The sequence below is a fragment of the Phoenix dactylifera genome, chromosome 1 (genome assembly GCF_009389715.1).
Source record: "Phoenix dactylifera cultivar Barhee BC4 chromosome 1, palm_55x_up_171113_PBpolish2nd_filt_p, whole genome shotgun sequence".
In the NCBI taxonomy this organism is placed as follows: Eukaryota; Viridiplantae; Streptophyta; class Magnoliopsida; order Arecales; family Arecaceae; genus Phoenix; species Phoenix dactylifera.
The window spans coordinates 16135766-16279944 of NC_052392.1; the positions used below are offsets into that span (position 1 = coordinate 16135766).

General features: G+C 40.9%; 6 protein-coding genes, 1 non-coding gene and 2 pseudogenes across 8 annotated transcripts; 4 read left to right on the forward strand and 5 right to left on the reverse strand.

Annotated features, from left to right (window-relative positions):
• Nucleotides 1-293: 293 nt before the first annotated feature.
• LOC103705440 (myb family transcription factor PHL5-like) lies at nucleotides 294-5669 on the reverse strand. Of its 2 annotated transcripts, XM_026803985.2 has the most exons (9): nucleotides 4906-5669; nucleotides 3821-4756; nucleotides 3449-3659; nucleotides 3265-3341; nucleotides 3147-3186; nucleotides 1288-1342; nucleotides 1064-1133; nucleotides 695-956; nucleotides 294-601 (listed from the first exon to the last, which is right to left on the reverse strand). In XM_026803985.2, exons 2-8 carry the CDS (start codon nucleotides 4472-4474, stop codon nucleotides 741-743), a joined length of 1323 nt encoding a protein of 440 aa, XP_026659786.2. In that variant the 5' UTR covers nucleotides 4475-4756; nucleotides 4906-5669; the 3' UTR covers nucleotides 294-601; nucleotides 695-740. The 2 variants fall into 2 exon arrangements, with proteins under 2 accessions (XP_026659786.2, XP_038983904.1); XM_039127976.1 differs by having other exon boundaries at nucleotides 295-956.
• A 6809-nt stretch (nucleotides 5670-12478) lies between these two features.
• Nucleotides 12479-12584, forward strand: LOC120104285. Its single transcript, XR_005506747.1, has one exon. It is a non-coding gene; the product is annotated as a small nucleolar RNA R71 (small nucleolar RNA).
• A 23812-nt stretch (nucleotides 12585-36396) lies between these two features.
• LOC103705441 (G-type lectin S-receptor-like serine/threonine-protein kinase LECRK3) lies at nucleotides 36397-38820 on the reverse strand. Its single transcript, XM_008789149.4, has one exon. It carries the CDS (start codon nucleotides 38818-38820, stop codon nucleotides 36397-36399), a length of 2424 nt encoding a protein of 807 aa, XP_008787371.2.
• Nucleotides 38821-41011: 2191 nt separating this feature from the next.
• LOC103705443 (2-(R)-hydroxypropyl-CoM dehydrogenase-like) lies at nucleotides 41012-74183 on the reverse strand. Its single transcript, XM_039124923.1, is given in 6 exon segments — nucleotides 41012-41551; nucleotides 41553-41599; nucleotides 41777-42006; nucleotides 71801-71928; nucleotides 73075-73136; nucleotides 73887-74183. Coding segments are annotated over 6 exon segments (993 nt in total). The 3' UTR covers nucleotides 41012-41322.
• A 2464-nt stretch (nucleotides 74184-76647) lies between these two features.
• On the reverse strand, nucleotides 76648-78962 carry LOC103718430 (3-oxoacyl-[acyl-carrier-protein] reductase FabG-like). Its single transcript, XM_008807256.4, has 3 exons — nucleotides 78543-78962; nucleotides 77489-77718; nucleotides 76648-77271 (listed from the first exon to the last, which is right to left on the reverse strand). The coding sequence occupies exons 1-3, from the start codon at nucleotides 78892-78894 to the stop codon at nucleotides 76993-76995; spliced, it is 861 nt and encodes a 286-aa protein (XP_008805478.2). The 5' UTR covers nucleotides 78895-78962; the 3' UTR covers nucleotides 76648-76992.
• Nucleotides 78963-85430: 6468 nt separating this feature from the next.
• Nucleotides 85431-86168, forward strand: LOC103718438. The gene has a single exon (XM_008807264.4). It carries the CDS (start codon nucleotides 85431-85433, stop codon nucleotides 86166-86168), a length of 738 nt encoding a protein of 245 aa, XP_008805486.2.
• Nucleotides 86169-105235: 19067 nt separating this feature from the next.
• LOC120103889 (carbon catabolite-derepressing protein kinase-like) lies at nucleotides 105236-109299 on the forward strand. Its single transcript, XM_039124991.1, is given in 16 exon segments — nucleotides 105236-105535; nucleotides 105538-105570; nucleotides 105573-105747; nucleotides 106210-106247; nucleotides 106250-106292; nucleotides 106470-106523; nucleotides 106624-106768; nucleotides 106846-107028; nucleotides 107160-107276; nucleotides 107381-107390; nucleotides 107675-108046; nucleotides 108049-108294; nucleotides 108297-108345; nucleotides 108347-108416; nucleotides 108515-108632; nucleotides 108635-109299. Coding segments are annotated over 16 exon segments (2115 nt in total). The 5' UTR covers nucleotides 105236-105285; the 3' UTR covers nucleotides 108847-109299.
• A 397-nt stretch (nucleotides 109300-109696) lies between these two features.
• Nucleotides 109697-113856, reverse strand: LOC120110309 (annotated as a pseudogene).
• A 5976-nt stretch (nucleotides 113857-119832) lies between these two features.
• LOC120111302 lies at nucleotides 119833-133470 on the forward strand (annotated as a pseudogene).
• The last annotated feature ends 10709 nt before the right edge of the window (nucleotides 133471-144179 follow it).

The window sequence follows — 144179 nt, forward strand, 5'->3', positions numbered from 1 at the left end:
GAAGTTTTTGGAAGGTCTTCCATAAATTGGATTCCTTTGGCCTCGCTATCTTGGAGACTTACCATTTAAACAATAATTCTCTGAGACTTGCTCAAGCTACTAGTAGACTAGAAAAAAAAACTTCTTGGGATGGACCCGTCTTCCAGCAAAGATGACCAAATTATCCAGTCCCAAACAAATTTAGGTTTTTATCAGGGTGAATTATACCGCAAAACAATCATTTTGAGATTACGTTGCTTAGATTACCAAAGAATGATGCTGTGATAAACATTATGAAGACATTCTCACTCATTAACCTTTATCTACAATGGAGAAACTTTGGAAATCACAAAAGGTTAAACAGATAAAAGAAAAGGATTGTTGAATCTTTTGGACAACTTATAAATTTGGTCTAGTAAATTCACAGGCGACCAAAAATGTGATAACAATATCCTGAAGTGCCCAACATAGATTACATAAGCAAGGTCCATACATCCTTATGCTGCTATCTAAAGACAATCTATGGATCTTATTTTGGCATTTCTCCTTGTCAGTCTTGCAGCATATGACATTCAATCAACTTACTGAAAATTTTCATGCTGCTTCTCCTCGTGTAGAAAACCTGCTAAGAGACACCTACTTTAAACTACAATTTTATTGGAGAAAGCTTCTGATCAATTTCACTGAGCTATGAAACTGATATTTTGAGTCGCACCTCCAACTTCAATTTATATGACATCCAATCAGAGACAAGCTTAAAGCTAACTAATTTTTGATGGAAAGTTGGTATTTTGAGATCCATCTTCAACATTTAGTATCTGAACATCATCATCCAGAGATATTGGCTGCTCATCTGGAAACAGGTTCTCCAAGTTTTGAGACTCAGTGAGGTTTGCATTTGCTTTGAGTTGCTGCTCAAACATTTGCCGAAGCTTTCGGCCCTGTGCTTCGATTCGCAATTGCAAATTTCGTTGAATCTGGTAAAAGAACCGTAAGACAAAAAACAGTCATGTTGTCATCTAAACAAAATCGTAAACCAAAGAAAATAAAAGAGGCCCTGCTATATTGCTGAAAATTAGTGTACCTCCAGCTGCTCATGAAGACGCCTTTGGACATCAAGTTGAAGCTGCAGTGCTTCTGTGATCTGCATTCCACTGCAAAAGTATGGAAACATCAAATTACCTAAAGTAGTTGGAGCCAAATGAAAGGTCATATATTTGATGAAAATGATACATTTCAGAATATGAAAACAAAATGTTGTTTTGATTATCTAACAAATTTTTAAGGAATAATGTCAGCAGAAGGTACGTTTTTGGATCAAGCTGTCGCATGTCATTTACAGAGGCTCTTTTCTCAAATTTGCCTGCAAATATTAGGAAATATAGTCAAAATATGACGGGAAATTATTTACTAAAACTATTAAAGGAAAAAGGATGAATTTGTTATGGTTGTACACACACTAACGATATGCCAAAGTACATGAAAAAGCTTCTTTTTAAAAATCAAATGTTCTGTCCAATTGGAGAAACAAGGAAAATGAATATCTAGATAAGTGTTGGATCTTTTTTGATGAATGTGTACTATTGAAAGTGCATAAGAGTGATTAATATTTTTCGAACATACAAAACCCAAGGCAGTGCTGATACAGGAGAGTTCCAGAAACTGATAAAATGTGATGTTCATATTGGACTAGATTTACTAAATACACCATGAAAATTTACTGATTAAATATTCACTATCTTTGCTTTTCCCAAACATTTAATTTTTAGAATATACTCACAGACTGTCTGCAATCTGCCAAATTTGTAATTATAGAATCTTAAGATTTTCCTTTACACATCATCAAGGAACGAACATGAGCAATACCTGCTTCATTCAACTCTATTTGACTTGGACCTTGTTTGAAGTGAACAGGATTAGCAATATGTTAACAGTTTAAATTAATGGTAAAGATGCAATACCTATTGGTCTTGACAGGAAAAATGAAAGTGTGAGTCATATGGATGGGCTAGCCTTTGTTTTCTTCAGGCATAGATAGACTGCTAGTGTCAACATATATTTTTGGCCGATTCTTTTGGGATCATTTCCTTCTAGAATTAATTATTAGCAAGTGCAAAACAACAGACTTAATGCAAGAAGAATAAAACAGGCTTCCTATGGAGACATATGCGAAGATTCCTTTATGAATCGCTGGAAAAGCTTCAATCTGGCTGATGCTCAAGTCAGTCAATGAGGTAATCAAAAAAATATAGGACGAAAAAGGAACACAAGTCAAAAGATGACTAGCTTATGACAGGTAGTTTTCTGAGGCTGTTTACAGAACTCTTAGAAAATCTCATATTCTTAGCAATGAACATCAAAAAGTTGTCAAAACAAATGGTTATAAGAGCATGGTCTTATTGTCATGCACATGTAAGCACCTCAATGAAGGAAAAAAGGACAAACAAACACCTACAACTCCTAAATTGGTTTCTACATTTTCTTTTCTTCGTTTTCGATCCATTTAAGTTTTTTTTAAAAACCTACAACTCAACATGTTTGTGTTGAGTTGAACACTTTACATGATCACAGTAAAATTGGAGTTTCTAAACATTACAGGGAAGTTGATGCCGTATTTTTTGCCACATGCAAGATGTTCAGTATTTGGCCCTGGTTATTTCAAAAGCAAAGCCAAACTATACCACCATATATCCTTGACTTGTAGAAAGTTCAAGCAGGAAGGACAAGCAATTCCTCAACCAACTTAATCATACAATGATCCTCTGACATCTTTAGAAGAAAGATAGCAGAGAAATAGTTGTAGGTGAGGGGTTTATTAGCCATAAGAAGATGGAATTCAATGTTTACCTACGACCTAAAGAGTTTAAGCGAATTCATGCAAGGACACAATGCTGTTCTGCATATCAATTTCCATAAATAAACGTGAACTGGAGATTCATTTGTGGGATGCCGAGGACTTCATAACTCAATTACATTATAAATCCCTGCAATATTTTTTTAAAATCTCATACAACGTTGACAAAGCCTATTCCTATGCTGTTTCTATGATTTATACTCTTTTTGACTTTGCATACGATTTATGAAAGGCTTTAACACGCTTGCCTCACTTAACCAGAAGGTTTTTCAATGAATATGAAGCTAGTGCCAAGGAAGCAGGATAAATTTACCTTCGGAAGACTCCGGCATGTACTTGGCAATCCTGTATTTCTGCACATAAACATAATTTAGAATGCCTAGTTTTCAATTTTAAACTATATAAAAGTCATCTGTATCTAACAGAATTACCTGTAAGTGGCTCTTGATATGATATATGGTTAATCCATCCAAATTCATCAGCTTCAGAATTCCCTTAGGAGTTGCCTCTGCATACAGTAAGCCAGTGCATGTCAGAATCCATTTCGACTTTTGATGTGTGAGAAGGACTCAACTGCATTTCTCTTCTGCGACATACGATACTTCGACTACTTACTCTCTGCACCTCCAAGGCGATTAATGCATTCGACAAACCGCTCATGGAGATCTTGAGTCCACCTAATCCGTGTTTTATTTGGCACAGATGTTCCAGATGAAACACCAGTAGGAGTAGCAGGGCGACCCACCGAAGTTTTCACTAGTTGTTTCTCGGTTGGAGGCTGAAAACTTGGTTTTGCTGCTGAAGCATTCGATAGATTATATCCAACCTTGACAAAAGAACAAACCATCAAACAGTTGAAGAACTTACTCTAGAAAACGATCTAACAATTTAACAAGCACAAAGAAGCAAGAATCTCTAAATGTTGTAACAGCCTTTATCTATCAGATAAATACTTACACAAGGTCTACCAAAAATAAAAAAACTTACGCAAGGATCATGAATCCCTTGAGGTGAATATAAGTGCCTGGAGTCCAAAGTGGAATACCCATCGCTTTGCTGGCTTTGCAGCAATGATCGAAGCTCAATCTCCTGATGATCTCTACATGGGAATCTGTTTGTATTATCAGAAAATCTAGAAGTTCCACTTTCTTGCAGAGGAAATTTCGTGATCGATTCTAATGCATCCCCAGTCTGGCAACCGAAATCACTTTGCTTCACTGTATTAACACACATATATGACTCTGAAGGCCTATTGTGTGAAGCTTCCAAGTGAATCCCTGGCGATTTAGACAGCAATGGAGGGGTGCCAAATTGGTACTCCAATGGAGGAAAACCCATTAAACGTTCAGCAGCATAGAAGTCAGAAGGTGTTGATCCAACACAAATAGGAGCAGTAATAGAACGATTAGGAGCCATGAAGTCTGGCTGCGGCGAGCCTTTCTCGGAGGAGAGGGACGAATCAGAGGAGTTGGCAGCGTATTGTCGAGGGCTACAATCCAGTGATGTGGTCTGGAAAGGAAACCCTGTATTCCATGCCTGCTGAGAAGTGAAATTTCCACAAGAAGGGTTTAGGAGTTCAAATGAAGAGCTGTTTAATGAATCATCGTTGCGATCATGGAAGTTGATCCTCCGGGTGTTCATTTAAGGACAATCTTAAAAAACTTTCAGAACTCACAGATCTTGTAAGCAACAACTACTTCTCACAACTTCAGAAGAACAAGCACAAACGCAACTACAATTTACTCAGCAAATTTAAAGCAGAAGCCAGACGAAGCATGCATGCACCAAAAAAAGGGAAGCAAGCAGCCGACGCTGCCAAAATTCAGAGGTTCCATTTGGAGAGCTAGTGTGCCTCATATTCCACGAGACTTCATGCACAAGAGAAGAATAATTCTCAAAATCTTGAGTCCACTTTATTTATTCCTACGATGGATAGATATGATGAATGATTTAATTGAAACAACAAGATAACACGTAACTGAGAAATTTACAAAAAAAAAAAAAAAAAAAAAAAAGACAATGAAACATTAGCACAAAACAAGAGCGGTGGATCGGAGATAATCAAAACTCACCAATTGACTTACAACCCAGATAACGAGCTAACAGAAGAAGATATTGAGAGACACTGAATTAAAAGAACAAGTTACAGAATAATGGAAGCCTTTTCTTATCTGAAGATGGGATCGCAACCAGGCTTAATAAATACAACTCAGAAAAGAACAAGATAGCTTCTTGCAGCTGTCCCTTACATCAATGAGCTTCTTCCAGTCATCTATAGCCGCAAAAGTCCAAATTTGCCCCAAGAAGTTGAAGTTAACGAAATCGGCCTTTCTTCAAACACTAGAACCAAGTAACAAAAACCAAAAATATCACAACATGCATGTGGAGCCAAAAACCAGGCATAAAGAAGCTGCTTTGTGTGTATCAGCCAGTCGAGGCGATACCCTGGCAGAAAGACCGTCTCTTTTAACTCTTTTACATGATACTGATATGTAAATGCCTTTCCAAAACGAACAGATAAGGGACACCAAGGCACCTCAAACATAAAAATACCTTTCCTTTAATAAAAAAGAAAAGAACTTTATATGACCACAAACATACTAAAAAAACAACGACAACAGCCCAAAAATTTAATTTTGAAAGTCGGGGTTTTTTTTGGTTCCCATATTGGAAAGTTGGTGCTTCTTTTTTTTTTTTGATGAGAAATAAGCTAAACGGGTATTGGAAAGTTGATGCTAATCAACTTTTTGGGGAAAAAAGAAACAAAAAGAGTAGGAAACTGGAAAAAGAAAAGAAACGTTCGCTCCTCCCATTTTCTGGTAGGATGTTTGGAATTTGAATTCGGGCGCTTTGGAATCTCCAAGCCACCGGCCGCTGTCCTAGAGTATCAGCAGCGCCGCCCAGGCCCCACCGGCCACCGGGCTCTGCCGAGCTTAGGATGTCCTGCGGAGGAATATAAGAATTTCGTGTTCCATTACCCGTTTTAGGGCGGAGGGCGGTTTCCCCTTCTAGGTAGGGATGGCAAAATATGATCCGACCCGCCAATCCGATCCGTGTTCGACCTGCCATAAACAGCTTTGGGTTTGGTCTAAACAGATTCGAGTCGTAAACAGATTGACCCATTTAACCTGTTTATTAATTGGATCGGATACGGGTTTTAGATGTCTGATCCGTTTAAATCATTTAATCTGTTTAACTGTTGGGCAGGTTAAACAGGTCTAAACAAGTTAAACGGGTTAAATAGGTCGAAACAAGTTAAACGGGTCTAAACAGGTCGGGTTGGACAGGTTAAATAGGTTGGGTTGGGCAGATTAAACAGGTCTAAATAGGTTAAACGGATCGGGTTGGGCAAACAAGCTTAACAAATCAGATCGGGTTGGGCAAACAGGTTATCTGTTTATTAAACAGGTTAAATGGATCAGGTCGAATTACCTGTTTATTAAACATGACAAGTTCAGGTTGTAATTTCTGACATGTTTAATAAACAGATCAGGTTCAGATTTATGATTTTCTGACCTGACCTGCATGTGATCCGACCCGATCTGATTGCCATCCCTACTTCTAGATCCTCTTACATGTGGGGTCCACGTTGAATAGCTGCTTGCTGCCAAATATTGCACAGATACCGAGACACGTTCATTTCCTCTGGATAAGATTGTAGGGCCCACCACAATTATTTGTACTGCGGGGATCAAGGTAGTACAAATGCAAGCGTGGAGAGATTGTGCTCCAAGGGTAGACGCGGTTCACGTAATGCCGGGACCTGTTGCTGATAATTATTCTCTAGAGATGGAGAAGGAATAACGAATAAAACGTGAGGGATCAATACTTAGTTCATGATATATATATTTGCATCACCTTTGGGTTGAGCATAAGACTGTTAGAGGGTAGAAGGAGTCGATATTTAGATTTAATTCAGACAGAGTCGAGCTATTTTGAGCTATGTAGAATCGGTTAATTGGAAATAATTTTATCTGAACTGCGTAGAATTGATAAAGTAAAAATAATTAACCCTCCTTTCTTTGCAAATCTTAATCTCTCTCAATTTTTCATCTTCAAAATTTTAGACCTCTTGTTTGCTACAATGTTGCTGCCATCGATCATCGGCTTATTGCTGCCAAATACCCTCAATGATCGGTTCTTTCAATTTTGAAATTAAACCACGCAATAGCACGTATCCTGTAGGATAGTGATTTCGGGTGTCGGTCCACAGGGATTGGAGACAAGTTATTTTTCATAATTAAATAATTACTTCAAAGGGGATAAGCTAGAGTAAATGATAAAAACTAAGAATTAATATGGGTGTAGTAGTATGAATTATCTATGGAGAGAGATGTTTAGGGCTAGATTCCACCGATAGATTTATATCCGTGACGCTTTCAATGATTGAGTTGTATGTAAGACTTGACTGCTTCCGACTACAAGCCAAAGCAATCACAAAAGAAAATTATAACTAATTTCCAGCATGAATCATCTAAGTCTAGCACAAACCATCTACTCTAACGATAAGCATGACCTGTCTAACCTAGCATGATGCATCTGATCATTAAGTCATTAAACATGAAATCGATGTCACATGAATATCTCCTCCAAACCACAGGTGTTGGATTCGATGAAATAGATCAATCTATGTAAAATATTTTATGCAAGATAAATGATTCACATAAATTGGATAAATCGTAAGATCAATTGATAAATTCTTCATCATGCAACCATCTTACAATACAAACTCAAATCAATAAAAATGAAACGAATACTCCTCTATTGCTTCATCAAACCCCTAAACCGAGGCTCAGCTGCTCATGGTGCTTGTCATCTCCATTGGTTGGCTGAAGAACTCCTTTGCCATCCGCCTCAAACCCTCTCTATTTTTTATTCTCTTTTTTTTTTGTTTTCTTTTTCTCTTCAAAACAGAGCAAGCTCTGTTTTTTTTTGGAACCGTGCCCCCCCCCCCCCCCCTTCCTTCACCGTCCTCTCCCACTTCTCTTATATAGGTCTCTCCTCTCTTGGTGAAGCCAGCCATGAATCCAAAGGGAGCGGACGCATGATCCTTGGGCGGAATGCACATCATCGGCTGGATCTCGGCAGCCGGTCGCGGAAGAGTGGTCCGTGGAAGATGAATACGGATGGGAGAAAGGTTGAATGCATATCCCGATTTGGATGCGTGATCCTTGGCTTGATGCGGGAGGGCTGAATCACAGGATGCTGGAATTTCCTTCACAGATGCAGGGGATACGCTGGGAGGAGCCAATCGGAGGATTGATGAGAATCCGAAAGGGGAAGAGGCGGAATGCCATTCTTGTGATTCGGCAGCTGATGGCTGGGTGGACGATGATCGCGGAGGAGATTGGTCTTCCACTCGGTCGCTGGCTGGAATGGGCCGATCGAAGGACGTGAATCTCGGCTGCTGGGCGCTTGGAACGGCTCATTGGTTGCAGCCGGCTGGGATCCTGTTGTTTTGAAGCGAGGGCGGAGGATCGGGCTGATTCGGAGGAAGAACGTGGCTGGGCGGTGATCGCGGACGGACGCATGGACGCCGGCTGCACCGCGTGGAGGATCTTTCGGGCGACGCCATCTCATGGCCGGAATGGGAGAATCGACGGAAATCTCGACCGCGATGCACTGCGGAGAGGAGGAAAGAAGATGAACAGTGGATTCATTTTTTTTTTAACACTGTTCATATGAACAGTGTTTTCACGGGACACTGTTCATATGAACAGTGAATCCGTGATGCACTGTTTATTTTATTATATTCATTATTTTCTTTTTTTTAAATTTATAAATTTTATATGAAGGCATGTAAGGAATTGGTTGGGAATTACTTTGGGTTTGAGGTGGGTCATGATCGTTGATTTGGCTTGAACTTGTTCTTAAGCCCAATGTCATTTAATTCTTACTAAACCACTTCAGATTGGACTCAACCAGATCAGACTGTGACTTAATAAAAGGGTTAATCAAATATTTTCCTATACAATTATAACTTTCAATCAAATCAGGACCAAAGCCCATTTAGTTATAACCTTAGTCGGGTCAACACAATCTCCTTATATATTTTTTTTTTGTAGTTTTCATGAAAGATTACAACCAAGAGAGAGACAAGTTCAGAATCTAGTTTAAGAGAATAATTACCATATTTTAAACTTACTTCAATGTTTGTTCAATTTCATGGTAAAATATGTATTTATCAGTTTAAAAATATTGATAAGTGCTATGGAAAGGTAACTAAATTATAAATTATTAAGCACTTATCACACCCCCAAACCTATATTTTGCTAGTCCTCGAGCAAAATAAAATTAGAAAAGAAAAACTCTAACTCACTTTCGCAGGCATCGCGATTGCATTTACCATATGCAACAAGGCTTTAAACCCCTAGGTTACCCTAGTGGACGAGTTATAGTCTCGTGAGGATTTCCAGTGAAGATACCCACAAACTTCTAAAATTTTATTATTATTATTATTATTATTATTATTATTATTTTTATTTTTTATTTTTTTTATGGTTATTATTATTTTTATTTTTATTTTTTATTATATATATATATTTAGATCGATTGATCTATGAAGTGAAAATCAAATTCCAAATGCATACTAGTAAAGAATTTCAAAAACTCTCTTTTTTTTATTAAAATCTAATTTAAGATACATAAATGATGAAAATTTCAAAGCACACACGGTTTTATTTACTAAATCAGCCCAAATCCAAGGTCAAGATGCAATTCAAGTTGGAGTCATTAAGTTTCCATTTAGGGAGTTGTAAGACTTATTTATACTGGAGTGCTCGGTGAAATCTGGACCGTAGACAAGCTAAGGGTTCGGATCAACAAAATATTGCAAAGACTAGTAGTTTCCAAGGATTGGTCGAAAGGACCTGCTCACTGATTCAAAATCATCTTATCTGCAGGATTTCGAGAGTTGTGGATATTTACTTTAGTACCTCACGGGCTTTATCTGTAATATTCCAGTTTACTCGAATTTTTACAACGACGGCTTTCACACTATTGTTTTTTCGGTCAATACAACATTTTTTTTCTTTTTTTTTTCTTTTTTTTAAGAAAGATATATAAATTGTGCACTTTTACTCTTGTGGTGATTTCTCCGTGTAACGAGCAATCAGTCGACAACTCTCACACCAGTTAGCATAAGGTGTCGGGCATCAAGACTCCCCTACGGACTTATGCTCGGAGTTCTCATTACAAGCCCATTTGACCTTTGACAATAGGTAGCCCTTTTCGATGTTCCTGACTAAATCCATTTTTATTGTTTTTTTTTTTTTTGGATTAGATAAGTATGATTCATCAGGGTCCAAGGTTGCTACCATACTCTCAACATAATGTCGAGCCTAGACCTTAGAAGAGTCGGCCAGTGTGTAGTGAAATTCCAAAGTGTTAATTAGCTTACAACTCCCTAAGAGAGACTTAATAAAAAGAACTTAAATTTGTATTACTTCCCACTAGTCATTGGGCTTTTTAGATTTTATATACCTTGTGTGTTTATCATTCTCGCATAAATGTATATAAATTAGATTTTTTTTTAACAAAAACTTTTTTTTAATAACTTTTTTTATTATTTTATAAAAAATGAAAATAAACACATTTTTTTAAAAAAATATTTTTATTATTTTTTTCTTTTTTAAAAAATGATTTTTTTATTATTATTTTTATTATTTATTTTTTTATTTTTTTTATTTTTTTATTTTTTATTTTTTATTTTTTATTTTTATTTTTATTTTTATTTTTTTATTTTTATTTTTTTTTTGGGATGAAAATCAAGATGAATACCCCCAAATCTAAACCTAACATTGTCCTCAATGTTAAGAAATAATCTAAGAGAATTGGGGCCTCCCAACAAGTGCTAAGTTTATTGTCTTCAGCCAGACACAGTGAGGTAGTTTTTGCATCTCCTTTTATGGGTTCATCTATTTTGTCTATCATAAAACACTCAACTTTCCTCGCGGGTTGGTCGTCTGCATTGAACATATTTAATTTTACCTTCATATTCCCAAATGATATATTCATTACCCCTGTTCTACAATTGATGCATGCATTGGCTGTTGCTAAAAAGGGGCGCCCAAGGATCACGGGGATTTGTTTCTTAGGATTAGGCTCATGTTCCATATCAAGGACGATGAAATCTACTGGAAAATAGAATTTGTCTACCTTGACAAGAACATTTTCAATTATCCCACGTGGTGTTTTTATAGATCGATCAGCCAATTGAAGGGATACCGAGGTTGGTTTTAACTCACCTAACCCAAGTTTCTCATAAACTGAATAAGGTAAAAGGTTGACACTTGCCCCTAGATCTAAGAGTGCTCGATCAATGAAATTATTTTCTAAGACACAGGAGATCGTGGGAGTACCAGGATCTTTGAATTTTGGAGGGGTGTTGTGTTGGAGAATAGAACTCACTTGCTCAGTTAGGAAGACCTTTTTAGGCACATGTGTCCTAGATTTTCGCTTTTGTGTACAAAGGTCTTTGAGAAATTTGGCATAGGAGGGAACTTGTCTGATGGCATCAAGGAGTGGGAGGTTGATTTTAACTTGTTTGAAGACCTCTATCATCTCTTCTAATGAAGTTCCCTTTTTGCCAAATGGAGAGGGTGAAGTAAGAGCTTCAGGAAATGGGGCCTTTGGGATGTGAGTTTTGGCAGAAGATGGACTAGCTGAAGAAGAAGAAGAAGGTTTTAGAGTTTCATTTGACACATGTCTATCCTCTTCTTCATCTTCCTTATTGTTATCTTTCCCAATCTTATTGTCTACTACACGTCCACTCCTTAGGATAGTCAAAGCATTGGCTTGTTCATGATGAATTGCATTTAATTGATTTTCTTGAGCCATATATTGTCCCCTAGGATTACTTAGTGGTTGGCTTGGAAGCTTTCCTTCCTTTCGCTTGTTCAGTGCATTAGCTAGTTGCCCCATTTGGGATTCTAGCTTGGCGATGGATTGCGTGTGAGAGTGCACCAATTGTGTAATGGTTTCCAAACCTTGAAGGGCGTTCAACACTTTCTCTCTGTGTTTCTTTGGGGTGGAGGAGGAGTGTGTTGAAATTGAATCGAGGGACGGTAGGGATGAATATTTTGTGGGGTTTGAAAATTCTGAGGATTTTGAAAATTTTGGGAATAGGGTTGGGCTGTGTTCGAAGCTTGCTGCTTCCAAGCAAAGTTTGGATGATTTCGCCATCCCGGGTTATATGTATTGGAAAATGGGTCATTACCCGATCTAGGCTGTGTTTGAGCAGCATTGATGTGTTCTTGCACGAGTTTGGGGAATTGGGGCGCTGAAGGGCACTCATGAATAGGGTGGGATGGGCTAGAACAAATAGTACACACTTGTGCTTGGGAAGAGTTCATGTAATGCCCACCTATCATCAGTTGGTCAATCTTATGAGACAATGCATCTACCTTGCTAGACAGGTCCATAGAATGACTTATTTCACAAATGGTCCCTTTTCTTTGAGAACTCGGGGGTGATTGACGAGAACATGAAGCATGGTGGAGGGAGTTTTCATTTAGATTTTCAAATAATTTCCATGCTTCATGCTCATTTTGAAGCATGAATGTCCCCCCACATGCGGCATCAATCATCTGACGGTTTCGTTCAGTCAATCCGTCATAGAAGCATTGCACTAGCTGCCACTTAGGTATTTGATGATGTGGGCATTTACGGATTAGGTCCCTAAATCTCTCCCAAGTTTCATGAAATTCTTCTCCCTCAGTTTGGGAGAAGCTTGTAATGGCACGTCTAAACTGGTTCGTTCTTCCTATGGGAAAGTATTTTTTAAGAAATTCTTGTTGCATTTGATCCCAAGAACGAATTGAGTTAGCTTCTAAAGAATTCAGCCATTGTTTGGCTCTATCTTTAAGGGAGAAGGGGAATAACCTAAGTTTCAGGGCATCATCAGTGAAGTTCTGAATCTTGACAGTGGTGCAAATCTCAAGAAATTCATCTAAATGTTTGTATGGGTCTTCGTTGGTGAGCCCATAAAAAGATGGGAGCATTTGGATCACACTAGACTTTATTTCATATTGTACAGCTGCTACCTCAGGTAAGCGAATGCAAGATGGGGAAGTATAAATAGTGGGAGTAAAGTACTCCCTCAGGAGTTTGGGTTGTTCTTCAGCCATCTTAAGAGGTGGGGATGATCCTAATGTTTTGATCTTAGCTCGAATGTTCCTAAGGGTTCGTTCTATTTCAGGGTCAAAAGGTAATAGATTTTGTACTCTAGAACGACTACCGTGCATACACTAGTACTCGATCAATCAAGCATGCAATAAAAGAGAAAAGCATATCAATCCTAGTCTTTGACCTAAAATCACTAGACAGCTCCTAACTGGTTTGAAGAGGGCACCTAAGCCTCCAATCCGGTCTAATGAACCGAGTTGACCAGGTAAGCTCCCAGGTAAGTGGAGGGGTCACAATGCGTTCGCAAAGGTCCCACTTAAAACCCACTTGCCTCGAACAGATGAATTGTCTCCCTTATAGGGACAAAGCTTACCTAGACATCAACTAAGCCACAGAGCGAAATTGGTGCAACTTTCGGTGATCTTCATCCTATTGAGCTCGAATGTCCCTAGGAGCCAATGTCTAATTGATTTTAATTAAAGTGAAACTATGTGAGATTGAGTTCACCTAAATTGGGCAAGAGTCCGGTGATGAAATCCGGCTCTTATCTTGTTGGGGTGATTGCCCTTACTAAGTGCAAATTAATTGGTGTATGTGTATCAGGCATGCATTCACACTTTTGCTGAAATTAAAATCAAACAATCACCACAAAATTTCAAGCTAATACTTAATTTAAATAAGAAAGGTTTAGAGGTTACCAAAGAGAATTTTCCCAGCAATTTATTTATTTTTTTTTTTGGCAAACCTCTACAGCATTCCTTTTCCAACAGTTCTCTTTTTGATCATCCCAGATTTTTCCTTCGATTCCTGATCAAATAAGATCAAAAGAAAATTTAAAAAAAATTAGTAGAAGAGAAAAAAGAGATAAGAAAAGTAACAATAATAGAAAATATTTTTTTTTATTTATATATATATTTTTTTGAAAGTTTTTTTTTAATTAATTAATTTTTTTTTTAATGATAGGAAAAATGACTATGCTAGCAATCCCCGGCAACGGCGCCAAAAATTGATCGGTTCTTTCAATTTTGAAATTAAACCACGCAATAGCACGTATCCTGTAGGATAGTGATTACGGGTGTCGGTCCACAGGGATTGGAGACAAGTTATTTTTCCTAATTAAATAATTACTTCAAAGGGGATAAGCTAGAGTAAATGATAAAAACTAAGAATTAATATGGGTGTAGTAGTATGAATTATCTATGGAGAGAGGTGTTTAGGGCTAGATTCCACCGATAGATTTATATCCGTGACGCTTTCAATGATTGAGTTGTATGTAAGACTTGACTGCTTCCGACTACAAGCCAAAGCAATCACAAAAGAAAATTATAACTAATTCCCAGCATGAAGTATCTAAGTCTAGCACAAACCATCTACTCTAACGATAAGCATGACCTGTCTAACCTAGCATGATGCATCTGATCATTAAGTCATTAAATATGAAATCGATGTCACATGAATATCTCCTCCAAACCACAGGTGTTGGATTCGATGAAATAGATCAATCTATGTAAAATATTTTATGCAAGATAAATGATTCACATAAATTGGATAAATCGTAAGATCAATTGATAAATTCTTCATCATGCAACCATCTTACAATACAAACTCAAATCAATAAAAATGAAACGAATACTCCTCTATGGCTTCATCAAACCCCTAAACCGAGGCTCAGCTGCTCATGGTGCTTGTCATCTCCATTGGTTGGCTGAAGAACTCCTTTGCTATCCGCCTCAAACCCTCTCTATTTTTTATTCTCTTTTTTTTTGGTTTTCTTTTTCTCTTCAAAATAGAGCAAGCTCTATTTTTTTCTTGGAACCGTGCCCCCCCCCTTTCCTTCACCGTCCTCTCCCACTTCTCTTATATAGGTCTCTCCTCTCTTGGTGAAGCCAGCCATGAATCCAAAGGGAGCGGACGCATGATCCTTGGGCGGAATGCACATCATCGGCTGGATCTCGGCAGCCGGTCGTGGAAGAGTGGTCAGTGGAAGATGAATACGCATGGGAGAAAGGTTGAATGCATATCCCGATTTGGATGCGTGATCCTTGGCTTGATGCGGGAGGGCTGAATCACAGGATGCTGGAATTTCCTTCACAGATGCAGGGGATACGCTGGGAGGAGCCAATCGGAGGATTGATGAGAATCCGAAAGGGGAAGAGGCGGAACGCCATTCTTGTGATTCGGCAGCTGATGGCTGGGCGGACGATGATCGCGGAGGAGATTGGTCTTCCACTCGGTCGCTGGCTGGAATGGGCCGATCGAAGGACGTTAATCTCGGCTGCTGGGCGCTTGGAACGGCTCATTGGTTGCAGCCGACTGGGATCCTGTTGTTTTGAAGCGAGGGCGGAGGATCGGGCTGATTCGGAGGAAGAACGTGGCTGGGCGGTGATCGCGGACGGACGCATGGACGCCGGCTGCACCGCGTGGAGGATCTTTCGGGCGACGCCATCTCATGGCCGGAACGGGAGAATCGACGGAAATCTCGACCGTGATGCACTGCGGAGAGGAGGAAAGAAGATGAACAGTGGATTCATTTTTTTTTTTTGTAACACTGTTCATATGAACAGTGTTTTCACAGGACACTGTTCATATGAACAGTGAATCCGTGATGCACTGTTTATTTTATTATATTCATTATTTTCTTTTTTTTTAAATTTATAAATTTTATATGAAGGCATGTAAGGAATTGGTTGGGAATTACTTTGGGTTTGAGGTGGGTCATGATCGTTGATTTGGCTTGAACTTGTTCTCGAGCCCAATGTCATTTAATTCTTACTAAACCGCTTCAGATTGGACTCAACCAGATCAGACTGTGACTTAATAAAAGGGTTAATCAAATATTTTCCTATACAATTATAACTTTCAATCAAATCAGGACCAAAGCCCATTTAGTTATAACCTTAGTCGGGTCAACAAAATCTCCTTATATATTTTTTTTTGTAGTTTTCATGAAAGATTACAACCAAGAGAGAGACAAGTTCAGAATCTAGTTTAAGAGAATAATTACCATATTTTAAACTTACTTCAATGTTTGTTCAATTTCATGGTAAAATATGTATTTATCAGTTTAAAAATATTGATAAGTGCTATGGAAAGGTAACTAAATTATCAATTATTAAGCACTTATCACTCAACGAACATCCTTGTCTATCACCCTCATCAGTCACTAGCTACCAATCTCATCAACATATCATGTATCGGTGTATATGTTGGGTTATCCCTCCTATGTTGGAGGAGACTTAGCCCAACAAATGTGGGCTAAATTAATTAGTTTTTTAGCCTATTTGGTTGGACTATTTTTGGCCCAAAACGTGAGGCCCATTAGGGCAACCTTTTTATGTTGAGAATGCAGGGTATGTGAGCCGTCTTCCACGAATTAAAAATAGAGGGAGGCAGGGGAGAAGATGCAGAATTGATATTCAGCGCGCAGTCTTGATCAAACGACGATCGGGAGGTGATCCGTGGTCCGATCGAGCTAAAATTTGGATAGCAGGTTTGCAACACGTGGTTCTTCAATCTGTACGGTGTGATCGCCATTTGCAGTCTTCTATCACAGTCAGATTTTTTCAGAAACGTGGCTGCTGTTTATGTGAGATCTTCTCAATCTTTCTCTCTTATAATTGATGTTTGCCAAGAATATTGTTCTTGAGATTATGTGGTGATATATGCCTCTAGTTTTTGGCTAGAGAGAACAGATTGTATACCCATTATTTGTTGATAGTGGAAGTTTTTGGGTGGACTACGGTCTCGTGGTTTTTACTCTCCACATTGGGGAGGTTTTCCACGTAAAAATTTGGTGTTCCTTTTGTGTTTTATTTTTCTGATCAGCTAAGTATTTGCGAATGCCTTGATATATATATATTAGGTGGATTGGCTCTAGTTGTTTGTTTTCTAACAGGTTTACACAAGGTGGGAGAGTTGTTGATTCCGTTGTGCTTTAATTATCTTGTTTGTTGTTACCTCCCAATCCCAACAAGTGGTATCAGAGCGAGGTTGTTGAATTGTTTTATCTTGTGTGAACAATGGAAACAAATACTGCTAGAATGATTAATCTGAATGGTACTAATTATCATACATGGAAAGAAAAGATGGAAGATCTTCTCTATGTGAAAGGTTATCATCAACCGGTATTTTCTACTATGAAACCTGATGACAAAACTGAAGAGGAGTGGAAATTGCTCCATCGACAAGTGTGTGGATATATCAGGCAATGGGTAGATGACAATGTTTTGAATCATATTAGTGGAGAGACACATGCACGCAGTTTATGGACCAAGCTTGAACAATTGTATGCCCGGAAAACTGGAAATAATAAATTGTTCCTCATAAAGCAGATGATGTCCTTGAGGTATCAGGATGGAACTCCTATGACAGATCATTTGAATACATTCCAAGGGATCATTAATCAATTGGCCACAATGGGTATCAATTTTGATGATGAGGTACAGGGATTATGGCTTCTAGGCACTCTGCCGAACTCGTGGGAGACAGTGAGAACAACTTTATCTAACTCAGCCCCGAATGGTGTTATCTCAATGGATTTAGCTAAGAGTAGTATTCTGAATGAAGAGATGAGACGAAAATCACAGGGTTCCTCTTCACAGTCAGATGTCTTAGTTACTGAGACGAGGGGGAGAAGTAAAAGCAGAGATTCGAAGTACAGAGGCAAGACCAGAAGTAAGTCCAATAAATTCGCTAATGTTGAGTGTTATCATTGTGGTGGAAAGGGGCATATCAAGAAGTATTGTCGGAAGCTGAAGAGGGAAAACAAGCAAAACAAAGATACAGATAAGAAGAAAGATGATAATGATAAAGATCAGGTTTCCATTATTGAAAACTTTCTTATTGCTTGTGATGTTGATGTTGTTAATCTTGCATGTCATGAGATGAGCTGGGTAGTTGACAGTGGTGCTTCTATTCATGCTACATCGCGGAGGGATCTCTTTTCAACCTATATAGCTGGTGATTTTGGGGTTGTAAAAATGGGAGATAGTGGCATAGCCAAAGTTGTCGGTGTAGGCGATGTTTGTTTAGAAACCAACAATGGCACAAAGTTGGTTCTTAAAAATGTGAAACATATTCCCGACATCCGTTACAACCTACTTTCTGTGGGTAGACTTGATGATGAAGGATTCTGCAATACTTTCTCTGATGGTAGATGGAAGCTCACTAAAGGAGCTTTGGTTGTGGCTACAGGTAAAAAGCACTCAACTTTATACTTGTTACAGACAGGGCTCTCCAGAACCACTATCAATGCAGTGGAGAATGAAGATACAGTTGAGTTATGGCACAAGAGACTGTGTCACATGAGTGAGAAAGGCTTATCGATGTTGGCTAAGAAAGGACTACTACATGGAGTGAAGAGTACTCATCTAAGAAATTGTGCTCACTGTTTAGCAGGTAAGCAGAACAAAGTTTCCTTCAAAGCATCCCCTCCTTCCAGAAAACCAAATGCACTTGATCTGGTGCATTCAGATGTTTGTGGTCCAATGAAGACAATGACACTTGGTGGTGCTCGTTATTTTGTGACATTCATTGATGATCAATCAAGAAAGATATGGATTTACACCTTAAAGACAAAGGATCATGTATTGGATGTTTTCAAACAGTTTCAGGCCTCAGTTGAGAGAGAAACAGGGAGAAAGCTGAAATGTATCCGAACAGATAATGGAGGAGAATACTCAGGTCCATTTGATGATTATTGTCGAGAACAGGGTATTCGGCATCAGAAAACACCTCCGAAGACACCTCAATTGAATGGTTTGGCAGAAAGAATGAATAGGACATTGGTGGAGAGAGTCAGATGTTTGCTTTCACAAGCAGGGTTGCCAAGATCTTTTTGGGGTGAGGCTTTGAGTACAGTTGTACATGTATTGAATCTCACACCTTGTGTTCCCTTGCAGTTTGATGTGCCAAACAGAGTCTGGACAGGTAAAGATGTTTCTTATGATCATCTTCATGTCTTTGGATGCAAGGCATTTGTGCATATTTCCAAAGATGAAAGGTCCAAACTTGATGCCAAAACTAGACAGTGCATATTTTTAGGGTATGGTCAGGATAATTTTGGGTACAAGTTTTATGATCCAGTCAGCAAAAAGCTTATTAGAAGCCGTGATGTCGTGTTCATGGAAGATCAAACCATACAGGACATTGAGAAAGCAGATAAGACAGAGCCACAGTATAGTGATGACATGATAGACTTGGATCCAGTTCCTATAGCACCAACACCAGTGCCAGAAAATGCTGATGAGTTGCAGAATGACCAGCCAGATGCAGTTGATGTGAATGAAAATGCTCCCATACAGACTGAAGCAAATAATGATGCTGATAATCAGTTGCAAGAACCAGATGTTCCAGCTCAACTAATTAGGAGGTCTAATAGAAATAGACAACCTTCCACACGGTATTCAACTAATGAATATGTGCTACTTACTGACGGGGGAGAACCCGAAAATTATGAAGAAGCGATGGAAGATGAATACAAGAAAGAATGGATTGAGGCCATAAAGGATGAAATGAAGTCACTATATGAAAATCACACCTTTGAGTTAGTAAAGTTGCCTAAAGGCAAAAGAGCTTTGAAGAATAGGTGGGTGTACAGAGTGAAGCAAGAAGAACACTCATCATGTCCACGGTATAAAGCTAGATTGGTTGTCAAGGGATTCAGCCAAAGAAAAGGTGTTGATTTTAATGAAATATTTGCTCCAGTTGTAAAGATGTCATCTATTCGAGTTGTTCTCGGTTTAGCAGCTAGTCTTGATCTAGAGATTGAGCAGATGGATGTCAAGACTGCTTTCCTTCACGGTGACTTAGAGGAAGAAATTTATATGGAGCAGCCAGAAGGTTTCGAGGAAAAGGAAAAAGAGGATTATGTATGCAGATTAAAGAAAAGTCTTTATGGCTTGAAGCAGGCACCGAGACAATGGTACAAGAAATTTGAGTCAGTTATGGGGGAGCATGGTTACAAGAAGACAATTTCTGACCATTGTGTTTTTGTGCAGAAATTTGATGATGATGATTTTATTATTTTGTTACTTTATGTTGATGACATGTTGATTGTTGGCAAGAATGCTTCTCGGATTGATAGGTTGAAGAAGCAATTAAATAAGTCTTTTGCTATGAAAGACTTAGGGTCAGCAAAACAGATCCTTGGCATAAGGATTAATCGAGACAGAGATGCTAAGAAGTTGTATATGTCACAAGAAAAGTACATTGAGAAAGTGCTTCAGAAGTTTAATATGGACAAAGCTAAAGTGGTTAGTACTCCTCTTGCTACTCACTTTAAATTGAGCACTAAACAGTGTCCTTCTACAGATGAAGAAAAGAAAGACATGCAGAAAGTTCCATATTCTTCAGCGGTAGGAAGTTTGATGTATGCAATGGTGTGTACAAGACCAGACATGGCTCATGCAGTTGGCACAGTTAGTCGTTTTCTTTCAAATCCAGGAAGAGAGCATTGGAATGCAGTGAAGTGGATTATGAGATATCTTCGAGGTACGTCCAGTTTGAAACTTAGCTTTGGATGTGAGAAACCTATGCTAGTTGGTTACACAGATGCAGATATGGCTGGAGATGTTGATACTCGCAGATCTACTTCAGGTTATCTAATTACTTTTGCAGGAGGAGCCGTGGCATGGCAATCAAAGTTACAGAAGTGTGTTGCACTTTCTACCACTGAAGCAGAGTTCATTGCAGCAACAGAATCATGTAAAGAGTTGCTATGGTTGAGAAAATATATTGAGGAGCTTGGTTTCAAGCAAGAGCACTATGTGTTATATTGTGATAATCAGAGTGCTATCCATCTTGGTAAAAACTCTACCTTTCATTCAAGATCGAAGCATATAGATGTGAGATACCATTGGATTCGAGGTGTTCTGAGTTCTAAGCTGTTGGAACTTGAAAAAATTCATACAGATGACAATGGTTCTGATATGTTGACAAAGTCTTTGCCAAGAGAAAAGCTTGAGGTATGTCGATTGATCGCCGGGATGGTGAATCCCTCCACATAGTCGGGAGGGGGAGATTTGTTGGGTTATCCCTCCTATGTTGGAGGAGACTTAGCCCAACAAATGTGGGCTAAATTAATTAGTTTTTTAGCCTATTTGGTTGGACTATTTTTGGCCCAAAACGTGAGGCCCATTAGGGCAACCTTTTTATGTTGAGAATGCAGGGTATGTGAGCCGTCTTCCACGAATTAAAAATAGAGGGAGGCAGGGGAGAAGATGCAGAATTGATATTCAGCGCGCAGTCTTGATCAAACGACGATCGGGAGGTGATCCGTGGTCCGATCGAGCTGAAATTGGGACAGAAGGTTCGCAACACGTGGTTCTTCAATCTGTACGGTGTGATCGCCATTTGCAGTCTTCTATCACAGTCAGATTTTTTCAGAAACGTGGCTGCTGTTTATGTGAGATCTTCTCAATCTTTCTCTCTTATAATTGATGTTTGCCAAGAATATTGTTCTTGAGATTATGTGGTGATATATGCCTCTAGTTTTGGCTAGAGAGAACAGATTGTATACCCATTATTTGTTGATAGTGGAAGTTTTTGGGTGGACTACGGTCCCGTGGTTTTTACTCTCCACATTGGGGAGGTTTTCCACGTAAAAATTTGGTGTTCCTTTTGTGTTTTATTTTTCTGATCAGCTAAGTATTTGCGAATGCCTTGATATATATATATTAGGTGGATTGGCTCTAGTTGTTTGTTTTCTAACAGGTTTACACAAGGTGGGAGAGTTGTTGATTCCGTTGTGCTTTAATTATCTTGTTTGTTGTTACCTCCCAATCCCAACAGTATATCGATACAAGACAGTACCATAACCACTCTATTTCCGATTATTGAGGATTTGAGAACCTTGGAGTGAAAATTACAAGCAAGAATATGATTAGCTTTATTATGCATCGAAGTATGCACAGGCTTGTCTATCTTCTACATTTTTAATATGTGGATGGCATGGTAAAGACGAAGACTAGATGAGCATTAGAACTATCGAGTTCAAGCTCGGCTACAGTACTAATGTATATGAGATAGCAAGACTCTTACTCTGGCAAGATTCAATCTCTCCATAACAAAAAAGGGTTTGCACTTGGTCTCGCACTTAATAATTAGGAAGTCTTCAAGCTAGTGCTGCGCAAATTGTTGCACTTGTTAAATAAACCTTATTGTTGTGCAAGTGTTGCATTGTGTATGATGCTTATTCTTGTTTGGTAATCATTGGATGTTACCATATAACAGTTTAGTGCAATTGTGCAAGTGTTGGCTCCTATATATATAAGTCCAACTAGATGTAATGGCAAGCAACCAAATGCACGAAACTATTGTTTGAACAATCAGGATATAGTTGATAACAACATAACTAGTTTGACAACAAAGGTGGGAGAGCTGACCCACAACATGAACTATTGGATGACATAATAAGTGTCATATACTCGACTAGTGCGAGAGATCACATATCAGATGCAATGCAAGGCATCTATGGGTAACCATTCACGCTCTTTGCTCGGATGGATAATATAATAAATATCTATTTTGATTCAATTTATAAAGCCAAAAAAAACAGCGTGCACACTTTTTTTTTGGGTCACCATCCACGACCCACCTGCGTTTAACTAAACCACTTGGCCGGTCATCTGTTTTAATAATTTAAACTAATGGTATACAATATTGACCCTCATTTGATGCACTTAGAGACTTTCTATATCATGTTTGAAAATTCTTCCAAGCAAAGGAACAAAATCATTGCCAAAATATTAAGAAATTAATCTCCAACAGCACAATCCGACATGTCAGATACATCAGAAGCAAAACAAGCCGAAAGTTCTTCTAATCTCCATTTCTATCATTGTTGATAAGCAATTGATTATTATCATTGTTTTTCTCAACTTACGTGGTCTATGTTCTGTCAAGTGGGTGAAGAACAAGTATGAAGCCAGAGCTCACGATGCACCTTGATGCAACCAAAGAGTTGCCATATGGGGGACACGATTTTATCTTTTGCATGAAAGAAAGACTCTCTATCTTTCACATGAATCCATCATTGGATCACCCACTGCATAGATTTCAAAGTGCTACAAACTTTGTCGCATAGTGCGAGCCGCACCTTACCTGAGAATGAGATCCCATGCAGCAAGTGGCCTTGCACCATTCCGGCCAACCGCCATGCAGACACAGAGAGCATGCATTGGGAATCAAGTGCCAAAACATATGCTCCCACAAAGTAAGATATCTAGATGTTTATGCGGCCAAAAGATACGTGAACTAGTTTGGCGACAAAACCATGCTTAATTATATAAAGAACCGGGGTCCTATGACAAGCAAAGCAAAGAAGATTATTATGGATTTCTTTTTGGAAGGTCTTTTGAATGAAGCAAGTTGTTAAATAATAATGAGCTGGAGGAACCTGTCAAGATTCTATGCATCGCACAATAGATTAATTAGCGTGTCCCTTGGAGATTTGAATGGACATAATGGCCCTAAAGGAGTCTGACCCCTCGTTTCAAATGATTGGAGGGTCCTAAGGTTCCCTATGGGTACATTTTGTTGGATCACTTCTTCGGTGGAGCTAAAACAGATGAGAGAAGGCTCTACAAGGAAGAATGGAGAATTTGGCTCTTCGTCATTCATACAAGCAAGTCCCGAACTCCATCTCCAAAGCCAAACCATAGCGACTATATATTATTGGTCTTTTTCTAACAACTAAAGCTTTTCGGGTTCAGAATTCACTCAACATGGTATAAGAGCTCAACTTTGCTAGAGTCTGCAAAGATCGAATCCCCTTCATACTAATTATTTATTTAATTATAGAAACAAGCGCTATGTAATCGTGCCCTGTATCTTGCTATATAAGTCTGCAAAGATCGAATTCCCTAGTGTAATAACTACATTACAATCAAGTGTGACTATGACCCAAATCCATAATCTAGATACATTGATCAGAAAGTTATTCCAAGGCCAAGGATATGCAAGGGTGCTTACCTGCATCATTAGGGGATGTTTTAGTATTGTATAGACAAATGTGCTTTAAAGTAAAAGAACTACTTCTTGATAAACATAAATATTGCCATCAAGATGGTAGCCTGGTGGTAAGGGGGCGATAATTCCATCCGAGTTGTCTGGGTTCGAAATGCGCGGGCGTCGATTAAATTAGGGGACCGGATGCCCCATGCCTGGACGGCTCGTTGACGGATATGCTTTCCTTCCATCTGTACCGAGGTGGCGCTGGGGTAACGTACCCACATGTGAGACGGTGAGCCCACGGGTCGGAGAAGGCACGCGAAAATCTGCGACATGTATCGAACATTCCCTAGTGGAAGGGGAGCCCAATAGTGGGGCTGCCACACGGGTGGACTGGTCCCTCCCCCTCCCCTCCTATTATTTACCAAAAAAAATAAAAAATAAATAAATATTCAATAATATCATATAAAAAATGTTTCTATAAGAAGAAAGGTCGTCGAAAAAGAAAATTTAGAAGAAGCTAAAAAGCCTATCTTATGGCTTCTCCTCTTCTCGTAAAGTAGAAATAATATAATGGGTATGGAAGACACTTAAGCTTAAATAGTTTTCTACCTTATTTACTATGTAATAAAATTTTGATTCAAAAATAGAACCAAGCCCATTCATCTTAAATATTAATTTAGTGCATTTATTCTGTAACATCTCGATAGGCACTAAGTTTTTTTCCATTTTTTTGTCAAAAAAGAAAAGAAAAGAGATTAAGTTTTTGATCCAATTAATATGTGTTAGATTTTCATCTTTACTAAGGTCCAACCTCTTTAAAATAACCACCACATGGTTACTATCTCAATGTTCACCCTCTTTAAAATGGCCACCACATGGTACTGCCTTGATGCTCTCCTTTGAAGTTTGAATACAAATTAGCTACAGTAGATTCACATTTTGGTTATATTTCATACTTTCGAGGCCATTTCTCTCGGAAAAAGAATAACAATGTTAATCAAAATTACAAGGAAGATTCGTCTTTCCCCCATTATATAGAATCATCGCTTGAAAGATTCGTCTTTTCCTCATCTTTTATCTTTGGCCTTCCATAGTTTGTGGAAGAACAATTCTAATGGGTACTTGGTAGCAATTATTCATGTCCTTGCCGATGGTAATGGGGAAAGAACCTTCAAACCCTAGAATTTGTCACATGGATTTGCTTATTTAAAACAGGAACAAATTAAAGATGGTCTCCTTTGGAGGACCATTTGCAGTCACCGTATATTCCCTTCTTTAATGGATTCCACCGTCCACTAAATCCCTGACAAACACCTCCTACAAAACCTCGCTTTGTCAAGAAGGTTGCTCGCCTTTTGCTCCCCTCCATTTGCTTGCACTTCTGACTCGCCCAAACCTCCCCCAGGGCATGCATGGTGGGGGCCTTTGGATAGCATCTTTTGAGAAATTATATTCTACACGGCATGGACCAAATGATGTCACTTGTTTCTGTAATCATGCACCAAAATAAGCGCAAGATGAATGAGGCTTATAGAAACAATCAGTTGTAATTGGCGGTGTGCATGGCCATATGGTGCATGCAAAACAAGTGTAGGAATCTTATACGACAGTCATGCTCCCCATTTTGGAAAGAGACCGTAAACCTTTCCAAGTAACGCCAAGTAAACAAGATTTTTAGTAGCATAGTTATAAACATTCAATTGATTTTGAGATGCAACACTATTAGAGACGTTGGTGCAACATTGGCGTCGCACGTTGAGAGACGTTGATCTATCTTTTTGGAAAAGGCTGACTCACATCAGGATACATAGCTTATATAGTTGCATATTGAAGATACAGAGATTTTTCAAATTACTTATGAAGTTATTCAGTTTGTTGAATAGTTTAACAAGTCTACTTACTGATCACTATCTTTTATAAAATATTTTAATTGCCCTTTTGTATCTTTTTTAGTGCAAATCTTTTATAACTAATTTCTGTAAACTCTTTTTTCTAATAAAGGTAGGGTGGCTTTGCTTCCCTCTTCATCATAAAAAAAAAAAGAAAAAAAAAGAAGAAAAAAAAGAGATGCAACACTATGCAAACGTAGAGATATCTAAGCTATTTGAAGCAATTAAGTATGCGCCCGCTAGGGATTCTTTCTTGATTGGTTTTTAGAAAAAAGAAGGAGAAGAAGAAGAAAAAACTGTCCATATAATACTTCACCCTACATTTTCTCTCTTCATTTCAGCTACAATTTCGACTAAGATTGAAGAGATAATTTGACATTATTTACTCTTTATTTCTTTTCCCTATTTAGAGGAAATAATTAATTTCACTGATTCTAAGAAAACAAAATCTGAATCTCATAATTGTTGGCGATCCCATGCCTATCCATTTATCCACTCTTTCAGAACATAGTAGTCTCTACCAGCCAACATTCCACAACCCAAATAAGCTTTAAAATTTAAAGAAAGATTCAAAATGAAAATACTCCTTTAACTCGACACAATTTTCCCAGTAACCACTATATATACATTTTGTTATGCACTATAAAATAAACTTATCTATAATAAGCTGTGATACCTCAACATCAATTTTCCCATACTATACTTTAGCTGCATGCATTGAAATGTGTCAGTGGATGCAGTTAAGATACTGGCTATTTGTTCCTTCATCTCCATTTAGCTTTTCTGAAATTTACTTCCTTCCTTGGCCACTTTAGACAGCCCTCTTATTTAGAATAAGGGGAACCTCCACAATTTGACCGTTGCAACAGGCTGTAGGTATAACGTATTCTCTCTGTCGTTCTCCTCTCTCCCTCACCTTTTGCATCCTCACTCCCTCTTCTTGTCGGGTGCCACATCACCATCCAATCAAAAGAATAAATAATTCAAATTGTCAAATGTCTTTGTTTAGTGAAGTGCATAATTTCTGCTATGTTGATGTGCACAAAATATTAGGAGGCACCACATCCACATTGGACCATTTGGGTGCTCTAGATGTTGCACCATTAATGGTGATCAGGGTTTTGGTTAATCTCCTTCGTGGTGACATACTTCAAGAGCAATTAGGATAGATCCTCTGCTAATTCTATTAACATTTTGGCTTATTTTTTCCATGTTTTAAAAAATAATACATTCACTATGAAATATTAGAATTTCAAAAAAGAGAATTTACTACCGAGGTGGTAGCATGGTTGGAACGGTGCGCCCGAGGGCGAACAAGCTACGGATTAAGCGACTAAGATTCCACCAGAATAACCCAGGTTCAAAACGCGTGGACGTCGATTAAATGTGAGGAACGGATATCCTCCACCTAGTTTGCCCGGTGGAGTCGCCATCTGGTCTGTCGTTACTTAGGTGGTACTAGTGTAATGTACTCACATGTGGAAGGGACTGCCATGTTGGTGGGGTTCTCCCGCGGGTGAGGAGGATATGAGTAAAACTTATCTATCCGTATCGAAAATTCTCCAGTGGAAAGGATGCCTAGTGAGGGTTGCTACACGGGTGAGGTTCTCCTCACCACCCCCCCCCCCCCCCCCCCCCCCCCCCTTTTTTCTTTTTCTAAGCAAAAAAAAAAAAAGAAGAGAATTTCAGTGACATGGATGAGTCTTATCCAATTCCTTCATCTAATGATGATAATCATGTCATCCTCTGTGATTAGTTGCTAAAAAAGCATCTTATACAGTTATATCATGGAGCAAGTATGATAATTTTGCAATGGGCCAAGATAGTGCTAGGTGCAGTATTTTGATTTAAACAGCATTATTGCTGTTCAGAATTTTTTTTTTTGAAAAAAGAAATCTCATCTTTCTCTTTATAGGGTTCATTTTCATATTAATTTAGTTGTTTAAGTTATATTGCGGCCCCCCCCCCCCCCCCCCCCCCCCGCGCGCAGTTGAAAGGCTTTCTAGAGGCCTCTTTGAGGAAGTGATAATCACAAATACAATTCCAGTAGCAGAACACAATTACTTCCTTTAACTGACTGTCCTTATTTTTCTTTTTGTGCTAGGACGGGTAACTCATACCTAACGTGTATGAATACACCCAATAAAATCAGAAAACAGAAAATCTCGAAGTGCCCGGGGCAACTCTCTATCCCCAACCCATAGGGTACCACCCGTATAGCTGGCCACCCAATCTGCAACTTCATTGGCTTTGCAAAATACAGGCTTGGCCTGAAAGGCCCCTTCATTCGTCGTCATTGCCCAGATGTCACGAAGCAACGGATGGTTGCTACCGGCACCTCTTAGACCCCCTAAATCCAACTGATAACTGTGAGCAAGTCACCCTTCAGGATGACTGAGTTGGCTCGTAACTCAAGCCGGGTGTGTCGAAGGCCTGCCCGGGTAGCCCTCAGCTCCGCACTAGGCATGGAGATGTCGAATAGCTGACAACCGCCTGCTGCCACCACCCTGGCGTCTGGATCCCTGATAACAAAACCTGTGCCTCCCCTCATACCTCTGTTGGAGATGGATCCATCAAAATTGATCTTGAGGAAACTCGGAGGTGGGGGCTCCCAGGTGAAGAACACCGTACTGGGTATTGCCTGAGCAGAATGGGAACCTCAGATGTCTTGAGCTATCAAAAGCCCTTCTAAGGATGAGATATGATTAATTTTCGCCGCCTGTGCTCGGGCGCTCTCCACCACGAGCCTCGGCGACATTCTGTACTCGCCAAAAGTTCGAGCATTCCTTAACAGTCAAATCTGGTAGGCTGTGCAGATCGCTCTGACAACCTCTTGGCGTAACAATGGCATACCCGACCATCTGCGAATGGCCAGTAAGAACTGGTCCCGTTAGCTCGAAGCCTCCACGGGAATCCTGCCACCTACCACGTCATCCTTGCCCATATGCACTGAAACATCACATTGTCCACCATCTCGTCAACACCGCACACCTCGCATACCGAGGGAATCCTCAAACTATATCCACTAAACACTGCTCTCGTCGGTAGGCGATCCCAAACCACCTTCCATAAGAAGGTGGCAAACCTTCTTGCTGAGATGATCCGGCGTGTTCATGGTGATGGCTCGGCGAATAGCATATTTCGATGATATCTTAAATGGTGGTGCAAATATTTTCCCCTCTTTCACTGCTACCAGCTGCAAATTTGGCTTCCCAGCCCCTTTGATTTCAGTTCTTAGGTTTGGTAAATCTACAGTTTTACTATTTTACCGATCAAGATCATACAGTTAAGTAACAATCCATCCTGCCAATTTTCCCACCTGCTATAGTTCAGGGGTCACAAGATTATTATGCATCTTTTATATGGCTAGAGTGCATGTTTATCTGCATATCAGCCACAATTTTTGTATACCATGATATTAGTTTATTTTCTTCATTATATATTTCGAATATCTGCAAATGATGTCTCTTTTTATTCTGTTTCTATACAATCTTTATCGGTCGAAGTTGCTTGTTGTGAACTACTGTCATGAATCTTACAAATGTTTTTACTTGGACCTTAGATGCATTTTGAGTTATCAAGAAAGTTTGATAGTGAAGAATGTGCCTCCATACCTGACAGCAGGAATAGATAGAAACTAGAAACTTGGATAATCTAGAGTCTTCTTGCAGGGACAATATATCCAACGGTAATATATATGTAAGCAATAAAAAAAATTCAGTTAATTTAGAACATTTGACTGAATGAATGCAGCTTCTGTACATGGATTCCGCCAGTGCACAGAAAACGCATTGCTCTTTGTCACCTTCTGCATTGAACGCCTTGGTGATGACTCTTCCTGGATACACCACAAACCTCTAGACTGTCCTCATGTTAGTCTTCGCCTCTTCATCATTCTCCACCGAAAGCTTGATTTTGTAGCTCAATTTAGGATTTTCAAGCTGGGCAATTAGTCTTCCGCTTGGCTCAGTTCAAAAATAAGCTTAACTTTAGCTTGAAATAGTGGTAAACAAACCAGATTGATCTTTTGTCAAGCTTCAAATTAATTTCAAACCAAGCTTGATCAGGCCCAAGCCCGATCAATCCTGGCTTGGTTACAATCCCTAGCTTGGATTCAATAAGAACACTAGAAGAAAATGTGCAACAAGTAGGTGAATACAGATGCACCAAAAAAGAAAGTAGGAGAATACCGGAAGAACTGCTTGAGGCTATACTATTTGTTACCATGATGTACCTGATGCTCAATATCCGTTGTTTTGAGAACTGAGGAGAAATCCCAATCGAAATCAAAGTGACGGCCGGACTTGAACCCAGGTGTTTGGCACCAACTTTCAGTTTAGTTTGACTTGACCAAATACATTTGGGGCCTGTTTGGAAAATCCAATAGAATTGCGTTGGATTTTCTATAGTAAATAGGCATATTAGTTTACCTAGCCTTTTTTTCTCAAAAAAAAAGAAGCTTATCTTAGTCTTGGCCAAAATCTCATCTACAGGCATGTAGGACTACGTGATGAAATAGGATTTGGGTAGTATAGGTCTTACTCAAATAGACTGTAATCCATGATCCAACAGAAAATCCAACCCAATCTTGTTGGAGTTTTCTAATATGCCCTCAAAGTTTTTTTTTACCTTTGGATGGAGAACTTCCTATTCCTTCTCTTATCACGCCAAATAATCTTTTTGGCCAGGATGGCTTAATTTTCTCCCTAATTGCATACGGAGATATCCCTCTCTCTTAAAGGATAAGTTTATGTGTAGAGAGGGGTGGAATTAGGGATGCCAATTTATGACCCAACTCATCAACCCGATCTATGAATGACCTGCTTTAAGCAGGCTCGAGTTTGACGTAAATAAATTTGGGTCATAAAAGAATTAACCCATCTAGACATGTTTATTAAATAGAATTGGTTCAGGTTTAAACTTTTGACTCGTTTAGCCCATTTTGACCAATTTAATAATTGGGTCGGGTCATGTCATAACCGAACCCAAGTAATCCGTTTAAGATCTGTTTAACTTGTTTAAAACCTACTTAACCTATTTCTATCATATCTAAATTGACCTGCTTAATCTACTTAACCTATTTAAATCTGTTTAATTTGTTTAAAACTCGCTTAACCTATTAAAACTGTTTAACGTGACATGACATGTTTAATAAATGGGTTACCTTTTTAATAAACAAGGCAGGTTCAAATCTGAATTTTTCACCTGTCTAATAAATAGATCAAGTTTGGGATGATGAAATTTTGATCTGACCCATATTCGATTAAATCCGACCCAATTGGCACCCCTAGGTGGAATATGCTTATTTCCTCCCACATCATAAGCCAAGTTAGCTTTTTACCTTAATCTAGTTACTGTTAAGTACAAAAAATAAAATGTGAGAGGGTAATTTTGTCTTTATGAAAACCAATCAACATGAAATTCAAAGCGGATGGAATGTACCATATTCCGTTTCCTTATCTCCTCCCACTTATTTCTCAAACCAAACGCAAAAAGATGCTTATCCCACAGAATGTTACGATGCTCGGATAATTTTTTTCTTGCTCCAAATTTATTTCACAACTAGATGTAGCCAAAAATCCTAACTCAGGCTATCTATCTTGATTTTTATCGAAGACTAAGAATATCTCAAATTCATAGATATACTCAGAAAGACACTTCTACAAAAATATCCATCATTGTGGCATCACATTGATGTATGTTTAAAAATTTAAGAATATCTTAAATTCATAGATATACTCAGAAAGATACTTCTACAAAGATATCCATCATTGTGGCATCACATTAATATATGTTTAAAAATTTAAGAATATCTCAAATTCATAGATATACTCAGAAAGATACTTCTACAAAGATATCCATCATTGTGGCATCACGTTGATGTTTGTTTAAAAATTTGATGAGGGTATTGGATTGAACTCAAGTTGCCACTATTTTCTTCTTGGCTATTTTAGCTTGGCACCGGATGAGTCAATTCTTGATCACCCTAATTATATCTAAACAAAAGGATCCAAACAAGTGCAAGTCAATTTGACCCATTTATGTTATTATCATTGTTATTATTATTACTATTATTACTTTTTTATTTTTTCAAATAGAGGAGGCTAGATAATATGAACTCATAGCCCAAAAGCTTAAGTTGTTGGGAGAAGGACCGACCTAGGCTAATAAACCCACGTGTCACCCCTTTTATTAGTCAACATAGGACTATGATAATCTACCCCATACAACCTCGTGATGCCCTCGTCACAGTTGGCTCCTACTCGATAGGGAGGCCCACCTAGGGTCTGGGTCCTATTTGACCCTACCAGGTCCTACTCGACCCTAGTAACCACCAGTGAGGGTTCCATGTGACTAATAAAAGTTGTGACATACGATGAGCTTGACTTTGATACCACTTGTCACATGTTTTTAGGCTATGAGTTCATGACAAATCGTATCACATCCAGATCTATCATACATCACAATCTTTATTAGTTATATAAGATTAGGTTGAGAAGAACCCAAGCCCTAGGCTCGCCTCTCCCTCTCAGGTAGGAGCCAATCGTGATGAGGGTATCACGAGGTTAGGTATGAGAGATTATTATAGTTTCAAATTGACTTTTAATAGAAAGGGTGACACATTGGTTTATTAGATTGGGCCGGTCTTTCTCCCAATAGTTTAAGCTTTTAAATTGGTTTATTAGCTTGAGCCAGTCTTTCTCCCAACAGCTTGACCCATTTATGTTATTATCATTGTTATTATTGTTACTATTATTACTTTTTTTTATCTTTTTCAATAGGAGAGGCCAGACGACATGAACTCATAGCCCAAAAGCTTAAATTGTTGGAAAGAAGACCGACCTAGGCTAATAAACCTATGTGTCACCCCTTTTATTAGTTAATATAGGACTATGACAATCTCCCCTATGCAACCTCGTGACGCCCTCGTCACAGTTGGCTCCTACTCAAGAGGGGGGCCCACCTAGGGCCTGGGTCCTACTCAACCCTACCAGGTCCTACTCGACCATGGATTCCATCAGTGAGAGTCCACACGACTAATAAAAGTTATGACGCACAATGAGCTTGACTTTGATACCTCTTATCACGTATTTTTAGGATATAACAAATAGTATCACATCCAAGTCTATTGTGCATAACAATCTTTATTTGTTATATAAGATTGGGTCGAGGATGACCCAAGCCCTAGGCTGGCCTCTCCCTCTCGACTAGGAGCCAACCATGACGAGGGTGTCACGAGATTGGGTATAAGAGATTATCATAGTGTCAAATTGACTTTTAATAAAAAAGGTGACACATGAGTTTGTTAGCTTGGGCCGATCTTTCTCCCAACAGCTTAAGCTTTTAAATTGTGAGTCTACAATACAGAGTTATCCTATCTCTTAAATCGTCCAACCTCACTAAGGACAAAACCCAGTTAGCCTAAGCTAGTAGAACCAAAATTTATAAAAAAGTGAATTTCTCCCTTCGAGGAATTAGAATTAGAGATTTTTTTTTAAAAAAAAAAAAATCCAGCCTTCTTACATATTAATATAGACAATAGAAAATGATGAAATCAAAATAAATAAGAAATAATTGTAAACTAAAAAGTAATAAATATTTTGAAATGAGGGCTAAGGCTACATGGAATCGAACTTTTAAATTCTTGTCTAAAAGCTATGTTTGGTGGTGACCTGACTAATTAGATTAATCAGACAATTACATGCATAGACCTGAACAAAGTTTTAGTTGACTAGGTCCAACTTAACTTTGCAGCTGCATTTTTTTTAACCTAACTGCAAGTCACTCAAAAGGTCTGATTTTTGACCTTCAATGGGGGCTCTTTAACCTAAGACGCCATTGGGTCTGCATGGGCCATTCGTTAGGCACATGGTCGATCGCATGGTAATGTGTGAGCAGGCAGCGTTGTGCACACACTTAGACATGGTTTTTCTTGGTCAATTGATTGTAGACTTCTTCCCCCTCGCCCACCACCTCTTCTTATTCTTAGATACGTATATGGTGAAAATTGCATGGATATTATCAGTCGCAAATGTGTGGTATAATTTTTCTCCGAGCCAATTCCAGTACGTCCTTGATGTTCATATCATATATGATATGCTTATTCGGTGTAGTGGTGGACAAATGGAAGAAAATTTTAGATGAGTATTCTTAGCTTCAACATTGTTAATCATGGTCGAGTTCCCAACTGCACTTTTGGACAAGACTGCCATGTATTAGAATGCTATATACTAAGCCCGTAAAAGAAGTCCACCCTGATTATAAGATGCCTACAGCTTTGGAACTTGAGACCAGATGTTCTGAAATCAAAGCAGTGTTGACTGCTGAAGGAATAAATCATGTAAATAGTATTACACTGAAGTTCATTGAAACCTGGATGCTGTTCTTCGTCTCCATCTTAGGTCTGTATTCTAATTGAATTGCAAAGACAACTAACTCCATTACGATGTATGAAGTTATGCTTACAAAGAACACATTGATTAATCCGCGCCTAAAAAAAAAAAAAAACAAGAGTTGGCAGGAGGTAGAGCACGCCCCTACAGTCTTTTGGGATCCTCTAAGGGGGGTCCTATTTCATAATATCCGCGCCTGAATCAAGTAGAGAACTATATCTAGGTTTGAGATTGCGTTTAACTAGGTTATGGTTGGGAGTTTTTGTTGGATCTAGAATTTTATTGCCGCACTTAATTTGGTTTTCTAGATGCAAGTTTCGATGAGCCGAAAACATTTTCAGGCCCATGCATGGTCAAAATACAGAACCAAGTTGAGCACCGGATCTAAATGATAATTCGCATTTCAAAAGATTAGGTCTAAGCATGGTCAAATTTTGATGATGCTGAATTTGGGCTAGAACTTGGGAACAAAATTTCCTGCATAGAAATTTTTATCTAGTGTGAATGAACAGAATAGCCATAGCTCGAAAATAAAAAAAACAACCATCATGACATTATGGTGGCTGATATAATAATTCTTGTAATCTATAAAATATGTACTTAAAATATGACCATATTTAGCTGTTACTCTATTATAACTGTCATGATATATAAAATTATGATATGATCTAATACAAGATTTATAAATATTTATTAATCCAATCACTGTTCACGCAAATCATGGCTCAGGTCCTGGAACATACGGAACCATTACAGCATATCCGAACTTGAGAGGATCTGACTTGACTTGAAAATCTCACTTTTTTCTCTTTTCTTGGAGAAGTGAAAAATTATATTTTATTTTCAAGCAATTCGATCATAATGTCCCACCAGTTGTCCAGAAACTTCACGTAATGTTGTTATTTTCAGACCTTAAGCATCATGCATTACTTCAACAGACCGGACTCGAAAGTCCATTTCAAACCTCACAAACCCCTGAACGTCTCTTTCTTCGCAATGGTCAACAGCTCTCCGATTCAACGAACGCATTCACCATGCGTTCTTTTTCCACCCTTTATTGATTGAAAAATTAAGTCCAATCGTATAAGTTGGTTCGCCGAAAGTACAAAGTACTGCTAGGAAGTAACTTTTATCATGCCATAAGTTTGTGCTTTTTTTGTCAGCGATATAACTCCGTGTAAACACCGTATAAGCCAGGAAATCTCCGCGACTCTTTACCTACACAAAGCAATATTCTTAGCTCCTCAACTGCTCACCTCCTAACAGCGGCTATCCTGGTCGAGCCTCAGAAATTTAGGTGCATTTGTTTGATATTAAAATAAATTAAAATAAAAATTAGAATAACCAAATTTTTCGATGCATTTGGTTTATGATTGGAATTCGAAGTCGAATTTAAATAGGATTTAAATATAAGGAGGGAGTCTAAATTAGATTTTGAGGGATTGAAACTTTTTTATTTTTTCTAAAAATCAGAATGTAAATAGAACTTTTTCCAAACATAGTCGGCAAAAGAGTTACTCAGTTCCAATTTTCATTCCAGAGCCCAACTCCTCCCAACAAAAATATGCACTTTAGTTCATTTCGGATATAAATACATCAAACAAAGGCACGTCAAAGATCAAATATAAAACTCATCCAAGGGCATTTCATGGAGTGTGAGAATAACCTATGCTGAAATTCGTCATATGCCTGATGCTGTTCTTTGTTTTTCTCTGTACATCAGGATTCCAACCTGCAACTCCAAATGTCGTCATCTTCTAGGAGCTCCAAGCAGCAACAACGCAATCCATAACAATATAAATGTATACTTTACAGTGTCGAAAAAGAAACAAACATGAATGCTACAATATGCAATTTTAGAACATCGATTAACCAAAGTTAAAATTTTATATGGTACAATTTTTCCCTTTGTTGATCTGTTTATGCTTGGGAAAGTAGCTGGTAAGAGAGCAACAGATATTCTCTTTCCAGCAGCCAGCATGATTATGATGCTACAAGCAGAGGAAAATAACAGAGTCTGGTACAGTAGTCGGGAAATATAAATTCTTCTTCCTCTTCTTCCCTTTCTTGTTCTTCTTCTGCAAGGTAGACTCAATCTTTTCTGGAGAAGCTGAGGTGAGATTGTGTGCCTGCTAGGTTGGAATTATAAAAGAGATTCCAAAATTAACATATGGCATAGGCCAGAAACATAGAGAAGTAGAACTTAGCGGATTGAACTGATGTAGGAGGAAGGGTCTGGGGGAGCAGGAACCGCAACTGCTCCTTCTAGCATCTGAATCACCTTCTGCATTGAGGGTCTTAGAGATGGCTCTTCCTGGATGCACCAAATGGCCACCATTACAAATCTCTCCACTACACTCATGTCCGCCATAGCCTCTTCATCCTTCTCCACCAGGAGGTCCAACCTCCCTTCTCTGTAGCAGTCACAAGCCCAATAAGTGAGCACCATCACCACCTCATTTCCCACCCCTCGTTCTAAGCTTTTCCTGCAACAAATAATCTCAAGCAACACGACGCCAAAGCTGTAGACGTCCACCTTTGCGGTGATGGGCGCATTTTTAAACCACTCGGGAGCAACATATCCTCTGGTTCCCCTGATGCCAGTGTTCGTTCGGTGAGACCGGTCGGTTCTTAGAAGCTTGGCCAACCCAAAATCTGAGATCCTAGCGACAAAATTGTCATCTAGGAGTATGTTTTCTGGCTTTATATCACAGTGGATAATCGGAGCGCTGCACTCTTCATGCAAGTATAGGACTCCCCTGGCAATCCCCAATGCGATTTTGGTTCGCCGGTTCCAATGTGGCCTCTCGCTCGCGAACAGAAAGCTCTTCAATGATCCATTGCTCATGTACTCGTATACCAGAAGCCGATGCACCCCTTCGTTGCAGAGACCGAGCAATCTGACCAAATTCTTATGGTGAGTCTGGCCGATCGATCTCACCTCGTTCATGAATTCCTTGTCGTTTTCGTGGAGCAGCCTATCTAACTTCTTCACTGCGATCCACGTTCTTGAGTCCAATGTTAATGACCCCCTATAGACCCTTCCAAATGATCCACTGCCCAATTCCTCACTAAATCCATTTGTAGCCTGCTCGAGCTCACCGTAAGTGAAAACTCTCATGTTCATTCCGGGCACGCTCGATTCTGGTTTAATCGGCCTCCTGTTTCCGTAGCGACAGAGGGCATTCACCGATATCACAGCCAGGAACACCATATTCAGAAGCCCGGAGCTCCCCAGAAGCAACGATCCAACTAGAATTAAAGTTTTCCGATCCTTCTTCTCGACAGCTGCGGTCGAACCGGGCGGCTGAGGCGTGGAAGGGTTGCTTTTGGCCACTTTGATCAGAGCTGTCCCGGGGAAAGACGACGTCTTCCTCCCGTTGGAAAGGGGAAGCTTCTTCTTATAGCAGTCTCCATTCTTAAAGATGGTCACGGCACACATGCAGTCGCTCAGGCAGTACTCTTTGCACTGGTCTTCGTCCACGGTCGTGTAAAGCTCGTAGTCTGACAGCGGCCAGTCGATTTGGGCTAGCGGCTGGAATTCGAACGAATCTGTCTGGTTCCGCTCGCAGCTCTGCGGCGCAAAGCTCGGCATGCACCCTAAATATTTCCTCGTCGAATCGATGAATGAATAGTTGGGCGGGCACAGGCAGTCGGGCTTCCCACTGTCGCCGTTCGACACACAGTAGCTGTTGTATCCACAGGCCCCGCTCCCGTAATCGTTCATGATCGCGGTGCAAATGTTCGGAGGGGTGGTTCCCGCCACCTGCCATTCCTGCTGCCCATTGGATGCGCTCTTCGGATAGACGTAAAGCGTGAAGACGCCATCGGGGTCGAGCGTCGCCCTCTGGTAGTAGTCGTTGGTCGAGTAGGTGCCGTTGGAGAATATGGCCATTTGTGTACCGTTTGTGAGAGCAAGGTAAAGGCTGCCGGACTCGTTGAAGACGAGCCGGGAGTTGGAGCCGGAGTCCACGGTGCCGGTGGCCCAGTAGGCCTTGTACAAGTTTCCGGCCGGCATTGCCGACGGGTAGAGCACCAGGTTGCCGTCCTTCTGGTCGAGGAGTTCGAACCGGCCTTCGGAGTAGTCCAAGTCTGTCAGCCGTGACCGGAGACTGGATCCTGGCAATAGGGTTTGGCCCGGGAGGAGGGTGTCGTTCGGCGAGGCGAAGCTCTGCCACAGAGGGGAGGAAGAGCTGGAGGAGACGAGGATGAGGTTGCCGGAGTCGAGGAGGGCGGCGTAGGAGGCGTTGCTGACGCCGGGGTTCCAGACCTCGTTGCCGGACTGGTCGGTGAGGAAGAATTGGCCGTCGGAGGTGAGCTCGAGCTTGGACCCGGCCAGGACCGGGTTGTGGCCGTTGGCAAACCAGACAATGGCCTGGGGGGAGGTGGAGTTGTACCAGATGGCGAGGAGGAAGAGGGAGGCGTTGGAGTCGAGCGCACGGAAGCCGAAGGCGAAGTCGCCGGAGGGGGAGGGCCAGGAGTTGGTTGAGCCGAGGGGAGTGAGGATGGTGCCCTGGGTTACGTTGGTGTAGGTTTGGGCAGTTGCGGAGAAAGCTTGGCTTAGAGCAAGGAGGGCAACCAGGCTTACGAGATGGCGAGAGAGAGGAAGGGTTGCTCCCATTGCCATGGTATGGGAGTTTAGCCTTCTGGGAGAGGGGATTCCATATTATATCATATGTATTAATTTGTAAATGTAAATTTCCCTGTAAAATATTATTTTGACTATTCTGCCGTTTCAATTGCCTTCAAGTCAAAATTTGACGTCGGCTGCGAGGTTTGAGGTTCTTTCTTCTTACCTCTTGACCTGCTCGGTCGGGCCGGTTGGCCCGTCTACCAATTCAACGCAGTAGGTGATAGCATACGACGCTTTACGGGTCCTCACTGGCGATCTCTAGAAGTGCAAAGTCGGAGAACGAGTCCACGCGGTTGGGCCCAATTAGGAGTCATATAATATAATTGCCGGTTCCACGCGCTAGGTGGAAGAAAATAGACAGGGATTGAAGCCATGGTGGAAGGGCCGGTTCAGATTTATCCTGCTGCGGCTAAGGTGTGCAACTAGCACCACAAAGAGCTATACAGTTCTAAATAGCCATCACTTCATTCGATTATAAAGACAGACTGCTATTGATTAAGATATGCGTTGTGTGTCATGCATTGCGCATATTTTTGTATCATACATTGCACGATATTTGATAGCCATTCATCTTCATGGTCGAAATAATAACATAACAACCATTTTGAACTGTACAGCTCTCTACGTTGCAAGGCACACCATAAAAGATCGTGGGTCCAAAGAAGTTGGGCCCATATTTAGATATCGAATACCTAATTTCTAGATATTATCTATAAACAGAAAAAATTTAGAAAATAATTACTAAAAGTTTAGAGATTGAAATTTATTTTATAAGAGAGTCCCAATAAATCTCAAGAGGTTACCGAGGATTGTCCTAAAATGTTGGATGATTGATTATGATAAATAAGTGATTTATTTTGTTCTTATATTTTCTTTTTTAAAAAAAGGAGCAGCTAATCCCGGCTTCTACCCCAAATTACCTATTCTACTGCTTAAGTGGCGACGAATGGTACCTTCAGAGAAAGCATTCAACAGTTTGGGAAAACAAAAAATCTTGTTATTACAAAACGAGGATACTAGGTTTTTGAAGCTCATTCAATTCCTCAAAATTCACAGTGGTTGTTGCTGGCTTCTAAACGCTTTCACCCCACCTGTCCTCCAGAAGATAATATCTGGGTATAAAACATTTTGTCACCATCTTCTTTCCCATTATTCAAGATGGATGTTGGATTGGAGGCATCTAAGATTTGCATTTGGCTGACAGATCAGTCAGGGATGGTGGCTTGTGCGGAGACCGTTTGACCTACCAAAAGGTTGGGGAGGACTGGTCAAACTTTAATTTCACGGAGCCATATCCTGCTTTAAATGCCAAAAAAAAAGCAATTTGTTGTTAGCATTAACTAGATTTTGGCATGTTTAATTCGCATAGTTTACTATGGTTAGCCTTTGATTTGATGACGAGATCATTCAAAACTAGTTCAGCTAGGAAATAAATCAAATTGTGATACTTTTTCTAAAGTTTCAATCATAAGTAAGCCCAAATAGAATGTCAAGTCAAGTCAATAATCAAGCTCATTGAAGTTGAGTTCAATTTTGGGACAACATGGGGTCATGAAAAATCAAAACAGAAGTTCTCAAGCATCGCTCAGGCTCCACTTGATTACCCTAATATATGTTTTTTATTTTTTCATTTTTGCCACTCGTTTATTTAAAGATTGTGGGGATTACACTTATATATGTAATGAGACAAGGCTGAGCAATTTGCTACTTGGCTTAGCTTAGCTCATGCCTACTGTTAGTTGGCCTTGGACACGATAGACCCTTATAACTAGGGCTGATTATGGACCGAACTTGGGCACAGAAAAAATTAAATTTTAAATAGGTTCAGCCCAAAATTTGATTAAAAATAAATAAAATTTAGGCTCGAAGCTCGGTTCATGATCAGCTCTATTTATAAGTAATGAGACAAGGCTGAGCAACTTGATACTCCCTTTCGTCTTAACTGATAATGATAGCCCACCGGGCACCTCCAGTGATTGTTGATGACATGTTTCCAGCTTAATGTCAGATTGCCAGTCTTCCACTTTAATTTTATTTTGCCCCTCCATCTACTGCAATGATTATTTCCCTTGTCATCAAAAAAAATATTTTAAAAAAATTAGATGGGCTACCAGCAGGAAATCAGAGATCCATGCACGGTTAAGAATTCTTTGTTCGAAAAAAAGAGGCCCATTCTTTCCCACTTGCTTCAGGTTCCTTATCATCCCTACTTTCCATTCAAGAAAAAATCGAAAAATTAACAAGCAAAAGAGCCATCATTGATTATTCTGCAAGACCGAGCCAATGACAGAGTTTATACTCCAGCGGAAAGCAGGAAAATAGGAAGAGAAAAATCATGTTTGAAACACTAGCCATCCTTTTCAGAGAGAGACTGGAACACTGGTCGCCCCTTTTTCATATATATGTATCACTAGTCACCTGTGCTCAGCTCTGAAAAAGAATTGTGAGTCTCACCTCAGAAGACCAATGGAACAGTAACAACAGACGAGACATGAATCAGAGGGAAGAGAAGAGGGGTACACCAGGCAATGTGGTACCAGCATCGACGATGAATATACTGCCCGACACGTATTCTGATGAATCATGGATCAGATACCGGACCAGCGACGTCAGTGCCGGATCCGATGTGTCCAATGTTTGCAAGGGAACAGTCCTCTTGGTCACTCTGTCAAGCCATCCTTTCTGCATGAGACCCTCTGTTATCTCAGATTTGAACAACCCGGGTAATTGCGTTCACCCTGATGCTATGAACCCCCAATTCCAAAGCCATCACCTGTTCATCAGATTCCAATTTCAGAATACTGGTGACGCGATTGAAAACATTGGAAGCAATTTGGAAGTAACAATCCATCAACTGAAAAGGTGAAGGGTGTTTCATTGACTACAGAATTCTTCCTTCTCAAAAGAGTTGGTGTCAAGGCTAATGTTTCATGGAAAAACAGACAATTACCTTGGTAATGGCACCGACACCTGCTTTTGATGCAGCATAGGCAACACCTCCAGGTAATTCTCCACGTTGAGTACCAGAAATAGATGAGATATTAATCCCTGATCCATTCTGCTTCGTGTCATGCATCCGTCTGCAGATATGTTTGGATACCAGCCATAGACCACTTAGATTCGTGGAAATGAGACTGTTCCATTCCTCTTCAGGCCAATCCAGAGGAGAATACACACAACCTGAGGAGCGTAAATAATTGGGGTCAGAGCTAGAAGCTGGAGTGCAAATAGACCATAAACAATTAGCTGGTCATCAGGGCAGAAGATGAGATCAATACAAATAAGCAAGCAAGAAGAATGTTTCATTTGAACCATAGAAGGATCCACACTGAAGTCTAGTCCCATTATATTCGGCAGTCTGCCTATACTACGAACCCTTTATCAGGAAAACACATAACTAAAAGAAAACATTCACCTACCAGCAATTAGTTTCATTAGAAGGTCATTATATAACGATTCAAAGTTGATAGTAAAAACTTTTCGTACTATAATTTAAACAGAAGTTGCTCCAATAATGAGAAGCAGATATCTAGCTTTGGGAAATTGAATATGAGAAAAGCCAAACAAAGCATGCAAATCTAGTATATCTTGGTATGTGCTCAGGTTTAATTGCTACCTAACTTTTGCTAATAAAAAATTTGGCAAATCTGGAATTCCATCTACCAGGTTCAAGGGAAAATCAGACCTTTATGACATCTCTATTATAACTTCTCAAAAAAAAAGAAGAAATAAAGTTATTACTATTGTGTTAGTTTAGACAGAAGTTTATCAGGAGTTGCTAATTTCTTTTGTTGCGCTTAGAAATTATTTGAAGTCTTCTATATATCATGTCAAAAGCTTTCTGCTATCTAGCTCCACCTCCTACGCACATTTACTGATGCATCCACCAGTTGAGTTGTAAATCTTATCTGCCACCTGAATAACTCAATGTCTGCTTTTACCTTTTCTAAATTTACATCATTGAATTTCTTTTGAATTTTTCTTTTCATCACCTTATGTTGTTATCCTTAGATATGATAACTATTTAACAAGAAATTAAAGTATATTATATTATTTTAAATCGACGTTTCTACTTAAGAAATGCCTTCCTAAGTAAATTTAAGAATTTCACCAAGTGACAGTGGGCTCTCTCTTGGCCACTAAGTAAATTTTATCTACTATTTTCCCTATAATGATGTGATGAGGAATGTTGATGTGCTTTGTCCTTGCATGAATACAGGATTCCTTGCCAATTGGATAGCACTCTCTAATAAAGTGATGGTGAACCTCAACAAAGAGGAGCAATGTAACCACTACTCTGAATTAAATCATTAGGCAACCTTGTGAGCTAGGTCATCCTCAAAATTAGCATCGTGGCCGCATGATACTTTGCCTATGTAGAAAATAGTGCAATAATAGACTGACTTTTTTTTTTTGCTTAGGGAAAAAGAAAAAAGGGGGGTGAGGAGGACTTCACCCGCGTAGCAACCCCCACTGGGCCCCCTTCCCGCTGAAGAATGTTCGATACGAGCAGACAAGTTTTACTCATAGCCTCCCTACCCGTGAAGAAGCCCCACTAACGTGGCAGCCCCTTCCATGTGTGAGTATGTCACACCAGCACCATCTAAGTATCGGCAGACCAGATGGCGACTCCACCGGGCAAACCAAGCGGAGGGCATCCGGTCCCCGCATTTAATCGACGCTTGCGCATTTCGAACCTAGGCCACTCCGGTGGAATCTTAGCCCCGTTCTAACCGTGCTACCACCTTCGTGGCATAATAGATTGACTTTTACTGTACCAAGAAAAAAATATCAGATCCCAAGTTAAAAGAATTACCAATCGTAAACCTACACGTGCCTATGTCACTAGCATAGTCTATGTGTGTAAAGCCTAGTAACTTGACTGAAGAATTATAAGTATATAAAATATCATAATCAACGGTTTTAATAATATGCCTTAAAATCCAGAAAATTGTATTAAGATGTGGCCACCAAGCATGTTGTATACATCGATTCACAATGCCATGTGCTTTTTTTCTGAATTGTTTAAATTTATTATTCCATTTTCTTCTTGCAATCTCGTCATTAAGAGTATCTATTGGCATCATTTTTGACTCTTTAAGATATCCCACAAATTTTGTTCTATCATATATAAATTGATAATAGATTTCAAAAGGGATAACAAGTGCTATTCAAACTTTTGGAAATAAGTGAAATAGTAAAAGTAGCCAAGTTGATAATGGTGAAGTCGGATATGCTTATCCTAATGAGAGAGATGGTTGTAGCATCAACTATTATGATTCACATCTTGCATCACCAAAATAAAAATCCACATGCTTACATTGCTATATAGCAAATTAATGAAAATTCTTCAATTATACAGAGCTACATATGCACAAACCATCAATCTGAAAGCATGTAGCTCATATACCAAGTAGAGCCCTAAATACGCGAACTAGCGTTCTCAAAAATCTATAACTCTGATACCATGTAAAATAATATGCAATTTGGAATAAGCCAAATGCGCCAGCTTATGTTCCAGAACAAGTATCAATTAAACCAAGCAAAAGAAATGGAGAAAAAAGTTAGAAAAAAAACTAAATTTATTGAAAGAAATAAACAACGAAATAATGAGTTTAGCTTCTCTCACATAAACATCTCATGCTTCTCCAAGAAGCCTCAAAAATTCTCTCCATAAAATTATCACTAAAAGACAAAATAAATTATACTAGGATTACATATATTTAGTCTAAAGCTCATTCTAAACTAACTTAAACCAGCATATAAAAACAATATATAAATAAATAAATAATACTTTGGAGTTCATGATGACGTCAGAAAACTTGTTGGTTACAGTGTAAAAAAGGAAAGGAGGAAAAAACAATATAGCTATTTTGAAGCTTAATTTTGGAAAAATAAGGGCTAAAATGTTAAAACACCTGAAGCAATTTTCGATGTTAAAAGCTTTGAATGGTCTTGTGGATGAGGAGAGAGGCCTTAGCGGCCAAACATGTGGCCCGATATTTGCTTGAGCTTGAGAGTCTGTGGAGTGCTTTGATGAGAACTAAGTACAGCAATTGGGTCGCAGCGACTGAGTTCCAAATGAGTCAGCATTTCCCTTTATTTGGCGCAAGATGGGTTCTCGGGCTATGAGAGTGTTGTCTCAAATTAGATGGGTGATCGGTGATAGCCAGTCAATTGATGTGCTAGATGATGTCTAGATCTTCGAACTACTATTGCAGTTATGGCCCACCATGGTCCATGTATACAGCTCAGGTCTCAGGGTGTGCAACTTTTTTTGTCCAAAAGAGAGGAAATAGGATGCGGAGACAGTGTGGTGTCTCTTTGGGGAGCAGTTGGCTTAGAGAATCCTTACTTTGGCAGTATTTAGGGGGTGGCCTGGATAGAAGGACTTGGGGTACGACCTGTAGATCCAAGGTGAGGGTCTCCGACCTTGGGAATTTGTATCGAGTAGAGGCTTCACGATCGATTAACGGTAGATGGTTATGAAGACTCTGCACTCATCTCCGAGTTACCTTATTCCTGTGGAAGGTTGCCAGGGTTTATCTTTCAACCAGGAGCGTCCTTTGCCTGAGGGGCATGAGGCTCTCCCTACTTATGACAAATGCTTCGAGATAGAGAAATTAGTAGAGCATGCTCTGTTTGGATACTTTAAGGCTATTTTGGTGTGCAACTGGCTAAAGTTGACTAGAGTTTCTTGCAATCTTCGACTCTGGTAGCGACGTTCCTAGCTTACCTAAAAAATTTTTGTGGAAAGACCCGTCGCCATAGCCAGTGGTGTTAGATGTGCTTATATCGCCTATTATGTCTCACTGGATAGAAATGCCAAGGTCTTTGAGGGCATGAAGCATTCTGTGTTAACGAAAAAAAAACAAGCTTTGAATGGTGTTTTGAGAGATTTTAATCATCCCGCGGTTTACATGAGATTTACCAGAGACCATGGCCCTCCCTGGTAAATCTGATCCTCTGTTTATCGTGGCCGCCAGAAATGTTTGATTGCGTCATCGCACACGTTTTATTCCACATCATTCTTTGGGAAATGGAAGGTGCAGAAATATGATTTGAATTTTTAACTCGATACGATGGCCTCATGCGGCCATGCCACTGCACGGCGCACCAAAACATACCAAGTGTAAGACGCATCGAAAAATGGTGAGAAGACGAGGCGGCTGACTGGGTGGCTGCTTATACGGTCCACCACTCAGGATACATTCTATGGTATCCGTAAAAAAAAAAAAAAAAGGCGAAGAGACAAAGATTCCTCGACATTCTGGAATCCAACCACCGAGCCACATGCCGAGAGCTTTTGAAGTTGTACTACCGCGCAACTTTTTGCCACCTACACTAACGTGAGTTGCTTTAAATTCAGCTACTCTTGTGCTCAATTTCTACAAGAGCTACCTCTATGCTGAGATTTCTCTCTTTACTCATTCGAAATCCAAAGAACTTCTTTGAGGAGCCATGGTTTTGTCATGGTCCATAATTTCAAGTGTTGGGGAATATGGTTTCCCTCAAGCGACATAATTACCCCTAAGAAGTCGCACAACCGCCGACCTTGGACAGCCGAAGTCGGCGTCCGACCTTGGAACGTCCGACCTCAGAACCTCCGACCCGAAAAATTTCCGACACCCGAGGTCTATTCTTGTCGACCACCTACTACGGCCGTACCCCTCCGAGGTCCGGCCGAGGGCCATATCCTGCCACTGCCCCAGCATTTATTGCGCATGACCCCTGCAAACCCCCGGTTCACTCAACCATTAATGCGGATCTCCGGCTTACTCCACAATTAATGCGGATCTCCGGCTTACTCCACAATTAATGCGGATCTCCGGCTTACTCCACAATTAATGCGCGTGGCTCCTGTTATCTACGGACCCGCAGCTCTCCATGGCAAGTCAGCCCAGCAGAGTCCAATCAACTATGATAAGTCTCTGATCTCGACCTTACCTCCGACATCAATGCAATGATTCGCCCGATCGCGTGCCAGCTCGGGTCGTACGACGACCTCACCTCCGACATCAATGCAATGATTCACCCGATCGTGCGCCGATCCGAGCAACATGCGAGCCGTACAATGACCTCGCCCCATCACATCACAGGTAAACCGACCCCCCTATAAAAGGGAGCCCTTGCTCCTCAGAGGGGGGGTTGGACACACCATACACTACAGATACTGTTCCTGCTCTTTTCCTCAAACACATCTGGCCCCCCCTCTGACTTAAGCATCGAAGGGCCGGCGCCGGAAGACCCGGCCACCGGCTTTTCTGCAGGCACCCAGACGGAGGACGCCGCCCGCCGACGGGACCGCCACTCCCCTGTGAGCACCTGCCGCTCCCTCTCTTCGACCGACGATCGCCCCCCGGGTCTAATTTCCAGCCAATCAGTTGGCGCTAGAGGAAGGGACCGAGTCGCGATCATGAAGTTGAGAAGCAAGGGGGCCTCCAACATCTCCCGGCGTCCCCCACAGAGTCCTGGACATTCCGTCCAGAATTGCCTACTCCTGCTGACCCGGTTCCTCAGGTCCAGCCGGAGCAATTCAATGCCCTGGTGCAGCAAGTTCAGGCCTTGGCCGCCGCCGTTCAAGGCCTGCGGCGTGAGGAGGCCTTACCAACGCTACCCCCGCAGGCCCAGGTCCTGCCGGAGTTTCCCCCTAATGGCCCGGTTCTCCCAGGCCAGAACTTTTATGGCTCCTCCAGAGCCAACAATGAGGGGCGGACCTCCCCCCAGAGAGAGCTATCGAGGGAAGATCTCAACAGAAGACCCCAACCCTCTGAAGCTGAATCCAGCCCCAGACCACCGTGAGCCGAGCAAACCACGGTGACGATTCTACGGGTAGGGGAGCTCGACAGGAAAGTTGAGCACTTGGAGCGCCAGATTGAAGCACTCCACAGTAAGAGAACAAGGCAGGAGGGAGATTTGAGTTCACCACCAAATCCCCCTTTTTTCCGCCAGATCGAGGATGAGCCGGGTCCCCACGAGTTCAAGATGCCTCAAGTGGAGCCCTACAGCGGAACCACCGACCCCCTCGACCACTTGGAGAGCTACCGAGCTCTCATGGCCCTACAAGAATCCTCAGAGGCCGTACTTTGTAAGGCCCTTCCCGGCGACTCTTCGAGGGACAGCCCGGCTTTGGTTTTCTGGGCTAAAGCGAGCACTGTATCTTCCTTCGAGCAACTCGGCAGGCAATTTGCTACCAAATTTCGCTGCCAGCCGACGCCAACGGCGGACGGCAGACTCCCTCTTGGACATCAAAGCAGAAGGAGGGGAAATCCCTCAAGGAGTATCTGGACCGTTTTACTGCCGCCACGTGGAAAGTTCGCGAGCTAGACCAATCAATAGCCATGTCGCTCTAAAGACTGGAGTTCGCTCCTATCGATTCCTCTTCTCCATTGAGAAGAGCTTCCCAGCCGACTTTCACCGAAATGCTGGCCCGAGCCCGAAGTATGCCAAGGCCGAGGAGGCAGTTGCCTCCAGGCGGGGTACGATTGAGCCCGCCTCAAGGAAGCAGAAGAAACGCCACGAGAAGCGCGGCCGACAGAGAAGCCGATCCCCCCGTCGAGAGAAGAACCTCCCCCAGCTGAGGAGCCCCCCTCGGCAGCAGGGACGAGCTCAGAGGAGGACCCCACCTCGACCAAGGTCTCACCACGGCCTCGGACGTACCCAGGGAGGTACGAGAACTACACACCTGTCAATGCCCCCGGGCCGAGATCTTGATGGAAATCGAGGGTCGGGATTTCTTCCGACCCCCGCCTCCTATGCGGGATACGGGAGTTCCCCGCAATCCCAGGAAGTACTGCGCTTCCACCGAGACCTGGGCACAACACGGAGGATTGCTTCCAGCTCCGGGACGAGATAGAGGCGCTCATCCGCCGCGGAGTACTCAACGGTTCGTGAGGAACCGACGTGAGGAAAGGAGGCCGACGGAAAACGCCACACCGCCCGAAAACCCGGACGACAACAGGCCTATCGCCGGCACCATCAATATGATCGGGAGGGCCTCGGCAGGAGGAACAGCCCAGGAGTCTCCCCGAAGCGCCCGCGTACTGATGAAGTCATCTCGTTCTCGGACGAGGACTTGGAAGGGGTTGAGACCCCCCACGATGACGCTGTGGTCATCTCCATGATTGTAAATAAGTTTGATATAAAACGTGTCCTAGTTGACAATGGAAGTTCAGCTAACGTTTTGTACTACCATGCCTACCAAAAAATGGGGTTGCCAGAAGGACATCTTCAGAAAATTAATACCCCACTGGTTGGGTTCACCGGAGACTCGGTCCCAGTTGAAGGTGAGGCCAGCTTCCTTGTCACAGTTGGCCTCGCTCCCCAGAAGAGCACTGTGAGGACGGACTTCCTTGTGGTCCGCCTGCCCTCAGTCTACAACGCCATCCTTGGGCGGCCAGGGCTAAACGCCCTTCGAGCCGTGGTCTCAACCCGCCATCTGCTCATGCGGTTCCCCACCGGCCAAGAAGTAGGCGAGGTCCGTGGAGACCAGATGGTTGCCAAGCAGTGCTACATAGCGGCCCACAGAGTAAGGCAACCGACCGAGGCGCTGATTCAGCCAACGGGCCCCTCACTACCCATAGAAACCCTGGATGCGAGGGACAACCTTTGGAAGAAGCAAGTAGAGCCTGGTGAGCTTCTTGTTCAAGTTCCACTACGAGAAAATTTTTCCGGGCTAACTGTGCAGGTCGGCTCCGGCCTTGGCGCCCGCGAGAGGGATCACCTCATCAGCTTCCTGCGGGACAATGCCAATATCTTCGCCTGGTCGCCCGCAGACGTACCGGGAATTGACCCTGAGGTCATGGTCCATCGACTTCAGGTGAAGCCAACCAGCAGACCTGTAAAGCAGAAGAAAAGGGGCTCCGCCCCGGAACGGCAACGAGCTGCGGCCGAGGAAGTGGATAAACTCCTTGAAGCCGATTTCATCTGGGAGGTCTCCTACCCAGACTGGCTCGCCAACGTAGTCCTCGTAAAGAAGGGCCAACGGAAATGGCGCATGTGCGTGGACTACACCGACCTGAACAAGGCTTGCCCAAAAGACAGTTTCCCCCTCCCAAGCATCGACCAGCTCGTCGATTCCACCTCAGGACACCAACTGCTGACTTTTATGGACGCCTTTCGGTACAATCAAATCCGAATGGCGCCAGAAGACGAGGAGAAGACGGCCTTCATCACCGACAAGGGCACCTATTGCTACAAGGTGATGCCCTTCGGCCTGAAGAACGCTGGAGCCACCTATCAGAGGCTGGTCAGCCAAATTTTTAAAGACCAGATCGGCCGAAATATGGAAGTTTACGTGGACGACATGCTGGTGAAGAGCCGAGCGGCGGAGCACCATGTAGCTGACCTCAACGAACGTTCTCCAAGCTCAGGAGATACCGAATGAAGCTCAACCCAGCGAAGTGCGCGTTCGGAGTCACCTCGGGCAATTCCTGGGTTTCATAGTAACCCAGCGCGGAATTGAAGCCAACCCGAGAAAATCCGAGCGCTGCAAGAAATGGCGCCTCCGAAGACAGTCAAGGAGGTGCAGCGGCTTACCGGGGGTTGCCGCCTTGGGGAGATTTGTCTCCCGATCGGCTGAGCGCTGCCTCCCATTCTTCAAGATCCTCAAGCGGCCAAAGGACTTCCGGTGGTCAGAAGAATGCCAGCAGGCCTTTGAAGAGCTCAGGAGCCTTCTGGCCTCTCCCCCGCTACTCACCAAGCCTCAGAGGGACGAAGTCCTTTACTTATACCTGGCCGTCTCCCCAGTTGCAGTGAGCTCAGTCCTCGTCCGGGAAGAGGACAAGCTCCAAAAGCCGGTCTACTACATCAGCCGGGTCCTCAGGGATGCTGAGACCCGATATTCCAAACTGAGAAGAATCTTTGCTCTTATCATTTCAGCTCGGAGACTCCGGCCTTACTTCCAAGCCCACAATACCATACTGACCGACCAGCCTATGAAGCAAATACTTGCAAAGGTCGGATCGTGCGGGGAGGATCGCCAAATGGGCGGTCGAGCTCGGAATTTGACCTCGAATATCGGCCCAGGCCGGCTATTAAAGCTCAAATACTCGCCGACTTCATCGTAGAGTGCACCCTGCCGGACGACCCCGAGCTACCATCGCATCCATGGAGAAGCCCAAGGCACCATGGGTCCTACACTCGGACGGGTCTTCAACTTCGGGGGGTAGCGGGGCCGGACTCATCCTCACCAGTCCAGACGGAGTGGTGGCCGAGCAAGCCTTGCGCCTCGAGTTTCCGGCCTCGAACAACGAGGCTGAGTATGAGGCTCTCATCGCCGGGCTCAAGTTGGCAAAGAACTGAAAGTGGAAGACCTGAGGCCTTCAGCGATTCCCAGCTGATAGTAAGCCAGATCCAGGGAGACTTTGAAGCAAAAGAGCCATCCATGCAGAAATATCTCCAAAAAGTGCGGGAACTCACGTCTACCTTGAACTCTTTCAGTATCAGCACATTCCCAGAGCGGAGAATCTCAGGGCAGACCAGTTGTCCAAACTGGCGACCTCCCGCATGAGCGAGCTTCCCAAGGGACAACGCTCGAGTATCTTCAGACTCCCAGCACGGAGGAACCAGAACCCACCATGTGCATCGACTTCGAACCGAGCTGGATCGACGGGTTCGTCTGCTATCTCCAGGACGGAACCCTACCCCATGACGAGACAGAGGCTCGCCGAATCAAGCGCCAAGCTCCCCGGTATGTCTTATGAAAACAGACTCTATCGTCGATCATTTACTTCTCCTCTTCTCAGATGCCTCCGCCCCTCTGAGGCGGACTATGCCCTCCGAGAGGTCCATGAAGGAATCTGCGGAAATCACCTGGGGGTCGGGCATTAGCCCATAAGATCCTGCGGCAAGGATATTACTGGCCCACGCTCCAGAAAGATGCGACGGATTTCGTCCGGAAGTGACCGGTGTCAACGGAACGCTAACATCCAACGCCGACCTTCGGCCCTGCTGACTTCATCATCGCCCCCTGGCCGTTTGCCCAATGGGGGATCGACATTCTGGGGCCCTTTCCTCTGGCCACCGGGCAAAGAAAATTTCTGGTCGTCTCCATCGACTACTTCACCAAATGGGTCGAAGCCGAACCTGTAGCCCGGATCACCGAGCAAAAGATGCGGAACTTCGTGTGGAAGTCCATAATTTGCAGATTCGGACTTCCCCGTATCCTTATATCTGACAATGGCCGGCAGTTCGACAATGTCCACTTCAGGAAATTTTGCTCTGAGCTCGGCATCGACCACCGCTTCACCTCGGTCGCCCATCTCCAGACAAACGGAAAAACTGAGGTAACTAACCGTACCATTTTGCAGGGACTCAAGGCTAGGCTTGATCGGTCCAAAGGACAGTGGGTCGAGGACTTGTACAACATCCTCTGGGCGTACCGGACTACGTTCCGACTGCCCACAGGAGAGACCCCCTTCAACCTAGCATATGGCACTGAGGCCGTCATCCCGCTGGAAATCGGCCTCCCTTCTTCAAGGGTGGAGCATTACGACCCCGACACCAACTCTTCCCGGCTCAGAAATAACCTGGACCTCGTTGAAGAGACACGAGAGGTCGCCCGGGTCCGTATGGCAAGATACCAACAGAAAACGGCCCAATACTACAACTCCAGAGTCAAGTTCAAGCTCTTCAAAGTAGGGGACCTCGTCCTCAGGAGAGCCGAGGCTTCTCAACCGACGAGCAGGGAAAGCTCGCCCCAAATTGGGAAGGGCCGTATCAAATCGCCCGAGTACAACGACCCGGAGCATACAAATTGAAGTCCCTAGAGGGACTCCGATTCCGCGAAGCTGGAACTCCGAGAATCTACGAATGTACTACCAATGAAACCCCTAGGGGATCAAGACAATCAGGAATATGAACTCAGTCTCCTTTCTACAAATGATTCGCCCATTTCAATGATTATGATTATCTCTTCTAATGTCGGGTCGTCTGTGATCCTCAGATTCCTCGACTAAAATCGGGATGCCTCGAGGCTCGACCGTAGAGTCCCAAACTCCCTCGACCTCGGAAAGTATCGCAGGACGATGAAGTATCGACTTGGCGCAAGATTCCTCGACTAAGGTCGAGATGCCCCGAGGGTCGACCGTAGAGTCCCAAACTCCCTCGACCTCGGAAAGCGTCGCAGGTCGATAGAGCGTGCCCAGACCCATCGACCTGACGAACGATTCCTCGACTAAAGTCGAGATGCCCCGAGGGGTCGACCGTAGAGTCCCAAACTCCCTCGACCTCGGGAAGCGTCGCAGGTCGATAGAGCGTGCCCAGACCCATCGAACCTGACGACGATTCCTCGACTAAGGTCGAGATGCCCCGAGGGTCGACACGTAGAGTCTCAAACTCCCTCGACCTCGGAAAGCGTCGCAGGTCGATAGAGCGTGCCCCAGACCCATCGACCTGATGAACGATTCCTCGACTAAGGTCGGGATGCCCTGAGGGTCGACCGTAGAGTCGCCAAACTCTCTCGACCTCGGGAAGCGTCGCAGGTCGATAGAGCGTGCCCAGACCCATCGAACCTGACGAACGATTCCTCGACTAAGGTCGGGATGCCCCCGAGGGTCGACCGTAAAGTCCCAAACCTCCCTCGACCTCGGAAAGCGTCGCAGGTCTGATAGAGCGTGCCCAGACCATCGACCTGACGAACGATTCCTCGACTAAGGTCGCGGATGCCCCGAGGGTCGACCGTAGAGTCCCAAACTCCCTCGACCTCGGGAAGCGTCGCAGGTCGATAGAGCGTGCCCAGACCCATCGACCTGACGAACGATTCCTCGACTAAGGTCGGGATGCTCCGAGGGCTCGACCGTAGAGTCCAAACTCCCTCGACCTCGGGAAGCGTCGCAGGTCGATAGAGCGTGCCGAGACCCATCGACCTGACGAACGATTCTTCGACTAAGGTCGGGATGCCCCGAGGGTCGACCGTAGAGTCCCAAACTCCCTCGACCTGGGATGTATCGCAAGTCGGCAGAGCGTCCCCCAGACCCACCGACCTGACGCAAGATTCCTCGACCAAGGGTCGGGATGCCCCAAGGTTCGACCGTAGAGTCCCAAAACTCCCTCGACCTCGGAAGAGCCGCGGATCAATGAAGCCTTCCCAGATCCTCTCAACCTCGGCGGGCGTCATCGGGTCCGTAGAAGCCCGAGCCCCCCAACAAGTCAAAGAATGACTTCGAAAGTCGACAAGAAAATGGAACAACCCACTCCGCCTATGTGGAGCACGACTCTAGAAATTGCAAAAGGTACATCCTACTCGACACTCGCCTTGTCATATTTATCTACGCGTTGCTAGCGAAATTCGGTCAAAGTCGAAACCTTATTTTGGCCAAAATCGGACTACTCCTACGAGTCGGTTTAAGACTAATCTGCCCACGACCTTATGCATACTCCGTCTGTTGAACCTCCACGACGACTTATGTAAGTCTTTCGGTAAACTAGGGCCCAACTCGGCCCCCATATGCGGACCCCAATGTCCGAGCTATGAAAATAACCTCGACCGCGGGCGTACTGATCGAGTTCAAAAAATGCCGAGGTATTCTTTAAGGGTTCCAACCTCACCTCACCGAAACCTCGGCAAGGTCCGAGGACGATAATTATAAAAACCCTGGCGACAACTCGATTATTAGCTCATGCTCCCTACGAAGGATAACGCCAACCTTCTTGTGGTCCTACGATCCGGGAGCCGAGTTCGGAAGCCCAGCTAGACTCCTCGGATAGCGGCCAGCGCAAATCTAGCACGGCCCCGCTTGGAGGACTAAGGCCCAAGTTCGGTGCCTCACAAACCTAAAAGCCAAACATGTCAACCTTTGGCGATCTTAGAATCCGAGCTGTAGGACTTAGAAAAATTTCCTAAAAACCTAAGCTCGGAGCTCCCTTTGATTAGTGTGATCAGAACTAGCGAAAGCGAAGGTATATCCAAGGAAGAAACACGCCTCTGTTAAGCAGCTTGAAAGCTAAGATAATAAAGTGGACAGCCGGTGGAACGATAGGTTAAGATTCCAGCCTCGTTTACAACAAAAGAAAGAAGAAGACATAAAGTAACAAAAGGGATTTTCCATTAGTAAACGCCAAAAGGCTAAGTACAAAATTGGAAAGTCGGTCGTTCAAAAGTTTGAAGGCCGACCTCGATTACAATGAAAATGAAAAAGTAAATCTAAGTCCTAAGGGGCGGCGATCGCGTCAGCATCCCCCTCGGGATCATCTATGGCGATGACCGGAGGGTCTTCAGCGGGCACGGGCTCGGGGTCTGCGGCACGGGGCTTCGGCGGGTACCTCGGGGATGCCTCCAACTCGGCCGCGCCGTCGCAGGCTCGGCTATGCCAAACTCGTCCGACTCCGCTCGGATGCTAGGACGGCGGGAACCTCGTCCGAAATCAGAGCTGTAACCCAGCTCATCCTCGGACGGATCGTTGACAAGTCGAATTGAGGGCAAATCCGGGCATCTGCCTCCGGAAGTTGTCCGAAGCCCCAGAGGAACCGTCGACGGTTTTCCTCCTCCAACATGTCGAGGAACTCCTCCGATTCTTTGAAGGATTCCACGGCATGTTCGGCTCGTTCAAGCGCCCTCCTCTCTCGAGCCTCCAGCTGCTCGATCTTGAGGCGCAGGCTCCGCCCTCATACCTGAGGCCCGCGGCCTCAGACTGGACTTCCCCCAGGCGCGCCTCCGAGGGCGTGAAGGGCCGACTTCGTCAGAGAATGGGCGGCCCTCTCCTCTTCAAGCACCTCGACCATTGCGAGGCGCCCGGCGTCAGTGGCCTCCCTCCGAGCCTCGGCCTCGGCCAGCGCCGCCCCCCAGCTCGGCGATCTTCTTCTTGGCCAGCTCAAATTGCCGGCCAAGTCGTCGGGCCTCCGCCTGACACCCCTGAGCGAATGAACACCAGGGTGTCGAGTTCATGAATATGCTGCAAAGAAAGGAACAAAATGATCGTGAGTTGAAAAACACATAGGTTCGCTAATAGTTTTAAGGAAAATCAAGAAGAGAGCTTACCCGGACGGTGTTGCGGTAAGTACCGTCAACAACCTCTTCCAGCGGTAAGTTCCGGAATTCGGCCCGGTCTGCTGGAAGCATCGCACGCCGAAACACGGAGCGTGCGACCTCGGCGTCATGGAAAGCCGAGCTCCCCTCGGGGATTGGGGAGTCCGGCTCGGCCGACTCCTCCCGGAAACCCTTGAAGAGCTCGGCCCATCCGAGTTTGGGATTTCGGGGCCGCTTGCTTCGGGGCCTCTGGTCGGCTCAGGCCCCGGGCGCCGTAAACGAATCGCGACCGGGACCCTCCCGCTGGGCGATGGGAGCGGGGCAAGGAGGGGCCGCTGGCGGCCCGCGTCCGCCCCAGGTCAGCTGCGGAGACCCCCGCCTCTGGGCCTCCCGTCCCGGCCGATGTGGAAGCACCGGCCGACCTCGACTTCTTCCGAGGCTGGGGAACAGCCCCCCCGGCCTTGGCCTCCCGCCTCTTCAGTCGGGAGAAGAGGGACGTGTTGCTGGTCGGCATGTGAGGAATATCTGAAACCAAAATTCTCCCAAGTGTCAGACCAGTGTTAGTAAAAAGAGAGAACGAATAAAAATAAGGTGATGCAACTACTCTTACCCTCGGGGCGCCCCGAACTCAGGCCCACGCTCGCCAGGGCGTCCTCCCGAAGGAGCTCGGTCAGGTTGAACCCCTTCCCGAGGGCCCGCATGGAGTCCAAGACTCTCAACTCCCTCCCCGAGGGCTCGGAGAGCCTATTGAGAGCCTTCAACCGAGGATGCCCCCACCTCGGGTTGAACCCCCATGGCACCTCGGACGCAAGAAAGAAAAATTTTTCCTTCCACTCATGAATAGAGGAAGGGGCACCCTGAAAGAGTGACATACCGCCCCGAAAGGCGAAGTATAGCCACCCTGCATCCGCCGAGTTTTTCTTCAATAAAAAAACACCGACGGAAAACGCTCACAGAGGTCGGGATCCCGTGCCCGAGACACAAGGATAGGAACCCGATTATGGTCCTCCACGAGTTCGGAGCAAGCTGTGCTGGGACGAGTTGGTACTCTACCAGCAAGTTGTTCACGAACTCGTGAACAGGGAACCGCAGGCCGGCCCAGAGCGTCTCGCGGTGGACCGCGATCCGACCTGGGGGCGGCCGCGTCGCCCTATCCTCCGGACCCGCAGTTTCGAGACGAAACCCGGGCTGGAAGAAGAACCGGGAGCGGATCAACTCCAACTCCTCCCCCGACAAACTCGACCCTACCTCCTCAGGACCGAGACCCATTTTGCAGAAAAGTGAAATAAACTAAAAATAGAGGAGGGAGGAGGAGAAGGAACCCTAGCTAGCACAGGGTGGGAACCTACGGGGAAATCGCCGGAAATCGCTTCGGGCACCGTCGGCAAGGTTTGGTCGAAAGGTGGAGCGAAGGAGGAGACGGCAAAAATGAAAGGCAACCAAATAGAACTCTTAGGGCAGATTCGTGGGGTTTATATAGACCCTCCTGACGGCCCAGATCGACAAGATCGGTTCCCATTCCCCGTCCGGATTGCGCCGCGTGTCGGCCTCAGAAGCCGAAGCACCACATTCGCCCCGGATCAATAAGTCGGGTACGAAATCGAAGCGCCGTCCCATCGGATCTCACGGCCTCATCATGGGTCCGCAAAACCGGACCACCTTGAAAGACGAGCGGACGTCACCCCCGCTCCCTTCATTTAATAAGCCTCCGGGACACGTGGAGCACCGATGTAGCCTCCGCCTCCCCAGATCAGTGATCCGCTAATGCGAAATCGGAAACGTCCGACCTCGGATCATGCCGCGTGTTTATTTTGAAGCACGAAACGGCATACCCATTCATGAGGGGGGCCTCGACCACGAGACCGAGGCGCCGCCTGATAAGTGCTAAATAATTACAAATTTATCTATTTTACATAGCACTTATTATTATTGTTATGCACATATTTTAAATATTAACAGAAGAAAATGTGTTTCCCCTCTCATTTCATTTGAATAAATTATTAGAGGTAATTCAAGTTTGGTTTAATTTTCTATATTAATTTAGTCTAATGTGTGTGCAGGTCGAGTCATCCCATTCACGAACTAGTCTCAATCTGTTCCATGTGTGGACTACTTTCTCCCACATGTGCATGAAGCTACCCATTCCTTTGTCCACGTCATATTTTCCGTGTGCACCAAGCTTCCCAACTTGGCAAAACAAAGGCCTCTCCCATTTTCTCCACGTGTCCAAACTTCCTTTATTTTAGATTCAGAACAAAGCCCTTCCAACCTACCCGAGTGGACCCCAACCACTTTTCTTAAAAAGGAAGAAGAAATATAAATAATAAAAAAATTCATATATCCTACTCATTCCCGTATTCATCTTCCATGTCAATTTCTTTTATCTTCTCCTCCCCTGTTTTGGAACAAGCCGCATGATCATCCTTTCCGCATCCAATCCAGCGCCCAAAGATTTTATCCCAGCTCACGAATCATTTCTTTCCCCTGTTCCACGTCCTCCCCTCCCCGCCTTCGCGATTCAAAGCTCAACCTCCCAGCCATCCCGAGCTTCACGGATCTTCTCCGCATCCTCCCAGCGTATTCCCTCCTTCCATGAATAACTCCCAGCCCAGCCATACCCTTGATCGCCCCCGGATCACGTTAAATAAAGAATCAAAACCCCTGTTTCAAGATCCTCTCCGCTTCACCGAGCCTCATCTTCACCCAGATTCATTCCAAGAAGAAATCCTTTCTCCTTCCCAGCGCTGAAACGGGAGACCTTCTTCCCAAATCAGCCAGCCGGTGACTTCTTTCCTTCCCAGCACACCGAAGCAGATCGTCCCGGATTCCTCCCGGCGATACCGCACCGCGTCCCCATCTTCCGGATTCGAGAGCCCCTGCATCGCGCCTCACGGCCGCTCTAGCATCCCACGGATCATCCATTTCCAGCAGCGGTCCCACGGCGCCCTCCACGGATCCTGCGCCCGTCTGCCATCTTCCTTCTCCATTTGAAGATCCCGTACCAGCATCGCTTCCAATCCGGTGATCCCGAAATCCCAGCACCATTTCCGCTCCAGCCGTCCGCGTTTCTCCCATCGCGTGCCAGCAGCCCACCTTCCGCTTCAGCTCCCAGCACCGCGTCCGTGAATGGCATCCTTCCGTGATGCAGCAACGCACGCTCCTCCCGGCGAGTCCGTGATTCCAGCCATCCACGTGCTTGCGGGGGATCTATATAAGGGAGCCATCAGCAAGAGAGAGAGCAGCTCGGTTGGGGGTGGAGTCCAAGAGAGGAGAGCTCGGTTTGAAGAAACAGAGGATACTCTGTTTCAGTGAAGAAGAAAAGAAGCCACCAGCCGAGAGAAAGAAATAAAAAAAAAGAGAGAAGAGAGAGGGGGGAAAGAGAATAGTTGTGATATTTTGGGAATAATGGGAGGTGATCAATTTCATTTGAAGATGGGAGGTCGTCCGGAAGCCATGCTCGGCTAAACGTCTAGTCTAGGGCTGGATGAAGCCCTAGCAATGTATCAGGGCAATTGTGGTTCTTATTTTTTTTAATTATTTTGGAGCCTGTTTAAATTCTTATCTTCAATGAAATATTTCTCTTATGATGTTTAAACCTTGAGCATGCCATTTACTATTCGTGTTTGCTAAAGTAGTCTAAGATAATCCATGCCTAGGAAGATGAGGTGTGCTGCACCCTAGATTAGCATACTTAGGTAGACACTTCATTCTATACCGAAGATGGATTTTCCTAACACTCTTTATGCTTTTATTTTAAAAGGCTTGTAGCCAATATTGCATGCCTCTCCAAAAGATAAAAACTAAGAACACAATCCTTGATGCAATGCTATGTGGTGGATTCCAAACCCTAGATCTATTTACTTTGATAAAATTTCAATTCGTACTCATAGATTAATTTAGTTAAATCAAGTTAGCAAATCCTTCTTTTTGATTTATTTTTAAAAGAAAATAACTTGTCTCCAATCCCTGTGGACCGACACCCGTAATCACTATCCTACGGGATACGTGCTATTGCGTGGTTTATTTTCAAAATTGAAATAACCGATCAATTTTTGGCGCCGTTGCCGGGGATTGCTAGCATAGTTATTTTTCTTATTAAAAAAAAATTATTTAAAAAAAATTTAAAAAAATTTCTATTATTGTTACTTTTCTTATCTTCTTTTTCTCCCTTACTAATTTTTATTTATTTATTTAGTTTTTTTTAATCAGGAATCGAGGAAAAAAAAATCTGGGATGATCAAAAGGAGAACTGCCGGAAAAGAAATGCTGTAGAGGTTTGCAAAAAAAAAAATAAATAAATAAATTGCTGGGGAAATTCCCTTTGGTAACCTCTAAACTTTTCTTATTTAAATTAATTATTGGTTTGAAATTTTGTGGTGATTGTTTGATTTTAATTATAGCAAAATTGTGAATGCATGCTTGATACACATACACAAATCAATTTGCACATAGTAAGGGCAATCACCCCAACAAGATAAGAGCCGGATTTCATCACCGGACTCTTGCCCAACTTAGGTGAACTCAATCTCACATAGTGTCATCTTTAATTAAAATCAATTAGACGTTGGCCCCTAGGGACATTCGAGCTCAATAGGACGAAGATCACCGAAGGTTGCACCAATTTCGCTCTGTGGCTTAGTTGATGTCTAGGCAAGCTTTGTCCCTATAAGGGAGACAGTTCATCTGTTCGAGGCAAGTGGGTTTTAAGTGGGACCTTTGCGAACGCATCGTGACCCCTCCACTTACCTGGGAGCTTACCTGGTCAACTCGGTTCATTAGACCGGATTGGAGGCTTAGGTGCCCTCTTCAAACCAGTTAGGAGCTGTCTAGTGATTTTAGGACAAATCAAGGACTGATGTGTTTTTCTTTTATTGCATGCTTGATTGATCGAGTACTAGTGTATGCACGGTAGTCGTTCTAGAGTACAAAACCTATTACCTTTCGACCCTGAAATAGAACGAACCCTTAGGAACATTCGAGCTAAGATCAAAACATTAGGATCATCCCCACCTCTTAAGATGGCTGAAGAACAACCCAAACTCCTGAGGGAGTACTTTACTCTCACTATTTACACTTCCCCATCTTGCATTCGATTACCTGAGGTAGCAGCTGTACAATATGAAATAAAGTCTAGTGTGATCCAAATGCTCCCATCTTTTTATGGGCTCACCAACGAAGACCCATACAAACACCTAGATGAATTCCTTGAGATTTGCACCACTGTCAAGATTCAAAATTTCACTGATGATGCTTTAAAACTTAGATTATTCCCCTTCTCCCTTAAAGATAGAGCTAAGCAATGGCTGAATTCTTTAGAGGCCAATTCGATTCATTCCTGGGGTCAAATGCAACAAGAATTTCTTAAAAAATACTTTCCCATAGGAAGAACGAACCAGTTTAGACGTGCCATTACAAGCTTCTCCCAAACCGAGGGAGAAGAATTTCATGAAACTTGGGAGAGATTTCGTGACCTAATCCGTAAATGCCCACATCATCAAATACCTAAGTGGCAGCTAGTGCAATGCTTCTATGATGGATTGACTGAACGAAACCGTCATATGATTGATGCTGCATGCGGGGGGACTTTCATGCTTCGAAATGAGCATGAAGCATGGCAATTATTTGAAAATCTTAATGAAAACTCCCTCCACCATGCTTCATGTTCTCGTCAAGCACCCCCGAATTCTCAAAGAAAAGGAACCATTTGTGAAATAAGTAATTCTATGGACCTGTCTAGCAAGGTAGATGCATTGTCCCATAAGATTGACCAACTGATGGTAGGGGGACATGTCATTAGCTCTTCCCAAGCACAAGTATGTGCTATCTGTTCTAGCCCATCACATTCTATTCATGAGTGCCCCTCAGCACCCCAATATCCCGAACTCGTGCAAGAACACATCAATGCTGCCCAAACACAGCCCAGACCGGATAATGATCCATTTTCCAATACATATAATCCGGGATGGCGGAATCATCCAAATTTTTCTTGGAGGCAGCAAGCTTCTAATACCTCCCAACCCTTCTCCCAAAATTTTCAAAACCCTCAGAATTTTCATCTCTACCGTCCCTCAACTCAATTTCAGCATCCTCCTCCTCCAACCCAAAGAAATACAGCCTTTGAGGAGAAGGTGTTGACTGCCCTTCAAGGTTTGGAGGCAAATACACAACTATTGCACTCTCACACACAATCAATTGCTAAGCTAGAATCCCAAATGGGTCAACTAGCCAATGCATTAAATAAACGAGAGGAAGGTAAGCTTCCAAGTCAACCAATGAGTAATCCTAGGGGACAATATGTGACTCAAGAAACTCGACTAAATCATGAGCAAGCTAATGCTTTGACTACCCTAAGGAGTGGACGTATAATAGATAATAAGGTTGGGGAGGGTAACAATAAGGAAGATGAAGAAGAGGAGAGGAATATTTCACATGAAAATCCAAAACCTTCTTCAGCTAGTCCACCATCTGTCACAACCCACATTCCAAAGGCCCCATTTCCTGAAGCTCTTACTTCACCCTCTCCATTTGGCAAAAAGGGAACTTCATTAGAAGAGATGATAGAGGTCTTCAAACAAGTTAAAATCAACCTCCCACTCCTTGATGCCATCAAACAAGTTCCCTCCTATGCCAAATTTCTCAAAGACCTTTGCACCCAAAAGCAAAAATCTAGGACACATGTGCCTAAAAAGGTCTTACTTACTGAACAGGTAAGTTCCATTCTCCAATACAACACCCCTCCAAAATTCAAAGATCCTGGCGCTCCCACTATTTCCTGTGTCATAGGAGATAACTCCATTGACCGAGCACTCTTAGATCTAGGGGCAAGTGTGAATCTTCTACCCTATTCAGTCTATGAAAAATTTGGGTTAGGTGAATTAAAACCTACCTCGGTGTCCTTACAATTGGCTGATCGATCTGTGAAGATACCACGGGGGATGATTGAAGATGTTCTTGTCAAGGTAGACAAATTCTATTTTCCAGTAGATTTTATCGTCCTTGACATGGAACATGTGCCCAACCTAAAAAAACAAATCCCTGTGATTCTTGGTCGTCCCTTTTTAGCGACAGCCAATGCATGCATCAACTGTAGAACTGGGGCAATGGATATATCATTTGGAAACATGAAAATTAAATTGAATGTGTTTCATGCCGCTGACCAACATGTGAGGGAAGACGAGTGTTGCCTAATTGACGAAATGGATGATCTTGTAGAGGAAGCCCTTCCCTATATCTTAGCCGATGACCCCTTACAGGCATGTCTGGCCCATTTTGACATTGACAACTTTGATATAGACAAGGCCATAGAAGAAGTTAACATCTTACTTGACAATCAATCTCCTGTGGGTTCTCTTCCTTGGAAGAGCCGACCTGAACCTCTTCCTCCCATTGCTAGCGCACCACTTTGTCCTTCCATTGATTCACCACCTAAACTTGACTTAAAGCCACTTCCAACAAATCTTAAGTATGCCTTTCTAGGACCAGAAGATAGCCTCCCTGTAATTATCGCAGCTAACTTATCTACTGAACAGGAGGGTAAACTTTTGAGGGTGCTAGAAGAAAATAAACATGCCATAGGATGGTCTGTAGCCGATTTGAAAGGGGTTGACCCCTCTGTTTGCATGCATCGAATTCATCTCGAAGATGATGCAAAGCCTACCCGAGAAATGCAAAGAAGACTCAATCCTAACATGAAGGAGGTAGTCAAGAAAGAAGTGGTGAAGTTATTAGATGCCGGAATCATTTATCCAATTTCTGATAGCAAGTGGGTGAGTCCGACACAAGTGGTACCCAAGAAATCAGGTATCACTGTGGTTGAAAATACGGAAGGAGAATTGATACAAACACGCACAACCACGGGTTGGCGCGTGTGCATTGACTATAGAAAACTTAATTCAATGACTAGGAAGGACCATTTCCCTCTACCTTTCATAGATCAAATTTTGGAACGGTTGGCTGGTCAAGGTTTCTACTGTTTCTTAGATGGTTATTCTGGATATAACCAAGTACCTGTCTACCCGGACGATCAAGAGAAGACCACCTTTACTTGCCCATTTGGGACATTTGCATATAGGAGGATGCCTTTTGGACTATGTAATGCACCCGCAACTTTTCAACGATGCATGATGGCCATCTTTTCAGATATGGTGGAAAACTTTCTAGAAGTGTTCATTGATGATTTCTCAGTTTTTGGCCTATCTTTTGATGATTGTCTAGACAATTTGACCTTAGTTTTGAAAAGATGTAAGGAGACCAACCTAGTATTAAGTTGGGAAAAGAGCCATTTCATGGTTCAAGAAGGATAGTTTTAGGACATATCGTATCCAAGAGGGGCATTGAAGTAGATAAAGCCAAAGTCGATCTTATTTCCAATCTCCCTCCACCCAAAACTGTGAAACAAATCCGATCATTCCTTGGCCATGCTGGTTTCTACCGTCGCTTCATTCAGGATTTCAGTAAGATTTCCAAACCCTTGTGCAATCTTATGGCCAAGGACACTCCCTTTGTCTTTGATAAAGCATGCGAGGAGGCATTTGAAAATCTTCGCTCGAAATTGACCACTGCACCTATCATACGGCCCCCTAATTGGACCCTTCCATTTGAACTAATGTGTGATGCATCCGACTATGCTATTGGGGCAGTCTTAGGGCAACGGCTAGATAAAGTACCTCATGTCATTTACTATACTAGTAAAGCACTCTCAGATGCACAATTAAACTACACCACCACTGAGAAAGAATTGCTAGCGGTAGTATTCGCACTAGACAAGTTTCGATCTTACTTATTAGGATCCAAGGTTACCGTATTCACTGATCATGCTGCCCTTCGACACCTTCTTGCAAAGAAGGATACCAAACCCCGTCTGATTCGATGGATTCTTTTACTACAAGAATTTGACCTAGAAATTCGTGACAAGAAAGGAACTACAAATGTCGTAGCGGACCACTTATCTAGGATTCTTCTTGAGCCCTCTTGTGAAAATACCTCACCCTTGCACGATTCTTTTCCAGATGAACAATTATTTGAGGTACAAAGAATAAAAACGCCATGGTTTGCAAACATAGTGAATTACCTTGCCATAGGACGAATTCCTGATGATTGGTCAACTCAAGATAAGAACCGATTCTTTTCACAAGTAAAGTTCTATTATTGGGATGATCCTGATTTATTCAAGTATTGTCCCGATCAAGTCATCCGTCGATGTGTCCCTGAATGTGAATTTCAAAGTATTCTTTCATTCTGCCATTCACAAGCTTGTGGGGGACATTTTGGGGGTAGAAAACTGCAGCAAAAGTTTTACAAAGTGGATTTTATTGGCCCACACTTTTCAAAGATGCCCATAACTTTTGCCAAACTTGTGAACGGTGCCAACGGATGGGTACCATCTCTCGTAGAGATATGATGCCTCTCAATCCTATTTTAATTGTAGAAATCTTTGATGTCTGGGGTATTGACTTCATGGGCCCTTTCCCACCATCTTTTGGTTTCGAATATATTCTGGTAGGGGTTGATTATGTTTCAAAATGGGTAGAAGCTATCGCACTAAAACTAATGACCACAAGGTTGTGATTAAATTTTTACATGAAAACATCTTTTGTCGTTTTGGTACACCCCGAGCCATTATCAGTGATGGGGGATCTCATTTTTGCAACCGATCTTTCGAGGCTTTGGTTCGCAAATATAACATCACCCACAAAGTTGCTACCCCATACCATCCCCAAACGAGTGGACAAGTCGAGGTGTCCAATAGAGAGTTAAAACACATCTTAGAGAAAACGGTACGTCCCGATAGAAAAGATTGGTCTCAAAGGATAAATGATGCACTCTGGGCTTACCGTACCGCCTACAAAACTCCTATTGGCATGTCCCCCTACCGATTAGTTTTTGGTAAAGCTTGTCACTTACCGGTAGAACTTGAACATAGAGCTTTCTGGGCTATAAAAAAATTTAACTTAGACATGGCAGTAGCTGGTCCTCACCGAAAACTCCAACTAAGTGAACTTGAAGAATTGCGTAATGAGGCTTATGAAAATGCTAAAATTTATAAAGCAAGGACTAAGGCTTTTCATGATAAAAATATTAACCGTAAGTCCTTCGAACCTGGTCAAAAGGTTTGGCTGTTCAATTCCAAGTTGCGACTCTTCCCGGGTAAACTTCGCTCTAGGTGGGATGGACCATTCGTAGTGAAAAAAGTTTCTCCTTATGGTGCAGTAGAGATCCAACACCTCAATGGTGGACATGTTTTAAAGGTCAATGGTCAAAGGTTAAAACCTTATGTAGACTGTGTTGCCGACGGGCAATTGATCGAATCCCTTAATTTAACGAACCCTGTTTATCAAAATAATTAAGGACCCACTGTGTCTGGCTGAAGACAATAAACTTAGCGCTTGTTGGGAGGCAACCCAATTCTCTTAGATTATTTCTTAACATTGAGGACAATGTTAGGTTTAGGTTTGGGGGTATTCATCTTGATTTTCATCAAAAAAGTTAAAAAATAAAAAAAATCATCTTTTAAAAAAAAATTAAAAATATTTTTTTTAAAAAAAATATGTTTATAAAATAATTATTAAAAAAAGTTTTGTTAAAAAAAAAAAACCTAATTTATATACATTTATGCGAGAATGATAAACACACAAGGTATATAAAATCTAAAAAGTCCAATGACTAGTGGGAAGTAATACAAATTTAAGTTCTTTTTATTAAGTCTCTCTTAGGGAGTTGTAAGCTAATTAATACTTTGGAATTTCACTACACACTGGCCGACCCTTCTAAGGTCTAGGCTCGATATTATGTTGAGAGTATGGTAGCAACCTTGGACCCTGATGAATCATACTTATCTAATCCAAAAAAAAAAAAAAAAAAAACATTAATAAAAATGGATTTAGTCAGGAACATCGAAAAGGGCTACCTATTGTCAAAGGTCAAGTGGGCTTGTGATGAGAACTCCGAGCATAAGTCCGTAGGGGAGTCTTGATGCCCGACACCTTATGCCAACTGGTGTGAGAGTTGTCGACTGATTGCTCGTTACACGGAAAAATCACCACAAGAGTAAAAGTGCACAATTTATATATCTTTCTTTAAAAAAAAAAGAAAAAAAAAAGAAGAAAAAAAATGTTGTATTGACCGAAAAGACAATAGTGTGAAAGCCGTCGTTGTAAAAATTCGAGTAAACTGGAATATTACAGATAAAGCCCGTGAGGTACTAAAGTAAACATCCACAACTCTCGAAATCCTGCAGATAAGATGATTTTGAATCAGTGAGTAGGTCTTTTCGACCAATCCTTGGAAATTACTAGTATTAACAATATTTTGGAGATCCGAACCCTTAGCTTGTGTACGGTCCAGATTTCACCGAGCACTCCAGTATAAATAAGTCTTACAACTCCCTAACGGAAACTTAATGACTTCAACTTGAATTGCATCTTGACCTAGAATTTGGGCTGACTTAGTAAATAAAACCGTGTGTGTTTTGAAATTCTTATCATTTATGTATCTTGAATTAGATTTTAATATAAAAAAGAAAGAGTTTTTGAAATTCTTTACTAGTATGCATTTGAAATTTGATTTTCACTTAATAGATCAAAAAAAAAATAATAAAAAAAAGAATAAAAATAATAATAAAAAAAATATAATCATAACAATAAATGATTTATTTTAATATTGAAGTTTGTGGGTATCTTCACTGGAAACCCTCACGAGACTATAACTCGTCCACTAGGGTAACCTAGGGGTTTAAAGCCTTGTTGCATATGGTAAATGCAATCGCGATGCCTGCGAAAGTGAGTTAGAGTTCCTTCTTTTCTAATTTTATTTTGCTCGAGGACTAGCAAAATGTAGGTTTGGGGGTGTGATAAGTGCTAAATAATGTACAAATTTATCTATTTTACATAGCACTTATTATTATTGTTATGCACATATTTTAAATATTAACAGAAGAAAATGTGTTTCCCCTCTCATTTCATTTGAATAAATTATTAGAGGTAATTCAAGTTTGGTTTAATTTTCTATATTAATTTAGTCTAATGTGTGTGCAGGTCGAGTCATCCCATTCACGAACTAGTCTCAATCTGTTCCATGTGTGGACTACTTTCTCCCACATGTGCATGAAGCTACCCATTCCTTTGTCCACGTCATATTTCCCGTGTGCACCAAGCTTCCCAACTTGGCAAAACAAAGGCCTCTCCCATTTTCTCCACGTGTCCAAACTTCCTTTATTTTAGATTCAGAACAAAGCCCTTCCAACCTACCCGAGTGGACCCCAACCACTTTTCTTAAAAAGGAAGAAGAAATATAAATAATAAAAAAAATTCATATATCCTACTCATTCCCGTATTCATCTTCCATGTCAATTTCTTTTATCTTCTCCTCCCCTGTTTTGGAACAAGCCGCATGATCATCCTTTCCGCATCCAATCCAGCGCCCAAAGATTTTATCCCAGCTCACGAATCATTTCTTTCCCCTGTTCCACGTCCTCCCCTCCCCCGCCTTCGCGATTCAAAGCTCAACCTCCAGCCATCCCGAGCTTCACGGATCTTCTCCGCATCCTCCCAGCGTATTCCCTCCTTCCATGAATAACTCCCAGCCCAGCCATACCCTTGATCGCCCCCGGATCACGTTAAATAAAGAATCAAAACCCCTGTTTCAAGATCCTCTCCGCTTCACCGAGCCTCATCTTCGCCCAGATTCATTCCAAGAAGAAATCCTTTCTCCTTCCCAGCGCTGAAACGGGAGACCTTCTTCCCAAATCAGCCAGCCGGTGACTTCTTTCCTTCCCAGCACACCGAAGCAGATCGTCCCGGATTCCTCCCGGCGATACCGCACCGCGTCCCCATCTTCCGGATTCGAGAGCCCCTGCATCGCGCCTCACGGCCGCTCTAGCATCCCACGGATCATCCATTTCCAGCAGCGGTCCCACGGCGCCCTCCACGGATCCTGCGCCCGTCTGCCATCTTCCTTCTCCATTTGAAGATCCCGTACCAGCATCGCTTCCAATCCGGTGATCCCGAAATCCCAGCACCATTTCCGCTCCAGCCGTCCGCGTTTCTCCCATCGCGTGCCAGCAGCCCACCTTCCGCTTCAGCTCCCAGCACCGCGTCCGTGAATGGCATCCTTCCGTGATCAGCGTCCCTCTTCCGTGATGCAGCAACGCACGCTCCTCCCGGCGAGTCCGTGATTCCAGCCATCCACGTGCTTGCGGGGGATCTATATAAGGGAGCCATCAGCAAGAGAGAGAGCAGCTCGGTTGGGGGTGGAGTCCAAGAGAGGAGAGCTCGGTTTGAAGAAACAGAGGATACTCTGTTTCGGTGAAGAAGAAAAGAAGCCACCAGCCGAGAGAAAGAAATAAAAAAAAAGAGAGAAGAGAGAGGGGGGAAAGAGAATAGTTGTGATATTTTGGGAATAATGGGAGGTGATCAATTTCATTTGAAGATGGGAGGTCGTCCGGAAGCCATGCTCGGCTAAACGTCTAGTCTAGGGCTGGATGAAGCCCTAGCAATGTATCAGGGCAATTGTGGTTCTTATTTTTTTTAATTATTTTGGAGCCTGTTTAAATTCTTCTTTAATGAAATATTTCTCTTATGATGTTTAAACCTTGAGCATGCCATTTACTATTCGTGTTTGCTAAAGTAGTCTAAGATAATCCATGCCTAGGAAGATGAGGTGTGCTGCACCCTAGATTAGCATACTTAGGTAGACACTTCATTCTATACCGAAGATGGATTTTCCTAACACTCTTTATGCTTTTATTTTAAAAGGCTTGTAGCCAATATTGCATGCCTCTCCAAAAGATAAAAACTAAGAACACAATCCTTGATGCAATGCTATGTGGTGGATTCCAAACCCTAGATCTATTTACTTTGATAAAATTTCAATTCGTACTCATAGATTAATTTAGTTAAATCAAGTTAGCAAATCCTTCTTTTTGATTTATTTTTAAAAGAAAAATAACTTGTCTCCAATCCCTGTGGACCGACACCCGTAATCACTATCCTACGGGATACGTGCTATTGCGTGGTTTATTTTCAAAATTGAAATAACCGATCACCGCCCCATCGGGTCGAGGGACCCTCATCATGAGTTCGCCGTACGAGGCGATCTCGGAGATCCAAGGGGCGCCATCCCCGCTGCAGCCGCTTCGGGATACGTAAGGACGCAGACCCCATCATAAGCTCGCCGATTAAAGCGACCTCGAAGCGCCAAAGGGCGCAGGTTCCGTTATAAAAGCTCCAAGACGCGTAAGGGTGCGGACGTGATTCCCTCCAACTTCAATAATAATCTCTACTTCCCGCGTCCGAGCCTGCAAGCTGCTCGAACTCGGAAGTCGGAGGGTAGTGTTGGGGGAATATGGTTTTGCCCCAGCGACATAATTACCCCTAAGAAGTCGCACAACCGCCGACCTTGGACAGCCGAAGTCGGCGTCCGACCTTGGAACGTCCGACCTCAGAACCTCCGACCCGGAAAATTTCCGACACCCGAGGTCTATTCTTGTCGACCACCTACTACGGTCGTACCCCTCCGAGGTCCGGCCGAGGGCCATATCCTGCCACTGCCTGGCATTTATTGCGCATGACCCCTGCAAACCCCCGGTTCACTCAACCATTAATGCGGATCTCCGGCTTACTCCACCATTAATGCGGATCTCCGGCTTACTCCACAATTAATGCAAATCTCCGGCTTACTCCACAATTAATGCGGATCTCCGGCTTACTCCACAATTAATGCGCGTGGCTCCTGTTACCTACGGACCCGCAGCTCTCCACGGCAAGTCAGCCCAGCAGAGTCCAATCAACTATGATAAGTCTCTGATCTCGGCCTTACCTCCGACATCAATGCAATGATTCGCCCGATCGCGTGCCAGCTCGGGTCGTACGACGACCTCACCTCCGACATCAATGCAATGATTCACCCGATCGTGCGCCGATCCGAGCAACATGCCGAGCCGTACAATGGCCTTGCCCCATCACATCACAGGTAAACCAACCCCCCTATAAAAGGGAGCCCTTGCTCCTCAGAGGGGGGTTGGACACACCATACACTACAGATACTGTTCCTGCTCTTTTCCTCAAACACAATCTGCCCCCCTTTGACTTAAGCATCGGAGGGCCGGCGCCGGAAGACCCGGCCACCGGCTTTTCTGCAGGCACCCAGACGGAGGACGCCGCCCGCCGACGGACCGCCACTCCCCTGTGAGCACCTGCCGCTCCCTCTCTTCGACCGACGATCGCCCCCGGGTCCAATTTCCAGCAACACCAAGAAATAAAATTAGTTTCAAGAACATGAAAATGCAATGCTAGTTATATGATAACTGAGTAAATATGCCCATGAAGATGCAAAGATAGTCAGCGAAATAAAATTAAAGCTATTAGATAGCGGGCAATTAGTAAATAAAGATTGCTAACAAAAGAAAAAGAAATGATTAGAACGTGGCTAGTAACATAAATTTGAGCTCTAGTCTAACTCATCTTGACAATCCAAAGATTTTTTTTTTTCACACACTTATGTGAGCATGCGTGCCTAGGAAAGGAGCCAAGTTTGAACATGTCTCAAAGATCATTACTTGTAAATGCGTTGGAACGCTTTGATTATAGAGCTTAATAGTGTTCAAATTTTTTCATGCTTAACTCATTGAACAAGTCAGCTAAGCTTGAACATATCTCCTTAAGCTTGGTTAGCCTAGACTGAAAAGTGAAAACCCACGTTCATATAATTGGTCAAATCTAAAACCCTTATTACCTCACAAGGTGCGCTAGTGGCAAGCAGCGGAGTGTGGCCAGCTGGCTGAAATCAGCCTAAAAATAGGGCCGACGGCGGGGTACGAAAGCCTAATCATAGGTTAACGGCCGAAAGTGCCGGTGATGATGGTGGTAGGAAAAAAAAGGAAAAGGAAAACAAGCTAAGTCAAAATAGAGGATGCATATAGAAGGGTTTTCTTTATCATTTTCCAATGGATTTCTCAAGAAGTAGTAAAATCTAAAAAAAGGAAAAATAAGGAAATGGGAGACAAAGGCTTACCTTGGTTCCAACGAGCTCTCCGACCTCGATTTCTGGCAACCACAAAGCTAGGAAACGGCCAGAAAGAAGAAGAAAGAGGGAGAAAGAGAGAAGAGCTCGTAGATGGAGGGTTGTGGAGGAGAGGGGTTCTTATTTACTGAGGAAACTTAGGATTCTGGTCGCGTTAGGTCTCTGATTCCCATTCAAAGCTGCCGAACGAGAATTTAAGTCTCTTCTGCTTCTTGTCACATATGTAACATACATTAATTGGTCCAACCATGGGCCAAGCTCTACGTCAGGCCGACCAAATGGATGGAGCCCGGATTGAGCCTTCATAATGTATATGGGTTTATATGTGTGTGTGTGTGTGTGTGTGTGTGTGTGTTATTTTACTCCCATGTCTTACGTCAACAATCCCTCCTTGCTTGATGTCATCATCGTTGCAAGTCAACTTTCATGATTCATGCAGACGTTACATGCACCCAAGGAGGACAGTGACTGAAGCCAGTGGAATCAAGATGGAGGGGAATAACTTGATTTGAGGTCAGATAAATCCATTGTTTTCCGTCTCATCATTAATTTAGATTGCCATCTGTAGTAGACTGGCATCAATTTCACCATCTAGGAAACTTCTCTGAGTAGGCGCCTTTTCGACAGAGTGGCTTTGGGTGCCCAAGGTAATGCATGACAAATTTTTGAAACTAGCTCAAGAAGGAAAGATAGGGTGATTTATTAGAATATCACCGTGGAGGCATACAACGATCCTATTTGATCTTTTCAATCGGGGCGGTAGAAAAGTCCAGGTCATTGACAACCCCTACCAACTCAGAGGATGGTTTGGGCTCGATAGATACATACATACATAACACATACATACACTATATATAGTATGCATGTCTGTATTTATGTATGTATGTATATATGTGTGTATATGTATATATGTATGTAAATATATATACATATATACACATAAATATACATATATATATATATGTCATTTTTCAAGTTCGGACATAATATGATCATGCTACCGAGGGTACAATCCATGCTAATACAAAGCCAACAATCATAATCAGTCTGTTTATATTTTCTAAAATCATGTTTCATTGAATTATATTTTCTTAAATCATAATACATTTGCTTTTAAATCATACATAAATAAATTGGTTGAAAAGCATTAAATTACATTATTGAATTTATAGTCCATATACTACAGGAAAAAGGACCTATCCCGACGCTTTTTTGGACCTTTAGCAACGCTTTTTAGCGTCGGCTAAAGTACCGCCGACGCAAACAGAAGCGTCACCAAAGCGTCGGCGACATTTGGTGATATCGCCGACGAAAAGCATTCTTCAACCTGGATATCATCAATCAGGATAAGGATAGTTCGAAAGCTGCAAAGGCAGGAAATCTGGAGGCCAAGGGAGATCTATAGATTGAGGATATTTTGAAAAAGGGGGGGGGGGTGATTCCTCCTAAAGATTTCAATTCAATTGAAATTTGGTTATTCACGATGTACGATGATCCCTTTTAAGCATCCATGGCTGAATGGTTAAAACGCCCAACTCCCTTCCTTCTAGGAAAAAGGCTCTCTTGCTTCTTTTGCTTTCCCACCCGAGCCACCGCTCACATCACAGTAGTCGTAGTTGCGTAAAGGCCGTCAGTCGGGGTGCGACCATGGAGTGGAAAAAGTTTTTCCCGACGCTCTTGAGAAGTGTTGTAAAATGTCGATTTTTAGCGACGCTTAAAAGCATCGCTAACGCCAAAAAAAAAAAAAAAAAAAAAAAAAAAAAAAAAAAAAAAAAAAAAAAAAAAAAAAAAAAAAAAAGGGGCATTTAGAAAAGAACGCCCAACACAGGCTTCCCAAATATTTATATTTGGCCACCGTATTAATTGGCCACCGCCTCATCTGCCCTCCCAGCAGCAGTAGAGGCTCGGCCCTTTTCGTTTCCGTTCTTGACCCACGCCGGAGTTACGGCTCGCCACCTCCAGCAGAACCGTTGCTACGAATCCAAAACCCCAACTCCAACTCCACCCTCCGCAGGGGAGGTAGCTCCGAGCGCCACCAGTCTCTTCGGTTCTTCCACCCCCCCAAGCCTTCTCTTACGTGCTCCGACCACCTCTCATCCTCCTCCCCGGATCCCGAGGAGGCGAAGAAGATGGGGTACCAGAAGTCCAAGAAAGCGGAGCCCATGGGCCGACCCCCGAAACGAAGACTGCAAGAGCAAGAAGAAGAAGAAGAAGAAGAAGCACAAGAAGATAGAATGAGAGGATCGAGAATATTACCACCACCCTTTTCTTGGTGGTGGTGGTGGTCGGTTTGCGGTGTTTGGAGTGAGGTCGGGTGCTCCGCCGCCTCCTCCTCCTCCTCCTCCTCCTCGATCGTGTTCAGATCGATCCCCATCCTCTCCCTCCCAACACCCCACGCCAAAGAGAAGCAGAAAGAAGAATGGAGAAGCCCAAAGGTACAGTAGATAAAGAAAAGGGGAGAACGGGTGGGGTCTCCAGTGTGGGACTACAAGAAGAAATTCGGCTGAGGAAGCAATGCTGCGTGGATGGAGCGGCTGGGTGAAAAAGGAGGGATCAGGGGAGTCGGGCCCCTTTTGGCCTCCGACGACGCTTTAAAGCGTCGTCGTATCTAAATTTCACCCCACACTAACAAGAAGCGTCGGCGAATTTCGAGCGGGGGCCGAAATTCAACGACGCTTTTTGTTAGCGTCGGCGGGGAAGAGTCGGCAAAACCATATTTTCTTGTAATGATATAAAGCATTCACAATAAAAATAACAGTCATGGAATCATTATTTTGCGATAATAATGAATTTTATAATATTGTATGTTCGATCCTTAATTTTAAGAAAGCATAATATCATCAATAATTAATATTATTTATAGATTTCATATAAATCATAAACATGAAAAATAGGTGAAATTTTGAAAAGTGTTAAGAAGTGCCAGGACTAGTTACCTCTTTCGCCTTAGACCTTTAAACTTTACTACGCAAATCTGCTAAACCAATTTACAACATTAGAAGCAACATTAATTCTATTCAATGATTTTATTAATATTAAAATAATAAAAAAAAGGAGACAATTGGCCGGATGACGATGTTTGGCAATTCTAGATAGATCAGATCTAAACGATTCGATCAATGAATCATAGGACATATGCTCGATCAAGGCCAAAATTGTTCAACAAGGTTCATCGTTAGTGGGTTTCAGAGACACTCGATAGAGATGAGGGCGATCGGTCCAACAGACTGCTCGGTGCTAGAGCGGTTCAGGGTCTCTTTACTAGGGTCAATTTGGGTCCAAAGAAAAGAAAGATGGTATTCTTCATTAGGGTCCATATATCTGCTAGAGAGAGAAATAGAGAGAAAGAAGAGAAGAAGAGAGATAAACAAGCCAAGGAAAGAGAGGGATAGGTTTCTCCTTCATTTTTTTGGCAACATAGAGGAGGAGGAAGACCTCTGCTTCTGATTCCTAAAGGAAGAATAAGAAGCGGAAGGAAGGGGGTGGTGATGGTTCGGCAAGGCGTGGCAGTGGCGGGCAGCAGAGATCGGCCGGCGGTGACTGCCGACTAGTTAAAATCAACTCAAAAATAGGGCCAAATAGGGGGGATTCTTAGCTCGGTGGATTTCGAGTCCCAACCTTTGTCCTGAGGTGAAGGCTCCAGTGCTGACCGAGGATAACAACCGAAAGTGGGGATAGCAATCGCGCGTCGGGTCGAGTCAGATATAGGATGGATTGGATCCGGGTCGGGTCAACAATTCATTAAGCCAAATCTGACTTATTTATTAAATAATCAAAAATTTAAATCTAAATATGACCTGTGGAGGGATGGAGTCTTATTTGTATAGAAGACCTAGGATTCCGGTGTCCCTAGGTCTCTAATTCCCATTCAGCGTCATGAGAGAGGAACAAAGCTTCCCTTGAGTGTCTTCCGCTTCTTGTCGCACAGGTAGCATGTGCCGGGCCTACCATGGGCCGAGTCTCAAGTCGGGTCGATCAAGTGAATCGGGCCATGTTTTGTTGTCACCAGTTCCTTCTTCCTTGATGTCATTGTCGTCGGAAGTCAGCTTTAGCAATTCATGCAGACGTTACATGCACCCAGAAAGGACAGTGACTGAAGCCAGTGGAATCAAAATGGAGTGGAATAACTTGACTTCAGGTCGGATAAATCCAATTGTACCCGTCTCATCATTAATTTACATTGACGACCTGTAGTAGACTAAAGGGTCAATTGGACTGTCATGATTTGCTTTTGCTCCAAACATTTCTAGACGCTACCTCAACTTAATAATGTACAGAGCGCCCATGGTCTATACAACGTCAGGCCCCACCTCCACCATCGAGGAAACTTCCATGAGTAGCCGCCCTTTCGACGGAGGGCCTTAGTTTGGGAATCCTAACTCGACAAGGAACTTGGGACGAATTCCCAGTATCTCTGATACCTTATTCTCTCATGCGCTTTTATCTGGACAAAAGTTTATAGATATACGATGAAAGTATACATATTACTCTCATATTCGTGAAATTATTTTTATTCATAAGTTTTGTGATTTTTTTTAACCTAGTAGTTAATTATTGAAAACTTGAGTTTTATACACCGGGGATGATCATAATCCTATGAATTAATGTCCTAGCCTATTATGATCCAGGATAACCAACCCTTGGACTCTTAGACAAAGGCCAGGTCAATTTTCTTGTTCTCCCCTTCTCTCAGATGGAGAGATAAGCGCATGTAATTAATTATCCAATTTTAGATTTTTGGAATGCGTCATCCAAGAATCGAGTCAAGAACCTGGTTTCTGGGCAGAAAAAGTTTGATCATCATCACAAGCTTCAAAAATGTCAGTGAATACAGAATCAAAATGGCATCCATCGTCACAATGCTTAATTATTGATTATAAATTGGTATAGCAGTGCTATGAGTTGCTCATTATTCAAGGTTGACACGATAACAAAGTATATGAACTCCAACAACAAAACAGGAATTACAGGAGCAGAAATTATATTCTATAACGCTTAGCAGCCACCTTGCAAATGCTCTTTGAAGGTTTATTTGCTCAGCTTCGCGGAGGAAAGAGTTGGGGAATCCACCCCATTTTTGTCAATAAACTCAAAAGGATACAGAGGAAGTAGAAGCTTGCAAATAGTATTGGAGTATTATGATCCACAGTTTGGAGGACCAATGAAGCTGGAGAATAAATGGATCATAGAGAAGAGAAGAGGGGGACACCAGGCAACGTGGCACCAGCATCAACGACGAACACATTTCCCGACACATATTCTGATGAATCATGGATCAGATACCGGACCAAAGACGTCAGTGCCGGATCCGACGTGCCCAATGTTTGCAAGGGAACAGTCTTCTTGGTCACTCTGTCAAGCCATTCTTTCACCATGAGGCCCTTTGTTATCTCAGATTTAAATATTCCAGGACTTATAGAGTTCACTCTAATATTATGCACTCCAAGCTCCAGAGCCATAACCTGTTGGTTAGAATTTAAGAAGACAAAGAGGGGAAAACGGTATAGTTATTTCAAAGCTTAATATCAGAAAAATAAGGACTGAAAACATCTGAAGAAATTTGAGAAATAAAAATCTTCTTGGTGAAGCTGTGAATGGTGTTTTGCAAAATTCTCCATTCACGATACCAAAGTTGGTCTAACAGCTGATGTTACTCAAATAAACAGACACCGAAGTTACCCTGGTAAGCGCGTTGACCCCTGTTTTGGATACAGAGTAGGCAAGATTTCCAGGCAATTGCCCACGTTCTAGACCGTTGATCGACGAGATGTTGATTACTGATCCTTTCTGCTTTGTGTCACGCATCCGTTTGCAGACATGCTTGGATACTAGCCATAAGCCAGTTAGATTTGTGGCCATAAGGTCGTTCCATTCCTCTTCAGGCCACTCCAGCGGAGAATATATACCGCCTGAGAAACATAAACAGTTTGAATCGGAAATAGCAATAACCAAGGAAAAAAAGAGGTGCGAGTGGAGCAGCAGCAATTAGCTAGTCATCAGATGTGGAGAGAGAAGGAGGAAGAAGAAGAGAAGATGAGGGGGAAGAAGAAGTACCAGACTTCTCACTTGAGTTTCAGGGAAAAAGAATCTATTTTTATTTAATCATTTAATAATTCTAAACAAGTGCATAAATTCATATATATATATATATATATATATATATATATATATATATATATATATATATATATATATATATATATATATATATATATATATATATATATATATATATAGGATTAAGAAATAACAAAAAGATTCCTAAAAAAAATAGTTTTATAAAAATCTTAAAATAATAATATGCAAACAAGCTCAATTAATATAAAATAAAATAACATAAAATCAATTTAGCCACAACGAAAAATGGTTGGACCATCCTTCTGCGACGACCGTGGCTCTGGGTAACAGACGGTCCGGTACTAATTTTTGCACAAGAAAAAGCCGAAAAATTATATATCATAGTGGATAAGGGAATTCGGTTCTGCTAAATTTTTCTTTAGAAGCTCCATGCATTTAATAATTTTTCACAGATTAGCAGATATCCATCCATCTCATTGGTTGGATCGATCCACCTAGTATATATTGAGTTCTAAATAACTCTGTTACCGTTATTCCCTACATTATGATTCCGAACGAACTCCCACAGAAGTTTGAAAGCGAATAAATAGCTCTTATCTGAACATCACTGACCACCTAAAAACGCAAAAACAAGTAACTCAAATATCGAGATTACCTCGTATTCCGGCGTTGTTAATTAAAGCATCGATCCGGCCGAAGGCATCCCACGCCTTCTGCACCGAAGCCTCTATCGCGGAGCTGCGGGCGCTGACATCAAGCTCGACGGCCACAGCTCGGACGGCGGAGGCCTCTGGGCCGGACGATGACAGAGACAGCGATCCAAAGCTATTTATCTCGTCACACAGGGATTTCAGTCGGCCGGTCCGCCTCGCAGCCGCGACAATGTTGCACCCAGCCCTGGCAAGGTCGAGGGAGAGCTCCCGGCCAATGCCGGAGGAGGCGCCAGTGACCATCACCACCTTCCCTTCCAGTCTCCGCCATGGCTGATCCGTCGCTCCCTCTGCCATTGCTAATCTCTCCACCACCTCGCTCCTTAGCTTACTTATTCCTCTCTCTCTCTCTCTCTCTCTCTCTCTCTCTCTATTCTACTCGATGGCTATAGCGGGGAATGGGGACTGGGACTTATATAGGAACCAGCGGCGGTCAAGCGGCGAACGGTGGCACACGCCCTTCCTAATGCGCGCATAAAAATATTATGAGTGTTACGACAGATCTGGTCGTCAATTTGTCGATGATGTAGAGGGATGGATAAGATGGACTGATGGAGGGGACCGGACGGCAGATAAGGCGCCCGTATAAAAATTTTATGGTCGAGTAGAAGGATGGCGTCGAGCGGGATGTTAATTATGGTAAAGGAATTAATAAAAGCAGACGACGGAGATGGCGTCGCCATGAGAATGGTTTGGTTGCGTCAGCTCACACGTGGGATTCCACATGATTGTTTTGAAAATGGTAGGTGCAAAAATCTGATTTGAATTTTTTGACTCCATACCATGGCCTGTTGCGGGCACAGGCACTAGTGCACAGCTCACTGGAAACATGCAAAAGAAACCATGTATAGAGACATTCTGAGATTGTCTTATCGAGAAATCATGACGGTCCACGTCAGGCACCACCTCCACAGTCAAGGAACCTAACCTGAGTGCCCAAGGTACTGCATCATTTTCTTGAAACTAGGGAACCTGGATATTCAGGTACAAATAGGCCGAACCTAACTCTAGTCCTTATACAGGACAAATAGGCAGTCGACATATAATTTGGTTCTGACTCAAAAAATTTGAATCCAAATTAAATTTGAGTTGGATATAAATAATTCGAAAGGGTACGGCTGTGTCTGTGAAGCACAAAACAATCTTAATAATTTTTTTTTTGATATTAAAAGATAAAAAATTACAAATTAGATAAGATTGACTGGCTGCTAAAATAGCATGGAAACATGAAAAAGCAACATCAAAGTATAGAGACATCGAACGAAAGGATGTGAGAATGTCTTATGGGGAAATCATGACGGTCAAGGAACCTAATCTGAGTGGGCACCATGTGGATGGAGGGGCTTTGTTTTGGGTGCCCATGGTAATGCGGTATTTTCTTGAAACTAAGTCAAGAAGGGAACATGGGTATATAAATCGGCGGAACCGCATGGAAATCCGAGATTGCTCCACCAGCTTGCTTTTCTGGCCGGCGCCCACCGATCCGACGGCGTTATCCAGGGGTGACAGCTTGGGCGGGTTAAAATGTTACGGTCCAGTCGACTGCACGCGGGGGCGGCAGAGCCAGACAGGCGACAACACGTTGGGTTAGGCGCGCCGAGGGCGGCGGAGCGAGACAGGCGACAACACGTGAGGTGGGGGCGGGAGAGAGAGAGAGAGGCGAAGACGGGTTCGGGTAGCGAGCCGGCCAGTGAGAGACGGCAGGGTGTATTTTGTTAATTGGGCTTTCAATGATACCCGAGCCCAACTAAATCCTTTCAGGCCGAGGCCCAAAATCGCGCTAAGCTGAATCCGATGGCCCCTTTCCAACCCAAATCTGGAACGCGATGAATGTTGCGGCCCATCTCTGGGATAACTGCCAAATAAGTCGAAAGTATAGTCTATGGCGTTTCTCGGCCCCACAAGGTTTAATACAGAATCGGATCGGCTCCATGATTATAGGTGAAATCCAACATCAAGCTAGAATGTCTTAAAAACTCATGAATTATAAATATTTTGGTAATATTGAGCAATAATAAATAAGTTTTTTTTTTTTTTTTTTTTGCATGTATACTCTCCTAAATATTAGAATTTACACATATACTCTCCCAAAATTAATATTTACATATATACCCTCATTAAACAGTTGTTTTGTATATATATATCCTCATTTTTCTTTTCTTTTTTTTTTTGTGTATGTACCTATGCCATCTAATGTCGTTAAGAATTTAACGGTTTAAAATTAAAATAACGAAAATATCTTTAATGGATAAACATGCAAAAAGAAATGTTTATAAGGGTATACATACAAATAGCAATTTTGGAGGGTATTCATGCAATTTCATATATTTAGAAGGATATATACGCAAAAAAAAAAAATCTTAAATTTTTGCATAAATACCCTTCTAAATATTAGAATTTTTCATGAATGCCCTCTTAATTGATATTTATTCGCATGCCCTCACTAATTCTGTATGAGTACGTTTGATATAGCGATTCAGCTAATGCAATTAGCCAAAATTATATTTATTTAAATTAAAAATTAATTAAAATTATGAAAGTATCTTTTTATTCATGAAGTAGGTAACAGGTTAACATGTCTTACTAAAAACTAATATCTCTACTTTTTTTGACAAATTTTTTGATCTCTCTCAACCCTCTTTTTCACTTCTCTGTCCGAAATCAAAACGATTCTCTTAACTCCTTTCTCCACCATAAATATTTCTTCATTGTATCCTTTTTTACATGAAGATGGTCAGATCCTGCCTTTAGCTTTATGAATTATTTAAAAAAAAGTGTTGTAAGAGATTTGCCACATTTATTTTTTAGTGTATGAGATTTTCAATGTTTATCTTTTAGAGTTGAAAAATTTTTCATGTGTAGGCCTGTAGCTGATTAAATTACTGTGACAAGATGAGCCCCATACACTAGATCTTTTCTACTTTTAGAAAATTGAAGATCCAAATAAAATTAGCTTAAGGTACACAATGTAAAGGATGGCCTTCTAGCATATTGCTGCAAAGGTTGTTAATAAGTTTGAAGAATTCGAAGTCCTTTAATAATTTTGTTTGGGAATAATTAATATTGTTCTTCCATCCATAAGAATAAAAGTAGCAGGGAAGCTTGATCATTACAATCTATCGTGCACTTTTAAAATATTCTAATTATTTACTATATTCTAATACATGCTCTCATATATACTTCTATAACAATAAATATTTTAAGCTATGTTTCGATGAAATAAAATATAGTGGTTACTATAAATGAATAAGAATAAAGCAGAATAATCTTATGATTGATGAAAGAACTTCTATAACTCTTTTTGTTATCTAATTATCGAATCAATTTTTTTCTTAACCAATATTTTTATGCAAAATATTGAGGAGCGGGCACTAGATAAATCCGAGTATTAAAATAGGTTGAAGTAGAAAAAAATAAAATTAGAATTTTTTGCATGTAAACCCTTCTAAATATGTAAAATTTTATGAATAGCCTCATAAAGTATTATTTGCATATATACCCTTATAAATATTTTTTTGCATATCCACACATTAAGGGTATTTTAATTATTTTTAATTTTAGACCAGTAATTTCTTAACAATGTTAGATGGTGTAGACACATATGCAGAAAAAAAGAAAAATGAAGGGTATAAATGCAAAACAAGTATTTTATAAGGGTGTATATATAAATATCAATTTTGAAAAAATATTCATGCAAATTTTAATATTTAGGAGGATATGTGCACAAAATATCCTAAAAATAATGAAGAATATATAGATATCATAGATTCAATAATGACCATTATATCAAAATTAAATAGAGAATAATATTACCAAAATGATTACCTAATATTCCAACTTGACCGAGTCATGATCTTACAAAAAATGAGAATGTGGTTCAATTTTTTTGACTTGATGACCTAATTGAATCATAAAAGATTTAACAAGTTCTAACCAAGTTTTGATCTTCTTTTTAAATAAATTTTTGAATGCATATCCTTCAAAATATGAGAAATTTTATGAATACCCTCATGAAGTTGCTATTTACGTGTATATCCTTTTTTTTTTTTGCATATTTATCCATAAGGATATTTCAGTTATTTTAGTTTTAAGTCGTTTATTTTTTAACAATGTTAGATGGTTCGAGTACATATGCAAAAAAACAAAAAAAGATTATATATGTAAATAGCAATTTTATGAAGATATTCATGCAATCTTATATATTTAAAAGGATATTACATGCAAAAAATTTAAAAGAAAAAAGAAAAAAAGAAAACCATATACAAGAATGGTATTGAGCACTATAGTCAGCCATTCATCCTCGAGTCATGGGCGCTATATACAGCACGTTAAACATGTCCCTCAGCATAAACCATAAATTATAACTTACCAAACAAAATTCAATATATTTCAAATCTCGTCATATTTGAAATGAGCATTGGTCCATCATTCAAATGTTGGGTATTATTAAGAAATAAATAAATAAATAATGTTGCCGCTAGTCTCCGCTCAACTCTCTAATCCTACATAGCAATCAGGATAGACAAGAAGCAGATCGGTGTCAAGTGATCATTCAGCCATTCTACAAGCGTCACATGTATCAATGGTGGATTAGACATCGGGGAGTGCACAAGAAAGTTTAGCAAAATTATTATTATTGATTGCTATCTTCAGCAAACTAAGGTTGTAAACCCAACAGTAAGAGGCTTCAGATTGTATTTTTATGCGAAAGAATAATTCACCTTACGACGATTACCATTGGATCATGCATTGACCACTTTAAAATATATGCAGGTGGATGAAAGAAAAGTTCAAAGTGCTTACGAAAGAAGACCAATCATTCTTTCACGCGAAAGATATAAGCTGAAGCCTCAATAAGAATGGCAATATCAATATAGTTGATACGTCCACGAAGACATGCACATGTCATAGCGTACAGATGATGAGGGCTAGCCAAGTTCCTTCTTCCACCAAGTTCAAATGATTGTTAGGGTGAAGTCATTTTGAAGTACAGAAAGATCTCATTTCTGCCAAGCCTCTCTTTTCTGGAGCACACCAAATGGATGAATAGCAATTCTGGCCTCAAGCTCATGGCTACAAGTCTAGAAACTCATAGCCCCATCCCATCTATGGAAACACATGATGCCATTAAACGGACAATGGAAGTGTACTGTTCTGAAACTCCACCTTCCTCTGAAAGGAACAAGGAACCAATCTCCCTCCCCGGAGGCCTCTTTGGTCATTTTGATACGCACGCTTTAATTAGCGTAAGATGTGACAAAAACCTAGCTTCGATAAAAGATGGCAAGTTTGTACCAAGACATGGGAAAAGGGTCAAAGCTTGTGGTACTAGTAGCTTTTCAGTTGGGCGCCCTAATTCAGTAAACTTTGAACTGAAGCAATTAAAGAGAAGGCTGATGATGTTATCGGATTCCATCGCCGATCAATCTCCATCACCTTTTCTTTTTTACGTGAAGTACAGCACGTGCCATAAGACCCCAACCATTCGCTAACATGTAATGCCGGCATCTTCTTCATCTGGCCTAGAATAAAAATTATTAGTGAAGGATGGTAAAGTTTTTTCCCCTGGCAAATATTTATAATCTCAGGATTTTATGTTTCAATGTTGTAAAGTATGATCATTGTTCCACAATTAATTGATATCTCTTTGTAAGTAAAACAATATGTAGATAATGTGATCAAATAAAACTCTTGGTACCTTGATCTCTCTTATATGATGAACAATTATGATATAGGTTAATTTTAGTAATTATAGTTGTTCCTAGATGTGTAAGATAAGCCTCTTTGCAACGTGTTATTAATCAACAAAAAAAAGTTCATAAATATAAGCATATGATGTTTTAGATGCCAAAGTAAGAGGTTTAAAGCAAAGTTGACCGAATCGGTACCGAGACCCGTACCGGTCGGCGTCTAGTACAGGTCGGTACTGATTTGAATCGAATCAAATCGGATAGAGGTTCTGTCCGATTCTGGTTGGTTTCAGCCAGAGCCAATCAGGTTCCGGTCCCTAGGAAGTCGGAACCATTCTCTACCTGAACTGACCAGTTCGCCTTGGTTCAACTTTTTTTTGGTTTAAAGAATTAATATTCTAGCTAGGTTTCAAGCCCCATCTTTATCTCTCTCAAAATTAAAAAGCTTGCAGTCTAAGCTTCATCTCTAATTAAACATGTACAAGGGGAGAGAGAATAAGAAGTGGTTAATATTGAGCTTAGGAAGATGGGCTTGTTTCCTTAGTTTTTCTCTACTTAGATACGTAATCATGGGTACCTTTCAAAAGAACCTCAAACCTAGAAAGTTGAATGTTTTGGAATGCTTTGCAGACGATATTTGACTTAAGAAAATACTGGAATAAACAAGGACGATATATCACGATTTTCCATGTGTTTGGTAAATCTCTGGTACAGACATGAAATCCTTTGGGGTTCACCTACTGTTACTGCTCCCGCTGCTTTGTTTCCTCTTTTCCAGAGATTCTCTTCACATATGTTAATGTCAGAGAAGCCACACCAACCTTCTCCTCCTGCCCAACCATCCTCAAGACGCCGTTCTAGAACCTTTGAAATAATGCCATCATCTACATGAATTAACTAGAGGAAAGGGTCATCTCTCATCCTGAAGCAAAGCCAAAGTTACTTACATTCTGAGCTCGACCAGCGGCACATAAGCCATGTTCGTCGACCAAGTTTGGGTTGTAACGTAATTGGATGGTAAGAAAAAAAACGAGACGGCAAAAGCAGTACAATTAGCTGGCTTTAGATTCACAAAAATGATTAGGATTAAGGCTTAATCTTTCCCTAATTAAAGAGGAGATATAATGAGTTAACAAACTAGAGATGAAAAGTTACAAACATATGGATAAAGAAGCCAACCAACGTTTTCTGAAAAAGGGGCCTTCTGTTATTTGGTTCCACTTGAGTGGCATTTGTGTGGCCCAACCTGTTTATAAGGTCATTTGGGGGTCACAAACTGAGGTGCTGGACCTCATGGCTCACCAACCCCATCTGAATTCCCTGCACTCTCTCAACCCTTTCACGGTGAAAACACCATACCCAAGTTCAACCTCTAGCAAGATAAAAACCCTGCTTCAATCCTATGTCTTTCGACATGTGTGCCATGTATTCCATGCCATCATCAATGCCAGGTCCATGGTCATGGAGCTTCTCAACGAGAAGAATAGCATGGCCGCCAACCACACCATCAAGCTAAGGAGGAAGAAAAATAAGAAGCTCCTTGGTTCCATTAGGATGCATTTCAGCTGGTCCTCTTCGCATGTCATACCCATGCCGGAGCCTGCAAGCATGGAGGTCTTCGGCGCGAGTCACATGTACTACGACCCGACATGGAATTCGATAATTTCTACTGAGGAAGGCGATGAAGACATTGAGCTGCCACTCTCTGGGTATCTTCATTGGCTTGAGGAGAAGAATTCTGAGGCTTCAGTGAGGGATGATGATGGGAGTGAGATTGACCAGCTTGCGGAGAAATTCATCGCGAGCTGCCATGAGAAATTTAGGTTGGAGAAGCAAGAGTCTTATAGAAGGTACCAAGAGATGCTTGCTAGAAGCATATGAAGAGTGATAAATGTAGTACTGTGGTAGTCTTAGTCGCTGAGCTTTTGGTGGTGGTAAAGTAAAATAGGTGATGTGGGTTGAGCTGTGTGTTTCTCGTCCTACTTTTTGTCTTTCTTCTTAGTTTATGTATGGGCTGTGAAAACCGTAGAGTTGATGACAATTTGGAGGCCCTACAGGTTGATTAGAGATGCTAAGTGCAGTTGTTACAAGTTGAAAGTTTTTCACTCTTATATTATATGGTCATTGGTATCTCTTCCAGCCGACATCAATACAAAGCATTCTCTCTCTCTCTCTCTCTCTCTCTCTCTCTCTCTCTCTCTCTCTCTCTCTCTCTCTCTCTCTCTCTCTGTGTGTGTGTATATATACACACACATACATAGACGCTCACAACTTCCCCCTAGACCTAGTTGCTGCCGAAGTTCCATCTACAAATGGATAAGACTTTTATCTTAATGTATATAAATTGTTGAAGGAATGGAGCAATACCCAATATCTTCTTTTAGTTGGGTATTGCTCCATTGTTTGATTCAATAGTGGTGTTTTGCACACAACACACAAGTATTAGTATATCTATGTATCTCCCTCTACCCCATCCTCTCTTTCTCATTTGAGGTGCTGTTTATTTCCCCCTAAACTTGCGAGGTTCAAATCTGGGGGCATATATTAGGCTTCCAAAGTTAAAAATGTTTCCTCAGTCATGACTTAAAAGTTAATCACTTTAAGAATGGGTAAAATGTTAGGTGAACAAGAATCAGGTATACATATAAAAACATGTGCAATTCGATCAGTAGTATACATTTTTCAATAAGCATGAAATTTCCCATATATTTTGCAAGATCAGATTATAATGAAGCATTAAACTACGGTGGGTGAGCTTGATTAGATGTGAGTTGCAACAAATAGCTCAGGTAGAAAATATCCCGGTTTTAGTGTTGCTAGTTGCTGTCTCAGTTTTATGTTACCAACCTGTTCATCTTTTGTCCTTATAAGAAATTGTCAGAAAGCGTGTATGAACGAGACCTAGTTCTCACACTAGATAAATCATAGCCATCAATCTATTTGAATTTGTGTTAAAACACAAATCCAGATAAACCAAATGTGAGGGCAGAATATATATTCTATGCTCTAGTGTGGGATGAGCCATTAAAGCATGAGGTACTATTTTACTTCTTCATGACTTCCAGACATTTTCTCTTACAGATAAGCAGGCTTCTGAGATGAAACATCTGCTCATGTAATAGCTAACTAGCATTGGTTACATGTAGAGGCACTTAAACAAAGTAATGGGGCTCCCTAGGTTCTATTGGATTCCCAAATGAAACTTTTTAGAGGCACACAAATGATGGTTCCATGACTGCAAGGCATGCGATCAGTTCCTGAGAAAATTTGGTAGAATGGCTCAACCAACTTTATTTTCGGGTGCAGTTCACACCCAAAACCAGTGCATCACAATTTCTCTTCTGTTTCGAACAGTTATCGGCCCCCAAAATCTTTTCTTTCCCTTCCCTTTTTTTTTGTGAATGGACCAAATCTTTTCCGATGTCATATCAATGTCATTGTATTGCTTTGTTCTTTTTTTTTTTTTTTTGAGAATATATTGGTTTGCTACTAGGGTTGAACATAATATTCTTGAAAGGGAACCCTGTCAAGCAATGCTTGGGGGGGTCCAAGATGCTTCTTTTCTTTTTCTTCTTTAATTATGCCCTTTATTCGGAATCACTGCTTTCCTAGTATCGAGAGCTTTAGCAGGAGCTAGTGGGCTTCTCTGTGCTGCCGAGGCCTCATCTTTTCTTTGCCTTTAGATTTGTTTGGGTAAGAGAGCAATAGGTGCTTCTGAACTTCGCTAAAATGGATTCTCTTGGCGAAAGGAAGGCTTTGTCTCAGGCATCTCTACAGCTGAGGCCAGATGGTTGGGCTCATGTGGGCTCTTATTAAGAACTTCCCCATGCTACGTACGTACTGGCCTTTGAGCTAGGACCATGCAAATTCTGAATATGCTTTTAAGGAAAGATTTATTTTTCTATTTTTAAGCGCCGAAGCTCCAGAAGAAGTGGAAGCCATGTGTTTGGATTGGTGAAGCGTGATATTTACAAACTACTGGTAAGGAACTACTTCCGAACTTCATTATACCTTCTTCATAGCATTTGCTATCGCAATCTCCTTCGTAAATCTTTATTAGCAAATTAAGACGTTTCATCCATCAATATCCACTAAACATGATGGTTAAGTTGTAGCCAAGGTGGCTTCATGTTGTTCAACTATTTCTAGCACCATCAGTTCGTCATTCTCAGGGGCTGTTGCTTGAGCTGCATGCAGCTCAAGCTATAATGACCTTGTTTGTATGGTGCTAGTGGTGGGGGTGGGGGCCAGAGGCAATGGGAGGAGGGTCAGGGCAGGAGAGGGAGGCGTCTCATGTGGAAGGAAGGAGGCTAAGGCAGGGGACATGGGAGGTGAAGGGGGTGGTGATGGGCAACGGTGGCGAGGGAGGGAGCCAAGGGAGGTGAAGGGGGTGGCAATGGGCCGGTAGCAACGAGCAGTTGAAGTTGAGGGCGGATGGAGTCAAGGTTGGGTGGACAAATTGGTTTCAGGAGGGGTGTTTTGGAGTGGGAATCACCTAAATTTTACGAAAGAGGCAAGAGGCTGCAACTCGTCTCGCGCCTGTTCCGGCCATGGCCCAAATAATCTGCAGGCAGCTTGAGGAGTCCAAACAATCCCTTAAAGGAAGTGCACATTTCTCTAAAGAATTGATGGATTTGAAAAACTAAGTTATACTCCTAGGTTGGCTCCTTGGACGGGAGGCTTGTCTTAATAACCATAGATTCTAGATTCAATTCTCTGATAATATTTTTATTAAAATCGAGATCCATAAAAATGCATCACAATCACCTATTACTCTGCATGGACCATAGGTAGACCTGTTCATCGGGAAGGCTGGGCCAGATCCGGGCCGGCCTTAGTTCAAGGTATAGCTTCCCAGCCTCCTAGCCCGATATTTACTTGGGCTTCAGGCTTCAGGCCGGGCCTCAAGCTTCCTGGACCTAGTGGAATGCTTTAGGCCCAATATATGTAAGTGAAGCTCTCGGCATGATTTGGCTGGTTGTACTCATGTTAGACTTATATGAATGAGTAGCCGTTTTTTACCCAAAAAAAAAAAAAAGCTCTCGGCATGCCGAAGAATTTCATGAAATATTTATATATTAAAATTAGTTTTTTTTTTTAATAGCAGGAGAGAAAGAAATGGAGAGGAGAGGAGGGGGAAGAGAAGAGAGTGAGAAAGGGGGAAAGCCGCCTCGTTCTTCCGTTAATCAAGTGAACCGGAACGGTGGCTACTTAATTAGATCGAACCGGGCAGGCTGGGTCACCAAAACCAGGTTCAAAAGGTGGGCTAGGAGTCACAAGGCTATATATGATATATATTATATATAAGATCCAAGCCCGATGGGCCGGCTAAAACTCAAGCCTGATCCATTGAACAGGCAGACTCATATTTCAAACCCGACCCGTGAGCTTAAAACGTAGGTCCAGTTCAAAATATTTTGGGCTTGAGCGAGTTGGACATGCCGTCCGGACCGTATAACCCGTAAAGAGCTCCTGTGAACTGCAGAGAGCCTGCTTCCCAATCACAGTTGCCCGTCATTGGTGTTATAGTCATGTGCTTCGAGAGATTCCATGCTGGTTCCATGCAAAGCATAAACCCTTGGTCGTGAAGCTTATCCATGAGATTCATATTTGAATATCAAAAGTTGGGCTTGGGAGTTAAATCAATACTCCATTTCAAGTTTGGTTTGGTAAGTTCAATCCTAATTCAAACTCAGCTTCCTTTCTTAACTCATAATAAGAAAAGAAAAAAAAATTCCAGTTCTACAGATAACAGCTTGTCTTGCTGGTATTTAAAATGCATATAAGTTTATTTCTGATGTTGAACAATCAAGGGTGTAGGGAAAGGGCTTCAACATTCAACTTCTCGGAGTCTAACGGCTAGTTTGCCCCAGCGAATGCTCTAAGAGATGTGTGACTACGGCCATGGCAGAGAGACCGATTGATGTGAAGCTCACTGGCGAGGCCATTGCGCGGGGGAAGGGGGGGTAGTTAGGCTCCGCTGGCTCGAGGAGAGGTGACGAGTAGTCAACTGAGGCTAAGAGGTTGGGTCACGCAGCCGATTTTGGGGTGGGGGGAGTTAGGCTCCACCGGCTCAAGGAGAAGCGATGAGTAGTCAACCGAGGCTAAGAGGTTGGGTCACGCAGCCGATTTCTGAGGGGGGGAGTTAGGCTCCACCGGCTCGAGGAGAGGCGATGAGTAGTCAACCGAGGCTAAGAGGTTGGGTCACGCAGCCGATTTCTGAGGCAGAGGTAAAGAAGCTCCGATGCCTCTTCTTAGTGGTCCTCGACCTGCCGAAGGAGCTGATCAAAGCTCTGCGTCGTGAATGGGAGGACCAGGCGGTGGTCGTCCGGAGTCTAGGCCGCCAGGTGCCAGTGGAATAGGTGGTGAAGGATGTGGCTGCCTGTGCGGAAATAGAGGCCGAGGTGGTGCCAGTGCCTCTCGCCGACGACCACCTGGCCCTCCGGTTCAAGTCGTCGGCCAACAAGGATCGAGTGTTGTCCGGCGAGCCGAGCCGAGCCGAGCCAGGGTCTCCGAGAGGATCAATAGGGTGGTTGCATCTTCATATTGGATTCAGCGCTTTCCGACACACCAGGTGCGTTATCTAGCCTGGATTGCCTTTGACCATTGTCCACTCCTGATCTCTACAGTAGATTGCGTTAGCTATCACCCCTCATTCCAACTCCCCAAGTGGAACTGCATGGTAGTAGAGGATATATTCGGGAGGTTGAAGGAGGTGGAGGCATCCATTGCTAAGCTTCAGGGGAGGGAAGACCATTTGGTTGGGCTACTAGAGGACGACTTGAGTGATCTGCTGCAGTAGCTCACCACACACCACTCCCTACTGAGACAGTAAGAGGTGTTTTGGAGACAAAAGTTCCAGGTCCAGTGGATGAAAGAGGGCGATAGGAACACTCGCTTCTTCCACTGGTCGACCATCATCAGGAGGCAGAGGAGTATGATTCGTTCCTTGAGGAATGGGTCTGGACAACAGGGGGAGGAGGAGAGCTCGAACCGACGAGTGCTGGTGGACTTTTTCAGATCCAGGTGACTGAGGATGGCGGATCTAAGGGCGACACTGTGTTTTCGCAGCCGGACTCTGCTGTGTGGGCGGCAGAGAATGATGTCTTGGTCAGAACAGTTTTTGAGTCTAAGGTCAGGGGCAGTTTGGGCTCTAGGGGAAGACAAAGGCTCAGGGCCTAACGGTTTCCTCCTTCTTTCGAAGGTACTAGAGAATTGTTGGGAAGGCAGTGGTGAAGGCAGTCTAGTTATTCTTTAGCATGGCAGTCATAGCGGACGACTGGAAGGCCACCTTGGTTACCCTGATTCCAAAGCGGCGCGATACGGGAGAATCGAGCTACTATAGGCCTATCAGTCTTTGCATCACCCTCTACAAGATGGTAGCTAAGATTCTGATAGATAGGATGAAGCTACTGCTGTCTGGTCCCATTTGTCAGGAGTAGGAGGCTTTTGTTGGGGGCGTAACATCTTCGACAATATTATGATTGCCCACAAGATGATGTGGGACCTGCACCGAGCTCTGAGGCGGCATTGCTTCATGGTAGTGAAGCTTGACATGGAGCGGACATATTACAGAGTTTGGTGGTTCTTTCTCAGGAGGGCGATGGAGAGCTTTGGGTTCCATGAGACGTGGATCGCCGGGTGCTGGGCTGTGTGATGAGGCCGTCCTTCTCTATCTTGGGCAACAGCATGCCGTCACCTTTCTTTCGGTCGACAATCGGACTGCGCCAAGGTTGTCCCTTGTCTTCTTACCTTTTCATCACTTGTGCTGATGTTCTCTCCCATGTCTTGCAGGCTGCTTGTAGGGAGTGGAAGCTGGAGGCTTATATTCCAACCCCTGGGGCCCATCCAATCTCTCACCTTTTGTTTGCAGATGATTGTCTCCTCCTAGCCAAGGCTAGGATTAGGGATGAAAGAGTAGATGCCCTACAAGCCAATCGCAATATGTATTGCGAAAGGTTTTTTCTTTTGATTTGTCCAAATCATGTACATGACATTTAAATATGAATAAAGGCGTTATGTTTTATCATATGCTGTTGATTATATTTATGATAAACTCCTTAGATTAGGGCAATGGTTTTAAGACTATGATGAGATCATACTAGTGAGACTTAAAATCCTAAAATTCTAATCTTAAATATTCCCAGTCATTGGTACATTGAGTCGGGGATCAATGATTACCGGAAAGACTGGCATGTCTTATGTATGCTCGATGCAGAGGATGATTGATCTCACAATCATTTGTGTGGAGACACTAATACAAAGATGTGGGTGCTCATTAGAGGAATGAGTTCACTGAATTGACCTACAAAGAGAAATCTTATGAAGTCTTACTTACATGTCAAAAGATGATTCTCTTAGTGGGAGTTGTGCAACTGATCCTATGACCTGAGATCACCATGGTATCTTGTGCACATGAACCCATATTTTGGTTTACACTCATTTATGACAATAAGTTATGTACGAGGTCTTCTGGATATGGTGAATTGTGTACGAAGATTATGAGTAGGTCAACAAGAAATTAATCACTTCTAGTAAGAGAAGATAGCATCCTATTTATTCTAATCATATGATAATTCAGGAAGCCTTTGATCAAAGCAGAATGAAAATTAGAAAGAGTTTCTAATATTTCATTATTTGAATTATCATTAAAAGATTGAGAAAAATATGAATATGAAATTGAGTTTGACATATATTCATACTCATATACATATTTGGGATGCAGTTTGATTAAAGGATTGAATTGCACGGTAACTTGCCACTGAAGGGTATTTTTGGTATTTCCACCAAATTCCATATTTTCCGGATAGACATGACACGTTGCTAGACGTCAATCTTGTCTTATAGGTTTGATCGAATTAAAGAGTTTAATTCGATCACCAATTAGAAAGGATTCTAATTGTTAAGTTTGGGTTCACACAGTTTGGACTTAAATCGATTAGAAGAGTTCTAATCAAGTTAGGTCAACTTGCACTCACACCTATTGCTGGCTAAGTATGGAACCCAATGGGTCACACACAAGAAAACTTATTAAGGGTCTAATTGGATTAGATCATATTTGCAAGATAGACATCCTAGCAGGTGTTGCAAACCCTCTTGATTCGAGTTGGATTCGAATCTGATTCTTAATTGATCTAATTTGATTAGATCATCTTCTAATATGGGTTAGCCAAGAGTTGGCACCTAATTGGCTTGGTTTGAGTCTAATTGGATTAGATTTAATAAATCATTCAATCTAGACCGTTAGATCTTGATCTACCGTTGGATGAAGACATAATGGAGAGTTGGTTTAACCCAATTGGATTGGGTTAGAGGATGGCTATCATAATTGACCATTGGATCTTAATCCCACCATTGGATGAAGACATAATGGGTCAAGTAAATGGCGCCTTGCATTGGAGCCCTTGGATCATCATCATGAAAGATCAAGAGGTGAGGCGTGATGGACATGTGATTAGCATGTGATGTTGACTTGGTCAAAATATGGCACCACATGAAAGGACATATCATTTGATACACCTCTTCACTTGATCTGCACCTCCTCTTATTTGATATGGCCCTTAGATGATGTCCTTTCATGAAAGGATGTGTGGATGGGATGCATCCCTTGGAGATGCATCCCTACACCTATTATAAATAGGCTAGCACTCCATGGGTTTCATTATTCCAACTCCACCCCACTCCTCTCTTCTTTCTTTCTTACATTAGTTTCTTTCTTTCTAGCATTGCTTCTAGTGTATCCTAAGCCAAGACAAGGTGGTCTTCTTTAGGACAAAGGATTAGAAGTAATTTTAGAAGGTTAAAGAAAAATAGAAAGAAAGGAAGCAAGCCATTAGAGTTCTTTAAGAATTCTGCATTAAGGATCAAAGTCTTTGGAGCTTAAGACTTAAATCAAGTTTTCGTGTGGATCAACGTTGGAGGGTGGACACTTGGGCACCTAGTGGAAATTCTGCATATTGGATTAGCGTTAGAGGTATTCTTCTATTTCTGCATTTATATTATATTATTTGATTGCTTCCATTAAGGTGATCTTGGCTTATAAGGGTTTTATGTTAAGGAACTTTATCAAGAAATTTTTAAAATTCCTAGCTTCCGCTGCGCATTATAACATGCTAAAACCCTTCAGTGGTATCAGAGCCATCCTTAATTGGTTCAATCAAATAATTATGTATGATGTATGATTATTAATTTACTATGAGATAGTAATGTCATATGCTTAGAGAAATGCTGAAATGTATGATTAATATATGATATGTTATGTAATAAAATATCATGATATAAAATTTTCCATATGAAAATATGTTGAAGCATGTTAATTAATTGCTTATGATTTATACATGCTATGAGATAGCCATGATGCATAATAGTTTATTTTAGACATGTTAAATGTATGTTACAATTAAAGAATGTGTTAGAGACTAGTAAGCCCTCAATAAAAATTATATTAAGTCATAGTGTTGAAAAACTTTGAGCTAACCCATTCTAGAACAATTAATCTAATTGGTGTCTAAGGAAAGCACTAAAGGTGGTTACTTAATTAGGACCTTACTCTCTGAGTAAGGGGAGCCTCCCACCTGCTTACCTGGCCAATTGTTTGATTGCCTATTATGGATAAGCTTAATATTGATATAACACTATTGATAGCCTTCCTTCATGCCTCGATATTATTATGTCAAGATCCATGCTAGTTTGTTGTGCTAACACAAGACTTGCAATGGGGATTGATGTTATACTGTCTTGGTGCATTAAGATGCTTATGGCATATTTTAATATATTGCCTTGTTGTGCAACCACAAGGGCAATATTATTCGAATATGACTATATGGAAATGAAGGGTTTGACTTAACTAAAATATTATTGTTTGTTGTGCTAACACAAGGCAATAAGTATTTTAAGAGGACAAGATAAAGTTGAGAATTGCATGAGATGCAATTGGAAAGAGTTTCCTACCTTTGAACTCATAAGAGTTTGTTGTGTAAACACAAGGCTTTTTATGATGAATTAGGATCTCAACCCTACTAAGAAAAATTATATTTTCACGTTTATCATAGGAGAGGGCTATGATATTCGATAAAAATAGTAGGAGACAAATTAGATTAAAGTCCTTATCTAGTTGCAAACATGTCATCATGATTGGTCTGCTTATATTAGTTTTGTTCTTGCATATGTAGAATTATTAAATGGCTTCTTCACTTTCACTAAGAGGCATCTTAGATGCCAACAAGTTGACCGGACCAAACTATGTGGACTGGTTGAGGAATTTAAAGATAGTACTCACTCAGGAGAAAATTTCTTATATACTTGAAACCCCTGATCTTGGAGATCTAGGGGATGATGCTACAGAAGAGGAGGTTGCCACACATAAGATGTGGAAAAATGACAGTGTGACTGTCAAATGTATCATACTTGCCTCTATGAACAATGAATTACAGAGGCAACATGAAGGCATGGACACTCAATACATACTTCTCAATTTAAAAGAGTTGTATAGAGAACAAAGCAGGACTGCTAGGTATGAGATATCTAAGCAGTTGTTCCGTGCGAGAATGAATGAAGGAACTCCAGTGCAAAACCATGTTCTTATGGTTATAGACTTGATCACCAGATTAAGTCAATTAGGTTTTGCTATGGATAGTGAGCTCAGTCAGGATTTGATCCTGCAATCACTGCCTGATTCATTCTCTCAGTTTGTTGTGAACTTTCACCATGAACAAGCTGAACACCTCCCTGCCCGAGCTGTTAAATATGCTCAAAACAGCTGAAGGGCATATTAAGAAGGATAAGGTCCACTCCTTCTTATAAATAGCACCTCTATGAGGAAATCGGGAAATAAGGGTTTAAGAAACGATTGAACCCCAAGAGTAGCATCAAAAAGAAAAAAAGAAAGAAAAACTCCGGATCAAGTACCTATTTTCATTGCGGCAAAGCTGGCCACTGGAAAAGGAATTGCAAGAGTTTTCTTGCAAGTATGAAGACCGATGCAAGAGTTGCATCAAAAGGTATGTTTATGTTACATGCCAACTTGTCATTAAGTTCTTCAAATTCAAATTCATGGGTATTGGATACCGGCTGTGGTTTTCACATTTGCAAATCTTTGCATGGACTACAGAAAATTAAAATTTTGAAGAAAGGTGACTTCGAGCTGTATGGCGCTGGAGGAGAGTCCATCCAGGCTGAAGCTGTTGGAACCTACAACTTGGAATTGCCTTCGGGAAAGCTTCTACAATTAGAAGATTGTTATTATATGCCCAAAATTATTAGAAATGTAATTTTTATTCCTTTGTTGTTAAAGAAAGGTTTTGAAATTAATGGAAAGGGCAATGGTTGCTCTATTTATTTTTCTAATAAGCATCTTTGCAATGGCATTATGGAAAATGGTCTTCTAGTTTTATTACTTAATGACAATGTCTTTCATATTAATAAAAACAATAAAAGAAAGAGAGAGGAAGTGAATAATACCCTCCTTTGGCATTGCCGACTTGGTCACATAAGTGAATCAAGAATCAACAAGTTATACAAAGAAGAGTTCTTTGATCCTTATGATTATGATTCATTAGGAACTTGTGAATCTTGTCTTATGGGAAAAATGACCAAGTCTCCATTCACTGGACATGGAGAAAGGGCAAGTGAGTTATTAGGACTTATACATACAGATGTATGTGGTCCTATGACAACTCCAGCTAGAGGTGGATACTCTTACTTCATCACATTCACTGATGATTTATCAAGGTTCGGATTTGTGTATCTTATGAAACATAAATACGAAGCCTTTGATAAGTTTAAAGAGTATCAAAGTATGGTTGAAAAACAAACCGGAAAGTGTATTAAAATCCTTCGATCTGATCGAGGAGGTGAATACCTTTCTAGTGAATTTTTAAATCATCTTAAAGAAAGGGCATTCTCTCTGAATGGACACCTCCGTATACGCCACAACTAAATGGTGTAGCTGAACGGAGGAATCGTACTCTATTAGATATGGTAAGGTCCATGATGTGCTTTACAGATCTTCCTATTTCCTTCTGGGGTTATGCCTTAGAAACTGCTACATATGTGCTAAACAGGATACCTTTAAAATCTGTATCTAGTACTCCATATGAGATATGGAGAGGTAGAAAGCCCAATCTTAAATATTTTAAAATATGGGGCTGCCAAGCATATGTCAAAAGAAATTTTGGACATAAGCTAAGTGCTAGATCAGATAAATGTACATTTATAGGTTATTCCAAAGAAAGTATTGGATATCTCTTCTATCACCCTACTGAACAAAAGGTATTTGTTAGTAGGCATGCCACTTTCTTAGAAAAGAGTTTATCTTAGAAAAGGGCAGTGAAAGAAAAAATTGAACTTAATGAAGTTCAAGACCTACAAATAGAAACACAAGAAATTCTTCAACCAGATGTACCCATTGATGAAGTACAACCACAACACACATCTCCTCTCCAAAGGTCAGATAGAGTGCGAAATGCACCTAAGAGGTATGGGTTTTATCATTGAAAAATGATGAAGCCCCACATCGTCGAAAATGATGATCCTCTGACCTATTTGGAAGCTATCATGAGTAATGACTCTAACAAATGGTTAGAAGCTATGAAATCCGAAATAGACTCTATGTATACCAACCAAGTATGGACTTTGGTTGATGCACCAGAAGGTGTAAACCCTATAGGTTGCAAACGGGTCTATAAGAAGAAGATTGGAGCAGATGGCCAAGTAGAAACCTACAAGGCTAGATTGGTGGCAAAAGGTTTCAGGCAAAAGCAAGGAATTGACTATGATGAAACTTTTTCACCAGTTGCCATGCTTAAATCTATTCGGATTTTGCTTGCAATAGCTGCATACTATGATTATGAAATTTGGCAGATGGATGTCAAAAACCGCCTTCCTTAATGGTTATCTTGAGGAAGAGGTTTACATGACACAGCCAGAAGGATTTGTCTCAAGTGGTAGAGCAAATCAAGTATGCAAGCTTAAGAGATCCATTTATGGATTAAAGCAAGCATCGAGGAGTTGGAACATCCGTTTTGATACAACAGTCAAAGAGTTTGGTTTTATCAAAAATGTGGATGAACCATGTGTGTACAATAAGACTAGTGGGGAGTGCCGTTGTCTTCTTAATATTGTATGTAGATGACATACTAATCATTGGAAATGAATATTCCAATGTTACAATCGGTCAAGACTTGGCTATCAAAAAGCTTTTCCATGAAAGACTTGGGAGAAGCATCCTATATACTTGGTATAAAGATCTATAGGGATAGATCTAAAAGGATGCTAGGCTTGTCCCAGCCTAAGTACATAGATCGTGTGCTAAAAAGATTCAGCATGGAAGGAAGTAAAAGAGGTTACTTACCTATAAGTCATGGCATACGTCTCTCTAAGAAGATGTCTCCTAAGACATCTGAAGAGAGGAATAGAATGAATTCTATTCCCTATGCTCGGCAGTAGGATCAATTATGTATGCTATGCTATGTACTAGGCCTGATGTTGCTTATGCCTTAGGCATAACAAGCAGATTCCAGGCTGATCCAGGAGAAAATCATTGGATAGCTGTGAAAAATATTCTTAAGTACTTAAGAAGGACTAAAGATATTTTTCTAGTTTATGGAGGATCTGAGTTGAAACTAGAAGGATTTTCTGATTCTAGTTTTCAATCAGATCCAGATGAATAGCAAGTCCACTTCAGGGTATGTCTTTATCCTAAATGGTGTGCAGTGAGCTGGAAGAGTTCCAAGCAGCAAACTGTAGCTGACTCAACTACTGAGGCAGAATACATCGTTGTAAGTGAAGCCGCTAAGGAAGCTGTCTGGATGAAGAAGTTCATCGCTGAGTTGGGAGTAGTTCCTGAGATTGCTGGACCAGTTTCAGTTTATTGTAACAACACTGGAGCTGTTGCTCAAGCAAAGAAACCAAGATCTCATCACAAATCCAAGCACATTCTAAGACGCTTCCACCTCGTTCGAGAGATTGTCGAGAGACAAGACATAGTCATTGAACGAGTAGACACAAAGAACAACTTAGCCAGACCCGTTCACTAAAGCTCTACCACAACAGCAGTTCGATCGCCACCTCGATTGTATGGGGGATAAAATATAAGAGCGATTGGCTTTAGTGGCAAGTGGGAGATTGAAAGAGTAGATGCCCTACAAGCCAATCGCAATATGTATTGCGAAAGGTTTTTTCTTTTGATTTGTCCAAATCATGTACATGACATTTAAATATGAATAAAGGCGTTATGTTTTATCATATGCTGTTGATTATATTTATGATAAACTCCTTAGATTAGGGGCAATGGTTTTAAGACTATGATGAGATCATACTAGTGAGACTTAAAATTCTAAAATCCTAATCTTAAATATTTCCAGTCATTGGTACATTGAGTCGGGGATCAATGATTACCGGAAAGACTGGCATGTCTTATGTATGCTCGATGCAGAGGATGATTGATCTCACAATCATTTGTGTGGAGACACTAATACAAAGATGTGGGTGCTCATTAGAGGAATGAGTTCACTGAATTGACCTACAAAGAGAAATCTTATGAAGTCTTACTTACATGTCAAAAGATGATTCTCTTAGTGAGAGTTGTGCAACTGATCCTATGACTGAGATCACCATGGTATCTTGTGCACATGAACCCATATTTTGGTTTACACTCATTCATGACAATAAGTTATGTACGAGGTCTTCTGGATATGGTGAATTGTTGTACGAAGATTATGAGTAGGTCAACAAGGAATTAATCACTTCTAGTAAGAGAAGATAGCATCCTATTTATTCTAATCATATGATAATTCAGGAAGCCTTTGATCAAAGCAGAATGAAATTAGAAAGAGTTTTTAATATTTTATTATTTGAATTATCATTAAAAGATTGAGAAAAATATGAATATGAAATTGAGTTTGACATATATTCATACTCATATACATATTTGGGATGCAGTTTGATTAAAGGATTGAATTGCACGGTAACTTGCCACTGAAGGGTATTTTTGGTATTTCCACCAAATTCCATATTTTCCGGGTAGACATGACACGTTGCTAGACGTCAATCTGTCTTATAGGTTTGATCGAATTAAAGAGTTTAATTCAATCACCAATTAGAAAGGATTCTAATTGTTAAGTTTTGGGTTCGCACAGTTTGGACTTAAATCGATTAGAAGAGTTCTAATCAAGTTAGGTCAACTTGCACTCACACCTATTGCTGGCTAAGTATGGAACCCAATGGGTCACACACAAGAAAACTTATTAAGGGTCTAATTGGATTAGATCATGTTTGCAGATAGACATCCTAGCAGGTGTTGCAAACCCTTAGCTCTTGATTCGAGTTGGATTCGAATCTGATTCTTAATTGATCTAATTTGATTAGATCATCTTCTAATATGGGTTTAGCCAAGAGTTGGCACCTAATTGGCTTGGTTTGAGTCTAATTGGATTAGATTTAATAAATCATTCAATCTAGACCGTTAGATCTTGATCTACCGTTGGATGAAGACATAATGGAGAGTTGGTTTAACCCAATTGGATTGGGTTAGAGGATGGCTATCATAATTGACCATTGGATCTTAATCCCACCATTGGATGAAGACATAATGGGTCAAGTAAATGGCGCCTTGCATTGGAGCCCTTGGATCTCATCATGAAAGATCAAGAGGTGAGGCGTGATGGACATGTGATTAGCATGTGATGTTGACTTGGTCAAAATATGGCACCACATGAAAGGACATATCATTTGATACACCTCTTCACTTGATCTGCACCTCCTCTTATTTGATATGGCCTTAGATGATGTCCTTTCATGAAAGGATGTTGGGATGGGATGCATCCCTTGGAGATGCAATCCCTACACCTATTATAAATAGGCTAGCACTCCATGGGTTTCATTATTCCAACTCCACCCCACTCCTCTCTTCTTCTTTCTTACATTAGTTTCTTTCTTTCTAGCATTGCTTCTAGTGTGTCATAAGCCAAGACAAGGTAGTCTTCTTTAGGACAAAAGGATTAGAAGTAATTTAGAAGGTTAAAGAAAAATAGAAAGAAAGGAAAGCAAGCCATTAGAGTTCTTTAAGAATTCTGCATTAAGGATCAAAGTCTTTGGAGCTTAAGACTTAAATCAAGTTTTCGTGTGGATCAACGTTGGAGGTGGACACTTGGGGCACCTAGTGAAAATTCTGCATATTGGATTAGCGTTAGAGGTATTCTTCTATTTCTGCATTTATATTATATTATTTGATTGCTTCCATTAAGGTGATCTTGGCTTATAAGGGTTTTATGTTAAGGAACTTTATCAAGAAATTTTTAAAATCCCTAGCTTCCGCTGCGCATTATAACATGCTAAAACCCTTCAAGGGATGCTCGGGCCCTGAAAAGGGTTTTAGAGAATTACTGAGAGGCTTTCTGATCAGAGGGTAAACTTTCACAAGTTCACAATCTATTTCAGTCCGAGACGGAGTTGCGAGTGCGGCATGAGATCAGAGGATTGTTTGGCATGAGGGAATAGGAGGGGCCCTGGTGCTATTTGGTATTCTCGTTCATCGGGAAGAGACTGCGGGTGTCCAAGTGCCTCAGTGTGGTTCAGCGTATCCAGGAGTGGCTGGAGGGATGGAGGGCGGCCTCACTATCCATGATGGATAGGGTGACCCTGGTGAGGTCGGTCTTCTGCTCTATGCCGATATATCTCATGTCCAACACCGTTGTTCCGAAAAATGATGCTAACGAGGATCGAGCAGCTTTTTTGGGCCTTTCTTTGGGAGTCTTATGGTGGTGCCGCGGGGTGCATCTTATGGCTTGCGAAATCTATTTTCCAGCCGACCCGAGTCAGAGAACTGGGAGTGCAGTCTCCTCTTGACGAGGAGGGAGGCACTGATCGTCCGGCATGTAGCCAAATTGTCCTGAAGCCGCATACTTTTGAAGTCAAGTGATGGAAGCCAATATGGTCCTGCTCATATAGGTGAGGGACCAGCGAAGGGTCGAGGATGCTCTTCCATTTGGCAAGAGTCCGCAAGTATGTTGCCTTTGGTCTAGCCGACTATACATGGCTGATTGGCGATGGGCAGGGTGTGGATGCATTGGACAACCCCTAGGTGGACTCGCTTCTAGTCAGGCATTGGTCGACTTGATCAATGTCGAGACCCTAGGAGGACTTTGGTATGCAACCTTCTTCGCCCTTAGAGGGGCAGAAGGGACCACTACCTGGACTGCCCAGCTGTTTGGAGATCAGCTTGCAGAGAGGATCTGTTTGTGCCAGTTCCAGGATGGGCCAGCCCCATGTGAGGTATGGAGCTCGACACGTGCATTATCCACGGTCAAGTAGGTGATGTCTACAGCATTCTCCAGAGCGAGCAGCACCCCGAGGTAGATTATGCCTGGATCTGGCGCTTCGGTCTGCACCCGAGGGTGGCTTTATTCCTCTGAAAGGTTGCCTAGGGCCGGCTCCCCAACAAGACTCATTCTGAGTGGAAGGGGCTGATATTCTCCCCCAGTGCCCCCTTATGCCAGGTGTTAAGTCAGTGGACCACGCCTTATTCCAGTGCCAGCGTAGTGAGGAGGATCTGAGAGCTTTCCATAGTCCCATGGAGGTTTGGGTGTCACTCGACATCATTTCTGCATGTGATCAAATAGTAAGCTATCACCCTGCAATTTCGACAGGCGACTATTGTGGTGACCTATATGGCTCATCAGTTTGGCTATCCAGAAACGTCTGGGTATTGGTGAGAACTGCCCTCCCCCCACCGAGGGTCATGGTCAAGCGGGCTCGACTCCAGGCAACAAAGATTGCTCAGTCACAGCTGTTGGATGGATCTTTAATAGCTTGAGATACTTGGAGCTCTACTTCTGCTCGTGGAACGTCTCGTATGGTGTTTTTCACCTGGGATTCCCCACCCTCGATTTTCCTCAAGGTAAATTTCGACGGAATCATACTGGATGGCTGGAGTAGGGGAGGTGCCGGTTTATCATCAGAGATCTGGAGTCTGGGGTAATTGCAATTGGTGGTTGTCAGATCTTCAACACCTCGGTCCGGGGGCTGAGCTGGAGGGCGACTTGGGCTGGCTTGAGTTATGCTCGGCAGGTGTTGTAGCCTAGAGCCATACTGCTCGAGGGCGATTCGGCAACAGTCATTAGCTGGATCCAATAGAATGTGGGTGGGGTGGGCGACTACTACCTGCTGCTTAGAAACATCCGGGTTTTAGTTTGTAATGGGATGGTCATACAGGTGAAGTATATGTATAGAGAGGCCAACGAGGCAGCGATTGAATGACCTCCTATGTGGCCAACCATTTCGAGGATACTCTTTGGATAAGGGAGAGAGAGTTATCTGGTACGCTCCGGAACCTATTATTTTTTATTTTTTTTGCTGTATTCATATCCCTAATGTATGATACATCTGTTTTAGCAAAAAAAATAAAAAAAGAAGCACATCATATGGGCAGGAAAACAAGCTTAATGTCCCCACATATCACCCTCACAGTTTACAACGACATCAGATCTGTCTTTCACATGGGGCAAGAGCATGCACAATAAGTTAATGGCAAATGCAAGCAATATATGGACCTAATCTTCTTAAGAAATTTTATTGTGTTCACATCATCATATACTAATTTATAATGATCTAAAAATGTGCTGAGGCCAGGCTTCCGAAGTTGATGGTATGGGTTGAAATCACATAATATCAGGTGGGACGATCAACCCAGTGACATCTTTACTTTCACAAAAAAGAAAAGAAATGGTGAAACCTTCTTCTCAAGAGGGACATCCATTAGAATCAGACGATGGTGATTGATGGGTTCGTCCCTTAATAAATAATCCATCTAGTGGAGTCGTTGGGTCCACGTAACAAGAGACACGCCTCCACCCGGTTCTCGCTCGCACGTGACCGACGACCGGGCGGTCGTGCCCCTACGCGGGGTAGACGAGGGCCTATAAATATCCGGCCATCCACCGGCATCGCAGAAAGAGGGGAAAAGAGTGGGCGCGGGGGGGAAGCTCTTTTTGGTTCTTGCTTCCCATAGCCATTCTTTTGATCATTGGAAAGGCCTGATATCTCTCCTCTTCCGCAAGAGTCAAAACCCAAACCCCTCCGATCAAGATCCTGTCGCCTCCGGAGGCTCGAATCTTGAAGGTGCGTCAGTCTCCACCTATTAGGGTTTTATCTCTTTGTGCTGGAGCTCGGAAGTGGAGATCCAGGTGTTTTTCTTTGAATTCTCAGGTATTGTACTGTATTTTGTTGTTTAATTGCAAATCGAATGGTAGAAGAATGATCTCTGTGTGGTTTCTTGTTCATTGAGCTACGAATCCATCAGTAGATAATGGATCTGGGGGTTCCGCGCTTCAAATATGAAGCTGAAGTAGATTTCGGACCTTGATATGTGGATCGTTTTGGGAAAACACTCCTCCCTAAAATTAGATCTTTATATAGCAATCGGATCCAATCAAAGTCAGTAGATTGCTGCAGGATCGGTTGGGTTTAGTAACAATCAGTTGTTTGGATTGTCATTGCTGTACTTTGAGGAGGTTTATATATTCTAAATCTTGCTGATTTATAGTTCCCTTCATGATTTCAGGGCATCTAACAAATATTGCACGCAAGTTTAAGCATATCAAAAAGATCTGAAGTTGCCAGATTTAGGTACCGATTAAAGTGTTGAAACGAAAAGTTTGACTCGAGAGTAAAGAAATTGTGAACCAGTTCAAGGTTTTTAGTTTTAGTTTTCTAGTACTATCAATGCTCTGTTGGTCCAATTCCTTCAGATCGGATTGATATATTTTGGTTCAATAATCATCAAAAAGAAGCTGCACCATTTAGCAGAGCAAGGTGTTAATCTGAGTGTTGTAAACAAGAAGTTAGATCTGGATTCAGAAAAAAACTTCATATTCCAAAATTAGCTTTGGACTCTACACTCTTAATCTAGATCCAGAACTCTTTTGATACTGATTAAGAACCCTTTGAGGTTTCAAGTTGATAAAGCTCGGATTGTTAAGTTTTTGTTCTGCTCATTTTGATCATGTGGAGGTTCAAGCAGTTCATGCCAAAAGAACAAGCTGGCCTGGAAGGTCGCACAGTTGATGTTGGCAGTCTGAAAGTCCATGTCCGAAATGTCATAGCGGAAGGGGGATTTTCCTGTGTCTACCTCGCCCGTGATGCTGTAAACTCATCCAAGCAATATGCACTGAAGCACGTGATTTGTCAGGATGGGGAGTCATTGGATCTGGTAATGAAGGAGATTTCAGTGATGAAGCTGCTCAAAGGGCATCCAATGTTGTCATGCTTGTTGCGCATGCGATCCTGGAATGGGTCGGACGATGGAGGCAATGCTTGTGATGGAGTTCTGTGAGAAGTCATTGGTTACAGTGCTGGAGAACAGAGGGGCAGGATACTTTGAGGAGAAGAAGATTCTTTTGATTTTCCGAGATGTTTGCAATGCAGTGTTTGCCATGCATTGCCAGTCTCCACCAATTGCACATAGGTATACCGTTGCTTGTTGATATCTTGATCTTGTGTGTATATTCATTCAATGAGTTCTGATAATTTATGTAGCTCTAGCTTGATATTAATGCTATATGTTCGCTTTTGGTCGGGCAGAACTTGAGATATACATTCCTTGTTCTGGTGAGGTTTGTCCAAATAGATGCATCAATACCAGTCATATTAACGTACTAAGATAAGCTTAAAAAGTTTGTAGTCCTTAATTTGTTTTTTTGATTTGTTAGTCCTTTCTGATGCAATGTCCTTGGATTTTTCTTTAATAAAAAGAAGATTTGATAACTGACCATAATGATTTCTGATAACTTATTCTGGATATTAGACAATTCTTTCATTACAAGGAGAAACCAGATCTCACTATCTCACATTCTCTCCTGAGAGAGAAAGTAGTGCTATCTTTAACTCTGTGACCTGTCATCACATGGGCTTTTGTTGCATTATCCAGAGATCTGAAAGCTGAAAATGTTCTACTTGGAGCTGATGGGCTTGGAAATTGTGCGACTTTGGTAGCACCTCAACCAATCACAAGTGCTTCAACAGCTGAAGAGATGGCATTGAGGAAGATAATATCAGAAAGCATACTACCCCTGCATATAGAGCCCTGAGGTTTGATGTGCAGACTTCTTTTCATGGGCTTGACATTGATGTGTACTTGATTCATTGGCTAGGAAAATGCTAATTTGTTCCATAATTTGTTGGTTGCAGATGTGGGATCTATACAGAAGGGAAGTTAATCAGTGAGAAAAGTAGACATTTGGGGTAAATCCCTCATATAACCCTCTTGTACTATATTGAATAGTTACCTTTCTTGTTTCACAGATTAAGGTTTTCTTTTCTTCTTCGTTTTTCTGCTTCACAGTTTGAAATGTTGTTGGTCTGATACAAGTTTAAAGAAAAAATATGTTTATGCCAAGTATTTGAGGCATTATCACCTTACTAGTAACAACATAGTGCATCACAGTTGTGTTTGTGGTGATCCAAGGGAAATGTACTCTGATAACCTAGTATATAGTGGATCATGGATTTTTGTGTTCCCAGCAAATGGAAACTAGAGCTGAAGTTGTTTTTCGCTCCGTTGCAGGCTCTTGGATGCCTACTGTACAGAATTTGCTACTTTAAATCTGCATTTGATGGCGAATCAAAGCTTCAAATCCTTAATGGAAATTATCGCATCCCAGATTCACCAAAGTTCAGTGCTTCTGTGACGAGTCTTATTAAAGACATGCTTGAAGCCTCTCCAGATGCCAGACCAAACATCACGCAGGCAAGGTCTTTGCTTGATTGCCCATTCATCTCCATGAATCTAGGTTAGTTTTAGATTGTTGCATGTGTGACAGCCCATGAGATGCCAAGCTCACGCTCCTCTTTCTGATGCCAAATCATTTCTTATAACAGGTATGGTCCCGTGTTAATGAGCTACTGCCGGCAGAGCTGCAGAAGCGCTTGCCTGGTGGGTCTACATCTGCTTTAAATGTTGACTATGCCCACCTGCAGCAGATGTGCAGGATGAAGGTGGGAGTATTCCAAACTTTTATGCTTAGCATTTACATATTTTGGATTTACTTCATTGATGCTTTAAATTTATCGTAGAAAGTTTCTACTATTGAATTTTTTAGATCCATGTGGGTCTCTTGTTGGTGTTGGCCATTTGGTTAAAGCAAGAAATATTCCACAAATTATTATGACTTCCTCAATATAGGTACTAGAATTGGTTATTAACAAATGCAGCTTCTGGAAGTTAAATGACATAAAGAAGATAATGATAACTTTTTCTGATTGCATTCTCATTATATTAAACAGAAGAAAGAAAAATTGTTGTCACATTTGCTATAATGTTGAACTTCTGAAGTTTTAAGTTCTATGTTGACCTGTACTTTCTTAATACTAATGGCACTGGCTTGTGTTGGCAGGAATTCGAGAGAGAACATCGGCATGCCTCATAGAGCCCTCCACCTCCACACCATCAAGAGAACACATTCAGTACTCGCATTCATCAGCTTCAAAGGTCTGCTGGGATGGCGCACACTTGGGTGCGTTTTGGACCAGCCAGCTTGTGCAAGATTTGCACACTGAAGAGGATAAGGGACCAATATTTGACAAAGAACCAGCTAGCAAAATGGCATCCAAGCACAATCAAAGAAAACCTGAGAATAGAGCTAGTCCTCCAAAAGAACAGCATCTCCAACGGAGTGTCCGTAGGAACTCTCCAGAGAGATTTGACACTGCCCCAACTGAGGACTTTGAAATACGATTTTCTCCTGGTGGCTCAGAGCAAGGTTTAGAGAAACCAGAGCATCTGATCCTGATGGTATAGCCAGCTTTCAGGACAAGGCATTCAGCACATTTGTGGCTGAGTTTGATACCAGTAAGCACCAGTCTGCAAATGCTGCTAGTAATGTTAACGATAAGAGTAGATTAGGGGACAAGGGTTTGGAAGCAGAGTTATGCAGGCTGAAGGAAGAGCTGAAGCAAGCTAACATGGAAAAAGAAGAAATAACATCGAAATATGAAAAGTTGTCTGCCATTTGCCGCTCCAGAGGCAGGAGATCCAGGAGCTGAAGCGTGCCCTCGCTGCCAGCAACCTCATCACCTGCAGGCAAAGACGGTTCAAAGGCCCAGACATCTCCTGGAAGCACGCAGTCGGATACTCCGGTAATAAATTCTTGTATCATGGCTTCCTTTAGTTATTGTAATAGCATCTGAGTTTCATGTAAACTAATGCAACCTTCCTATGATGATCATCGTTGCAGCCAAGGGAGAAGATAGGATCGGTGTGGGAACTCCAGCAAGGTATGTTTGCCGATAGCCCTGCAACACCCAGCCCAGATCCCAAGCCGTGGCAGGCATTTGCCGAAGAGCCAAGGTGCAGGGCACACCAAAGAGCATTCACCCTAGATCAGTTCGAACAGTTAGGGCAGCCAATGGCAGCAGAGATACTACCAAGCAAGCCGCCACCTATTCCGCCAATGAACCATGGGGCTTTGACAATGATAGTTTCAGGGCAGTCCCTTCTGGGTCGGAGTGCCGAGGACATCGGTTCAAGGGAATACTTCACAGCGGTTCGGTGGCGGCCGTGAAATGAGAAGGCTGAAGCCAACCAGCCAGCTGGATGGGCTGGTTTCTGAGGTATCGGTACAGACGGAGATTTTATAGTTACTGCTGTAATTGTTATAAATAAGCTTTATATATAAGTGGGGATGAGGATGTTGGAGGGGTGACGCAGGTGTCTGGCATCATTTATCCTTGTGGATGAAAAAGGAGCAGGGAGAGGGACATACGGCATCTAACCTGATTCTGGAGGGGAGTTGCCTGGCATTGGTGGGGGCTAGAACAGACGGGAGCCGCGTTGTTCGGCTCTTTTACTCATATCCTGGGGCCCGTCCATTTTTCTCATGTGTAATGTAATTGAAGTGGTCCTCATAAATGGTTCTCGTGTCAGTATTAGTTCTCTTACAAGCTATCGCAGCTATTTTCATGTGGCACTCATTGGCATTTCTTTCATAAATAAATTCCTTCTGACTCTATTGGAGTTAAACTTGTTCTTTTTCCGGTTTAAACCTCGCATTTTTACATTCTCAGAAGAACCAGCAGTATTGGGTCTGCGGTGCTTCGAGTTGTGTGGCCTGTCGGGGACTATTTTACGGCCAATGGGACCTGCAATTAAGCGGCTGTTTTTCTGTCTTGCCTGGCGGCTCATTAGTGAGGAAGGAACAAAGATCAAGTAAAAACAGACAATGGGAGGTGGGCTTGCTGGTCGTGCCTTAGTTTGCCCTTTTTTCCCAGTCTTTGTTTTCCGATAAAATCTTTTTCCTCCATCTTAACTATACTCTCTCACAGCCTTCCTACTTTTCATCTTTACGAGTGAGATACTGGCTCACATTAATCATGCCTTTCTTAGCCATTTGGCTAACATCAAGTGTAATACATTTGCGTATATTTCTCGCAAATATGTTACTATTCAATCATTTATTGACGTCCAACAAGAATAGCAGACATTCTCGTCTTGCACTAGACAATACACAGAAACACTACACATTACACCGATGAAGTAAGATGCTGATATTGACATGCTGTCTTCATATTTCATTGTTACAGCAAAATTTTTTCATAAGTGATATTACTATACAGTAGGGGCGTAGGAACTTTCCTCAGGAAGAACAAGACAGCGTGCACACGCCAGGCCTGTAAGCCATGCCGGTGGCAAGCGTGCATACTTCTCCATCCCTGGCTGTTCATCGTATGGACGTTCCATAAGTTTCAGAAGCCTGCGAACTTCTCCGTAGTCACCTAGTTCGGGCAGCATCGATGGCACTTTGGCATAAATAATTCCGTAGAATATACTTTGGGTTAATTGAGTCCATTGCGACCTTTCTTTGCTCATCAGGAATGCCACTGGCGACCAGCTATCAAAAAAGGGGGTAAAATTGTCAAAAGAAAAGAATTGGATTTAGGAAATTATTCTTGTACTTCATGAATGTTCCAGTAATTATAAATTTATAACTGTGCACTCCAATGTTTTTATAAAAAAAAACATTTCCAAAAGAAGCTCCTAGTTGCACCAAAAAAATATTACAGCTTACCTCAATTACAAGCGAATCGGTTTTAGGGAAATTCACCACACATTTCCATCACCAATTGATTATCACACACTATATTGAGTCAACTGTATTCCGCTGACAATACTACGATGAATTTCCTAGAAAACAAATCAAGTATGCCTCGTCTCTGGTTTCACTCTTCGGGCTCGTTTGGTTCGCAGGAAAAGAAGGGGGGAAAGTGTGGTCAACGGAAAAGTAATGAAATGCCTCTTGTTTGGTTGGAGTTTTCAAAGGAGAGAGAAGGGAAAGTTGAATTCCCATGAGAATATGATTCCCACATTTCGGGCTCGTTTGGTTCGCGGGAAGCATTTTCCTTCCTAGGAATATGATTCCTGGGAAACAAATTCCTAGGAAGAGGATGCCTAGGAAAGTACTTTTGGCATGTTTGGATGACCATGGGAAAGTGACAAATTTCTAAGGTGCTTATGTTTGGTTGGCCATTCCACTTTCCTAGGAAAGTTATATATAATTCCTATTATGCCCTTAATAAAATTAGGTTTTTAATGCTCTTTAATGCTTCTTTAATGCTGAAGGGACTTTTTGGGAAAAAGTAAAAATGGAGTGATTCCCGCCTCATGGGGAAAAGTAAACTTTCCCATGTTTCTCATGGGAAAAGGACTTTCCCATTGGAAAATGTGGAATCACATTCCCATGGGAATACAACTTTCCCTTCTCTCTCCTTTGAAAACTCCAACCAAAACAAGAGGCATCTCATTACTTTCCCGTTGACCACACTTTCCCCCCTTCTTTTCCCCGCGAACCAAACGAGCCCTTCATGGGAAAGTCTTTCCCGATGAGGCAGGGAATTACTCCATTTTTACTTTTTCACAAAAAAGTCCCTTCAGCATTAAAGAAGCATTAAAGGAGGACATTAAAAACCTAATTTTATTAAGGGCATAATAGAATATACATAACTTTCCTAGGAAAGTGGATGGCCAACCAAAATAAGCACTTTGGAAAATTTGCCATTCTCATGGTCAACCAAAACATTGCCAAAAGTACTTTCCTAGGCATTCTTTCCTAGGAATTTGTTTCCCAGAAATCATATTCCTAGGAGGGAAAATTCTTCCCGCGAACCAAACGAGCCCTTCAGAAAAAAGTACAAGTGAAATAGAACAAAGGTAGAATGAGAGAAAAATATCATGGACCAGCCATATCTCATAGTTATGGGCATCAGGAATCAAATATGCCTGTCCTCCTTGGTTGTCTATTCCTCCCCAAGTTCTACATGTCATTTCTTTCTATCAAGCTATGCATCCTTGGTTAATTCCAAGACAAAATATCAAGCTCTTTAATAAACTTCCACCGATGGTTTCTTTAAGCAGGACTCACCGGTGCCTCAATCCTTCAAAATACATACTTGCTGTACGGAAAGTGAGCACGTCTTTTCTTTGTTGCTTGCCTCAAAACCATCATAGTCAATTCTCCCATCAATCTTCCCTATTTCTGTGAATACTAAACTTTTTATAATTTATTCATGTCTAACTTCTTTTCCTATTGTACCACACATGCTCTCAGAATTGAGAGAGAGAGAGAGAGAGAGAGAGAGAGAGAGAGAGAGAGAGAGCAATCACTAGAAAAGAAGAGAGACAGCAGAGGCAGTAGGCATGTGAGCATAAAAAAAGAAAATGAGTTATGAGGGTCGAACCTCAAATCTTCATGAGAAAATGTATAAAAAGTCGTAGAATAACAAACAGAATATAGGAAAAAAACATCGCTGAAAATTACCTCCTCGATGTAGGTTTGCACCCAGCTGGTCCATGCTTCTTTTCTCTCCTTTCCAATGTCTAGCAGACAGCTTTAAGAGGAACAAGTAGCTCATCTTTTGGAATCTTAGGGTCTGCTTTGATGTTAGAAAGCAACCGAAAAAATTTGTATAGTCGACTTTATCCACAGCCATGTTGTTGAGGAGCTTATTTGTCAGCTGCTTGTGTACTTGGAATAGACCAAGTTTTTCTTGTCATCATTGACTGGTATTCATCCATGAATTTAATCCCATATCTGTAGTGCCACAGGAATAAGCATCACTGACAATGGGCAACATTTCAATCATGATTGCACAACAAATGTACAATACCTTTCCATTGCATAATTTGCCTCCTCTTTACTAATCAATGTGCAGCTGATAAAGTTGCAGTAAACTGTGCGATGTTCCACAAGCCAATATCTGGCTGGTTGGCAAAAGAGTATCGTCTTCCTGGAAGGTCTGTGGTATTTGGGGTATAACTTGGATCAAAAGCATCCAAGAAACCAAAGGTCCATAGTCAATTGTTAGACCCAGCACGCTCATGTTGTCTGTGTTCAGCACACCATGGTGAAGCCAACACCTTGCCAGCTGCCAACCAAGGAAGCAGTGCGCTCAGCAACCTCAACTGCCAAGCTGATTTGATCATGGCAAATACATTAATAGTGATTACAATCTTCCAGATGAATTTCCTCATTCATTTAATAGTACATCATATATAGAATAAAGAACTTGACCAACCAAAAATTCCATATGTAAAAGAATATTACCTGCATACTTGTTAGATGTCAAATCAACTGCTGAAGAACCCTCCAGGCTGACCTCAAAAGATATGTCATCACTTTTGCTCATCTTCTCTATGTGAGGGAAATGATGGCGGATAGCATAATCTGACAAAGCACGAACAATATCAAGGTTTTCTTTTCCCCTAAAGGTGTGCATTTGGTAAGTACCAAAACGCAAAAAGGACTGAGCAACCCTGCAAATAATCGCACCCGGTTCCTCCTTGGGATTGCCACTGCAGGGACAACAGCCACAAAAATGAACAGTGATATTCCAAAGAAACATAGTTTGCACTACTATTGAACAAAGTACAGAACATTACTAGTGTAGCACACAGAGATTTCACTTAGAATTGAAAAATATATACTTTTTCCCAAGATATAGAAACACGAGCATCTTGAAATGCTCATGTGGTCCAATCTGGTGGTGGAATCATAAGGTTTTCCTATATGAAAAAATGTTGCTTCTTTTAAGAAAGTTTTCAAAGCCAAGTATTGAACATCCATTTAAATTAACGGAAGTCACACATTTTAAATGCATCCATGTCTGGTTGGCACCTCCAGGTGCAACAGTGAAAAATTTCCTTGAAATCATACCAATGTGATGATACCAACTCCACAAAATGTACATAATGCTGCCAGAAAGCAGGTGAGAACAATGGAAATTAATGACATACTCATAAAACATGTCGCGAGTAACATATTTGCCAGTTGTAAACAAGGCAAAGCGCACGAGTTGTAGGAATTCCCAGTCCATTCATTGCTTCACTGCAGAGGAATTTCACGAATGCTACTACGCAAGACTGCAAGGCCATCTGCAATCGGCTATAAGGAGTCCTCCCAGCACCCTTAAGCTGTAACTCCCACCTTTCACCTCGAGAATTTAAAAGCTCGCCAAGGGTTATTGCACGACCATCCCCTAGCTGACCTGCCACACACAACTGATGCCCACCGTAAGATTGGAGCATAGGCAACCTACAGAATATATTTCATCTTCTATGTTAATGCAGTGTTCCACTAACACAACATTTAATTAATTGGGGAACAGGTACAGTGAAGAACAGATTGAGAACTAACCCTCCCTTCAAAGGCAATGCTCCCAGAAATATTAGTGGGAAGTCTGGTCTTTCAATCTGTAAAGCCAAAAAATGTGGATGCAAGTCAAAGAGATGATTGATGCCAGTAACTTATAATCAGAAACCTACAGTTTTACAAAACTATGGTAAGTTGACCATACAGGAAATAAATTCTGAAATAATCAATAATCCAAGGTTCCAAGAGGTTGTTCAAATACTATCCAGCCAAGAGGGAAAATATTGTTATTATAGTCAACTAAGAATCCTAACATTCCAATGGAAAATAATTCCAATGCGAACAGGAATCACTTGCGTGGAGTGAATCCTTAATGTTCTTAACCAAAGCAAAACAGCAAGAGATGGCAAGCTCCTTTTCTATTATTATTACTGAAGAAGTGACAACATCATTCTCATAATTGCATGATGGAGTGAACATATTCTTTCTATGATCTCATCACAAAAGAAGAAATATGAAATATTTAAGGGGAGAAAAGGAAGTAACCATTGTTATCTGAAAAGAATCCAGTAATGAATGGGAGCCTGTTATTTGACCAACACATTCTTAATTTGTTAACATTGTACACACGGCTTGATAGCCAAACAGGTCATAATGTAAATAAGGAGAGCTGCCTACTCTTTAGGATCCAAATCAAGCAGCTTGGCAACAGATTCTGACCAAGCTACAGCTCGGGCTTCCCCACTTCAGCAGATGGTGATACTTTACTGTAACATGCATGGAGCACCTGAAAACCATATGACAGACAATTCCTCACTTCCTAAACAAGAACATAGTCCATAGTGAATATATCTTAATCAGCAATGATAAATTAGTACCTACAATGACACAACCTATGCGTGCTAGGATAAAAATGAAATTCTAGGTTTCACAGATTGTAATATCTAATTTTGCAAATTTCTGAGAAATAAGAGTCATACAATCATGCAACAAGTGTAAATGACATCAGACTTAATAAATAGGATATGTCAATTTGAAAGCCACTTGCTTATATGTTTAAATTACTTTTATCACTTGAGCTCCTGGAAAATATTCCAAGGGTAGACTGTATACTATATAACTTCTTCAAATCAAAATGGTTTTAGATTATCAAACTGTAATGGTTGTTCACATAGACAACAAGATAGAGTATGCTAAGTCATAGGAGGGATCAAGTTATCTCTTCTTTGTGGATTCAAATTCAGAATAGAAGGTTCATACTGGAGAAATTTTCGTGAATCTAATATCAGACAGCACATACAGTGACTTCCATAAATATTACGAAGAGTCCATTACATCTACAGTCTAAATGGATAGGATGCAGAATGCAGAATGCAGAATGCGTATGCTGCATGCACAACTTAAGGAGAAAGCATACAGAGAATTTAGTTTCATTCTTGAGTAATGACATAGTGGTGGTTTACTTTGTCACTTTGTACAATACTTCTGTTACAAGGTTACCTGGACAATAAATTGATGTGCAATTGTGCATTGTTACAAACTTGTAGCAATGACTACCAGCCCACAACAGCTTATCACAACATATTGCATATATTCGTTATGACAAAAGTTGACAAGTGTTAGTAATCGCATCCAATTACTATCCAATTGATGGATTATCCATGCATACAATATATTATGATGTATCTTAGGACTCGTTTGGTCCGTAGAAAAAGAAAGAGGGAAAGTATGGTCAACGGGAAATGAAGAAAAACCTTTTGTTTGGTTGGAGTTTTCAAAGGAGAGATGGGAAAAATAACATTCCTATAGGAATAAAATTCCTATATTTCATAGGAAGAAAAATCCATGAAGGACATGAAAAAGCTACTTTCCTACCGATTGGAACTTGGAATCCTTTTTTTTTCCAAAACTACCCTTAAACCATCAAAATATATGGATAAGGTATTTTTATTTATTAAAGGTATAATAGATATTTTCACATAAACTTTTTCAGAAAAATAGATGCTCAACCAAACATAAGCCATTTTGTAATGTACCACTTTTTTATGGTCAACCAAACATGCCAAAACTATTTTTTCAAGGCATCATAATATTCTCAGAAATCAACTTCTCAGAAAAAAATATTCCGGTGAAAAAAATCTTCCCCGCGAACCAAAAAAGTCCTTAGAATAGTGATCATTGGTATAAGCTTGCTAACAAAAAAAATTTAATTTTACATCCTGATATAAGCTAGTTTTGTTAGATCAAGACCCTAGGATTAGACTTCTTTAAATAGCTTGATACCTATGAATAGATAGTGTCCCTCGATAAATCTCATGCCTTTGCTACATAGATCAGTCAATTCTTGTTTCAGTCTTCAGAACATAAAGTTAGCCTAGATGCCTGTTTGGAAGTGTCACATAAACTTTCACGATGATACATACGTAGTGTTGGTGCATACAGGACACTAGCTGCTAGCAGCATAGGCAAGTCTTGCAATACTCTAGTACTTGATGGCAAGGGTCGCTCACAGATTGAAACGAGCTATCAACAATTAACAGTAAGATAAACAAGGCTGAACAAGGGTTACTTTTGAATGTCCAACCATCTCCATTGCAACTACTTAGATCTTAACATTGACATGCACAGAAAAGTAGAGAAAGGATTTAACAATTACTGTTATATTACTCCTTGAGTAAACATAGTCATGCAAACTACTCCAGTGAAAGCATCATTACGTTCTAGGGGTGTGATTCCAGATATATGAAATATCATAACAAATGTTTTTTCTTTGTAGGCACTCACAACAAAGTTTGCAATTCAATGAATAAAGCATCAAAATATTGTGCCTATATGTCCAGAACTAGTCTCGCTATTACTTCGGTACATTCATTTGCACCTACAATGGACTGTTAAGTACTAGGACTTCATGAGAAGTTTGATTTTTTTTGTTTCACTCATTTTCAGATCATCCTTTAAATTTATTCACGCATACCATAATATCTCTTTGGACAAGCTGAAGATATCTACCACAAGATGTGTACACGGTTGTTTCCTACTTTCTTTTAAGAGGACTTAGCTTTAAGATTAGCATGCCTATACCCAACTGGAAATACTTTAAAAAAATGAGGTGACTGGAATTTCTATGCCGAAAAAAAGACATATTATATCAATTCTAAAACGCAGAGACAATATTTCCACAACCAGGGCGATTCCTCATGGTCATATAGAGGATAAAATAGATAGAAACAAAGAAGAGATATAGATATGAAGAAAGTAGCAGGAACATTGATTGGTCATCATCAAACCATACCTTCCCCTCTTGTCCATAGCCAAAGGCATAACAAGAGTTCTAAATAAGACTCCTTATTTAAATAAGACACCTCGAAGTCATAACAATTTGATAATTAAAGTTGCAATTTTTATAATATATTATTTTTTTCCTTTTTCTAAGAAAGAAACTTGTTAATCCTAAGCCAGACTCATTCACAAGACTTTTTAAAGTGCACAACCTAATCAATAGGAGCATCTATAATAAAAGCCGAACCCTTCCACCCCTAAAAAAAAGAAGACAAGTGGACTGCGTAAATTCTTGATCAAATATACCACTGCATCAAAATCTCATGTAGATGTCTAATAAATTAATAAAACTATGTTCGGAATACTAATAAAATCAAAAAAGAAGTACCTCCCGAGGAATTGTATCGGTTCTTGGATCACCAGGAAGCTCCCTTATGAAGGAGTGGTCCCAATTCAGCTCCTCGAGCTTCAGTTGAACCTCTTGGCTGCTCTCAGCAACCGCCGCCGGAGATTCCATCCCTGATCCCCGCCATCCACCGGGGATTCCATCAATCGAGCCGCAGTAGATCCTCCTCCGATATCTCCGGCGAGCCCCTCTCCGCCGCAGGAGAGGAGATCTCCGTCCGTCCGCCGGCGGGCAAAGAGGCGTGGATAGGCGGGGAAGAGGAGAAGATGGGATCGAGGAGATGGCGGAGGGGGAGAGGAAGGAGAGGTTGTTGGAGAAGAAAGCGGCGGCGGCGAGGAAGGGGAGACCGAGCGGAATAACGACCGGAGATATGACCGAGCATCGCCCTTCTCCAACCCTTTTTGTAGTGTGTAGGTGCGTCTCGGTCTCGGCCGTTTCCTTCCAGCGAGCGAAGAAAAAAATAGCCAGCCGCTGCGGTGGTCAACAGTTATCAGGGTCCGTCCTTCCATTGCGTCATTCTTGTTTTTTTTTTTTTTTTTTTTTTTTTTGGGCTCCACCTCCCACTAAGACAGATGGATCATATTACGAATACATCGGATAAAATCAAAAAATAAATATTTCAAAATGATAGAAGCAACTCTCAATCTCCAGCCCACATGGTGCTACCAGAGTGACTAGCTACATAAGCAGTCATGCCAATCCATAGCCTCATTAGCTTCATGAAATACATACTTAACCAAGAAAGCTCCTCCAGCCCTCACCATTGCATTGCGTCATTCTTGTTCATTTTGAGCTGTTTAAAAATGCACTAGGGTTGCTAGTATTCATTTTACAAAGCTAGGTGATAAACTAAAATGCCAACAAAAAATCTATTCCACTATCTATTTTTACTTGCTTTCATAATTCTTCCCATATACCAAAAAAAAACTTACTTTAGAGTCCATCAAATGAAAATGTTATAAAGAAGCATAGCTAGTTTGATGTCTTGGAGAAGAAATCAGGATTGAATATATCTTCACACTATCTTCTATTTTATTGTTATCCAGACTCCCAAAAGCATAACTCCACTTCCAATTGAACTCAACAGTTATTTATTATTGGCTAATCATATGCATTGCATGCAAGAGATAACAATTTTTATAATAATGCTATAAATATACAATAGTTAAAAAATATGCATAGTTTTGCTATTTTATAGTTTATGAAAAAAATGGAGAATTTTCTGTAGTAGTCGGTAATTATGAGTTTCTAACGAAACTATTTTGGAAAATAAACTATAAATGCCAATAATTAGTAGCTCAACTAGTTGGTTATCACTCTCTTTTTAAGTTTATGTTTAAATCAATGAGATGGCCAAGAAAACTATATTCTTAAATAGGCAAGTAAACTAAGAAATACTTATTGTTTATAGTTTATCTATTTTATAATTTATGGGACCGACAAAATCTTGGATGGTGTGCGTCAGGTAATACTGGATTCCAAAAATGAAAGAAAGGGACTCTATATAGATACGCAGAGCTATAATTTACGAACGGGCCATAAATGGATAATTAATTATTTGTTATTTGTTAGTGTAACTTTATTTTTTTAAGAACTAAAAATGGAAGAAAAGTTTGTTAAAATAAGGCGAGAACAAGGTTTAAATCGCCGATATAATATCTCATAACTTGTATTATTTGTGCTGCATGATTTACATAAATAGATTTTTGTAAAGATTATCTAGGCACCGACAATGAGAAATGAGCTAGCGCACTTAAGCTTAAGCTGGTTCACAATTGACGATTTAATGAAATATAAAAAATATCAAAATTTTTCTTTTCGATCTCTCTTTTAAATTCTTTATCACCATTTTAAAAATATAAAACAACAAATCAAGAAATTAATGGATAAAAAATGACAAATGCATCAAACTATTTGTAACTTAACATCTTCTTCTCCATCTTCAATGTTGGCTCCCAACATCATGGAATGAAATTTTTATATTTCTCTATTTATTTATTTATTTTTCTCTTCTCAACCTGGCGGTGACCATACCGTGGCACTCTCGGGCACACAGGAGCTGGACGCGTGCCGTTTATAGTACGCAAGTCCATTCGGAACGCCATATCACATAATTCGCCGTCCACTCCGCGGCCGGAACTCAAAAGGCGTTAACTGTTTAAAAATTCGGCTATAAACGCGTTTTGGAGTCCGCTCTTTTTTCGGCTTCTTTTCTTCGAACCTGACTACGCTCGCCCTCGCCCCGCTCGCCCTCGCTCTCGCCGTTGGCTTCCTCTCTCTATATCTACTGATCTCCACGAAGCTCCCCTAAATTCCACCCCGCGATTCGAATTCTCGATTGAATTCGCTTACGGGCGCTCGGAACGGAACGGTTTCTTGCGGTAATCGGGGAACAAATGGATGTAAGAGAGGCAGATCGCTAGTTGTTGATGCGCTTTCGGCCTAACTGAGGAGAAAGCGCTCTCTTTTCTCTTTTTCGAGGCGTCCACAGCATTTTTTAGGGTGTCCGCGCAAAAAGAATTCCTCTCCGGGAGGGCCCTGTCATGGAGTACGATCCTCTGATAGCAGCGGTAAGTCGAATCAACCTTTCTTGTGGCGTAATGGCGATTTCTCACGTGTTTCTGGGTTCTTGGTTAAATAATTAGAGGGTTTTCTTTTAAAATCATGTACTGGAAAGAACTTGGCGTGGATTAGTTGGACTAGCTCGGGTAGCTTTGGGGGTATTGCAAGATTGGAAAATTAGGGTTTAGAGTTATATTTATTGGTAATTAGGCCTAGCTTTCTTGAATCCTTCATTTTTTTCATGAAATAATTTCTCCTTCGGTTCCTGTAATGCTTGCTGGTGTTTAATTTGTAAGCCGAACGGGTTGAGCTCTGGTTCTTGGGAAGAACTAGGGTTTTTATAGGTCAGAGTTCATGTTTTTCCTGTCCCCGTTGCATCAGATAGAGGTTAGGGTTTAAATCAGGTAATATATATGTAGTAGCGAGGCTTTGTTAGCATTCAAGATAGTCTGGCTTGATTGTGAAACCTGAGCTGGTCATCCGAAATCTCAGAAGTGTAAATATTTTGCATTGAAGGCGTCTTGTACTTTATAGGGTGCAAAGGGAAATATACTTGTATTTAATAATGGAAGCACTAGATGTGGGAATCCAAGCTGCTTTATGAAATTCAATCTCTAGCTCATAGTGTATAGACTCATTTTCCTCTATTTAAAAGATACAAAGAAGTGCAAATTCTTATAATGTCCTATTGCAATACATGTCAATGTGATGTGGTTACCATGATAAGAAGTGATCCAGGAAGCAGTGAGACAAACTGAGGGAGAAATCTTGAATAGTAGTTTGAATTGAAATGAGAAAAGAAGTGGAGTATGTGAAGCATAATTTGACATACATTTTTTGGGGAAACAAGTTTAGTGGTGAATAGCTCTTGGCTCATTTTGTCCAAACAAACTTGTATCTTTGTCCCTTTTAAAGTTGATTTGTGGCAAGCCCTTTTATATATGATTTTGAGAAATGAAATCTTCCATAAAGGATGTGAATGTTACAATTTTCAGCAGAACATATATGGCACAAAACAAACATTCAAAGTTATTGGTCTTGTGAGTAAGGACCCTAGCACATTAGGTTGGCACGAACACTTTATAAAAGCCTGAGGGCAGGGAAAGGGTCCTACTAAGTTACAAAACTCTCTTGACTCTGAATCTAAAAGCAACAGGAATAACCTGATTTCTCATGGTTCAGTACTTTTCATGTTGGTAAGGATATTTACAAGTTCCCTTTATTTCTATCATGTTACAGTACTCCACATATTTGAGGGATAGTTAGGGAAAACCTGATCTTGTTGCTTCTCAATTGCAAGGGAATGAAGAATCTGCTCCTGAGATGCTAAATATGTGCTACTAATATGAACTGTGTAAAGGATGTGAATATCCAATTCATTTTAATTTTTTATACTACTAATGAATTACACTTTTGAGTTCACCAGGTCTATTTCATATATCGGTGGAAGAGACTAATTAATTGTAATCAAATTGGAAATATTAGAATTTTATGTAGCTAATCAACTAGTTTATTAACATTTCTAATTATTACAAGGATCCATGGTTTTCAGTTTTACGTAATCAAAGGTCCTTTTTCATCAAAGCAGGTGATTAAATGTGGTTTTGTTGAACCCAGCAGTAGGTGACTCATGTTTGAAACTTTAGAATGTCTTCCCTGGAAAATTGCACTCTAGCGATTCCCCTTAAAGGAACTTGAGATTGTTATTCATACCTAACTTGGCTGAAAACCTTTCCTCCCATGAATCTTGGGTGCTCAGTAATCGGATGATATGAAGCAGGCATTGGGGAGGGGATTTGATAGAGATGAGTGGAATTTGGGATTGGGGATTGAGCTGTATCTTGCTGGCACTTCATGTTCTGACATGTGATTTGAAATAAAAGTGAACTACTTGCTATATAGAACACAAAATTTCAACTTTTGATGACCTAAGGTCTAGGGATTTAAGTTTAAATTGAGTTCTAAGATCTAAGAACAAAAGAAAACATGGGTTGTCTTTATTTACTTTGCCAAGCAAATTTTGGATTCATGTAAGCAATGCAAGAAACTTTCCTAATATCCCTGTTTCTTGTGATTAATGTGCTGAAAGAGCATATGGGTGGCTGAAATAGATCAACTATAAACGAAGATAATATCTTGTTACAACAAAGAAAGTGGAAGTTTCTAAGTATCGCATAATTCAGATTCCTATGGAACCCAGCATTGTAAAAACATCAAAACTATTTTAAAACAGCCATAGTGACCTTTAAAACTTTTCTTACAGATTGTATATATATAAAGTAGGGCATATAGGCACTGATCCTACTCAAAATAGAACTTCGAAACTGCTAATAATATTCCTGAAGTTTAATCAAGTAAAAAACTGATATTTACAAAATAGTGCCTTTGCATCACCGAGCTGGACATTACAGAAACAAATTTTGGTACATTGATACTGTGAGAATCTCATTGGTGGATATGTAATGCAAACATCAATTGTTGTCCCAAATACCAAGGTTGGCTTTAGAGCCCTCCATATGTCTAGTATTCTTGCATGCAAGTTCAAGTTAGCAAGCAATACTACGTTATGTATGTACTACTTTTATAATAAAATCCAACGAGTTCTCATGATAGCTGTTTTGAATTAAGTTCATATATTTAATTCATGATGTATGCTACTACATATTGGAGTTTGAGTCCCACTAGCTTCTAGTGAATTAGGTCCAATTAGCTCCATGAATTGATATATTATTATATATACTTTTTTGCTTGCTCTCTAACTGCCACTTTTTTTGCATTTACTGTGCTACCCTTATTCTTTTGTCCTTCTTTTACTTCTTGTAGTGTTAATATGCTCCCTAAATGATGTATTTTGTGCTTTTCTTGGAACATGTTATGATAATTCTTGAAGAAGCTTTCTACTTTCTTGGCATTGGTCAAGTCAAAATTGTGAAGTTACTACTTGCATTCTTATCTCTTGGTGTACCCCCTTTTTCCCCTGCTAAAACAATTAGCTAAATTCATCATAACAAATTGATGGCAAGCTGAGGTTTTTTGCAAGAAGGTAAACCTCCCAACTAATCTTTCCCAAAAAACTGTCCTGGTCCTTGCTAACCAATTAGGAGGACCATTTTTCACCACATTTAGAGGCATTTATAGAATATGAACTTTCCAAAAATTCAGCAAATATTCTTTAACTCTAGAACAAAATTTGGGTATCAAAGACTTATCCCACTTATCATTTCTTATCATCTCCGACGAAAAATATTCAGTCCGTATATTTGCAGAACACCTGTTCCAAACTTTATTGCCACACCCATGTTAGCTTTATCTTGACCATGCATGGAATAACTGTCATTAGCAATATCTTCTTTTTTTTTTCTTTTTTTTTTCTTTTTTTTTTTAAGAGAAGTGTCATTGGCAATATCACGGATTCTTTTTTGCACTATTTAGCTCCAGTCCTACATAATATACTTGGGGTCTCTGCAAACTACATACCTGATCAGCCAAAATGCATGAAATGTTTGTTTCATATGTATCTATTGGCAAGATTTTATTAACTGATACAAGAATAATGTTATGCATTATTTAAGGTAGTATTAACTCTTTGCATTGATGCTTTTCAGTTCATGGTATGCACATGATTTTTATAGAGTTATGTTGTTATGGTGCTTATAGTTATGCTGCCATGGAGCTATTAGGTTTTCCTTTTATCTTATAATGCACATACAAATGACTTTGGCTTAACATTTTTTTGGCAGTTGCAGAACTGTTGGTTATGCATCAGGTTTGTGTGAAAATAGTGACAATTGCCAAACCATTCTATATCATATTATTCCAAGGTCTAATGTTAGTAGTGATTTTTAGATGAGTTATACGTTGACTATAAGGGGCCTAATGACTGTAGATTAAGGTTTATAGAGTAAGTCTCTTCAATTCAATGATGGGAAACCAGATATTTTCATGGAGGTTAGCATTACCATTGTAATACATTTGCCACTTTTTCCGCTTTTCCATGTTTTTCATCAGTTGAAGAGTTGGGATAGGCTTTAGTTGGTTAGATTTTAGAGATATGCTTCTCTACAATTTAAATTCCTAATTATATAAGAGGGAGCGCTTCTTTGACGTGAAATTGTTTAATGTTTATTTTTTATTTGCAATCAATGTTGGGAGACTTATGGCAAAGTTATCATCATCTCAACATTTGAAGTTTTCAGGATTTTGATGCTGTAAAATTTAAATTGTGCCTTAGCAATATTGTTTTGCGCATGCCTTTTGATAGCAACATGCTAAGTTAATCCTCAATGATTATGGATTGACCTCTTATAAGCTGCAATCATATGGAACTCCTCTGTCATCCTTTCCTCCAATCATAAATGCCTCCTTAATTCAACAATTCCATTTAGTTGCACTCTGGTGTGATGTTGCTTGAGCTTTCTTTATGTCATCAGAATCTATTTCCTCCCTACATAATTATACTGGTTATCTTGTGATATTCTATCATCCCTGAATTGACTGCAGGGACTGATGATGACCTTCCACCATCACATCAGAACAGGGGTGCAAGAGGAGGGCGTGTCGCCGGGAATGGAAGAACCATTCTTGGTGCTATTTCATACCCCAGGGTACAGAATGATATGGAGACCCAAATACATCGGCTTGAGCAAGAAGCATACAGTTCAGTTCTTCGAGCATTTAAGGCTCAGGCGGATGCCATTACATGGGTATCCATCCAACTATAATCTTATCCAAAACAATATGTTCTTTACTTTTCCTGTGGATATTTCTTGGAAACCTTGTGAAATATTTGAATTCTTCAGGAGAAAGAAAGTCTTATAACTGAACTGAGAAAGGAACTGAGACTATCCGATGAGGGAACACAGAGAACTATTAAGCAGGGTTAATGCTGATGACATTATTAGGAGAATAAGGTCTGTAATTAATAAATCTTGTTAGAAGGACCCACTTACGATAAACAATACAGATGACGAATTTTGCCCTCTTCTCTAATTGTTAGCATGAATTGTTTGACAAATTTTATATAGGGAATGGAGGGCAGGCGGACACCAAACTGGCTTGCTTAACAGTGCTCAACTCACAAATGATCCAGTACCTAGTCCCACTGTTTCAGCTTCTCGCAAGAGACAGAAGCCATCTCAGACCATTCCCTCTCTATCTTTGGGTGCACCATCTCCTGTATTGCACTCACAGCCAGTTGCCACTTCCATTCAGCCATCATCGACAGCAGCAAAACGGGGAGCTGCAGCAGGGGCAAGGGGCAAGAAGCCTAAAACAGTAAGTTTATGATTCCAAGCATGAATGTTTTGTAAAGTAATGTGCATTCTCCATTTTCTTGTCCATTCCTTTTTCTTGATGTTCATTTGTTTTTAATTCCTCCAATTTTCAGGGTCAGGCATTGCCTGGTGTATCTTCAATGAAGTCCATGCACTATCCTTCTGCAGGTCCAAGTGGAAGGGGCCAGGTTGCGAACAGGAGTTCTACAGGTGCTCTTGCAGAAGCACCACCATATGATCCACTGGTTGGGCGGAAAGTCATGACAAGATGGCCTGAAGATAATAACTTCTATGAGGCTGTTATAACTGATTATAATCCAGTTGAGGTGTGTTTGGTTATTTTGGTGCTCATTTTCACCGTGTCGGAGTTGCACATTGCCAAGCTTACCATTTTGCAATTCTCAGGGTCGTCATGCTCTGGTATATGATATAGGAACAGACAATGAGACATGGGAATGGGTTAATCTCAAAGAGGTGATTCAATTTCTTCTATGACAAATATTTAAAATCATAACAGACTAATTTGTTGTACAATTGCATGTTGCCTTGTAGCCCTTACCAATGCTTGCATTTACTTGGGTAAAATTTTAAATAGTAAATTTCATGAAGTATGTTCGTGCATGTTATTGTGTGAACAATATATTATCACCAAAAGTTGCTCTCTCTCTCTCTCTCTGTAGCTGCAATTATCATTTCTAAGATGTGCAAGAATATATGCGGGGAGTCTAAGCTATAGAGATGGGTTAATGCTTGTTAATTATGTTTGTTGTGTATGCAATTTTTTTCTATTTATATTGAAAATTAGGCCATGCTTAAGGAATTTCATTGAAGTTATTTGTGGCCGAAAATTTTAAGAAATTTATAGAAACAAAATGTAGATGACTTAATCCTTTTAGGAATCCAAAAAGATAGAATTACTGCATGCTGGAGTTTTGTTGGTTATGTCATTAGCAATTTTCATGTGCTACCAAAGCCATGGATTTTTTTATTATTAAATTGCAGGTTAGTGAGACATGGTATTATGTTTTACTACCTGGTAAGAGGGGATGTAATTTTCTAGCATGTTATTTGAGCTAAATTGGTGATTATTTGATAATGTATCAGGCCTACAAAACTTACTTACATAGTCCCATACTACAATTTGTTCATACAGCATGATTTATGATTTTTGTGACAGAAACATATTGTTCATCTTATTGTATTTATGATTGGCTGGCATATTTTTTTATATGCTTGTTGAATTATATTTTTTACTTAGTTGACATTATTAATGCACCTTTTGTTAAAAAACTGATGGAATTAGTAAAGTTAGTAAGCTCAGTTATGATGACTTGTTTGTTGAAGTGATGTTATATATGGAATAATGTGAGGGAAGATAAGTCTGATAGGGTGCTGCATGGTTGGAGGATAACTTACGAATGATCTTTGCTACATCAAAATATGACAAGCTAAATTTTTTAGAGTGTCAGGGAAATTATTGCAGTTTTAGGTCTCTCACAGCTTGTTAGCTGAATCATAACCTACAGAGGGTAATGGCAGGAAAATAATGAGACGGATCTGAAACAGTATTTTAAATGACTAGATTTATGCTTGTGATACTTCAATTTACCTACTCCTGATGAGCGCTTTTCTATGTCAAGCAAGGTGGCTTGAAATGGAATTTAATATTGAAAAGACTAAGTTTGCAGTTTTTTTGAGTAGTAAGGACAAAGCTCAGCCTTGACACCTTTTACCTCAGTGTTTAGGAATTATGACAAAGATGGATCTGCACTTATTGCATTCCAAGAGTTACATAGAAAAAGATGGTGGATTGGGAAAGCAAATTCCAGTTTCACGACATCTCTCCAGAAGGGATGAAAGAATATATGAATTATGTTTATGTAGCGTGCCTTTTCGTATGGTTTTTAAGGTTATTAAACAGGGTATTGGCTGGTCCTATTCATACTCCCCTTTGTTGGTAGTCCTCTTAAATTTTTGGGAAGCATTTGGTTGGCTTTTCATTGTTGATAAGGATGTAGGTCCTTTGAAAGGAATACAGTTATTGGTTTACCTGTAAGTTGGTTATGGATAAAGCCTGTATTTTGCTGGTTTAATCTTTGTCTATATTCTTCATTAGGTTTTGTTCCCAGACTGAAGTGAATGGGTAAAACTTGCATTACAGTCCCCATTTTTCCATGACTTTCTATTGCTCCTGTATATGTTATTTGCACTCCCAATGGTTGGGTCTTGTTCTTGGAGGGGCACATCCCTTAATTTTGTCTCCACCCAGGAAGGGGCAGGACATGTGGCTCCACAGAATCATCTTTAATCATCTGCTCTCATAAGTGTTTCTGATGGCATTCAGATTTTGATACATGTTCTTGGCATCACCCAGTTATTTAGATATTATATGGGGCTTAAGGAGTGTGCTGGTTGTTTTCACAAATTTGGGGGCTCCTTCAAGTGATAAATAAGAGCATTTCTAGACCTATACATGGGTGTAGGTGAAGGAAACTGACATGTCTTGTGGCTACTGGCTGGGCTGGTTTCTATCAGTTAAAATCCTTATGTTAGACTGTTACCCTGCTACCTTTTCTTCTATCCATCTGCCCTGCCTCCTCTCTTCTTTCCTGTCTCTTGACCTGTTACCCATTTTTTCTCTTGTTACCAATATCTCCTCCTTCTCCCTTCCACATCTATCTGCCACCTCCCACTCCACATTCATCTTTGACCAAGCCTTCATAGTGGCATAAAGTTTCTCCTTCAAGTCCAAGTTCTGATTTTTTCCCCTCTTTTTTTGTGGATAAATACAAAATCAATGAGTAAGCCAGGATATCTAGAGTGAACATCCTGTCCCTCCCTCTTGTTTTTGGTATGAGAAGGCATCTTTCTTTTGGCATAAGATGGAAGAGGAGTTCGAGAATATGGCAAAGAAGAATCTCTGTGGCTGGGGCCTCTTCAGCTTTAAAGGTGAGGTTGTGACCAATTTGCACAATAAGCTAACCAATTGATTCAAGGTTGGCAACAATTATTTGCATCTCTCTTATGCTTAGATCCAAACTCAGGTGACAAAAAGGAGATTGATTATTAGATAGCTTGTTCACAAAAGGGCAGCCTAAGCTCTGGAACCTATCTGCTGGGACAACAGACGGTACATCCACCTACAGCCTCGTGGGTTTGGGATTTGCATAAAGGATTAACAGGCAGGAACCATCAAGAATAAAGGGCTCAAGCAAGAGATGGAGACAACAGAGACTAGAGGAAGGGAGATGGTGTGCCGTGATAGTGAGTTGGGGAAGAATGCGTAGCTCCTATAGGTTATCCAACCCAAAAAATCGTTTTGGATTCATTAACATGCCATGTGTTGGATACTTTGGATCTACATGGTGTCTAGGCCTTATTCACCTACATGCCTGTGTAGGTCTAACAACGCTAAATAAATTTGAGTTGGTGTAGCGTATGAATCCACTGCTTTGAAATGTAACTTATATTGCTGGATGCAGAACTAATTATGGGGAATTTACTGCTTTGAGAGGGAAAAATGTCCATTGTTTTTGGATCTGGAATAGAAATGAATATCCGCTTATCAAATTTATATGGAAGATAATTTTCTCTTGGATTACATAGTTCCGGATTTTGTTGATACAACTTTTGACTTGTTCAGTTCCTTTCTGGTATGCAACAGAGCTAAACTCAGAAAAAAAATACAGCAATTAGTGACTATAGCATTATAATATTGTGAAGATGAGGCTAGCAGAGATGCATCTCCATCTTTTTCTTGCACATTGGTTGCAAAATTAGTTCTCGCCCCGAATTTTTGAAATAACTGCCACCAAGGTTTGCCGTGCCGGTTGGTGGTACCGTACTGTATTGTGACCGAACCTGTATACAGTTTTTACCATGCCGACACTCGGCACGCCTTGCCATTTCGTATTGTACCGCATACCGGTACTATAATAGGATGGTACCGGTATAAAGTCTAGTATCAAAAAGGAGAACTTTGATTGCTACAATTTTTAAGAAATAACTTTTCCTTTTCCATCCCACAGTCTGCTTTGTTTTTGGCAGTTCTAGATGCATGATTGTTAAACCAATAGACTCCCCCCTTAAGTTTGGCTTTATCTCAAGCTTTTGTTTTCTTTGCCTCATACTTTCTGGGGCCATGAGGTAATATTCAAATAGCAGCTGAAAAGAGAAACATGGATTTCCAACTTTTTGTCAGTTTATAAATCAGTAGATATTTAAAAGGTAGGCATTTTTAGTCTGTGATGGAGTTTCCTTGCTTCATAGATGATGTTATATTTGTTAGCCATCTGCTGGCAGGGTTTCTTATGAGCAGCTCTTTGATGCTCTTGGGACTTGCATATACTCCAAGAGCTAGTATGTAAAGCGTAAGAATGTTTTCATTATCCTATCAAACCCATCTTATATGTTAAATATGGGTTTTGAGCTTGAATCTGTATATTTGCTATCTTTCACTCTGTCGGCATAGCTCATGAACATCACGCCATCAACATTGTGGGTATGGCTTTGGCACCTTGAAGAGCTTCAGTAATTTGCATATATTCCATTCATATCATGCAGGATCTTATAGTAAAATTTACTGCATTTGAATTATGTTATGTGTATATATATTTAAGGTGGCGAACATGTCGTAGGATTATGTCTTGATGCCAGGAGATATTGATTTGATATGTAATTCATATTGGTACAGTTTTCAACACAGAGAAAAAAAAAGGGGAGAAAACAATAGAAAGAAAATCTCTTCATCATTTTCATATTGCTACTAGTGAGGACCAACTAGGTGTTATTCCATCATTCTCAAGCCGCTGGGGCTTCCTTTTGCATTTAACTTTCCAAATGCTCATCCAAAACTCCTTGTCATTTTCTATTTCTGATTGCTGGGTCAGAGTATTTCCATTTGTTCGCATTAACAGATGCTTCTTATATTGTAAGCCCCTCTAAAATTGTTCTGTGAGGGATGTGACTTACCAAGCAAGTTGTCTGGGGCTTTTCATATTTGCTTTAACAATTTCTTTGACTGCAGATTTCACCTGAAGATATTAGATGGGAAGGTGAGGATCCAAGCATCATTAATCGGCCAGTTCGGGGTGGACCAGGCCGTGGGGCTAAGAAGTCTACAGGCCGTGGTGGCGCCATTCCAGGTGCAGGAAGGGGAAGGGGGTCCTTGAAGAATCAGGCCAAAAAAGATTTTCCCCCATCACAAAATGGCATTGGGAAGAAGCCCACTGATGACATTGAAATACTTAACACAGAGACTCTAATAAAGGAGGTATGCATTTGAGAAACTTAGAAGGCATGGAGTGCAAGAATATTTTGATTTAATTTCTTTTTTCTTCTCCGATTTCACTTTATGATGCCAAGCAGGTGGAGAGGGTCTTTGGTGCCAGTCATCCCGATCCCCTTGAGATTGAGAAGGCAAAGAAAATGTTGAAAGTAAGATAACTCCTATAAACTGTTATTTCGTAGATGATTATTGTATTTATCGACAAACATAGAGGGCACTTCTTGTTTGTTTTGAGGAAATAGAGGATACTTGCTATTATTGCAGGAACATGAACAATCACTGATAGATGCAATTTCGAGGCTTGCTGATGCGTCTGATGGTGAAAGTGGTAATACTAATAGTCCCATCTTTCTGTTCAATTTTACATGATGTTCGGTATATCAAGAAGGCGTTACTTATCTGTATGAGTTGTCTACTTTTCTGTTAATTCTAGATAAGATCTTTGCGCTAATGCGTCTAATGGTGAAAGTGATAAATACTAATAGGCACATCTTTCTGTTTAATTTTACATGGTATCCAGAACAAGAAGGCTTTTTGTCTGTATGAGTTATCTACTTCCCGTTAATTCTAGGTAAACTCTTTGCACATACCTTGTTGATGTGATAGAAATCATAGAATAGAGAAAGAAAATTGGTTAAATGTAATATTTTTCTTCAATAGTTTAAGCATTTTAGCAATGTTTACGGAAGTCTTAATATCATTAGGGTTTTTTGCATACATATCCTCCTAGATATTGAAATTTGTATGAATACCCTCCTAAAATTGATATTTGCACGTGTACCGTTATAAAATATTTCTTTTGCGGGTATACCCTTTATTTTCTTTTTTTCTTGCATTGTGCCCATACCATCTAATGCCGTCAAAAAATTAGCGCTTTAAAATTGAAAATGAGTGAAATATCCTTAATGGGTAGATATGCAAAAAAAAAATATTTATAAGGGTATATATGCAAATAATACTTTGTGAGGGTATTCATATAATTTCACATATTTAGGAGGGTTCACATGAAAAAAATTCTAATTTTATATTTTTTTCTATTTCAACTTGTTTTAAGACTCAGATTTGTCTAGTGCCTGCTCCTTAATGTTTTCCATAAAAATATTGCTTAAAAAAAAATTGATTCGACAATTAGATAACAAAAGGAGTTATGAAAGTTCTTTCACTAATTATGGAATGATTCTACTTTATTCTTTTTCATTTATAACAACCTCTATATCTTATTTCATCAAAACATAGCTTATTTTATTTATCGTTATAAATGCATATATATAAAGGCATATATTAGAATATAGAAAATGATTAGAATCTCTTAAAGGCACACGATAGATTGCAATGTTCAGGCTTTCTTGCTACTACTATGCTCATAGGTAGAAGAACAACATCAATCATCCCCAAGCAAAATCATTGGAATTCGAACCCTTCAGACTTATTAACCTCCATGACGATGTAGTAGAAGGTCATCCTAGACAAATTTGAGTGTTAAAGAAATAGAAAAAAATAAAATTAGAATTTTTTGCATGTAAACCCTCCTAAATATAATGAATTACATGAATACCCTCGCAAGTATTATTTGCATATATACCCTTATAAATGTTTTCTTTTGCATATCTACCATTAGGGATATTTTAGTCATTTTTAATTTTAAACAGCTAATTTTTTGACGGCGTTAGATGGTGCGGGCATATATGCAAGAAAAAAAAATAAAGGGTATACATGCAAAATAAGTATTTTATAAGGGTACACATGCAAATATCAATTTTAGAAGGGTATTCACGCAAATTTCAATATTTAGGAGGGTATGTACGCAAAAAAAAAAAAAAACTCATATCATTAATCAATCGAAAGTTTTCATTTGCCTGGAACTCTGACACATCTTGGTATGATTTTGCTCTTTATCAAAAAGAAGAATTCCCACATTTTTTTCTCCTACCATTTAGAATCTGCTGCATTCTGACATATTGGTGCATTGCATTTTGTTTCATCATTCATCTTCTACACACTGTTTCATCATAATATGTTTTGCAATGTGGGGAAGATAACAAGTCTCACATAATGAAGGAAGCTTCTTAGCAAGCCATTGATGCAATTCTTAGTCCAAAGTCACTACATTTTCTAAATAACTCATGCATTTATCTGAGTTCTAACCCATCCATTTTCCATGACACAGATGGAGGCCATCAGTATTCACACGGGCAATCCATGGACCGAGATCGAGGATGGAGGAGCCAGCAATATGCTGGGAACCAACATGGAGCAAACTATGAGGATGACATGGCAGGTGAAGGTAGAGAAGGTTCTGATGGTGTCCGCATGGCTGGGGATGGTGTCGCATCAGACTACCGGCATGATGGTGATGATGATGACATATAACTTGTGCTCCACCAGCCTTCACTAAATTTACCACCGTATGAGGCCCAGTGAAGCCCCATGTTCTGTAAACTGGCGTTGCTAAGATTTATTTCTTACCACATGGAAAAATAACAGCTCCTTATATTTAGTGGGAAGGATATCTCTGATGAGGGGTCAATCTAAGTCATCCTAAGCCCCAGCCATAGAAGCACAATGGGGAAAGCTGCCTCTGTAAAGTTATTTCAGTGAATAGCCCGTGACATGTAAATTGTTTGGATGGCCTTCAACTTTTTGGTGTTTGCAGGTTGCATCAGCTGATTCTGTAAGTTATATCTCATTCTGATCGCTTTGAGTTTGGTGCAAGTTAAAAAGCCATAGTTAACAATGAGGTTTATCCTGATGAGAGTTTTTGATATGCCTTCCAAATTGTTCTGACGTGGATCAAATGGCGGTAAGAAATACTGCTCAGAATACATGGTTGTGAACGGTGCGGACTTGACATGAATGAGATGATGCAACTATTCGAGCGTCTTTGGCAGGTCTTCAGTACTTAGAAATGAGGCAGCTATTTTTGAAAGCATCTTATGTTCGCTTGGCCAGCTCCAGATTTTAGTTTATCATCCAGTGATTAATAATCCTGGTGCGGATCCTCTCCAGTTTGGGTTGAACTGAACTGAGAACAGAGGTCCAATTTCTGTGATGTCCATGTAACAATGCCATGGCCCTCGTCGAGTGGGCTCTGTCCATGTAATAATGCGATGGCTCTCGTCCAGTGGCCTCAAATTCAGTCTGTGGGATGTTCTATGCTATGACACTACATGCGATTCTCCCCAACCAATCATCACCATCATGCATCAAAGACTGGGAGACTGGACCTCTAGTTTAGCCTCAAACCAAAGAGAGTGGAACATAGCACGGCCATGCTTCCTAGAATCTCTTGGCACGGAAGGGGTAAGCCTAAGGTTCCAAACATAACAGTCAACACTGGTCGTGCATTTGGTGCTTCAACAAGAAGTAATATTTAGCTATTAGCAAGGCATCTTTAAGTTCCATGTAGTTGTCGATAGAAAATATAGAGGGTCTGTATGGAGTATAAAAGGGTTACTAGAGAGGCAATCTACATTTTTGATGCCCATAGAATAATGAATTTTGAAGATATATGTATAAAAGGTTATTAGAACGGATTCGACTTCCTAAAACTTATAAATTTGAGACATATGCTAAATGATATCTATATTTTGTTGAGACTTTACGGTATAAAAGAACATTGATTATTGTTACGATAAATCAACTCCAGAGTTTGCCGACTAGCTAACTCAAGCTGATTATGGTAACAATTTAGGATCTCACTCAAAAAAGGTTGCCAGAAGGTATTTTTGCATTCCTTAGTCTTGTATAAATACCTAAGATCTATCCAGCGAATAACTAATGTGGGACTAAACATACGCCCATACGGATCCTCATATACTCCCTTCGTTTAAGTCCTAATGTTCTCGTCATGCTAAGAGTTCAAATCCATTCAAATCTAATAACAAGTACCGTGATCGGCCCCAATGGATCTGTACTGTAGTGTCTCCTAACCACATAGGTTATGGGCCAGGTTCGCTCTGATACCATTTGTAACAATTTAGAATCTCACTCAAAAGACTAGCCCGAAGGTATTTTTGGATTTTTTAGTCATGTATAAGTACCCAAGATCTACCCAGCGAATAACCAATGTGTGACTATACACACACCTGCACGGATCCTCACAGTTATCCTATAGATATGTGTATAACCAAATCAAACTAAAAGAACAAAGAGTTAGCGGATGCAGAATTGAAAATAAAGAAAAATAAAAGATTAGCAGTAGTTAGGACAAACAAGTTCCTCTGGATAACGAATTTCGCAGATTTGGTTCCAAAAATTAGAAAACTAATTAATAGGGAAGAAATCAAGAAGATAGAAAATTCATTCAAGGGAAAGGGGCTTCTAAAGAATATGAGATGACTCAACAATCCATTGTAACAGAAGCATAGAAAAAAGAAGGTTCTTATGAAAAAAGATGATGATAACAAGAATAGACGAAAGAGCAGAGGAGAGGAAATGTAGCGTAATTATAAATGCATCACATCCATGCAAGCGCACCAACAATCACATTCATGTAATAAAGGATAAAGGCATTGACTGGCTTCACTAACAATCAAGGCTGTAAAAGAAAGGCACAAAAATTCGAATTCAAAGAGACAGGGTTTCGTGGTTGGGTAAGGGGCGGGGGGTCGGCGGTCATAGACAATCCCGTTAACTCAAGGGGCATGCCAAGTTCCCCACAAAACCGGAAGATAAGTCACTACTACTCAGCCAACAAATCATCCTTGGCTCTTAATTTTCCTTTGAAGAACCACCTTTTCCAATCTGAATCTCTTACTGTAATGTGTCTTGCCATAATAAATCTTTGTTCAAGTATGTATCTTAAGTAGCAGGGTGGGTGCAACCAATGATGGTAAATGATAGCCTTTTTTAAATCCTTTTAAGAAGGTAGATGAGTGCATCAAGTAAGAGATCATCCTGTATTTTATCACAAAATCTTGAACATGATATCCATATTAAATCCTCTTCTGTGAGCTTTTTGCATGTAAGGATCTCTCTAGGTGGAGAGACCAAGCTAAGACTTGGCTGTTAAACCCAGACAGAAGGCTGCAAAGCCCTCTTTGGACTTTCTAATTGAGTTCCCTAATCCATGAGAGCTGTACAAAAGGTTGAACATCCCTTTTAAATGCCTGCACCTCAAGCCATCTCCCTTGGAAACAAAGATTAAACATCACAGGTTATCAAACAAGGAGGTAAGCTCTTTAGTTTTCTTCTTTTCTTGGATTCCTCGGCAAAAAGGCAGCATAACATCTCATCATCCGTGCCTTCATTACTCGACTCCCTTAGAATTTATTGACATTAGACAATAGGACAAATAATGAAATGAAAGATGTGTTCCCAATAAATCTTCAATTTAAATGATGTTCTATCAAGTATGACTAAATTCCGATGATAAAGTGCATTTCCAGTCTCAATTTCAAGAAGGGAGAACGATCATCACCTTGTTATCTTTTACGTGTATGAGGTTACATATAAATTTGAAGGGAGAAAAACACAACTTGATGCAATTTTCTGGACCTACTTTATGTGATCTTAAACATTGCAAGACTCGAGCCCATAATCAAACAATCCTGACATCCTTGGACACTTGAATAATATACTAATATTCGATGGTAAACTATGAATTAGAAAAAACCCTTGGATGTGTGTGTGTATACATATGTATGTGTGTGTGTGTGTATACATATGCATGTGTGTATGTATACATATGCATGTATGTATGTATACAGATGAATGTATGTATGTATGTATGTATGTATATAGATGGATTCATGTATGTATGTATGTATGTATGTATACAGGTGGGTCTGAACTGGCGTCCTTTCTCGTTTTTATCTTTAGTGAAAGGTGATAAGGCTCTAGCAGGCCGAATTTTCTTTCAAAATTGGTACAATATAAGAAGAGGCCTATTCTCAATAATGAACAAGATGATGCAGAGAACGGGGGTGCGACAGGAATAGATTCAGGAGGAGGACACGGATATAAAAGAGTTCGGCTACGAGGATCAGAAGAATATGGATATAGATATATCATAAGAAGGCTTCAAATGAAATTCTTTATTCTCTCTATATCCATAGCCATTGTTACCCTACCCCGAGCACTTCAACTTTTAATCTTCTGAAATGCTAACAATCTAAATATTTAAATGCTCAAGTGATGACACTTGAGCTAAAAAATTGTCGTTGATATACGAACGAATTAAAAAGATCAAAGAAACGCGAAGCGCTTTCCAGTAAATTATGTCACCAATCAGTCACGCAATTCAAAGTGCCACAGTAAACAAAGGAAATTGCTAACCGGCGCTTAAACTCATAGTAAAATTATTTCCAAGACATCATAGAAAAAACACTGATGGAAGATTACAAAATAAGAAAAAAATCTGAGGAAACTGATGACCATACCTGAATTCGGGGCGTTCCAAACATGAGAGGAGGCAAAAGGAAAGCACACAAACAGATCCATTTCACCAAACCAAGTAGAATCTAAAGAAAGAAAGAAGGAGAAAGAAGAGGTGAGGGGGGAGGAGGGAGGGCAATACCTGGGAGATGGTGACGGTGTCGTGGTTCAGGGAATCAGATGCTGGTGAAATGGAGGGGTGCAAGGGGCTCGAAAAGGGCCCTTGGCGTGGCTGGTCGTATTGAGAAAAGGCAAACGTAACTCCATCTTAATGACTACCACTAATACCGGATCCGAATATTATCACTAATAATTGTGACGAGTCTTTATTAGACAATATATATATATATATTATATGGTCTTAGGGTTGGAAAGGTGGCACCGTTTCAATATAAAGGAAGGTTTAAAAATTGTGGAGATGGAGTTTGGAAAATTTTGCCTTATAAATAAGAAAGTTTTTAAGCTGCGCATGCAAATCTGACAACCCTAGGCAGCATGGGTGGTAAATGACCATAATGGATCAAGTAATGATGTGTTTAGATTACTACATGCAATAAACAGCTAAGGGGCATGCAAATCAATCAAAATTAACTAGAAGAGCGATAAAATTTTAATAGAATTTTTGTATATATTCTTGTAAATATGGTTAAGTGTATATTTAATTCTAGAAAATTACGACTTCCATATATATATATATATATATATATATATATATATATATATATATATATATATATATATATATATATATCAAATCATCATGTTTTTGCACAAATTCTTCCCCTATTCAATTTTTGGTTGACAGGATTAATAAATAGATATTTAAGTATTAGAAGACTATATTGCCCTTTCATATTAGTAATACAAAAAAATTTAATATTTATTTTATTTTTCAAGAAGATCACTGGATCTGATATGGATGGAGACCATCAAACGAGCAAGCTATTCATGAGCTAGCTCATGTTCAGTTTGATATTCAGCTTGGGATCGACTTTTTTGTTTAGTGAATGTGCCAAGTTTGTGTCGGAATAATTACCTCAAAAGAATTCAAATAATTCACAAGTAATTTAATTTTACTGAAACAACCAGTTCCAATGCATACCTCTTCGAAGTCATTTTCTTTCGATTCACAATAAAATAAATAATACCTCTAGGTCGGTCCGAGGCGTGTAGTCGCTATCTTTGAAAGAGATTCGCCTCCTTACGTGCATCGGATTTTGGCAATCTCTTTCCAAGATACAACGGACTGTTAGATTTGCAGACGTGCACAATATTACAAATTCTCTTAAACTCAACAGGTTCTTTTCTGCATGCTCGTACACGATAGTCTGATGTGCGATGTAGAAAGAATAGAAAAAAGAAAGAAAATAGGGCTTGAAAGGCTTTTCTTCGCGTGAAACCGTGAAGAAACAAAAAAGATATGAAGGATAGGAAATGAGAATGAGAGGACTCTCCTATCTCTCCCTCTCGGTTAGGCCTTTTTTAGGCTTCACCTAGAGAAATGTTGGAGCCCAATGTCTCCCTGTTCAAGACGGTTTTGAAACCGTCGTCCGTTGATTTTTTAACGGGCAAAGCATTTAAGTTGATAACTGTTGAGTTCTTCAACAGGCAAGTCATTCAAAGATCGGTTTAAATTTCAAAAATCTCTTACAATTTGAGCTAGGCTTATCTTGCTTGATTTTGGCTCGCTCACCAACTAGAAAGTATATATATATATATATATTAATGATGTATTAAAACCAGTTGTTAGATTAAAGTCCAATTGCTGTATCTATCATTTTATTAGACATTGAGATGCCCTAGCCCTAAGAGAGGCACCAGCTTTACCGCCTCTATTCTCTTCTCTTGAACTCTGATCTCTCGCTCTCTCCCTCTCTCCCATTCCCTCTTCTCCCTTCATCTAACTCTACATTGCAAATAATTCTAGCTGGTTGACTGATTGGTGGCATAATTTATTAGAAAAGGCCTCATATTTCTTTGGACTTTTTATTTCGTTCAGATACAATGACAACTTTTTAACACCAGTGTCCTCACATGAGCATTCAAATATTAATAGTGTCAGCATTTCAGAAATTAAACATTTGCTCGGGGGGTAGGGAGTGCCTCAATTTTGTTCCCCGGCCACTACTTGATCTACTTCATCTTTGTAGAGTTGACGACAATTCAATTTAATTTTATTATGTAGAGAATATTATTATTTAGATTATATTTTTACTAGGCAAGGAAGACGAAGAAGAAAAGGTGGCATTGTGTTGTGTCATTGCCCAGCATAAAATGGTAGCCAAATAAAAAAAATATGCGAGCCCGTGGTTAGCCTCAATAGATCTGTGCTACAGTATCTTTTAGACTAAATAGATTATAGACTGGATCTGCTCTGATACTATTAGTAATAATTTAGGATGTCATCTAAAATAGCTAGTCAAAAGTTATTATTTAGATTTTTTGATTTTGTATAAGTATCCAAAATCTACCTAACAAATAATCGATGTGGACAAAATATACGTCCGCATGAATCTACGCACCATTTTCGATTATTTGTGCCCTGTTTTTTTTAAGGCAAGGCGTCCAACCAGTATTGCAGAAGCAGAGATGGGTGATGGCTCCGACAAGGACAAGGATGGAATGTAGGGGACGCCCTCCATAGGATGCAAGATTAAGCAAAGCAAACAAGTTTCGACAATGATGAGTGACAGAGTTCGGAATGTTTCAAGATTTGTGCAGTTGGTGTTTCATGCGAACATCAGGTTGGCCGGCTGGTCCCACCCACGCCGGAAATGCTTTGAAGTTTGTGTTCGGTTGATGGAAGAAAGTTTCAAGCAAGAGCAATGCTTTCATTTAATTGAATGGCACGCTCTCACACGATTCCAATTCAAAGGAAGCGATGAGAAATGCACCACGTCCGGATGAATGGCTTTTTTCGAGTTACGGAAGCCTTTTGGTTCAAACAATCAACCTGCACCTCAAAGGCCGTGGGTATAACGCGAGTCGATGAACAGCAACATTAGCCTTCACAAATCATAAGCACGCACCCGAGTCACAAGGGGGAGACAAGTTCTATGAAGCCAAACAGGGACTTTTTTGAGCCATTAAGCAGCGTTTTATGCTTTTCCAAATATAGCATGCAAGTGCCGGACAGGATTGTATCTTTTATGTAAAAGAATGATTCACCTTCTTCATGCAGTTGGATCGTGCAATGGTTGCTTCAAGATCTATGCAAGTAGGCGAACAAAGAAATACAATCTATAGAACAACACGCTACATGGAGTAGATCGACCGTGCTGACCCAAAATCTAAAACAAACACCAAACAAATAACAAAAAAATTGGTGGATCTTATGTTTAAAATGTCTCATCTTACTTAGATGAGTGGATGACCGAAGAATATCCAATGCTTTCTTTAGCTCTTGTATATCTTGGATATGGAGATAATTTTCTCTATTAACTGAAACTTAAATAATCTACATCATCTTTCTAGATTTTAGAATCTACTTTCTTCTCGCAACCTCGTTGTTGAGAGTATCTATTGGCATCATCTTTGACTCATCCAAAATATCTCATAAATCTTGTCCTATCAAATAAGACTTAACAATTGCCTTCCAAATTAGAAAATAGATGTTGTTCGGTAGCAGCAAAAGCAGCCATATTAATGTTGGTAAGGTCGGGCACGAATTACGGGAAGCTCTTCAACCACGCTAAACTACGAATACACGAACTACCAACAATCAAGCCGCCGCTTCAAACAATTGCACTCCAAATAAATCTAATTGAAGTCACAAACCGCTCAAATACTCTCCAACCTTGCTATGATACCATGTAGAATGGCACGCTACGTGAAACAGATCGACCATGCCGGCCCAAGATCTATAATAAACACCAAACAAATAACAGAAAAGAGATAGTGGAAGAAAAATAATTAGGAGAGAAAAAATATTTTATTAAAAAGAATGAGTCACGCGAAAAAGCTCTCTCACTCTTTACTAAGAAGAACAACTCTCACTCTTTCCTTTTCTCTCTTTTCTCACGAGATACCAAAGGTCTCTTTAAATAGAGTGAAATATTTGATTCCTACTCAAATTCAACACTCACTAAAAGATAAGATTTATCACTACTAAAGGATAAGGATAAGACTTATCACCACTAAAAACTAAAAATTGTTGTAGGATAAAACTAGGAATATAATCCTAGAGTCATTAAAAGTAATGAGCTAACTAAACAAGAATCCTCATAAGATTAGAACTTGGCAATGAATCTCAACACTATCCAATAATCGATGTAGTAAAAAAAAGATCAATCATTCTTTTGCATGAAAAATACAACCCAAACTTGCATGTGCATGCATGTGTATATATATTCGTGCTTGGGTGTTTAACTTTTAGAATTGAGACTGAAGGGATTAACAAAAAAAAAGGATAAAGGCATGATTCAACCCAAATCAATGATGTCCCAAACCTCATCTGAACAGCTCGACAACTTACTAATCATCTTTGATTCACTCCCTCCTTAGAGAAAGAAAATCACATTGGACAATCCCCAATTACCATTCATCACTTGTTTATTCATCTGAACCTACAATCTAGCTACCTTCTCTAATCAAAACATATCTATACTTTTTTTAAGACTAAGAGAGGCTAATCCTCATGTGGTACCTTACCCTTCTTATCCAGCTTAGAGCCCCATGCAAACTTCTTCTTTTTTTACAAAGACGAGGTGGACTAATCTCTATTTACCATCCCATCTAAGCTAAAGCCTAAGCTCCCAACGAGCAGTAAAGTTAAACAAGGCATTGTTTATTAAACTAAAAAATTTGATTAATTGGATGGTAATGCTTAATCCATTTAACTTGATTTGGTCCATAATAGGTCAGATTAAATTATCTATATAATAAAATAATCAGTTCAAATATAGATTTTGATATGCTTAATTAAAAAGCTAAATTTTTTATCTGATTGTGAAGAATGAAGATTTTCATACCCGTAGGTTGTTCATCTTCATCTTTCTCGCTAGATGATAGATGGTGGATCTTCACCTTGAGCTATAGAAGACAGCTTTGCAACAGATATTGCAGGTGCTTGTGCTGAAGGTATCGCCAATTTGGAGACCTTGTGCTAAAGGTATCGCCAATTTGGAGACGATCTCGGTAAGTTGGGCAATCTTCTCCTCTAATTGTATGAGATGTTTCTTTGTCTCATCATTCATCGAAGAAGAACTAGTAGCCATACTCGTCTTTATCCTTCAATATACTTGAAGCACATATAGCACTTCTCTTGACCGCTTGTATTGCTCATGCGTCTGGACAATGAACAAAGCCACTGACAAATATAGAGGACTTTAAGCTCCGATACAACTTGATTCAATCGAGGAGACATAATATTTTTTTTCAACCCATCCAACTCAAATCTCTTAAAAGATAACTAAAAAAAGATAGAAGTGCAAAAATAGGACTTAAGCCCCTTTTTTCATTGATGATGAAAAAATCTAAGTATATAGCCTCTATTTATAATGGTGAGGTTCGCCCATAGACAATTTGGATTGGATTCTTCATCCTAATTTTAGTAGGACTCTCTTTTCTAAAATAGACATCACTCGTAGAAATATTCTAAAAAAAAACTAAAATTCTTGAAAAGATAGATTTCGCCTTCTACTTCAACTTTGTCTTTTGTCGTTTCACCTAGTTTTTATCAGATAAAGAGCTACTCTTGAATAAAATCTTGTTAGGAAAGACCTATTTACTAGACAAACAACTTTTCTATCTTTGTGTGAGTAGAATAAGAATACGATAATAACTAATTAATGCAAGAACTACCAAAATCAAACCACAAGAAATACAAGCAAGAGACAAGAATTTTTAGGTGAAAAACCCTCCAATATGAGAGAAAAACCACAGGACCTAAGTCCACCTCAAACCTCCACTATCAACAATAATGGGCTTATAAAGTATCTTTTCTAGGCTAAGCTAGAGGATCGCATACATCAAGGATTTTTTCCTTGGATCACAAACAAAAAGTTGACATGAAAAAGAGTATAGGCTTCAATAATAAAATGAGAACAATCTCACCGAGTGTAGGTTTGCACAAGGTTCTTGTTTCTCTTAAAATGCCTTGAATAAGATCGTTACCTTCTTCTTGAGATGGATTCCACAAGCACTTCACCAAGGGGGCTGCTCTCTTTTTCTTCTCATCTACCCTCTAATAGAATAAAAAATCCCAACCCCTCTTTTCCTCTTTTGTTCTTTTTTTTACTTAAGTTGCTGGGTCCCACCTCACATAAGGTGGGACTCAGCCAACAATTCTTCCTCTCCCACCTTAAGTGCGAGGCTCCACCAAGCTTATCTTAAGCATATAAATATCATTCTTCTTCTTAGGCAAAATTTTAGTCATCATATTCGACTTGTTCTCATCGGTATGAGTTTTCTCTAGATGTGAAAGCCTTTCTTCCAACACATCTCGAATCCAATGATACCTCACATCAATATGCTTCGACTTTGAATGAAAGCTAGAATTCTTGTTAAGATGAATGACACTCTGATTATCACAAAAGAGAGTATACCTTTCTTGTTTCAAGCCCAATTCTTAGAGAAATCTTTTCATCCACAACATTTCCTTATATGCCTCTGTCACCGCAATATATTCGGCCTCTGTAGTGAACAAAGCAACACATTTCTATAATTTGGACTGCCATAAAATGGTTCCCCTTGCAAAAGTCATCATGTATCCCGATGTAGACTTTCTAGTATCAATATCACCAGCCATATTTGCATATGTGAATTCCTCTAGCATAGTTTTTCTATTTCCAAAGCATAAGCAAGCTTTGGAAGTACCTCTAAGGTATCTAAGTATCCATTTAACTGCAGCCCAATATTTTTTGCCAGGATTCGAGAAAAATCTGCTCACAACATTAACTGCATAGGCTATGTTTGATCTCGTACACACCATAGTATACATCAAACTGTCTACTGCTGAAGCATAGGGAACCTTTTGCACTTCCTCTTCTCCCTTTCACTTGTAGGACATTACTTGTTTGTGAGTTTGAAATGACTTGCAAGTGGAGAGGAAACCGGTTTAGCCTTTTCCATATTAAA

What these genes read in the sequence shown, in the direction of transcription:
- LOC103718438 (XM_008807264.4), top strand. Translation starts at nt 85,431, where the DNA reads ATGAAAAGTTACAAACATATGGATAAAGAAGCCAACCAACGTTTTCTG.
- LOC103705440 (XM_026803985.2), bottom strand. Translation starts at nt 4,474, where the DNA reads ATGAACACCCGGAGGATCAACTTCCATGATCGCAACGATGATTCATTA. An exon ending in ATATCAAGAGCCACTTACAG is followed by an intron (nt 3,187 to 3,264) that starts GTAATTCTGTTA and finishes GTTTATGTGCAG; the next exon opens with AAATACAGGATTGCCAAGTA. An exon ending in GTCTTCATGAGCAGCTGGAG is followed by an intron (nt 957 to 1,063) that starts GTACACTAATTT and finishes TTCTTTTACCAG; the next exon opens with ATTCAACGAAATTTGCAATT.
- LOC103705441 (XM_008789149.4), bottom strand. Translation starts at nt 38,820, where the DNA reads ATGGCAATGGGAGCAACCCTTCCTCTCTCTCGCCATCTCGTAAGCCTG.
- LOC103718430 (XM_008807256.4), bottom strand. Translation starts at nt 78,894, where the DNA reads ATGGCAGAGGGAGCGACGGATCAGCCATGGCGGAGACTGGAAGGGAAG. An exon ending in TAACAACGCCGGAATACGAG is followed by an intron (nt 77,719 to 78,542) that starts GTAATCTCGATA and finishes TATGTTTCTCAG; the next exon opens with GCGGTATATATTCTCCGCTG. An exon ending in GGGTCAACGCGCTTACCAGG is followed by an intron (nt 77,272 to 77,488) that starts GTAACTTCGGTG and finishes TCTAACCAACAG; the next exon opens with GTTATGGCTCTGGAGCTTGG.